We start from the raw sequence: 134,609 nt of genomic DNA, 5'->3' as shown, positions 1-134,609 counted from the left end.
TGGTATCTTCTAGACTGAGCACTGAGTCCCATTGCGTAGACAGAAAAATTAACCTAAATAATCTATACAGAAGCCTGTGGAACCCCATAAGATTGGGTCCCTAATCCATGAACTATTAGAACTCATTTACAAAACTTTTCTTAAACATTACATGAATATATTGTCTCATACTATAGAATTATGGGGGTGGGGGGAGATAGCTCAGTGGTTTGAGCATTAGCCTGCTAAACCCAGGGTTGTGAGTTCAGTCCTTGAGAAGGCCATTCAGGGATCTGGGGTAAAAAATTGGGGATTGGTGCTGCTTTGAGCAGCGGGTTGGACTAGATGACCTCCTGAGGTCCTTTCCAACCCTGATAGTCTATGATTCTATTAAAATTTATAATCCCTATTCCATGATGAGATGTAATGTACCTTAATTAAAACTATCTTTAGATATTTTTCCCTCCAAAATCCATTTTAAATTTAAAAAATCTGATTATTTGATTTTTTTTTAAAGTCATTGATTTTTATCCACCCTGAGAGTTGGGCATGGTGTGTCGGGGGGAAGGATTGGTCCCCAGATGGAGCAAGGCAGGGGCCAGGGCAAGATGAGCAGAGCGGGGCATGTGGGGAGGATTAGTCCCTGTTGACTGGAGGAAAGCAGGGGCTGAGGGTAAAAGCACAGTGGGACGGGAGCTAGGGTTGGTCCTTGGAGCTAGAGAGGGGCCAGGGGTAAACTGCACAGAGTGGGTACCTACCTTCACCCTGGTTCTAGCCCATTCTCTTCATCTCGCTCTGCACCAAGCTGAGGGTGGGGGTGCACTGAGCACAGGGCTGGGGGTGCAGGATCTGGGAGATAGAGTATAGGAGAAGGCTGGGGGTTGGGGTGCAGGTTCTGAACAGGAGCTAGAATAAGGGAGGGGGCTCAGGGTTGGGGCAGGAGGTTGGGATGTGGAGCGCTTACCTGGGGCAGCTTCCATTTGGTGAGAGGGGTGCAGGTGGGTATGTGGGGGGGAGGGTGCAGGATCTCCAGGTTGGTGCTCAGGGTGGGGGTGGGGATGTGTGGGGGGTGCAGGAGTCAGGGCAGAGTATCTGTGTGGGGGTGTGTGTGCAGGAGACAGGGCAGGGGGTTGGGGGGGCTGGGTAGGTGTGTGGGGTGCAGAAGTCAGGGCTGGGTGTGTGTGGGGTGCAGGAGTCAGAGTAGAGGGTTTGTTAGGGGGGTTCAGGAGTCAGGGCTGGTGGGGTTTGAGGGGGGTGCAGGAGTCAGGGAAGGAGGCTGGGGAGGTGTGAGTAGGGTGTAGGAGTCAGGGCAAGGGGGCTGAAGGTGTGTGAGGGGAGTGCAGGAGTCAGGACAGCGGTCAGGGGGCTGGGAGGGTGGGCTGGGGTCATGGGGTTGCTCCCATCCCCCTGCCCTGAGCAGCTCAAGGCAGGGGGCTTGTCAGAAATATAAAGGGAAGGGTAAACACCTTTAAAATCCCTCCTGGCCGGAGGAAAAATTCTCTCACCTGTAAAGGGTTAAGAAGCTAGGATAATCTCACTGGCACCTGACCAAAATAGGAGGAGGGAGAAAAACAAAGGGTCTGTGTCTGTATGTGTGATGCTTTTGCCAGGGACAGAACAGGAATGGAGTCTTAGAACTTAGTAAGTAATCTAGCTAGGTATGTGTTAGATTATGATTTCTTTAAATGGCTAAGAAAATAAGCTGTGCTGAATAGAATGAATATTCCTGTCTGTGTGTCTTTTTGTAACTTAAGGTTTTGCCTCGAGGGATTCTCTATGTTTTGAATCTAATTACCCTGTAAGGTAATTAGATTTTACAGAGGTGATTCTTTTTACTGTTTCTTCGATTAAAATGTTTCTTTTCAAGAACTGAATGCTTTTTTCATTGTTCTAAGGTCCAAGGGTTTGGGTCTGTGGTCACCTATGCAAATTGGTGAGGATTTTTACCAAACCTTCCCCAGGAAGTGGGGTGCAAGGGTTGGGAGGATTTTGGGGGGAAAGACGTTTCCAAACAACGTTTTCCCAATAAACCCAGATAAACGTTTGATGGTGGCAGTGGAAGTCCAAGGGCAAAGGGTAAAATAGTCTGTACCTTGGGGAAGTTTTAACCTAAGCTGGTAAAAGTAAGCTTGGGGGGGTTTCATGCAGGTCCCCACATCTGTACCCTAGAGTTCAGAGTGGAGAAGGAACCTTGACAGGGCTGGGGGGGTATGTCCCAATTCCACCCCCTTCTCCAAGGCCCCGCCCCTGCCTCTTCTCCGCTTCGCCCGCTCCCTGCCTTTGGCAAACAGCTGATCGGCAGTAGGGAGAGGTTTCAGAGTAACAGCCGTGTTAGTCTGTATTCGTAAAAAGAAAAAAGAAAAGGAGTACTTGTGGCACCTTAGAGACTAACCAGTTTATTTGAGCATGAGCTTTCGTGAGCTACAGCTCACTTCATCGGATGCATAGCATATTGTGGAAACTGCAGAAGACATTATATACACACAGAGACCATGAAACAAAACTTCCTCCCACCCCACTGTCCTGCTCGTAACAGCTTATCTAAAGTGATCAAGGAGGGCGATTTCCAGCACAAATCCAGGTTTTCTCACCCTCCCCCCCCCACAGACACACATACAAACTCACTCTCCTGCTGGTAATAGCCCATCCCTCTTTGAAACCTCTCTTTATAATGCGCATGATAATCAAGGTGGGTCATTTCCAGCACTAATCCAGGTTTTCTCACCACCACCCCCCCCACACACACACCCCCCTCCAAAAACCACACACACAAACTCACTCTCCTGCTGGCAATAGCTCATCTTACAATGTGCACAGCAATAATCCAAGTTTAACCAGAACGTCTTGGGGGGGGGGGGGGTTTGTAGGAAAAAAACAAGGGGAGATAGGCTACCTTGCATAATGACTTAGCCACTCCCAGTCTCTATTCAAGCCCAAATTAATAGTATCCAATTTGCAAATGAATTCCAATTCAGCAGTTTCTCGCTGGAGTCTGGATTTGAAGTTTTTTTGCTTTAAGATAGCGACCCTCATGTCTGTGATTGTGTGACCAGAGAGATTGAAGTGTTCTCCGACTGGTTTATGAATGTTATAATTCTTAACATCTGATTTGTGTCCATTTATTCTTTTACGTAGAGACTGTCCAGTTTGACCAATGTACATGGCAGAGGGGCATTGCTGGCACATGATGGCATATATCACATTGGTGGATGTGCAGGTGAACGAGCCTCTGATAGTGTGGCTGATGTTGTTAGGCCCTGTGATTGTGTCCCCTGAACAGATATGTGGGCACAGTTGGCAACGGGCTTTGTTGCAAGGATAGGTTCCTGGGTTAGTGGTTCTGTTGTGTGGTATGTGGTTGTTGGTGAGTATTCGCTTCAGGTTGGGGGGCTGTCTGTAGGCAAGGACTGGCCTTTCTCCCAAGATTTGTGAGAGTGTTGGGTCATCCTTCAGGATAGGTTGTAGATCCTTAATAATGCGTTGGAGGGGTTTTAGTTGGGGGCTGAAGGTGACGGCTAGTGGCGTTCTGTTATTTTCTTTGTTAGGCCTGTCCTGTAGTAGGTGACTTCTGGGAACTCTTCTAGCTCTATCAATCTGTTTCTTCACTTCCGCAGGTGGGTATTGTAGTTGTAAGAATGCTTGATAGAGATCTTGTAGGTGTTTGTCTCTGTCTGAGGGGTTGGAGCAAATGCGGTTGTATCGCAGAGCTTGGCTGTAGACGATGGATCGTGTGGTGTGGTCAGGGTGAAAGCTGGAGGCATGTAGGGAGAGGGACAGAAGTAGCAAGCTGGGGGAAGAGGCGGAGGAGTGGGGAGCTTGGTTGCTGGCAGAGCCTGCCATGCAGCAGCAGGACAGAACCCCAGGAGCCGGCAACACCAAGCTTCCACCCCTTCAGGAGAGAGCGGGGGCGGAGAAGCGCAGCTGGCCGGGGCCCCTTCGGAGCATGGGCCCAGCGCCCTGGCGCCCATGGCGCCGTGGTAAATCTGCTACTGTCTAGGAAGCAAGCCGGCTAGACAGTGAAACATCAGACGCTGCTCCCAATGCTGCACTCAGTTTTTCAGAAATTAGTCGACTTTATGGCCAGAAGAGACCATTAGAGCATCTAATCTGACCCCCTGCATATCACAGGACTCCTGGATGACACAATAGCTACTTTTTAGGCAAACACATTCCAGAAAGGCATCTAGTCTTCAGTAAATGACATCAAGAGATGGAGAATCCACCACTTTCCTTGGTAGCTTGTTCCTGTGGTGAATCGGCCCCGCTGTTGAATATTTGTGCCTTATTTGTAATATGAATTTGTCTCTCTTCACTTTCCAGCCATTGGGCCTTGTTGCGCCTTTCTCTGCTAGATTAATGAGCCCTTTAATACCCAATAGTTTCTCTCCATGAAGGCACTTCAACACTTCAATGAAGTCACCTTTCAATCCTCTTTTGATCAGCTGAACAGGCTGAGCTCTTTCAGTAGCTGACTCGGAGGCATTTTTCTCCAGCCCTCAGAACATTTGGTGGCTCTTTGCTGCACCAGCTCCAATTTCACAACATCTTTTTCAAATGAGGACACCAAAATCAGATGCAGTTTTCCAATATCAGTCCCACTGATGCCGTGTCACCTCCTGTGATGTTACTGACAGAATCTGTAACTGTGTAGATCACTGTTGCGACCACTGTTATATATTTGCAGCCAATATTGTATAAAGGTTGTCGTGTAAGCGGTCTATGGAGAGGTTATGATTGGCTGATGAAAATTATGCTCTCTGTGTCTGTGTATCATTTTTGTAGTTGAAGTTATGAATATTGGTTCTATACTGTCTGTATTTCAAACTTGTGCTATGCTTCCGGGGAACACCCCAGACAAGTTGGTGTCAGCTCTGCCAAGCCTGCTTGATGGCCCATTAAGGACCATCGGCTATACAATCGATCCATTGAGAGAAGGCAGATACACCTTCTGACTCAGCAAGGTAAGCAGGGACCTGCCTACGGACAGAACTCTAAGGTTTTTCTGTGCCACATGCTGGATAGAGTGTCCTTGGGACAAAGAAAGCAAAGACCACATGGCAAGAGACTAAAAGGCTGATGCCTCCCCTCCATCTTGTCTTCAATCCTGCTTCATACCTCTGGAAGGACTTTGCTACAAACTGAAGCTCTGACTGAATGACCCATCCCAGCTGTGGATGTACTCCACAGACTTGATTTGAACCTGCAGTTTATTTTATCACTGCTACAAGCCTGAACCAAGAACTTTGCCATTACTGTATGCAATTGATTCCATTTAACCAATTCTAGCTCTCATCTATATCTTTTTCCCTTCATGAATAAACCGTTAGATTTTGGATTCTGAAGTATGGCAACAGCGTGATTTGTGGGTAAGATCTGATTTGTCTAGTGACCTGTGTCTGGGGCTTGGTCCTTTGAGAGAACCTTTTTTCTTTTACTGGGGAATTGCTTTTCATAACCATTCATCCACATAAGGAGTGGCGCTGGCGGTGATACTGGGAAACTGCAGTGTCCAAGGGAATTGCTTGTGTGACTTGTGGTTAGGCAGTGGGGTAAAACTGAAGTATTCTCTGTTTGGCCGGTTTGGTTTGCCTCAGAGGTGGAAAAAACCCAGCTTTGGGCTCTAACTGGCCTGCTTGAAGCAATTTGTCCTGAATTGGAACTCTCAGTTGGGTCCCGGCAGAACCAGCATCGTTACACCTCCCTAGCCTACTCACGGCTCTGCCCCTACATCAAATGATGGCTTTAGCCCTGTTCACCACAGCATCACACTGGGAGCTCATTTTGAGTGGCTTCTTCACTCTGGCCCCTAAATCCTTTTCAGAGTCACTGCTTTCCTGGATACACGTCCCCATTCTGTCGGTGCGGCCGGCATGCCTTGTTACTAGCTATAGGACCTTGCATTTGGCTCTGGCACTAACATGGGCATGGAAGTTTGAGGAACAGGGCAGAGGCCTGTGTGGGGCAAGGAGGGCAGGGATTGGGGAAAAAGAGCAGAGGATCAAACACATTCTTAAGGTGGTCAGGATGATCCCCATTTCAAAGATAGAGAAAGTGAGGCACCAGGTGGGAGAGTGACCTGGCCAGGATCCTGTTACCACTCAGTGGCAGGGCTGCACTACAACCTGTTCCCTGCTCTCATCACTGGACCCTGCTGCCCCTTCTGTATGACTACTCCAGCCATCCTCTCCCATAGGCCATCCCCACCACTCTCCAATACTAGGCTGCTTCCATAATGGAAGCAGGCTTGTAACAGAGTTCACTCACCGATAGGTGCCCCTTCCTGGCAAGGCCTGGTGTCACAGCTTTCTTGCTGGGCTAGCACCCCCGCTGATAGTCACTAGGGCACTCTGGCAGTTTTTTGCCTGGGAACTCAGCCCTTCAGCCAGGTGACCGTCTTTTCGTCCACTCCTTCCTGGGTCGCGCTCATCCCAAACTAAAAGTCCAAAAATGTCTTTAACAGAAGGGGGGGAGGGATAGCTCAGTGGTTTGAGCTTTGGCCTGCTAAACCCAGGGCTGTGAGTTCAATCCTTGAGGGGGCCATTTAGGGATATGGGGCAAAAATTGGGGATTGGTCCTGCTTTGAGCAGGGGGTTGGACTAGGTGACCTCCTGAGGTCCCTTCCAACCCTGATTCTATGATTCTAAACAAGGTCCTCTGTCCCTTTGGGGGCGCTTCCTCAGCCTGACTTTGGCTCGGCCTGCCCTTGCTGGCCTTAGAAGCCCTTTCTCTGGCCTTGTACGTCCCCTTTCTCAGAGACCATGGGAGAAGCAGTCCTACCCTGGATTCTAGGTTCTGCCCCAAGGCCCTGTACCAAACAGCTAGGCCTGCTCCTGTACCTTTGCTGCGGTTTTCCCTGGCTTTCCCCTCAGGTGGAGCTCACTCTGTAATCCATTTGGCCAAGCTCCAGGCTTTATAGCCCACAGGCCAAGCCCCCCCATCAGACACCCTCCTCCTTAGAAACTGGCCCACAGGAGGGACGAGTTCTGTTCTTGTCCAAGCTTCATCTCGTTGCTGTCACCGGCTGCGCGCGTGTACAGCCTGCGCGCACAGTATCTCCAGCTCCGCTGCCAGCTGGCTCACCAGAATGAAGAGACAATTCTTCTCGTCTGCAGTATCCCAACGCTCTTCCTGCAGCCACTCATTCTCATTAACAGCTGTTTGCAGAGCCTGTTCTGAAGCCTTTAGCGTCTTCTGAAGCCTTTTTGCTCCTGCCGCTACATACGCCAAAACTTTTCCGTCAGGGTCTGAGAGCCCACTATGTACTGCTCCCCTCTTGGGTTTCTCCCTACTTCAGTCTGCTTCATCTCTGGGCCAACCATTTCGTCCTTCACCTCCCTGCAGCACCCCACGGGGTGTGTTGGTGGAGGGTCTGCAAGGTCCATGGCCATCCCTGCCACCTCCACGTTGCCTGCCTCATGTGGGTTTGTGTCAGAGGACACCTTCTCCTCTCTTTCTAACTCCTTGGGGCCCTAGTCCCTTGTTTTGCCACTCAGCAATTTCCTAAGCAGGCCATGTCTTTTGCTAGGGCCTGCTTCTCTGCTCCCAAAACAAAGGACTCTTGTCCACATCTTGGCATTTGGCCACGCTTGTCCACTTTCTCTTGCCCTGCTCTCCTGGGCTAACCTTCTCAGCACAGCCCAGGCATGCTCTCCGTGTCTGCTCTGTTAGTCCATGGGCATAGCAGTCCCTGGGCTGATTTCCCTTCGTAGGATCTCACACAGGTATTGCTGCTGCTGCTGCTGCTCCGTCTGTAGCTCCGCCTGCATTTCCTTCTGCTTCTGTTGGTTTTCTAGGAACTGCTGGAGAAACTTCTGGACCTGCTTTGGCTGCTTAACCAGTCCCTGGAACTGAAGTGGGAAATCCAGTGACCGGCTCAGTCCCTTGATACACCCGCTTGGGAGGACAGACCTTCCTTCAGCAACGAAGACTTCCATCATCCCTCAAGGATCACAGGGGGAATTCAATCCTCTTGACTCTGCCAATCATAAACCAATCTACTCATCGTTACATCTCCCCCTCCCCCCCCGGCAGCCAGGTGTCGCACCACAGCCCTCTCGCTGGGCTGGCGTCCCCCATGCACGGTCGCTCCAGCACCATGGCAGTTTCTCTGCCTGGTAACTCAGCCCTCCGGCCAGGTCACTACCTTCAGTCCACCCTTCTGGGGCCCAGCTTGTCTCACACTAGAAGTCCAAAGAGGTCTTTCCACAGAAAGAAGTCCTTCTGCCTTCGCTGGGGCTCTTGCTCAGCCTGCAACCCCCTTGCTGAGCTTGGTAATCCTCTCCGGGTGTGTGTACGCCCCCCTCTTTGGGGCCAGAAGGGGAACCTAGTCCCACCCTGACATTGGTAGCAGCCCCGGACCTTGTACCCAACAGCTAGGTCTGCTCCTTTCTCTTTTTCTGCAGGTTTCCCTGGGCACTTCCTACCTCTCTTTTCAAATTCCCCCCTAGACTTTCCTTGATGCTCTGAACTTCCTACCTCGTTCTCATTCCTGTGGATACCCAAGCTGGGCTGTGTCACCACTGGAGTCTGGCTCTTTAGCAGGAGGTCCATGGTGCCTCTCAGTTGGGCTCATTCTGTAATCAGCTTGGCTCAGCCCCAGGCTGTGCAGCCCAGGGGAAAGCACCCTGTTACAGGCCTGCTCTGCCCACTCCTACTCTTACTGGCCTGGGGTCCTTGTTCCCCATTTCAGATCTGGTTTCCAGAGGGGCCGAGTACACACAGGCCCCACTGCCTGGAACTGGAGATTACTTGTTCTGGTGACTCTGACATTCAGGCCCTTCATCATTCAGAGGGTGAGGGGAGGGGGGGTGGGCGCAAGGTGGAAGTTTCGCCTAGGGCTCGAAACATCCTTGCACTGGCCCTGCCTCCAGGAAGGAGCAGGGTCTTCCATCTAAGCCTCTTTGAGAGCCAGCGTTGATTGCTTTGATGGGACGAGGTGACCTGTCCCCACTGCTCCCTGACGTGGCTCAGCTCTAGGATGCGCCCATCTGGGAGTCTGTACCAGATCCCAGGGCCTGGAAGACAGTTGGGAAGGAGGGTCCGATTCATTTCACACCCAGAGACCCCACAGAAGGGCCAAGGGAAGAATAAAGGGCAGGAGGTGAAGCTAGCCCTGAGCCTCTGTCCCACTCCCACCTCCTCAAAAGTGGAGCTTTCCGAGCTTCAGTGGGGCTGGGCCTGTGGCCTTTCTGCACCATATGGGAGAGCTCTGCCTGGGAGCAGAGGGAATGGGATGGGAGTAGACCAAGGAAAGGGGGGAGGGGAATGGGTGTGAGGGAAAGAGCTCCTGTCCCAGATGAAGGAATTTGAGAGGGGAGAGAGTGCCAGGGGGCTCCTCCATTTCCCCTTCCACTAGCTCCCCACTTACAGTGAGCCAGAGCAGTACCTGCAGCAGGGAGCAGGAGTTGTTGGTGGCCTCAGAGGCACAGCCCCTGCAGTGCCTGAGGCACCTGGCGCAAGTGCCAGATGATGTGGAGCTGGTGCATAATATGGGCCGTGACATCCTCCTGCTGCAAGGGAACGAGAACCTGTCACAGACTCAGACGCCCCCGAGGAATCAGAGGGGATTAAGGGCATCTGGAACCAGCAGCATTTCCACCCAGCACCTGCCCACCTCTGAGGGATGGATTCACCCTCCTGACCCCCAGAATGGAGTCTTGTTGTCCTTTCCAGTGACCTCCAGTGGCAACCCCCTCCTTGTAGGGTGAGCTCCTGCCACCTCCCCCTCAGTGCCCCTGACAGCTGTTCCACCTCCAATCCACAGCCCAAGTTCTCAGAACCGTCTCCTCCACCCCCACCCAGGCAGGGCAGGGAGGGGGCTCTAGCAGGGGGGCAGAACGGAATCTGGCAGCAGTGAAGTGGGATGTGGGGAGGTTGAGACCTTTCCCCAAGTCATCCCGGCCATTCATGCTGAAGCCACATCGTGGCAGTCCTGGTGAATGGGGCAGATCAGCAGCCCCTGCTGACTGAATCCTCCCGTTCTCTCTGGAGCGGGTCCAACCCTGCCAGCAGCAGGACAAGCTTCCCCCGCACATGTGCCTCAGAACTGCCTGGGCAGTCGCCATGACCCGTCAGTCCTTGGCCTCCCAGGCTGCCAGTGATGGGAGCAACTCTGGGTGGTGGCTCGGGTGACAGGAGAGGCTGGCCGAGGGCACTTAGGGGACTTTGCTGTTCTTCCCAAAAGCAATAACACTGTGTCCTAAGAACATAAGTCTGTGATGAGGCAATGCTTGTCATTAATTAGCCTTGCTAAAGAGATGGCTTGCAGCTGCTCCAGGGACAAGCTGGCTCCCTCCTGCTCATGGAGGTGAATTCATCTCCCTTCCCAGTAGCACCTGCTCTCACCCTCATTCCCCGTCAGGCTCCTTGCTGCCAGGCCAGCGAATAGCTGTAGGATGGGAATGAGGCCTGGGCCCTGCCCCAATCTCCTGAGTCTAATGCAGCTGCTTACCTTGTCCCCCATCAGCTGCTGGCCTTTCCCTAGGAGGGAGTAGGTGAGGAGCAGCTCTGCCTGGCTGACATGCAGCAGGGGGTCGTGGATGGCCAGCACTGCCATCCGGAGGAAGAATCTTCTCTGCTCCTCCGAGAAGAACTTCCCGAAGACCTAAAACCAACCATATGTGAGGCTTCAGCAGATTGTCCAGAGCCAGGCTCCAAATCTTGGACTAGAACGGCGTCTCCACTTAGTGGCTCCAGGAGGCAGCCACCCCCACTCCCATGCCCTGGCAGAGTGTCCTTATCTCCCCCACCCTGGCTGTGTTCTTGTCGCCCAGGAGCATGCTGTCCTGGTGCCAGTCCCAGACCCACAGGTCTTCGGCCTCATGGATGATCAGGCCTGGGAAAGAGAGAGAGACACACACATTTGTCATTCTGGTTGCAGTGCTTGTGTCCTTCCAATCCCATTGGTGGCTGCACAGTGGGCAGAGTCCTCGCTGTGTGCCTGGCCCAACACAATTGCAGGGGGTGGTGTAGAACACCGAAAGGGTTGAGAGAGACTCATCCTCCAGCCGGGGTCAGTCTGAGAGAAATTGGCTGGGGTCCCAGTCTCACTCTTCTATCGGGTGCCATTTCCCAGCTGAGTTCCTTACCCCTCTGGTGTAGCAGCAGCTCGTAGAGCCGGTAAACCCACTCTCTGGACTGCTGGCTGATGTCCTTGGATGGGTCACCGACGAACAGAGCCCAGCTGAGCCCCATGGTGACCCATCCTGGGGAATTCGGCTGAGTTCTAATGGAAGGGAGAGGGAGAGGGGATTCCATCAGCATTTTCCTGTCAGCTCCGAGTCCCCCTGGGCCAGGACTCTCCTTCCCTTTAGCCCCTCTGCAGGAGATGCTAGAGCATAGGAGCTAGAGCTAGACCCTTATTTTTCTCTCCCCACAAGGGAGCCTGGAGCACAGGGATATGGACAGGGCCCTCCGTGAGGATTTGCTTCCCCGGCTGCTCCAGGATGACAGGAAGGCATGAATCTGGAGCAGGGTCTCCTTAAAAGCCCAGAGTCATAACTTAACCAGGACAAGAACTTGACTCAAGCCAAGCTCATTTCCTGCTCACCATACCTGCTCCAGCCAACCTACACATGGACCCAGGAACCTGGGGTCAGAGGCCACTTACGTTGAACTCAGGGAGAGTGATGGTGGATCTGAGCAGGGCCGTGCTGCTCCTAATGGCCCTGGCTCTCTCTCGCGACACCCTGGACATGATCCAGTAGTTAATATGCTGTGGGGAAAGGAGGCAGCTCAGGATCAATGGGCAGGTGCATGTATTGTGCTAATGAGCCCCTCCCCATCCCCAGGGGCCGAAGACATTGTGTGCGGGGTGGAATATCTAATTCAGTGATCGCAGAGCTTTAGAAGGGGATTGTTGCCCCCAGGACGATGCTTCTATCCTGCAGGTCACAACTTGTCACTGTCTCTCTACATTGGGACAATGCTCGGTGTTGAGGCTGGTCCCATCCTCCCTGAACTCCTGATTCCTGAACAGCTCACCAGGAAAGAGACAGACCCCTCACCCCTCCCTGGCTCTCAAGTCCTTGGTTGGGTAAAGGGACTGAGTGTGAGCACAATCCCCCCAGGAATCTCGGGCCCATCGGACACAAGAGCTGATTCTCTGGGGTCCCCCAGTTTCTCTAGGAATGAGCCTGTGACTCTTCTCTGAGGACCGTCTTCTGGATCTCACAGGGAAGGTTCAGACTCTCACTCCCCAAGCCAGCCAGAGGCCCTGTGATTAGTGTTCAACAGAACCAGGCAAAGCTCTGGCTTGAAGTCCCAGCTTCTCCCTCTGTCCTTCCAGGAGAAAGGGCCTGACACTGCATTGCACTGACTGCCCTGACCAAGGACGCCCCAGCTAGGAGGACAGACTGGAAAATGGATCTCAGTGTTTAGGTAAAATTGCCCCCACCCCTCTCATCAGACTCACCTCCAAGATGTAGTGGAGCCTGTTGGTGCCTGGGGACTCTGCCAGCAGATTCCCCAGCATGGCATCCACGATGTCTGGCAAGACCCTATGCAGATCCTGCAAAGCAAGGGAGAGTCAGGGGTCAGAGTTAGAGAAACTGGGGCTACACCTGCCACAGGATAGGAAAAGGGGTCTCTGGGAAGCAGTGGTGAGACCCCCAAACACATATCCTGGCATCTCTCATTCACCTGCCACTGCAGGCAATTAGCAAGGAGTCGTGGCAGGATGACAACTAGCTCTTCAAGCCATGACTGTAGCATGATCTACCTGGACTTGGGTGGCGTCCTTCTCCGTGCCCAGGGTGAACACAGCATGAAGGGTAGCTTGAAGGAGGTAGGTCTCCAGCTCTGGCTCCAGGGCAGGTGTCATGGTGCTGGCAAGAGAGAGAGGAGCCGGTATTAGACTGTGCAGCGCAGGGGTGGGACTGGCACGAACACGGACGTGAAACTGCAGGGAAAAAGGCAGAGGCTGGTGAGAATGGAAACTGAGGCACCGAGGCAGGGAATGATAAGGCCAAGGTTTCCCAGACAGACAGTGGCAGGGCAGGAATAGCGCCTGGACCCTGGACCCTGCTGCCCCTCCTGTATCTGATCCTGGGAGTCAGCCTCTTCCCAAAGCCATTGCACTGTTACTGGAGTGAAAGGAACAGCACAGCAAGGAGAGAGTGAACCTTCCCGCCACTTCTGCCAGAGGAGTCACCCTTGGGAGGTGACCTGGGAATGGGAGTGGCAGTGACTCCCAGCCCTGGGCTTGAGCAGCGCTGGGGTTAGGGGAACCGGGCAAGAGGGTCTCGGTACCTGAGGTTGCCCACAGCAATCAGGGAGTTGGCCAGGATGGCGCTGGGTGGAGAGTCATCAGGAAGCTCCTCAGTGAGCTTCTGTGAAACCCAAAGGAGACAAAGGAGTGTGTGAGATTTGGGCCTCATTGACAATTCCCAATGAGGAGATTACACAGCCAGCACCCCACACAGCCAGCAGGATCCTCCCACCTGCCTCCTGCTCCTCCGATTCCTGCCCACTATTTCTCCCGTCTCTTCTCCCCAATCTTCAGCCCCAGCAATCCCTGCCCTCAGCTGCCCCTCCAGCACCAGGCATCCCCCAACCATCAACCCAGAGAGACCCCTGCCGCTCCCATGTCTCTGTCTACCCTCCAGCTGCCGGGCACAGTGTCTCACTCACCACAATCCTCTCCACCACAGCTGCCTTGCAGCAGTGTGGCTCCAGTGTGTCCTGCCCTCTCTGCTGTGCAGCGAGACAAGCAGGATGGATGGCGTGCAGGAACGTGAGCTGCTGGGCCTCATCCTGCACCCACCAGGAGTGGGTTAGGGGAGAGAGAGCCAGTTAGTCAGGGACCTCCCTGCCCCAGCCACAGCAGCTGCAGGACTTAGGCCTGCATGGGGGATAGTGGGGACCTGCCCATTGTCCAAATCGCCCATGACTCTTACATAAGCAGGGTCAGGAACTAGGACAGTGCCTGTGGCGGGAGGAGACCCCGGCTGGTGTGTGACAAACACCCCCATCTTGGGGGTCCCAGATCATGGAGGAGAAAGGTCCCTATTGGGGTGGTGGCTCATGAGGGCCAAGACCCTCTGCAGGGGGTTGGGATGCTGGGAAGGAGCAGGACAATCTTGGTTCCAGCACAGCTGGGGAACATTTGTACCTTTTCTCGGCCCCGGAGCTGCTCTTGAATGCTTTTGAGAGCAGCCTCCTCTATGAGCACATCCATCCATTCCTCCTCCTCCTCCTCGTCCTCTGAGTCCTCTGAGACCCTGGCGGTCCCTGCACCAGGGAGAGAAGGGGACAGGGTCACTCCTGCTGCCACTCAGGGGAAGGACAGGGGCATGCTGGGGCAATGTGCCCCCTTCCCACCTCAGGGACCTAAGGCAGATCAGGTCCCACACTCCCCCCTCTCAGCCCCCAACTCAGTCAGGAGTGCCTTCAGCCCCCAGCTCAGTCAGGAGTCCGTAGCAAAAAGACTCCCCCACACACTGTCCTGGACTCCCTGGGAGGTGCCTCCCACTACCCCCGTCCGCCCAATGGAGCACAAAGGACCAGAGTGGCAGCATCTTGTGTCAGTGGGGTTCATGTGGCTCAGGCCAGACACCTGGGCTGGGGACCTGCCCCCCATAACACTGGTCGAGGGCCTGGGCCCAGAGTGTTCACAGCCCCCTCTTCACCCCTCCCTGAGCCCAGCCTGGCTCCTCACCTGGAACAAAGCAGAAGAGTCCATTGGCCTGGCTGCTGCTCGAGTCCCAGGTGCTGCTGCTGTCCTGTGGGGAGTGGGCTGAGCTGCTGGTGCTGGGACAGGGATCTTCCACCTCCTGCCCTGGGAAGGCTGGAAGGTCCTCAGTGACCGGGCAGGGTAATGCCTCATGCTGGAACTCAGGGCTTGGCTCCTGGGGCCGCTGCTGCCCACACAACAAGCCCCAGAGCCACCCTGCCTGGTTCCACTCCTGGGCTGGGTCCTGCCTGTCCAGCCGCATCCTGGCCCAGCTCCATTTTGGCCTGGCCACAGCCTCTCCCACCTCAGTGCCTGCACCGGAAGCAGGTTTCCTCTGCCAGAAGCCTGGGCACTTCCACCTTCTGGCCTGGCCGGGAGCTCCTTCCCTGCCAGCGGGGATGGAGGGGCCGCTCTGCTCCTGGGGAAGATGGCAGCTGTTTCCCTCTGGCTCTGGGGACACCTGCAGAGCCTTCTTCCTGAACATCCTCAGGAGCTTGGCCATCCTGGAACTGAGCGGGAAGTAGGCGTGAGTCTGGGGTCAAGGCAGCCTCTCACTAATCAGCCTTTTTGGTCCCTCCCCATCCCTGCCCCAGCCAGAGCAGCTCCCCCCCCCACCCCCACAGGAGAGCAGGGAGTACAAGCTACACACACTGACAGGAGTTCATTGCATGATCTGCTCCCAACTTTCCCCCTTGTGATCCCTGGTGCTGCAATAACCAGGGAATCTCCTCCTCTCAAGCACTGGGATCAGTCACAAAGACCTTCGGTCACTTTGGACAAGCAGTTCCCTCCTGTCATCACAGGCCACACTCCCCTCTTCCCCCCGCCCCCGCCAGCCCCCACCCAGGCTGGAGAAGGAACTGAACCCAGGAGTCCAGACTTCTCCTGGGAAACCATTCCCCACTTCAAAGTCCCTAGGCATAGCAAGGTCAGGGCCCCCTCGTTTCCCATTGATTTCCATGCTCAGCAGCTCACAGGGTCTGGCCCAGCTCAGAGACTCTCAGCCTGGGGAACAGTCTCCCACAAGAGAAGGGCTGGGAGCCTCATTGCTGGGACCTTTCCAAACACACTGGAGAGGGCTCTGGAAAAGCCCCTCCCTGGTCTGAGAGCCAGGGGCTCCTGGGGGCTGTTTGCAAATCCAATCTCCTTTGGGTGAGATTCTCTCCCCCTCTTTCTGCATCTTCCCAGACAGACAGGGAATGCCAGAGGAACCCTAATGCCATTCACTTGCTCTAGGTGATGGAGAGATGGATGGAGGATGTTCAGTGTTGTCCCTCGCCCTTCTCCTCACTCTCCAAGCCCAAGGCAGGCTGGAGAGGGTGGTGGTGACCTGAGGCGTTACCCTGCCCAGGCAGCAGGCAGGGGGATGACACTGGGCTATCGACTGGCTGTGAAAACAAGTGTGTCTTATTGCCAAGGATCAGAAAAACTCAGTCTGCAGCAGGGGATGCAGAACACCGCGCTAGTGCGGGGCTGACAGCGCCTCCAGGATCCTGACATCCCAGCACTTTACACACCTTCCTGGAGCCTCCCAGCCCCCCTGGCCTGTAGGGACTGCGACCCCAACCCGACTGTTGAGAAACAGGCCTGGGGAGGGGAAGCTACTGGCTCAGGGTCACACCAAGTGTCAGAGCCATGGATGGGACCCAGCAGTCCTTATTTCCAAGCCCCTTCACTAACCACTTCTGCACACTGCCTCCTGCAGCTGTCAATTAGAACCAGGCCCTCATGTCTGCTCCCCCTGCCTTTGAGGGAGTGTGCTCTGCTGTAGTGACTGGACCAGAGGTTTGGGAGTTAGGACTCCTGAGTTCCATTGCTGGGTGTTTTCCTTTTCCTGTGGGACTTTGGGCAAGTTGCTCCCCCCTCTATGGCTCTGTCCCCAGCAGTCAAATGGGGATTTAATACTTTCCACTCTTGGAAAGTGCTGGGAGAATCCCCCAGCAAAAGTTGCTCTGACAGTGCTAAGCAGCATCTGACCATTAAAGGTCGGAGCGCACTGCCCGGGGGAGGAGTGTTTGGCTCTGGGGTTTCACTTCAGCCCAGTCTATAGAGAAGGGCCCAGTCATGGAGTTTGGCTCAAGAGGAACAATTCTCCAATTTGCTAAGGGCTTTTTGAATTCCAGTCCTGTGCTCCAAAGTGCTTGGTGTCATTTGCAAATTTTAGAAGCATACTCTCCACTCCCTTTTCCAAATCATTAATGAAAATATTGAATAGTACCGGACCCTGGACTGATCCCTGCCAGACCCACTAGGTATACCCTCTCCGTTGGACAGCCAAACATGGAGAAGGGCTCTTGGAGTATATGCTTTCAACCAGCTCTGCACCCACATTACACTAATTGCATCTAGACCAGTGGTTCTCAAAGCCGGTTTGCCGCTTGTTCAGGGAAAGCCCCTGGTGGGCCGGACCGGTTGGTTTACCTGCCATGTCCACAGGTTCGGCCGATCGCGGCTCCCACTAGCGGCGGTTTGCCGCTCCAGGCCAATGGGGGCTGAAGGAAGGGCGGCCAGCATGTCCCTTGGCCCGCGCCAATTCCCGCAGCCCCCATTGGCCTGGAGCGGCGAACCGTGGCCAGTGGGAGCCGCGATCGGCCGAACCTGCGGACGCAAAAGGTAAACAAGCCTGTCTGGCCCGCCAGGGGCTTTCCCTGAACAAGTGGCGGACCGGCTTTGAGAACCAGTGATCTAGACCACATTTCCCTAGTTTGCTTGTGAGAATTTTCTATGGGACTGTGTCAAAAGCCTTAGCAACACCAAGATAGATCACATCTACTGTTTACCCACCTCCACTAGGCCCGTCACCCTGCTAAAGAAGGAAATAGGATTGGTCTGGAATGATTTGTTCTTGACAAATACATGCTCACTAGTCCTAAGAACCAAATTATCCAGTAGGTGCTGACAAACTGATTGTTTAATAATGTATTCCGGGATTTTTCCAGCTATGGAAGTGAGGCTAGCTAGTCTGTAAGTCCCAGGGTTCTCTTTGTTCCCCATTTAAAGATAGGTCCTGTCTTGTTCATGGATGGGAAGATGTTCTTTTTCAGGGATCTCAGACGAGAACTGGGGCACAGCACCTGGTTTGTTAAGGCCACAAAACTGGAGGCAGGAACCTCTTCTCTCCTGCTGGCAAAGAATCCCAGGTACCTAAAAGACAGGGTCTCACATCCCTGAATGGGCTTTAAAAAAGGCAATGGTTAAAAAATTTGGCCCCCACCATTTCTTGTTTCTGCAGACTAGACATTTTAGCAAACTTTAGAATTCCTTGGTGCTAAACATTGTGCAAATCCCCTTTCTCCTTCACAGAGGGCTTTAACGCCCCTTATCTCCCTCTGGCTCATGACTGCCCAGAGTTCGAGAATTGTCCCTGTTCTCATTGAACAGATGGGGAGGAGCCTGAGGTACAGAGAAGGGAAGTGACCTACCCAAGGGCCTACACAGCAAGGTGGTGGCAGAGCCAGAAGGAGAAGCCACCAGTCCTGCCTCCTGTTCTAATGGACAACAAACCCCCCAGAGGCAGGGATAGAGCCCAGGAATCGAGATGGTGGGGAAATTTCATTGAAACAGTTTCTGTCAGAAAATCCCAAACAGACTAAACCAGTTTGTTTCTTGAAATCATAACAAGTGGGATGAGAGTTCTTTGCAAAAATATTTTGTTGAAAAACAAAAGCATCTTCTCTTTGTCACCGTGTGTTAAATTGTCTTGTCGCACACAAAGAGGAGACACTTAGATCTCAAAAATTAGAGAAGAAAATACAAATAAAATAGACTATTTCAGCTATTCTATTAGGTCATAATCTGATCTGAGTAAACGTGATAGGACACCTCATATTCTGCACTACTCCTAGTGACACTCTCCAATGGAGCCCCATCCTCCACCCACCGTGAGGTAGGTAGGAGTGGACCATTATTATCCCTACTTGAAAGAGGGAGAAGATAAGACTGAGAAAGGAGAATTGATTTGTCTTAGGTCACACAGCCAGTCAGTGGCAGAGTTGGGAATAGGACCCAAGAGCCCTGATTTTCAAACTAACCATCGGATCTTGAATTTCATACATTGAATGACACGAATAAAGTGCTCTCAAATGAGCTCCAGACCAACAACAGTGCACAGTAATTATTCAGCAAGTATTTGAGGAGAACTGGAATGTTAGAGAGACTCATGAATTGCTCAGAGACAATGAATGCAGAGAAGCAGCAAAATTTGTCAAACATATGACTGGTTATGACTTACTTACTTGGTCTTAAAAGAGAACAACAAGGACCTGAGTCTCCTCCCTGTCAATAACCCCCTGCTCAGCCAATCAGGGTGGAGGCTGAGAACGGGAGGCTGAGGGTTCTTAAAAGAGAGCCCAAAGAAGGGCCCAGGTCACTGGTGGAGATCACTGCCACAGCACTATTCCAGCCCCACATTTTTGGGTGGACCTCCCAGGATGGGAGCTGCAGAGCACTCCCCCACCACACACACACGAGAAAAGACAAAAGAAGCAAGAGAAGAAGAGAAAGGCGGGAGGGATAGAGGAAAAGGTGAAAGAAAAAGGACAAACCCTAATGTCCCCAATGATTCTAAGGGACAAAATTCGAGGTGCGGAATAATATTCTGCTTCCTTAAGCTTCTGTTTTCCACGCCTAGAATTCAATTGTCATCAGATGGATCAGACTGAAGAGGTTTCAACCCTGAGGAGGCTCTTACCTTCTAAACAGGGACATCTGTTTTCTAGTAAAATCAATAAAAGGAAAGGAGAAAACTCGAAAGAGGTTCCCCCTTGCGCTCTCGTACGTGAACCCCAATACTCTCTCAGTCCTCAAAGAGAGACCTCGAGAAGGAGACTTGCTGAAGCAAAGCCACAGGGGTCTCAAAGGTTTCCCTGGCCCCTCGCCCCTGTCCTGCCTGGCTGATGTCAGCATCTCTCTGTGAGATCACCACCTCCCCACCACCTTTGACCAATAGGCTGGGGTCCTGCAAAAGGACTGTGTGATGTCACTGCCACACCCCTCCCTTGCTGTGCTAATGTCCTGCCACTGGCCAGACACTTTGGAGGTTTGAGCTACTCCCTGTGGATCACCCCACTCAATGAGTGTTCATTCTAAGAACAGGGCCGGATTAACTTTTTGTGGGCTTGGCACCAAACATATTTGTGGGCCCCCTGGGGAATGAAGAGGCCAGGGGCAAGAGCACAGTGGGCAGGGTGGATTTGATTTAAATCACGAGTCAGGAAGACTCAATTTAATCATGGTTTTCCACATAAAAGTGTATTCTTGTTGTTTGTTATAACCTTAATACATATTCTTCACAACTCAGAGATAGGCGTAGGTTTCATTTTTCGAAGGTAAACACTATACATTTTTAAACCGTGATTTATTTTGAAAACTTTTCAGATTAGCTTTACAGCTATATCAGAAAATGAATGAGTGTTTGGTTATTTCATTTCCCAAAGGTAACTGAAGCAGATATTTATGAAGTTATTGGGAGGTGAACTATCATTAATATTTGAAGGATTTTCTTGCCAGGCTGTATTAGGAGGAGAACATCACTAGACAGATATTTAAATTGTTTTATTTAACTAAAACAACAACGTTAAGTAAGTATTCTGGATATTTTTCTTCAACAGCAAACAGAATAGTTTAACAAAAAGCATATCTCCCTCACTTCTCACCTTTATCTCCAGACTTCTTTTCCTTGTCCAGATCTATTCCGCCCCCAACAATCTTCTATTCATTGAACTTTTGGAAACTTTGCACTTTTAGAGAGAGGTTAGGGATTGTCTCTGTGTACACAAATTTGAAGAGGGACAATAGGGTTGAGGTCTGTTATTTCTCATCTCTCTATATTATTTATCTATTTATTTAAAACATTTTTGCTGTTAACAAGCATGTTACCTCTGGAGACACAAATCCACAGTTTGAGAAGTGCAAAACTCAGCATCTCTGATGGTATCTTCTAGACTGAGCACTGAGTCCCATTGCGTAGACAGAAAAATTAACCTAAAAAATCTATACAGAAGTCTGTGGACCCCCATAAGACTGGGTCCCTAATCCATGAACTATTAGAACTCATTTACAAAACTTTTCTTAAACATTACATGAATATATTGAGTCAGGGCAGGGTATGTGTAGGGGTTGCAGGAGTCAGGGTAGGGGGATGGAGGTATGTGAGGGGGGTGCAGGAGTCAGGGCAGGAGGCTGGGTGTGTGTGAGGGGGTGAAGGAATCAGGGCAGGGGGCTGGGGGTGTGTGAGGGGGGTGCAGGAGTCAGGGCAGGGTATGTGTAGGGGGGTGCAGGAGTCAGGGTAGGGGGATGGGTGTGTGGGGGGGTGCAGGAGTCAGGGAAGGGGGCTGGGTGTGTGTGAGGGGGTGCAGGAGTCAGGGAAGGGGGGTGGGTGTGTGTGAGGGGGGTGCAGGAGTCAGGGAAGGGGGGTGGGTGTGTGTGAGGGGGGTGCAGGAGTCAGGGCAGGGTATGTGTAGGGGGTGCAGGAGTCAGGGGAAGGGGAAGGGTGTGTGGGGGGGTGCAGGAGTCAGTGAAGGGGGCTGGGTGTGTGTGAGGGGGTGCAGGAGTCAGGGTAGGGGGCTGGGTGTGTGTGAGGGGGTGTAGGAGTCAGGGCAGGGTATGTGTAGGGGGTGCAGGAGTCAGGGTAGGGGCCTGGGTGTGTATGAGGGGGATGCAGGAGTCAGGGCAGGGTATGTGTAGGGGGGTGCAGGAGTCAGGGTAGGGGGATGGGTGTGGGGGGGGTGCAGGAGTCAGGGCAGGGGGCTGGGGGTGGTGAGCTGGGGTCGTGGGGGTGCTTCCAGCCCCCTGCCCTGAGCAGCTCATGGCAGGGGGCTGGAGGGGGCATGCCCCAATTCCACCCCCTTCCCCAAGGCCTTGCCCCTGCCTCTTCTCTGCTTCCTCCCGCTCCCTGGCTCTGGCAAAGAGCTGATCGGTGGCAGGGAGAGGGACGGAAGTAGCAAGCTGGGGGAAGAGGCCGGGGAGGGGGTAGCTTGGCTGCTGGCAGAGCCTGCCATGCAGGAGAGAGCAGGGGGCGGAGAAGAGAGGCTGACCGGGGCCCCTTCGGAGCATTTGCCTGGCGCCCTGGCACCACTGGAGCCAGGGTAAATTCGCTACTGAACTGAACTGAACGATCTAGGTACTCATATGGCCCCGTCATTGTAATATTTCAGCCTCTCCCAGACATTCATCAATTTACCCTCACATCATCCCTGTGAGTTACATAAGTATCATTGTCCCCAGCAAAGAGGTGGGGAGCTGAGGCACACAGAGGTTAATAATTTCGCCACAGACGGTGCTTTGGGATAACCCAGGCCAGTAAGGGGTTCAGTCAACATCTGCCTTGCAACACTGGCTGCCTTAAATGCTTTGTTGCTGTGGCTCACTACTGGCTGAGACCATTAATGCCTTGCTATGGAAGAGCACAGAGCCATCCTCACTCAAATGATCCATTGTTAGAGCTGTTGAGGTTCCTTCCCCACTCTGAACTCTAGGGTACAGATGTGGGGACCTGCATGAAAACCTCCTAAGCTTACTTTTACCAGCTTATGTTAAACTTCCCCAAGGTACAAACTATTTTACCTTTTGCCCTTGGACTTCCACTGCCACAACCAAACGTCTAACCGGGTTTATTTTTGAGAAAGCATTGTTGGAAACGTCTTTCCCCCCAAAATCCTCACCAAAACCTTGCACCCCCCTTCCTGGGGAAGGTTTGATAAAAATCCTCACCAATTTGCATAGGTGACCACAGACTCAAACCCTTGGATCTTAAGAACAATGAAGAAAGCATTCAGTTTCTTACAAGAAGAATTTTAATAGAAGAAACAGTAAAAAGAATCACCTCTGTAAAGTCAGGAGGGTAAATACCTTACAGGGTAATTAGATTCAAAACATAGAGAATCCCTCTAGGCAAAACCTTAAGTTACAAAAAGCCACAAAGACAGGAATATCCATTGCATTCAGCACAACTTATTTTCTCAGCCATTTAAAGAAATCAGAATCTAACGCATATCTAGCTAGATTACTTACTAAGTTCTAAGACTCCATTCCTGTTCTGTCCCCGGCAAAAGCATCACACAGACCGATAGAGAGAGCTTTCTTTCTCCCTCCCCCACCTTTTGAACGTATCTTGTCTCCTCATTGGTCATTTTGGTCAGGTGCCAGCAAGGTTATCCTAACTTCTTTACCCTTCACAGGTGAAAGGATTTTTCCTCTGGCCAGGAGGGATTTTAAAGGTGTTTACCCTTCCCTTTATATTTATGACAAGGCCCATGCCCAAGAAGCCATGACTTGAAGCTCTCATTGCCCTGCCTTTACTCTCCATGTTCTGGGTAATTTCATTGAGAAAATTGTGGGGAAGCTACTCTGATGTCACCTGAGGTCTCCTGCTGTACCTGAGTTATTTTAGTCAGGAGAAATCCTGGGCACGGCATGGAAACTGCTCTGATTTCATGAGTTGATGATCTCCTAGCCATGCTGGCTCTCTCAGATCTGCCATCAACTTCTGACATTCTTGACTCTGGTTTTGTGGCTTTACCTGCATGTCATGGCTGGGGTGCAGGGTACTGCCCTAAAATGACTCCATTCCTTCCTTCCACAGAGATCCCTGAGGATCAAGGAAGACAGGGAGAGGAGAAACGTTAAAGTTTTCAATTTTGTTGTTTTTGTCAAAAATTTGAATTTCAACATAACAAAAAGGGGAAAAAATGTCCAACAAAGGTTCATCGCACTCTGCCCCTGTTCTTCTCCCAGCTCTGGTGCTGGGTAACTGCCCATCAACCCTGCAGGAGATCTTTTGTGCCCTTCTGCTAGGTTCTGTTCTGTAACCGCTCGTGTCCAGAGTCTCTTTGGCCTCTGGGGAATAGCATGATGCAGGAGATGTCTTGGACCGTGGCACTATCAGGATGTTTCTTTTCCATCTCACATGAATGCTGCAGTCCCATACTCTAGCATTTGTTGTGGTCTTAGCTGAGAGCCAGCTGGCTGAAAATGGTGATACTGGTAGCTCAGGGAAATGCCTGAAAAATGTGAGGTGATGCTGTTATCTTCCATCATTGAAGTGGTTTCCCAATCTGTCAGTGAGGTTTTCAATGTGTGTGACTTCTAAGTCCCCAGCTGCTCCTAAACCCCAGCTAGCAGCAGTTCCCAGTGCCCGATGCCCGGTTCCTTTTGTGTTTTGATACAAGACTTCAATGATCTGTCAGTGAAGCGGACTCATTACAGGTATCTGTGGCTCTGTGATCTTCTCACTGCATGACCTTCATGTGTTTTACATTGGCATACTGCAGCCCTTCTTTTCACTCGCTTAATTCTCTTGGTCAGAGGCAGTAGAGCCCACCAGGTCTCTGTTGTTTGTTTTGGCTTCTTCTTTACAGCAGTGTGCAATTCCAGGCCTTACCCTATGATCCCCTCTGTTGTCTGGCTCCTGGATAAATACAGGACTCTCCCTTTTTCCCTTTGTGACTGCTGAGATGCTCCTGCCACACATCTCCCAATAACCGGATCATAAATACTACAAGCTACACAAGATCCTTAGAGGAGGTACGCTAAGGGCTGCATTAGGGAGGCTGTGTTGGTGAGTATCTGAGTGTCTGCTATGGGGAGAGTTTGACAGTTTGACCGTGTGCTTGATTGGTGGTTTGAAAAGTGTGAATTGGGAGTGCTTTGTTCCAGGTGAGCTTTGAGTGGGCCTGACTGTTATAAAAAGCCAGTCAGCTGCGAGTTTGCCCGGGATCTGCCTGAGAGGAGGGCGCACTGAGGCTTACATCTTGCCGGCTTCTCTGAGTAGTCACTACAACTCCTGAGGAAGCTCGTAGAAGGAAGGTAATATGGATGGGGAGTGTTCAGCTGTTGTGACCTGCACTGGATCTGCCATGTTTGTCTTTCTTCCACAGGACAGAAGTGACTTTTGTCTGTACAAAGTGCAAGCTGGTCTCCATATTGGAAGAGAAGGTTCAAGGTCTGGAGAAACAAGTATCGACCCTGCATTGCATAAGAGAAACTGAAGATTTCCTGGACAGATGTCAGGATATGCTTCTATGGACACAATGTTCTGAAGATTCAGAGCAGGCTGCGCAGTGGGGACAGGAGGACGGTGAAGAAATTTGGCAGCAAGTGACCTCCAGAAGAAGAAAGGGGAGTGTCCATGTACCAGCAACGCAGATACAGGTAAGTAATTGTTTTCATGTTCTCTCCACAGGTACTAATGCGGAGAATGGACTAGATGATACATCTGAGGGAACGAAACAGAAGGAGACTCCGCCGATTGGAAGGCATGAGATGCGCTGTCCTAGGGATGGGGGTTCCACGACCACTGCTCCCAAGAGAAGGAGGCGGGTGGTGGTGGTCGGGGACTCTCTCCTGAGGGGGAGTCATCTATCTGCCGCCCTGACCGGGAAAACCGAGAAGTCTGCTGCTTGCCAGGAGCTGGGATTCACAATGTGACAGAGAGACTGCCGAGATTCATCAAGCCCTCAGATCGCTACCCCTTCCTGCTTCTCCACGTGGGCACCAATGATACTGCCAAGAATGACCTTGACTGGATCACTGCAGACTACGTGGCTCTGGGAAGAAGGATAAATGAGTTTGAGGTGCAAGCGGTGTTCTTGTCCATCCTCCCCGTGGAAGGAAAAGGCCTGGGTAAAGACCGTTGAATGGTGGAAGTCAATGAATGGCTACACAGGTGGTGTCGGAGAGAAGGCTTTGGATTCTTTGACCATGGGATGGTGTTCCAAGAAGGAGGAGTGCTAGGCAGAGACGGACTCCACCTGACGAAGAGAGGGAAGAGCATCTTCGCAAGCAGGCTGGCTAACCTAGTGAGGAGGGCTTTAAACTAGGTTCACCGGGGGAAGGAGACCAAAGCCCTGAGGTAAGTGGGAAAGTGGGATACCGGGAGGAAGCATGAGCAGAAGAGTGCGAGAGGGGAGGGCTCCTGCCTCATACTAAGAAAGCAGGACAAACAGCAAGTTATCTCAAGTGCCTATACACAAATGCAAGAAGCCTGGGAAACAAGCAGGGAGAACTGGAAGTCCTGGCACAGTCAAGGAATTATGATGTGACTGGAATAACAGAGTCTTGGTGGGATAACTCACATGACTGGAGTACTGCCATGGATGGATATAAACTATTCAGGAAGGACAGGCAGGGCAGAAAAGGTGGGGGAGTTGCATTGTATTTAAGAGAGCAGTATGACTGCTCAGAGCTCCGGTATGAAACTGCAGAAAAACCTGAGTGTCTCTGGAATAAGTTTAGAAGTGTGAGCAACAAGGGTGATGTCATGGTGGAGTCTGCTATAGACCACTGGACCAGGGATGAGGTGGACAAGGCTTTCTTCTGGCAACTAACTTACTAGATCCCAGGCCCTGGTTCTCATGGGAGACTTCAATCACCCTGATGTCTGCTGAGAGAGCAATACAGCGGTGCACAGACAATCCAGAAAGTTTTTGGAAAATGTAGGGGACAATTTCCTTGTGCAAGTGCTGGAGGAACCAACGAGGGGCAGAGCTCTTCTTGACCTGCTGTTCACAAACCGGGAAGAATTAGTAGGGGAAGGAAAAGTGGATGGGAACCTGGGAGGCAGTGACCATGAGACGGTCGAGTTCAGGATCCTGACACAGGGAAGAAAGGAGAGCAGCAGAATATGGATCCTGGACTTCAGAAAAGCAGACTTTGACAACCTCAGGGAACTGATGGGCAGGATCCCCTGGGAGAATAACATGAGGGGGAAAGGAGTCCAGGAGAGCTGGCTGTATTTTAAAGAAACCTTATTGAGGTTACAGGGACAAATCATCCCGATGTGTAGAAAGATAGTAAATATGGCAGGCAACCAGCTTGGCTTAACCGTGAAATCCTTGCTGATCTTAAAAAAGAAGCTTACAAGAAGTGGAAGATTGGACAAATGACCAGGGAAAAGTATAAAAATATTGCTCGGGCATGCAGGAGTGAAACCAGGAAGGCCAAATCACACCTGGAGTTGCAGCTAGCAAGAGATGTTAAGAGGAACAAGAAGGGTTTCTTCAGGTATGTTAGCAACAAGAAGAAAGTCAAGGAAAGTGCGGGCCTCTTACTGAATGAGGGAGGCAACCTAGTGACAGAGGAAGTGGAAAAAGCTAATGTACTGAATGCTTTTTTTGCCTCTGTCCTCACGAACAAGGTCAGCTCCCAGACTACTGCACTGGGCAGTACAGCATGGGGAGAAGGTGACCAGATCTCTGTGGAGAAAGAAGTGAATTGGGACTATTTAGAAAAGCTGGACGAGCACAAGTCCATGGGGCCGGATGAGTTGCATCCAAGAGTGCTAAAGGAGTTGGCGGATGTGATTGCAGAGCCATTGGCCATTCTCTTTGAAAACTCATGGCGATTGTTGGAGGTCCCGGACGACTGGAAAAGGCTAATGTAGTGCCCATCTTTAAAAAAGGGAAGAAGGAGGATCCTGGGATTCACCAAGGGCAAGTCATTCCTAACTAACCTAATTGCCTTCTATGAGGAGATAACTGGCTCGGTGGATGAGGCGAAAGCAGTGGTCGTGTTATTCCTTGACTTTATCAAAGCTTTTGACATGGTCTCCCACAGTATTCTTGCCAGCAAGTTAAAGAAGTATGGGCTGGATGAATGGACTATAAGGTGGCCAGAAAGCTGGCTAGATTGTCGGGCTCAATGGGTAGTGATCAGTGGCTCCATGTCTAGTTGGCAGCTGGAATCAAGTGGAGTGCCCCAAGGGTCGGTCCTGGGGCCGGTTTTGTTCAATATCTTCATTAATGATCTGGAGGATGGTGTGGATTGCACCCTCAGCAAGTTTGCAGATGACACTAAACTGGGAGGAGAGGTAGATATGCTGGAGGGTAGGGATAGGATACAGAGGGCCCTAGACAAATTAGAGGATTGGGCCAAAAAAATCTGATGAGGTTCAACAAGGAGAAGTGCAGAGTCCTGCACTTAGGACGGAAGAATCCCATGCACCACTAAAGACTAGGGACCAAATGGCTCGGCAGCAGTTCTGCAGAAAAGGACCAAGGGGTAACAGTGGACAAGAAGCTGGATATGAGTCAACAGTGTGCCCTTGTTGCCAAGAAGGCCAATGGCATTTTGGGATGTATAAGTAGGGGCATTGCCAGCAGATTGAGGGATGTGATTGTTCCACTCTATTTGACATTGTTGAGGCCTCATCTGGAGTACTGTGTCCAGTTTTGGGCCCCACACTACAAGAAGGATGTGGAAAAATTTGAAAACGTCCAGCGGAGGACAACAAAAATGATTAGGGGACTGGAACACATGACTTAAGAGGAGAGATTGAGGGAACTGGGATTGTTTAGTCTGCGGAAGAGAAGAATGAGTGGGGATTTAATAGCTGCTTTCAACTACCTGAAAGGGGGTTCCAAAGAGGATGGCTCTAGACTGTTCTCAGTGGTAGCAGATGGCAGAACGAGGAGTAACGGTCTCGAGTTGCAATGAGGGAGGTTTAGGTTGGATATTAGGAAGAAGTTTTTCACTAGGAGGGTGGTGAAAGACTGGAATGGGTTACCTAGGGAGGTGGTGGAATCTCCTTCCTTAGAAGTTTTTAAGGTCAGGCTTGACAAAGCCCTGGCTGGGATGATTTAGTTGGAGATTGGTCCTGCTCTGAGTCGGTGGTTGGACTAGATGACCTCCTGAGGTCCCTTCCAACCCTGATATTCTATGATTCTATGAAGAAGAAAACTAAATTCTCAAGACGTAAACCATCTGGCCAACAATCTTCCTCATCCCAGCCATCCACCTACAAACACCAATTGTGTTGTGATGGTTGAGGTGCCGGCAAACCACTCCCTACAACTGAGCATCACTATTCACGCATTTGGCCATCATCTGACAGTGTTCTTAGGCACCTGGGAATGCCTAACATTGTACCAATGTGTCCTAGAGTTCGTTTGTTTGTTTGCCATGGGGACTCTATCCATTTGATCTCCTCCCGCCCCCACCCAACATCCTTCCCCATCCCTCTTAGGGGACCTTCTTACTAGAGTGTACTATGACAAGAAGTAGACTGTCTCCTCCAGCTAGGAGCCATAGAACTGGTACCTCAACATCTGTGAGGAAAAGGGTTCTACTCTCGGTATTACCAAATACCCAAGAGAAAGGGCAGGGCTGGAGACCCATCTTAGACCTCAGAGCTCTCAACAAATTTGTCAAAGCTCAGAAATTAAAGATGGTTACTTTAGAAATGATCATTCCAACACTGGAACAGGGAGACTGGCTTTTGGCCCCTGACCTTCAGGATGCATATTTTTACATCTTAATCCTACCGACTCTCAGATAATTTCGCAAATTCTTTCTGGGACAAGACCACTACCAGTACAGGGTGCACCCCTTTGGGTTATCATCACCCCCAAGAGAATGCTCCAAGGTTCTCTCAGTGGTGACCGCCCACTTACCTTCCCAAGGGATCATGATTTACCCTTACCTGGACGATTGCCTCCTCAGCATTCGGTCTCTCCAAGCAGCTCACCGAGTCACCGAAGCCATGGTGTGACTGTTTACAGAGCGGGGCGTGCAGATCAATGCCCAGAAATCAACCCTTACTCCTGGGTAACGACTGGTGGAAAGACCCAGCCACCATTTGCAAAGGGATCCCCTTTGTGCAAAAACCTCCATCATTGCTACACATTTCCGATGCATCACTCATAGGAGGGGAAGCCCATCTGAACCACCTCACAACACAAAGAAAAGGGTAGCCCCTTGGGGATATCCCTCCACATCAATCTCCTTGAGCTAATGGCAGTCAGGAATGCCTGCGCCTACTTCCTCCATCTGATCAACGGGTCACATAGAAAAGTCCTAACAGACAACGTTATCTGCATGTTCTACATCAATTGACAAGGGGGAGCCTGGTGTATCTCCCACGACATTACACTGTTAGCAGCCTAACTCCTGGCTACATAGAACTCGATGGCGGACAGTCTCAGTTGCAAATTCCCACATGACCACGAGTGAGAACTAGACCCAGTAGTACTTCATGATCTATTCAGGTGGTGGGGGACACCAACCACACACCTGTTGACCACTTACCGGAAAAAAAAATGTCCATGCTATGGTTCCAGAGTGGAGATAGGAACACTCCCTTGGCAATGTTCTCCTCCTCCTTTGTGATGGTGCCCCCCTAAGGCTTTATGGAAATATGCGTATGAATATATATGACATAACAGGAATATGTTCTATGCTACTGTCAGGGTTCCCTCCCCACTCTGAACTCTAGGGTACAGATGTGGGCACCCTCATGAAAGACCCCCTAAGCTTATTTTTACCAGCTTAGGTTAAAAAATTTCCCAAGACACAAACTTTGCCTTGTTCTTGAACAGTATGCTGCCACCAACAAGCGCTTTAACAAAGAACCAGGGAAAAGGACCACTTGGAGTTCCTCTTCCCCCAGCAATCCCCCCAAGCCCTTACACCCCCTTTCCTGGGGAGGCTTGAGAATAAACAAGTTGAGCACAGACCAGCTTGGGTTTCTTAGGACCCTAAAAACCCAATCAGATTCTTAAAAATCAGAACTTTATTAGAAGAACAAAACAAAAATAAAAGAAACACTCTCTAGGATTAGAATGGAAGATAATCTCACAAGCAGGCAGATTCAAAACATAGAGAGTCCCTCTAGGCAAAACCTTAAGTTACAAAATGACACAAAAAGCAGGAATACACATTCCTCCAGCACAGCAAATTTACAAGCCAAAAAACAAAGAAAACCTAACACATTTTCTAGCTAGATTACTTACTAACCTTACAGGCATTGGAGGGCTTGCATCCTAGATCTGTTCCCGGCAAAGGTATAACACAGACAGACAAAAACCTTTTTCCCCCACTCCAGATTTGAAAGTATCTTGACCCTTCATGGTCATTTGGGTCAGGTGCCAGCGAAGTTACCTTAGCTTCTTAATCCTTTACAGGTGAAAGGATTTTGCCTCTGGCCAGGAGGGATTTTATAGCACCAGAAACAGAAAGATGGTTACCCTTCCCTTTATTTTTATGACAGCTACATATGTCATGTAACATATCTATGTAGCGGTTACGATCTACTGAATCTATTAATCCTATTTGTATGCATGTATCATTTTTGTATTCAAAGTTATGAATATTGGCTGTTTACTGGCTTGATTTCTAAACAACCTTACTAGAGCATTTGGTCAGTTCCTGGAGAAAGGAATTTGCAAAGTTAAGTGCTCAATCAAGAAGCACTTATGGAACAATGCAACTTGGAATGCTCCAGTCCACATAAGAAGTCTTCCTGGAGACACTCAAGATACCATGTGGGCAAGGGCTTCTGCCTTTAAAAACTGTGAGTCATGCATGGGCATGTGACTTGCCCAGGTGACTCCAGAACTCCATCTTGGAGCTGGACTTTGCATAGGAGAGAGGAGGGGGTCTCCACCCACAAGACAAAGTCTATTTAAGACCGTGGGAGACCCCCCCATTTTGTCTTCAACTGGCTAAAGAGAGAGCCTCTCCACCCCCCAGAAAGAAACTGGAACAAAGGACAATAACCACAGGGGGTGTGAGTGATTGCTGGACCCGGACTAGAAAGAGATTAGTCTGTAAAAGGAATCTTACTGGAACTGGTGAGATTTTATCAGTATTCAGTTTTTATTACTGTACTAGACTTAGACTGGCATGTTTTCTTTTATTTTGCGTGGTAATTCATTTTGTTCTGTCTGTTACTACTTGGAACCACTGAAATCCTACTTTCGGTAGTTAATAAAATAACTTTTTACTTATTAATTAACCCAGAGTATGTATTAATACTTGGGGGGGGGGGCAAACAGCTGTGCATATCTCTATATCAGTGTTATAGAGGGCGAACAATTTATGAGTTTACCCTGTATGAGCTTTATACAGGGTAAAATGGATTTATTTAGGATTTGGACCCCATTGGGAGTTGGGCATCTGAGTGCCAAGGACAGGAACACTTCTGTAAGCTGCTTTCAGTTAAGCCTATAGCTGTTAGGGGATGTGGTTCAGACCTGGGTCTGGGTTTGCAGCAGGCTAGTGGGTCTGGCTCAAACCAGGCAGGGTGCTGGAGTCCTAAGCTGACAGGGCAGGAAAGCAGGGGGAGAAGTAGTCTTGGCACGTCAGGTGGCAGCTCCCAGGGGAGTTCTGTGATCCAACCCGTCACAAGGAAACTCCCTAGGCAATGCTCTCCTCCTCCTTTGGGATGGGGACCTCCTTTACAGCATCCCTTCCTTGCCCCTGAAAAGTCCCACTGAAAATAAAAAGAGACAGAGCACACATCATTCTGATCACTCCTACGTGGCTCAGATAGACCTAGTATCCTTACCTCTCACAGAAGGCAATGTGCCCACCATTCCCTCTCCCACTCACTCCACGTCTCATCCACCTAGAAGCTGTAACAGCCTTTCATCATCTAGTAGAGGGCTACTCAAATGTAAAATTGCAGAACTACTAACTGTGGTTTCTAACCTCATTTAAATGTGCTTCTGCACCAAATGACTGGAGGATAGCTAATATGATGCCCATTTTTAAAAAGGGCTACAGAGGTGATCCCAGCAATTATAGGCCAGTAAGCCTGATTTCAGTACCACGCAAACTGGTTGAAAGTATAGTAAGGAACAGAATTGTCAGACACATAGATGAACATAATATGTTGGGGAAGAGTCAACATGGTTTTTGTAAAGGGAAATCGTGCCTCACCAATCTACGAGAATTCTTTGAGGGGGTTAACAAGCATGTGGACAAGGGGGAATCCAGTGGATATAGTGTACTTTGATTTCCATAAAACCGTTGACAAGGTCCCTCATCAGAGGCTTGTAAGCTAAGTAAGCTGTCATGGGATAAGAGGGAAGGTCCTTTCATGGATTGACAGCTGATTAAAAGATAGGAAACAAAGGGTAGGAATAGATGGCCAGTTTTCAGAGTAAAGGGAGCAAAATAGTGCTGTCCTCCATGGGTCAGTACTGGGACCAGTCCTATTCAAAATATTCAGAAATGATCTGGAAAAAGGGGTAAGTAGTGAGGTGGCAAAATTTGCAGATGATACAAAACTACTTAAGATTGTTAAGTCCAAAGCAGACTGCGAAGAGCTACAAAGGGATCTCACAAAACTGGGTGACTTAACAACAAAATGCAGTTGAAATTTAATGTTGATAAATGCAAAGTAATGCACATTGGAAAACAGAATCCTGACTATACAAATAAAATGATGGGGTCTAAACTGGCTGTTACCACTCAAAAAGAGATCTTGGAGTCGTTGTGGATAGTTCTCTGAAAACTACCCACTCAACGTGCAGCGGCAGTCAAAAAAGTGAACAGAATGTTAGGATTCATTAAGAAAGGGATAGATAATAAGACAGAAATATCTTCTTGCCTCTGTAGAAATCCATGATATGCCTGCATCTTGAATAGTGCATGCAGATGTGTTCGCCCCATCTCAAAAAAGATATATTGGAATTGGAAAAGGTTCAGAAAAGGGCAACAAAAATGATTAGGGTTATGGAACAACTTCCATATGATGAGAGATTGAGATTGGGACTTTTCAGCTTGGAAAAGAGATGACTAAGGGAGGATATGATAGAAGTTTATAAAATCAAGACTTGTGTGGAGAAAGTAAATAAGGAAGTGTTATTTAATCCTACTTATAGCACAAGAACTAGGCATCACCAAATGAAATTAACTAGCAGTACGCTTAAAGCAAACAAAAGGAAATATTTCTTCACACAACACACAGTCAACCTGTGGAACTCTTTGCCAGAAGATGTTGTGAAGGCCAAGACTACAACAGAGTTCAAAAAAGAACTAGATAAATTCATGGAGGATAGGTCCATTAATGGCTATTATCCAGGATGGGCAGGGATGGTATCCTGATCCTCTGTTTGCCAGAAGCTGTGAATAGGGACGGGGGATGGATCACTTGATGATTATGTGTTCTGTTCATTTGCTCTGGCATCTGGCCATGTTTTGTAAGATAGGATACTGGCCTAGATGGACCTTTGGTCTGACCCAGTATGGCCGTTCTTATGTTCTCAGTGCTCTCACACCCGATCACCAGATGGTTCCTCAAGGATATTTTAAAGCTCTTTCCACAAACCTGGCTTCCCACTCCCATGTGGGACTTAAAGCAGCTACTGAAAGGACTGACCGGTCTTCCCTTTGAACCTGTGCCCCACTGTTTGCTTACTTACCTCTCAGTGAAAACAGGATTTCTTATAGTGATTACTTTGTCCAGGAGAATAAGAGAAACAGCAGCTCTGATGGCACAACTCCCCTGTATGGCATTCTTTCAGCACAAAGTTACACTCAGACAATATCCAAAATTCATTCCGAAGGTAATGTGCCCATTTCACATGAGCCGATTGATTCACCTTCCAATCTTCTACCTCAAGCCTCACAGAGATAACAGAGAGGCTATATTACATACCGTAGATGCCTTCTACCCTGACAGAATAAAGGCCTTCAGGAAATCCTCTCCATTTCAGAAAGATCCAAGGGTTCAGAAATGTTGGCCAAAAGACTTTTCAAGTGGATCTCAAACTGTATCTGGCAATCACAGTTTCATCGGACTAGAAAGGACCTCAAGAGATCATCTAGTCCAGTCTCCTGCACTCATGGCAGGATTAAGTATTATCTCGACCATCCCTGACAGGTGTTTGTCTAACCTGCTCTTAAAAATCTCCAAAGATGGAGACTCCACAACCTCCATAGGCAATTTATTCCAGTGCTTACCCACCCTGACAGTTAGGAAGTTTTCCCTAATGTCCAACGTAAACCTCCCTTGCTGCAATTTAAGCCCATTGCTTCTTGTCCTATCCTCAGAGGTTAAGAAGAAAAGTGTTTCTCCCTCCTCCTTGCAACAACCTTTTCTCAACTTGAAAACTATCATGTCCCCTCTCAGTCTTCTCTTTTCCAGACTAAACAAACCCAATTTTTTCAATCTTCCCTCAGATCATGTTTTCTAGACCTTTCATCATTTTTGTTGCTCTTCTCTGGACTTTCTCCAATTTGTCCACATCTTTCCTGAAATGTGGAGCCCAGAATTGGACACAGTATTCCAGTTGAGGCTTAATCAGTGTGGAGTAGAGTGGAAGAATTTCTTCTCATTTCTTGCTTACAACACTCCTGCTAATACATCCCAGAAGGATGTTTGCTTTTTTTGCAACAGTGTTACACTGTTGACTCATATTTAGCTTGTGGTCCACTATGACTCCCAGATCCCTTTCCACAGTACTCCTTCCTAAGCAGTCATTTCCCATGTTGTATGTGTGCAACTGATTGTTCCCTCCTAAGTGGAGTACTTTGCATTTCTCCTTAATGAATTTCATCCTATTTACTTCAGACCATTTCTCCACTTTGTCGAGATCATTTTGAATTATAATCCTAACCTCCAAATCATTTGCAACCCCTTCCAGGTTGGTATCATCCAAAAAATTAATAAGTGTACTCTCTATGCCATTATCTAAATCATTGATAAAGATATTGAACAGAACCCGACCCAGAACTGATCCCTGCGGGACCCCACTCATTATGCCCTTCCAGCATGACTGTGAACCAATGATAACTACTATCTGGGAATGCTTTTCCAACAAGTTATGCACCCACCTTATAGTAGCTGCATCTAGGCTGCATTTCACTAGTTTGTTTATGAGAAGGTCATGCAAGACTGTATCAAAAGCTTTACTAAAGTCAAGATATACCACATCTACCATTTCCCCCCTATTCACAAGGCTTGCTACCCTGTCAAAGAAAGCAATCAGGCTGGTCTGACAAGATTTGTTCTTGACAAATGCATTCTGATTGTTACTTATCAACTTACTGTCTTCTAGATGTTTTCAAATTGATTACTTAATTATTTGCTCTATTATCTTTCCAGGTAGAGAAATTAAGGTGACTGATCTGTAATTCCACAAGTTGTCCTTTTTTCCTTTTTATAAATTGGCACTTTATTTGCCCTTTCCCAGTCTTCTGGAATCTCTCCCATCTTCCATGTGTTTTGGAAGATAATCGCTAATGGCTCAGATATCTTCTCAGTCAGCCCCTTGTGTAGTCTAGGATGCATGTCATCAGGCCTGGTTACTGGAAGACATCTCACGTGTCTACGTAATTTTTAACCTGTTCTTTCCCTATTTTAGCCTCTGATCCTACCTCATTTTCATGGCCATTCACTATGTTAGATGTCCAATCACCACCAACCTTGATGAAAACCGAAACAAAGAAGTCATTAAGCACTTCTGCCATTGCCACTTTTTCTGAGATTGTTTTTTCCCCTCATTGAGTAACGGGCCTACCCTGTCCTTGGTCGTCTTCTTGCTTCTAATGTATTTGTAGTATGTTTTCTTGTTACCTTTTATGTCTCTAGCAGGTTTGATCTCATTTTGTGCCTTGGCCTTTCTAATTTGTCCCTACATACTTGTGTTATTTGGTTACATTCATCCTTTGTAATTTGACCTAATTTCTACTTTTTGTAGGACTCTTTTTTGATTTTTAGATCATTGAAAATCTGCTGGTTAAGCCAGGGTGGTCTCTTGCCATACTTCCTATCCTTCCTACGCAGTGGGATAGTTTGCTCTTGGGCTCTGACTAATGTCTCTTTGAAATACTGCCAACTGTCTTCAATTCTTTTCCCCTTAGACTTGCTTCCCATGCGATCTTCCCTACCCACTCCTTGAGTTTGCTAAAGTCTGCCCTCTTGAAATCCATTGTCTTTATTTTGCTGTTCTCTCTTCTACCATTCCTTAGAATCATGAACTCTACCATTTCATGATCGCTTTCACCCAAGCTGCCTTCCACATTCAAATTCTCAGCCAGGTCCTCCCTATTTGTCAAAAGCAAATCTAGAACAGCCTCTCCCCTAGTAGTTTTCTCCACCTTCTGAAATAAAGAATTGTCTCCAGTACATTGCAAGAACTTGTTGGATAATCTGTGCTCTGCTGGGTTTTTTTCCCAACATGTCTGAGTAGTTCAAGTCCCCCATCACCACCAAGTCCTGTGCTTTGGATGATTTTGTTCGTTGTTTAAAAAAGCCTCATCAACCTCTTCTTCCATTTTTAATGTATAAAGCAGCAGCTCCTGCCTTTTTCCCCTGTCTGTCCTTCCTGAGCCAGCTGTACCCTTCCACACCGATATTCCAGCCATGCGTGTCATAGTTGTGTTAATTTACTAGGAATTCGAGTTCTTCCTGCTTTTTCCCCATAATGCTTGCATTAGTATGCAGACATCTGAGATACTGATTTGATCCCCCGCCCCCCAGTTTGTCTTGTCTCTCCCTTATCCCTGCTATAACAGCCCATGTTCCCCCTAAATTCTGACTGTTCCCCCAGGTGTCCTTGTTTTTGACTTATTTGTGAGCTTTGGTCACCTCCCCTCTTTCAACCTAATTTAAAGCCCTCCTCACTAGGTTAGCCTGTCTGTATTCAAATATGCTCTTCCCCTCCCTCGATAGGTGGACCCCATCTCTGTTTAGCAGTCCTTCTTCCTGGAACAGCGTCCTGTGGTCAAGGAAGCCGAAGCCCTCCTGGCGACACCATCTTCGCAGCCAGGCATTCACCTCCAGGATGTATCTGTCTCTGTCTGGGGCTCTACCCTTGACCAGAAATATTGAAGAGAACACCACCTGTGCTCCCAACTCCTTCACGCTTACTCCCAGAGCCCTGTAGTCACTTCTGATCTGCTGAGAGTCATACCTGGCAATCATTACTGCCCACATGGATGAGTAGTGTTAGGATATAGATATTCAGGTCTGTCTGTAAAGGCCTATACTCTAAGAATGTAGGTGTATTCTTATCACTTGGCTAGTTATAGAGGTATAAAAGAAAGAATCAAAGTCACTGTCTGCCGGTGTAAGAGCCTTCTCTTACTGTGACAGTCTGAGGCCCTGTTCTTAGGCTAGGGCCTTTGGCTAAGCAACAGAGGCAGCCATAAGCTGGGAAGCGAATGGTCACATCCTCACATTCCAAACTAATCACATTGAAAGAAGGTGCTATTGGGCTGTTAGGAATACACTCCTGTCCTGATAATGCCTATCGCCTCCAGAGAAAGGGAAGTGCCTAGAAGATGTAAAAGGAAACTTAGTTTGATAGCATCCTGTCTGGCAAGAACTCACTTATCAATAGCTGGGATGTGAAATCCTCACTTCTGTATTGTTTCGTCATTATAGTTCCCACTTTGCTATTGTTTGTCTGTATAATCTCTGTCTGTTTCTGTGATTGGATCTGTCTGCTGTATAATTAATTTTGCTGGGTGTAAACTAATTAAGGTGGTGGGATATAATTGTTACATAATCATGTTACAATATGTTAGGATTGGTTCATTAAATTTCAGGGAAATGATTGGTTAAGAATGATTGGTTAAGCTAAGGAGAATTCAAGTTTTACTGTATAGTCTGCAGTCAATCAGGAAGTGGGTGTGTGGGTGGGGAAAATGGGAACAGGGAATGGGGGTGGGGAAATTGGAATCAAGTTTGGCTAAGGGCAGGAATGGGAACAGGGACACAGGTGTATGGCTCTGTGGTGTCAGAGATGGAATGGGGGACACTAAGGAAGGAAACTGGAATCATGCTTACTGGAAGTTCACCCCAATAAACATCGAATTGTTTGCATCTTTGGACTTTGGGTATTGTTGCTCTCTGTTCATGCGAGAAGGCCCAGGGAAGTAAGTGGGTGAAGGAATAAGCCCCCTAACAAGTAGCATGGCGTGGTAGTCAGAGGGCCGGATGATCCTCAACAATCCCTCCATAACATCTTGGATATGGGCCCCTGGCAGGCAACATATCTCACATGAGGCCATGTTAGGGCGACAGATGGGTGCTGCTGTCCCCCTCAGAAGAGAATCACCAACCACAACTACCCTACATTTCCTCCTGGGAGTGGTGGCTGTGATCCTCCCATTGTTGGGGCTACATGGCTTCTGTTCCTCCACCTTTGGGGGTGATTCTTCATCGCTCGTTGCCAGGGCAGCATATTGGTTTTCCATCAGCATGGTGGATGGATTGGGAGTAGGGGTGGAGCACTGCCTGCTGCCAGAAGTAATCAGCAGCCAGTGTCCTCCCTGTGACTGAGTCATATCCTTGTCCCCTGGTGGTGTGACAGCAGTCCTCTGTAGCTGGATAGCTTCCTCAGCCTTGGATGTCTCCATGTGAATACTCTGAAGGAAATCCTCGTGGATTCGGATGCTCCTCAGCCGAGCCACCTCCTCTTATAGCTCTCCCACCTGCTTCCTGAGAGATTCCACCACCAGGCATCTTTCACACTGGATGGTCTCTCCAGCCTGGCTTTCTGTGAGTGGGAAATGCAGGCCACCGTCTCTGCAAATCCACCCCAGGATCTGGGTAGAAGCTCCCATGGTTAGGTTGTCTGTCTGGATACAGGTGCAGGTGGAGGAGATAGGAGCAGCATTGGCACTGGTAATAAGGCCCTTCCTAACCATAACGATGACATTACATCTCCCTCCCACTAACTCCCTCTCAAACTCCCCTGTTTGCAGTCCCCTATTCACTACCAAGTTTGCAATAGGACCCCTCTGGATACTATTCATACACACTCCACAAGGTTTATCTTCTCATCTCTCACCTTCTTCAAGAATGTCCCTATCTTAGAGATCTGCAGAGTGGCAACAATTGGTGTCAGTCCACACCTTCGCAGAACTCTATGCGATCGCTGGAGACTCTGCCTCCGATGCCATTTTCAGCTTCACAGTACCATCATCTGTAACTGATCTGACTCCGAAGTTTCAGTCCCCCACATGGGTACTGCTTGGGAGTCACCTACAGTGAAACACCCATAGGGAGACTATTCAAAGAAGAAGAAGTTAGTCACCTTGTGCACTAACAATGTCTCTTTGAGATGTGTGTCCATGTAATGGGGCACACGCCGTGCCCCTCTGGTTCAGCCCTTCTCTCCCTCTTCTCAGAGACTCAGGCAGGGCCGTCCTTAGGCTTATGCACCATTCACAGCTGAGTAGGGCACCCGAAAATTTGGGGCACCCTTGGATCTTAGTGTCCACCCTTCCGCCTCTTCCTATCGCTGTTCTGACCCTTCCTGCAGTATCCCACAGCTAGCTGCTGCAGCTTGGTGAGTCTTCCTCCTGCGGGGATCTAGTACTTAAAAGTGAAAAAGGCTTCCAGCCTGCCAGACCTCCATTAGCGCAACATTGAAACTGTTAAAGAGCCATTCAAGTGGTAACAAAGCCATTTAACAGCCATTTGCCAACCCCCAGGTATATACTGTCGGGTTCTGAATTTACTGACAAAAACAGTTGGGCATTACTGCAATGTTGACTCAGAACATGTTAGTCTACAGGACCTTAGTTTAAAAGTTGCTTTAAAAATATTTTATTAGTGTGTTGCTGAAGATGAGAAAATCACATCTATAAAAAAATCCTTGCATAGATTTTTAGATGCACAGTCTGAGTATTCATCTTTAGGCTTAAATGCTTGGATTTTCAGACAGAGAGTTTTTAATAAAAATCCTTCAAAAGACCACCCTTATCTAAAATACACAATTTTAATTTTAATGACTATAGTACAAAAAACTGCTTCCCAAGTCTTCCTGTCCTTTCTGTCCATCCCTTCTCCCTTCACCCTCCTGTTGAAGAGAGCCTTTAAAGGGACAACACCCCTTTCCTACCAGATAGCTGGACAACTGAGTCTCCCTTTCTTTACTTCGGACTATTTGATGAACTAGTTTTAAGAGAACCCTCTAGCAAAATCAGTACCTTAGTAAGATATAAAATCCTTTGTTATGCCTAAAATCTTTGGAAACACATTTTTTAAAGTTGGTGACATTTCATAAACATGTCTATGGTTATGGAGATCACACAAAGTAAATTAGTGTTCCCTTTTTCGAAAAGCAATGAACATTGTTATGAACACACTAAACTTCTGTGACTGATTAATTTAAAACAATGTCTTTGTTTCAATGAGTTAAATATGTAGCAATCTGGAATGATTACTTTATGAAGGCTTAGGAGTACATTTAAATGATAAAATCACCTTAGAAATACTGATTAAGAAAATGTAAAACAGAGAAGAACTGCATCATGTATTCCATAATATTTAATGTTGTATTCAGCAGGGCAGCTGACTTGCCCTTACTACACAGTTTTTGCAGATAAATCTCTGACAAACTTCAAGGTATATCAAAAAACCCAGGACAGACATTTTTTACTCCCAAATTTAGTGCTTTTAATTAGGTACTTTCTGCATGCCCAGGCTTCACCTTCTGGCATGCAGTGGCAAACATGCTCCATTTTCTTTCAAAAGAAATTGCAGAAGAGTGCTTTTTTTTCCAATGTCATTTGCTTCATTTGGGTTCAGGGATTTGGCTGGAAGGAGGTGAGCAGGGAGGGAGAGGGAAGAGAGGAGGGAGAGGGTGGGGCCTGGGTGGAATGGGTGGGCAGGGCCTTAAGCAGAGCAGGGGTGGAGTATGGGTGGGGCCACAGGCAGAAGAGGTGGGCTGGGGAGCTAGCCTCCCCAAGTGGCAGCTTCACTCACTGCCCATGACAGCAGGTAAGAGCGGGTTGGCTCCCGCACACCCAGCGCGCACTGCAGTCTCCTTAGGCAGGGACCATATTCACAGAGCCAAATGCATCAGCATTCTGCATGAGGGAGAGGGTACGGGGGTCTCTGTGGGGAACTGTGACTCTCTGCTGCTATGAGACGGGCCAGGTGGCTTGTATCCTTTGCTGCCTCGTTCCTCCTCACCCTGGGCTGTAAGCCCAGGCTGCTATTGGGCATAGGGGCACCAGTTTAATAATACTGCATAGGGCCCCATAAATCCTAAGGACGGCCCTGAATTCAGGGACACTTCAGGCTGGCGCAACACCCGTGCTCTTTATTTGTGATCATGTCCCCACCACCCCTTTCCAACTATATACAGGCTTTTTACAACAGCTTGGCCCATCACAGACCTGGCCAGCAACAGACTAGGAGACTCCCACCTCAGTCTGAGGCTGACCTTCCCCCTCCTCGTCTCCACCCTTCTGCTCTCACTTCCCCCCGCCTTATAGCTCTTGATAACGAGGCTGGCAGGTGTGGTCGGTTACCAGGCAAGCATCAGGCTATCTACCCAGCCCCAATCCAATAACCCTGATTGGGGCTGGAGTGGCAGGAGCTGATTAAGGCCTCTCTAGCAGCACCCTGCCACAGTCCCTGTGGGTGCTCCACAACCCACCCTCCTCCCCTCTATTTCAGAGTTCTTGTTAATGACTCTGCGGTGGAGAAGGAACTGAGGACAGTTAGCCCACGCGTGCTGACTAGCCTCATGGTGCAGCACGAGGAGAGACACCACTTGTGCGGGTCCAATGGACACTGCTACTGATGTTCTCCGATCAGCAGCGCAGAGACGCAAACACACCTACAGTGGAGAATGCAAAGGGACACATCTCGAAGAACCATCGTTACTGCACAAGGTGAGTAACTGCTTATTGCATAGGATACAGCGATTATAAGTGCATGTATCACTTTACAAGCATTTCATAAAGTCAAAACACATTTCTATGTGGCCTAAGATCCTGTTGCATAGGCTCAAGGACATCAGGTGCAAGTGGTTGAAGCCTGCGGCTAGGACAAGCTGGTCTAACTTGAGGGCCCTGAGCTGGGTGGGTGGGCCTGGGTTCCCCTACCAACCCCCTGACAGACCTGAGATCCAAGAGGGTTTTTCAGATTCCTGAGCAGCAGCAACAGACTGACAGCCCCACTGAGCTGAGGCAGCCGGTGCCACACCCTGCTTGGCCAGGTGGGGCACTGTTGGACTGACACACTGACTCACAGTGCCCAGTTTCCATTTAGACCCTAGTGTGGGCATCCCACATTTATGCCCCAAGAGCTCACAGGCATGTGATATTTCCTTTTTTATGCCATTCCAGGCCAGTGAGATCATTGCTGTAGCTGGTAATGAGAGCTTGGGGTGGGCACTGGTGTTTGACAGCCTGCAATGCCCCCAGAGCTCTAGTGTCCATTGTCAGACTCTGGTTGCAGGCAGTCAGGCCTGTTGGTTGGAGTGGTGGTCGAAGCTGGATGTAGGGTTGGCACCGGGCTAAAGGCAGAGCTTTTGAAACCAGGGTCTGGGGACAGGCTGTGGGTCAGAACCCATGTCAGAGTCCATAGACAAGCCAAATCAGTGTTGGAGTCAGAGTGCAGATGCAGTCCAAGGGCAGAAGCCAGACTGGAGTCACTCCCAGGGTCTGAAGGCAGAAGTGGGCCTGGAGCAGGTCAGTAATAAGGCTGGAGCAAAAGGTCAGAGTAAGGCGCAGACAATGCTGGAGTGAGCTGGAAGGACGCTTGGGCAAGGCTGGGACAGGAACAGGAATCAGATCAAGGGCAGGCTGGAAGCCTAGGGACCCGTCTGTGACAAGGTGAGGCATCAGGAGGTTTCTGGCCAGGTAGGGCTGTTGCACAGAGTAACTTGCAGCCGTGGCAGGGTCAGGGAAATACCTGAGCCAGGGGATCATCTGACCCATGCCCTGCTCAGGGATAGGCTGCTGCAGCATGCCTGAGGACTGGATCACTGAAGCACTGGGGATGGGTGGGTGTAAGCCTGCCCACATCTAAAGGCAACTCCCATCAGCCTAAGTGGGGAATTCATTGGACCCAGACATCGAATAATTTCAGGGGACAACAAATGAAAATCAGGGATCACAGATATAAAATCAGGGATCCAGGGCGGGACACTGAGCAGAGAACCCCAGACAGCATCCACTTCCCAGAGGAACTCTGCCCTGAGATGTGTCTTGAGGGATGATTGGAAATAGGCCTCACAGAAGCAGAGCACCCCCTTCTGTCCAGCTTTCTGGTGAATGGCCACCTTGGCCAGCGCCAGGTGGAGATTGACAAGGAGGTCTGATGACTTTGTTGGGCCAAGGATGGGGTGCGTAAATCACGAAGTGTGGGGGAAAGTTCAGCCAGAATCAGAAGAGGAGGTTCTGGAGGAGCCAGAAGAGGGGCTGTGAACTGGTGCACTCAATATAAATGTTCATCAGGGTCTCCCTCACTGGAAAACAAGCAGGTATTGGGGGTAGCTGTAAACCATGCCAGGTACACGCCTGCGTTCATGGCTCCTTGAAGGAGCCACCAACTAATATACCCACCAGGCTGTGGGACCAGGGTGAAATACAGACTGACCCACCAGGGTTCCCCACCCTCCTTGGGTGATAGGAGGTCCCACTGTGACACTGCACCCCATATTTTTTGCAGTGATATTGCTAGGAGATGATTATGACATAATTATAATGTATTTTATGCAAAACAGGTGATGTGAGATGTCATTGGAAAAGTTATGATTTGCTAATATGATTATTCTATTTGTAGGCATGGATCATTTTTGTATCTAAAGTTATGAATATGGACTATGTATCTGTATTTCAAATGTAGTTACACCTTAATAACAGCCACTGGACAAGATGCTTTCAGTCTAGGTAGTGGGTGGGGAAGGATTATAGGATGGGCCATTAGGAAAAAACAGTAAGTCTTAGGAGAAGCTTATCCCCCACCTGGTGAGTCTTCCTGTGAGCGCCACAGACAGCCTGTAAGTAATGGTTGCTATGGCTCTATGAGGACATGTGATGAGACCACAAGTCTCTTGACTCCATCTTGGGATGTCATTATTTTTCCAAGACTCGTCTGGGAACCAAGCTTTGGGAACCAAGGGTTCCTGCCATATACAAAAGCTACATAAGGCAGGGAGTGACATCATCTGGTGTTCTTCGTTCCCCACACAAGAAGATTCCTGGTAACACCGGAAGAACAAAGGCTGAACTGTGGGAAGTGCTGACCCAGGCTAAAGGGATTTTTACCCTGTGAATGAAACACCTGGGATTCCAAGCTGTAAAGCAAGTGCAGCTTGCCCATTAAGAAACTGCAGCCTGATTGTATAATCTCTTAGGGTGGGAATCTGCTATTCATATCCAATCAATTTAGTATATTAAGCTTAGTCTGCATTTTTTGTTTATTTGCTTGGTAATCTGCTTTGATCTGTTTGCTATCGCTTATAATCACTTAATCTATCTTTTGTTTTTGTTTTTGCATTATCGAAACCAGTGAGTTGGCGTGAAGTGTGTGGGAATCATAACTCAGGGGCAAAGGCTGTTGCATATTGCTCTCCACATTGAGGGAGGGGGCGAATTTTATGAGCTTACCCTGTACAGTTCCCAGTGCAGGGTAAGAAGGCATAATTTTGGGTTTACACTCCAGAGAGGGTGAGTGCATGAGGAGCTTGAAGTTGCCTTAGCTGTAGCCTTCCTATGCAGGGGCTGGTCAGAGAGCCTGCATGTAACTGTAGCTGAGTGTGTCTCTACCTGTATGTATGCTCATGAAAGTGAAGGCTGGAAGGCTTTGCACCTTGTCATGGAAGTACAGTGTGAGAGGGTGCCCAGGCTGGTGGGTCAGAGGGCTCAGTGATACTCCAGTTCCAGGTGGAATCCCAGGGGGAACCCATCACACCCACCACTTGTTGTCAAGGCTGGACACAAGGTTAAGGAAATGAAGGGTGAGGAGCATGAGTGCATAGTTGTTTTCTGGGTGCTGTTCGGAGACAGATTAGTTGCATATCTCACAGCCATCTCACATGGTACATAGGGGGTGGCCTGGGATACTTGTGGGGCAGGTGGCCAGTGGTAAGGTCCGAAGGGCCATGGGTGAGGGGCAGACACGGAGAAGCCTGCGACAGGACCCACTCAAGGAAAACACAAGTGGTGGGTGGTAGGGCTGCCCTCACCTCCTGGAGGACGCAACGAGTACTGTGTGCGGTGGAGAACCCCATGCGCTGGTTGAGCACCATAGGGGTGCACCCAATCCATCCGGTCATAGTCCAGGGAATCCTGGTTGCACCAGCTGGGACCAGCCTCTGGTGTACCGAGGGGGACTCTGCCACCTGCACACCTAGGTAGTGATTTTGTAGTAGCGGCGGCCATGAACCTGGTCACAAAGAATAGCTTCTAGGTCCTGAGGAGGTCCTGGTAAAAGACCAGCTGCTCAAAGAGGTCTCACTGGAGAACCCTTAGGTGGAGATAGAAGAGCTGTCAATTGCATGGGAGATCTCGGAGGGGCAGAGAAAGGCATGCGCTAACATACTCTATGCCGGACTACCTGCAGCAGAAAGGAGCCTGTGCAGGGCCTGGAGGTGGAAGAAATGGACCTGACTGCGGAGGAAGAGCAGACCCTGTGTTTCCTCCTCTGGGGAGAGGCTCAGGATACCTGGAGAGACCCAGCACAACCCAGGCCAGAAGAATTCCAATATTTTATTCTGCAGACCAGCCAGGGTGCCCGGGATGGGGTCAGGATGTTGAGCCTGTTCCAGAGCATGGACAGGATCAATTTGGTTGAGCACCAGTGCCCTCTCCTGTAGGGAAATGCACCGGAGAGACTCCCCACACCTCCGCAAACTGTCAGCCTTCCTGCTATTGAGAGCAACCCTATTCTCAAGTGTGGAGGGATCAGTGTGGGAAAGATAAATGCCAGATAGAGCAGTGGACCTGCTCTGCACCAAATGGCCTGCGGTGAGTCAGTGCAGCTGAGTGAGCAGCCTTGGTCTGGCTGTGGGTTTGCCTCACACTGATACTGAATGCTCAACTCAGAGCCGGGTCAGGGTGTTCCAGCTGTAGGAGCAGAAGCAGTGCACCAACGGGAGTGTGTGCACCGGGAAGCCACTGAGGCTGCTTTCCTACATTGCCCTCTCGTCATGGCCCCTGTTCCCGGAGGGGGAGGGCAGGATCATGACCATGTTCCCCTGTACTGTACTGAGGCTGATAGTTCCATTCCATCAGGAAAGATCCTGCTGCTTCAGCCTCCCAGCTGGGCTGGGGAGCACAACATAGCCAGGCCTGAGTCAAACTGAGAGCTACTGGCACCATGTGTCCCCTCCCCACACTACACCGTGATTGAGAGAGAACTGGAACTGACTCCCACCAGACTGCTGCAATGTCCTGGAGACCATGACCCTCCAGAATCCTGGCCAGGAGTTTGGAACTACCAAATAAGAAATGGACTCAGAAGTTCCAGCTCGGCTCTTGTACTGAGCCCTGCACCTGATGGGAGTTTCTTATGCAGTGAAATCACTGAAGGATTACAGGGTGATGGTGACACAGGGAGAGGATCTGCCCCCTCCAGCCTCAGTTACTCTCCCATGAGCAGCAGAGACCAAAAATGAAGAGTCAAGCATAGGAACGTCTCAGGGGTCACAATGAAGGTGGTGCTGCTGCATTCCCTCAGCCTCCTTCTCCCTGGCCCTCCTGCACTGTGAGTGTTGGGGAGATGGTCCAGTTCTCCTTTCTGTGGTCTGCACCTTCAAATGGGAGGAGTTTCCCTGCCTTCCTCTCAGATTGAGCAGGCTGGGAGAACAGCACGGACCCCACACTGTGCCTGTCTCTCATGAGGACTCCATACTGATCCCCTTGGTGTTTTCCATACTGTGAAATAAACCGAGACTAACAGGGCTTTCGGGAAAGGTTCTTCTCTTTCTGTGGGGGAGCAAATCAAGGCAAGTAGTAAAATATATCACTGTAAAGGAGTAAATAGGAAATTCTAACAACAGGAAATGGTTACAGCACCTAGTCACAGGGACAGAAGCAAAATTTTTATTACTCCCCCACCCCCAACATACACACACGCATTCTCCATGTGGGGCAAAGCCAATACACTTCCTGGTTTAAGTCATACTCTAAACTCAGTGTAAGACATGAAAGCCGAGTAGCAGGACCCTATGGATATTCTGTGCTTTCTGGAAGTGGGATTTAGGAGGTTTCAGGACTTCTCCCCCAACTTCTAACCCCAGATCGGTAGTACCACAGGGTGCAGTATGGCACAGGCCCCCATGGTGTGGAAATGTGGCCATCCTGCGTCAGTTTCCCCTCTTTCAGTTCCATAAGTGCTCACACCCAAGACGGGGAGGGTAAGGTCCCCTGCCTTGGGGCAGTTACACCACTGAAACTTATCCCCTTCTTCACCTTCACAGCAGAGCTCTCCCACCTGCTTCATCAAGCCCATCCCAGCTACAGAGGGGCAGGACCTCACTAGCCCACATGGCTCTTTCTGAGGTCTCCACAGCTACCCCTCATGTCCAGACTTCTCATCCCATCCTCTCATCTCCCAGCCACAGGCTCGCCTGCCCCACTCCTCGGGCTTCTGCCCCAGCTTCCCTCGGGTAGGGAGCTCTGCTGGCCCCATTCCAGACACCAGGCTTTGAGCAGAGATCTGCATGCAGGAGTGAAATCAGGAAGGCCAAATCACACCTGGAGTTGCAGCTAGCAAGAGATGTTAAGAGGAACAAGAAGGGTTTCTTCAGGTATGTTAGCAACAAGAAGAAAGTCAAGGAAAGTGTGGGCCCCTTACTGAATGAGGGAGGCAACCTCGTGACAGAGGATGTGGAAAAAGCTAAAGTACTCAATGCTTTTTTTGCCTCTGTCTTCACAAACAAGGTCAGCTCCCAGACTACTGCACTGGGCAGCACAGCATGGGGAGGAGGTGACCAGCCCTCTATGGAGAAAGAAGTGGTTCGGGACTATTTAGAAAAGCTGGACAAGCACAAGTCCATGGGGCCAGATGCACTGCATCCGAGAGTGTTAAAGAAGTTGGCGGATGTGATTGCAGAGCCACTGGCCATTATCTTTGAAAACTCATGGCGATGGGGGGAAGTCCCGGCCGACTGGAAAAAGACTAATGTAGTGCCCATCTTTAAAAAAGGGAAGGAGGAGGATCCGGGGAACTACAGGCCAGTCAGCCTCACCTCAGTCCCTGGAAAAAACCATGGAGCAGGTCCTCAAGGAATCAATTCTGAAGCACTTAGAGGAGAGGAAAGTGATCAGGAACAGTCAGCATGGATTCACCAAGGGCAAGTCATGCCTGACTAATCTAATTGCCTTCTATGACGAGATAACTGGCTCTGTGGATGAGGGGAAAGCAGTGGACGTGTTGTTCCTTGACTTTAGCAAAGCTTTTGACATGGTCTCCCACAGTATTCTTGCCAGCAAGTTAAAGAAGTATGGGCTGGATGAATGGACTACAAGGTGGACAGAAAGTTGGCTAGATTGTCGGGCTCAATGAGTAGTGATCAATGGTTCCATGTCTAGTTGGCAGCCGTTATCAGGTGGAGTGCCCCAAGGGTCGGTCCTGGGGCCGGTTTTGTTCAATATCTTCATAAATGATCTGGAGGATAGTGTGGATTGCACCCTCAGCAAGTTTGCAGATGACACTAAACTGGGAGGAGAGGTAGATACGCTGGAGGGTAGGGATAGGATACAGAGGGCCCTTGACAAATTAGAGGATTGGGCCAAAAGAAATCTGATGACGTTCAAGAAGGACAAGTGCAGAGTCCTGCACTTAGGATGGAAGAATTCCATGCACCACTACAGACGAGGGACCGAATGGCTCGGTAGCAGTTCTGCAGAAAAGGACCTGGGGTTACAGTGGACGAGAAGCTGGATATGAGTCAACAGTGTGCCCTTGTTGCCAAGAAGGCCAATGGCATTTTGGGATGTATAAGTAGGGGCATTGCCAGCAGATTGAGGGACGTGATCGTTCCCCTCTATTCGACATTGGTGAGGCCTCATCTGGAGTACTGTGACCAGTTTTGGGCCCCACACTACAAGAAGGATGTGGAAAAATTGGAAAATGTCCAGTGGGGGGCAACAAAAATGATTAGGGGACTGGAACACATGACTTATGAGGAGAGGCTGAGGGAACTGGGCTTGTTTAGTCTGCGGAAGAGAAGAATGAGGGGGGATTTGATAGCTGCTTTCAACTACCTGAAAGGGGGTTCCAAAGAGGATGGCTCTAGGCTGTTCTCAGTGGTAGCTGATGACAGAACAAGGAGTTATGGTCTCAAGTTGCAGTGGGGGAGGTTTAGGTTGGATATTAGGAAAAACTTTTTCACTAGGAGGGTGGTGAAACACTGGAATGCGTTACCTAGGGAGGTGATGGGATCTCCTTCCTTCGAAGTTTTTAAGGTCAGGCTTGACAAAGCCCTGTCTGGGATGATTTAGTTGGGGATTGGTCCTGCTTTGAGCAGGGGGTTGGACGAGATGACCTCCTGAGTTCCCTTCCAACCCTGATATTCTATGACACCTGTTCTGAAGGGGACGGCCTTGAAGCAGCTGTCACAGCGCTGCCAGCCCTGGCAAACTGCTCCTGGTGATGGGATTTTGATGAGGTGGGGCCCAGTCTCCAGATAACATGAAAAGCTCCAAACACCTAGTGAATTTGAGCTTTTGATTGGCAGTCTGCCCCACTTATCCACCTCCTGGGGCAGAAAAACCAACCAGAGCTGTTGCAAGGAGAGCTCACCCCCTCTCCCGGTAATGTTGCCAGCACCTTCTTCCATTATCAGTCAGTTCTTGAATTCTCTGACCTATGTTCTGTTTATTCAGGGTCAGTGGCTGCACTGTGCTGTACTGGCCCTTGCACGGTGAGCAGCTGACAAGGACGGTATTTAAGGCAGAGCTGGTGTAGCTACTGCATGGTTCCTGGTCTTTGCCTCTCTCTGGACAGATGAGAGAGAACTTCCTGTGCTGAGTCAGAGCTCTCACCACTCACCAAGATGGCTTCTGGCTGGGGAAACACCTTGTTGTTCATTGCCAAGGAGCTCACACTGTGGCAGTTTGGCCTTCATGAGGTAGGGGTGGCAAAGTGCCAGAGATGTCTGCATTTGAGCTCTTTCCTACAAGGCCACCTTTCTGTTTGGTACCACAATTGCTGCGATGGGCTGATTTCAAATTCCATTCTAAATGGCTCTTTTAGGACTGTTCAAACACACACCTACACACGGCTCCTTCAGGCTGGTTTTTACCTTTGATTGACCTCTCCCACCCACTTTCCACTGGACTTCAGCTATGTTGTTTTCCTGGTTAACTTGCTGCTGTCTCCTGGGAAGCTTGTGTCTTATGGCCAATGTGCTGCTCTTCACTGTAGAGAAGAGACGGGTTTCAGCTGCATGGACTATTGTGGAGATTCTGTATTCAGACAGATGGAAATGGCCAGGACCCTGTGATTCTCTCTTGCTCCCAGACTGACTAACGCAGCCTGTGCTGCCTAGAGTTACCACACAGGGCAGGCCTAGCACTGGCCTGGGCAGAGAGTCCTGGAGTGGGTTGCTACCTACACTACGGTATGCGAGATGGTCACTCAGAACCTAGTCAGTCAGTGTTAAGAACAAGCTCTGACACGGTGAACAGGAAGCCCTCTGAGACTCTGCTGCCACTGATGGTCACATCTGAAAAAGGAAGCTCCATGACACACTCCTACCACTAATGTACCACTGCCATTCAGGAAGCCCTGAGCAGTCTGGATTCCACAAAGGGAGCAGGGGTTGGTCCCTTCTCCTTTGGATACAGCTGACCCCAGTGGTAACATCCCAGCTCTGTGGTTTTAGTGGCCTGGCTACAATTGGACACACACAGCTCTGAGGGGTTCAATTTTAGAGGTTTCTTTATTTCCACATTTGTTTTCATAATTAGTTTGTCAAATTAGCAGCATTCTCGGCTCTAGAGTTATTTAACTAATCAGACAGAATCATTTTTCACAGAGTTCTGCCCTGCACCAAGGAGGGCGGTTACATGATGATCTGAGACTGAAGCAAAGATGACATCAGAAGCGGACTCGTCACTCATATATGGTAACAGCTGGAGTTGTAGAATTGTATTGGATGTTTTAGCTGCATAAAAATTTAGATAAACTCTCTGATAATGTCTAAAAAGGTGAATATTGTTTCTATTGGTTCCTTCTGGCAGCTGATGCGAGCATCTGAATCTACATATTTCCCTGCCACTGCTTTGTTGTCACTTGTCAGACACAGAGGAGCCCTGGCAGGTGCTTAGGTGCAGCCAGTGCAGTGTCAGGAGGGGACAGCAGGTCCGTCTGGCAATGAAGGGACATCTCTCCACTCAGCTGCTTTGGCTTCTCCTCTTTCTTCAGGACACCACGGGTAAGTGCCTGCTTTATTTCACTGGATGAGCTGGGCAGAGGAGAAGTAGGAAGAAAGTTTTAATCCACTAGAAATAGTGTTTTATTCCAGAAGTCAAGGAAGCAAATGGAAAGCAGGCAGTTGGGGTTAAAGTAAATTTGTGTTTCTGATTATCTCCCATTGGTTATTCTGAGAGAGGAGGTTTATATATTTCCAATAATCATAGATTTGACCCTGTCACAGTCTGTGTGCTTTATAAAATACCCCAGTCTTGTGGCACTGTGAGCCCAGAGTTGCTTTTCGTGAACTAATGGCTTCAGTGCTTAGAAATTCCTGATAACTAATCAGAAGAAAAGCAGAGTGGGCTTCTATATTATGACTTCCAGCCTCACCGCCCGTCCAGCTCTGTGCCTGTGTATGGAACCTGTGAATAATTCCACATATACACTCCATGCCATTTAAAATAACACTGCTGTCCTGTGTGCGTCAAACGTGCCGGGCCAACTTCAGCAGGGTTTGAATGATGCACTTCTCAGGACACTGAACTGTTCAGTAGCAGCCTGTTTCTGTGAGTTGCTGCAGTCTGAGACGCTGCTGTTCTGTAGCTGCAGTGTGAACAGGTGAAGCTAAAGATGAAAGTCAGATTTTAGAAACCTCAAATATTTAGCTAGAGACAAACTGTGGTACCACAGCTGGTATGTAGAGATCACAGATAGCTCTGCAACGTCTCTGTGCCTTGGAGGGTAGGTGCTGAGGATTCCGGAGAAAGGACATTTTCTGAAGTGGGGGTTTGTACCTGAACTTCCCAAGAAAGTTACACAGAAGTAGCTGGAGTTTGATCTCATGATAAAACTGACCTTTACCAGAATGAAAATGCAGAGAATTCCACTGGGATTCTGGGTAACCAAATCTCCATGGCACGCACCATGTGAAACCATGGGGCCCTATTCTCCCTGCAGTGTGGAGTGATTCCCATTACCTACAATGGGTGGAACTCGTACCCTGCAGGGAGAGAAGGCAGCCGTGGACTCCACTGGTCAAGAGTCTGGTCAGAGTAATAATAGAGGCTGGTTTCAGCCTTCCTTTTCTTGTCTTTAAATTTGACTCCATGTGGAACAGGAATGTCCCCTTCACGCTTGTGTCCAGTTAAAAGCTCATAAACCAACAGTCCATGAGAATGTTTATTAGCTGGATTTAAATGCAGCTTAGAATGGCTGCTGAACTCCCTGCCACCCTTCCTCAATAACGGGGCACTTTACAAATCTACAAATGGACACCTACGAAAGGGCTGGATTCTGGTTCCACCTAAATGTCTCACAGTGGTGAAACCGACACTTCAGCAGGTTAATGGTTTCATCTTTGATTGTTAAAACTTTAGAAAAACAGAAAAAAAAAATTGCAGCAGAAGAGAAATGGTTTTGTGAAATTGTTGCCCCGTGACTAACAGCCTTTACTGGTTTGGGCCACAAAGAGCAAGAGGCAGGTGTAACATGATGGTGGCTGCTGAAACCAGAGAGCAAACATGCTACAACGGATATGCCCTTCTGGGAACGGCACTTGGAGTTAATCATAACAATAAACCCCCAGTCACTGCTGTGGCGAGGACACCATGGAATACATGAGTGCACAGCCTGTGCCCCCTGTGTAACTTACAGATGGTTCTATGGTGAAAACCCTGCACTGGGAATCCGGCGATTAGGGTCTGTTCTTGTCTCTGCCACAGATTGAGTGTGTGACCCTGGGGCATCTCATTTCATTTCTCACTGCCTCAGGTTCCCTTTCTGTAAAATGGGAACAATACCTACCTGTGTGATTGAGGATGGAGAGAGAACGTGGAGATAAAATTCACCAGACAGAAAAAACCTTTAAATAAATTAAAATAATCAAAGTCAACTCTTTTGTTCCAAGCTGAACACAAGGGTTCCTACAGAGCAGGGAAGGGTCAGAAGAGACACCAAGTTTCTTAATCTGACTCAGTGTTGGAGAATGAATCCCTTCAACAAGGGGTCACCAGTACACAAATCTGAGAACCACTGAACAAGAGGGATGTGGAGGTAGGTCCAGAGCTCCTGGACTTCCCATAATAGTCACTGTGCTCTCGGGAAGAGGTTTGTTTTCACCATGAGATTGTATGGAACAGTGCCCCCCGCCCCCCAGCTCCCCATCAATATATAGCTGAAATTGCAGATAGCGGAAGCTCTCTACTCTGATGTTCCCTGTTTTCTATTCTGATGTTCCCTGGCCCCCAGGATGGAGTTACAGCCCCTGTTACTGGAGAGGGAATGTGTTTTATAAAAACTGGGTATAAAATAGTCAACACAGATGAATCTGCACTTACACTTTGTAACCAGCAGGTAAATGCAGATGGGGATAAACATTTTCTCTAATCCTTCTGAGAAAACATTTAAAAATTTGAAGCAGGTAGAATGGGAGGGGTCTGGGAGGAACAGTGACTCAGACAGAGGAGGAAGGCAAGTAGCATTGAGTGGCAGGTGGGCTGTATGTGTGTGTGTGGGGGGTGGCACTGAATGGGCAGAGCAGCAGCAAGTGTGAGGGGAGGGAGAGCAGGATAGTGGGATATGTCTGGCTCTCCATGTTATGTTCACAGCAGAAACACAGAGAAGTTAGATAAATATATGAAATACTCTTTCTGGAAGTTTGCAATGTAACACGACTTTATACCTTAGAATGTAGAACCCTCACACACAAGAACCCCAAAACAGAGAGAGACAAAGCAGGGTGCTGCACAAGGCAGAGAGGCACAACTTACCCTACCTAGATTTAGGCCCAGATTGCCACTTCCTTACAAAGCGCTCCATCCCTACCCTGCAAACAGGACCAGAAAGTCCCTTCCTCTTAAAGTGGCAGCAGGTTGTCATTTTAACAGTTTTCAATACACCACACTCCTTTCCAGGCAGGAGAGGTTGCTGGAGATGTTTGGAGGAGCTGGTGCCAGGGAGAGGTTGGGTGGGGGAACATGTTTTCAAGTGCATGGTGGGGGAGAAGGGTCGAAGGAATGAGGAGATTGGGTGGTGAGGGAGGGTGGTGAATCACACAGCAGTGACGGTGCTCAGCATTCACCAGCCCAGAGAGCTCAGAGGGGAGGAGATACCTCATGCTGCCTCCCCAGTGACAAGCCTGACTGGGATATCAGGGAGTAAAGCCCAGGACCCTTGTGTGATACTCTCCAAGCCAGAGGGGATAGGCTCTGTGCTGTCTGCAACTCTGCTCTGTGTCTCTTTGAAGGTGCTGATGAGCTGAGGCTGGTGAATGGAAGCAGCCCCTGTGCCGGGAGAGTGGAGGTTAAACACCAGGATCGGTGGGGGACAGTGTGTGATAATGCCTGGGACATGGAAGATGCTGAGGTGGTTTGTAAGCAGCTGGGATGTGGACCTGCTGTCAGTGCCCTTGGTAATGCTCATTTTGGAGAAGGATCTGGACCAACTTGGCTGATTCTAGCTGATTGTGTTGGTGACGAGTCAGCTCTCTGGGACTGCAATCATGAAGGATGGGGTGCATTCCAGTGCTATCATTCTTTTGATTCCGGAGTGATCTGCTCAGGTAAGAACTCTGCCAACCTGCCCCTGTAGGAAACTCCCTATGAGGGAGAAGGGACTGAACCCAAAGTGTGTGACATTCCTGGAGACTCAGAGCTGGAGGGTGCCCTGCACTGAGGTCTGTGTGGAGCTGACCAGTCTCTCCCTGAGTTCCCCTGGGTAGACTGGGGATGAGCAGGCTGTGCCATCCTCTAGGCAGGTCAGGCAGCTGTCATGGAGTAAGGGTGGGGTGGAGCGAAGCCCCATTAGCAGGTCTGTGCTGGTAGGTGCCTGTGTATGGAAGCCCAGTGTCTCCCCAGGGGAGCAGCAGTTGTGACCCTGCCTATGGCTGCGGGAGCTGGGATGGGAGCTGGTGGGGCGAGTGCTGTGGAGTTTTCCCCAGAGTTCCCTGAGGCAGAAGGAGAGGAGCCCTGAGCCTGACCATGGCAAGTGGGAGGAGCCAAACCAGCTGGGGGTAGGTGCAGGGGGCAAAAACTGACTCCACTGCTCCACACAGCTCCCTCCTTCCCCGAATCCCCCCAGGGTCAGGCAGGAAACTCCCACATGACGTGTAGCTCTTTGTTCCACAGCCCACCTAGCTGCCTTCCCATGCAGGGTGAGCTAGAATTACCCCCAGGATAATGTCATGGAGACAGCATCTGGATCCTTCTGCACTTGGGAAATAAATGTGTATATATAACCTGGCTTCATCAAAGCTTGTGCTGTTAAAATGACTGTGTTTGCACACAGGTCTAAAGAGAGTGACTGTTAAAAACAGCCCTGACACACGTAATACTAAGCCCTGGTCTATACTACAGAGTTAGGTTGACGTAAGGCAGCTTACGTTGACCTAATTCCATAAGCGTCTACACTAAAATGTAGCTCCTGCCAATGTAACTTGCCCATTACCCCGACATAACAACTCCACCTCCATGAAAGGTGTAGCACTTAGGTCGATGTAGCTAGGTCTATGCAGCTAGGTCTAAGCACTGTCAGTGTGGACACTGCATTGCTTATATTGACCATTGCTGCCTTTCTGAATCCATCCCACAATGCTCCACACTGATAGTTAAACTGATGCAAGCATGGGCAGGGGGTATGGCAGGCCAGGGGAGGCTGAACCTCCCCAAACAGCCAGGCATGGCCCCACCCACGCTCCACCCTGACCTGCTTCCTGCTGCTTCCCAATGTCCTCAGCCCAGGGAGGTTGTTCCTCTTCCCCGAGGGGGCTGGGGCTAGCACGTGCTGGCCTGGGGCTCAGGACTCCGGCCAGTTGGGGCCCCCGGTGCTCTGGGGCTGGGGGTGCTTGGGAGGGTTGGTCAGGGCGGCCCGGGGCTGAAGCGGGGGGGGGGGGGCAGCAACCACGGTCAGGGGCTCGAGGTTCCTGCAGAGGAGGGGGGCACAGAAGGGATGGAGGAGGGGTGGGGCCTCAGGCAGAAGGGGCAGGGCCGGGGGCTAGGCTCCCTGAACAGGCGGCTCAAACGCCGCTCATGGGTGCAAGCACTCCTGGTGAGGATGCGCACCACCAACACAAGGAGTGTAGTGTGGACACACAAAAGCGATTTAGTTACTGTGGCGGCTATATATTCACATAACTTAGGTCAACTACATTTTGTACTGTAGACTTGCCCTCAGTGTAGGAACATTGGTCGCTGCAGCTGGCTGAACAGTGACAACACCTCTTTCTTCTGATTAGCTCAGTTTGCATCTCTCTGCAAATCCCTGATCACCACCATTGGTTAAGTCACGTCTGATCACTGGGGTCAGTGCTTTGTGTGTCTCCCCTCACACACTGCCACTCACTTACCACCCTGAATTCCACTGAAGGCATCCGATGAAGTGAGCTGTAGCTCACGAAAGCTTATGCTCAAATAAATTTGTTAGTCTCTAAGGTGCCACAAGTCCTCCTTTTCTTTTCACCATCCTCAGTGACAGTATCCCCAGAAACTGTGGGGGAGGTCACCCCTCCCCTGTGCCCTCTTGGCCCTGTGTCAGAACACAGGGACCACAGTCACCATAAGCCTCCCCCACCCACCTTCCCTCAGAAATACGCCGGGCACAGTGGGGGCCTCCTCAACAGGCCCTAAAGTGGAGTAACCCTCAGCACATGGAGATGCACTGGCTCCCCTCTCAGTCTCTGTGCCAGGTTCAGCACAGGTGCATGGATCTTCCAGGGTCAAGGTGAAGGGTCTCTCTCTGGGTTTCATTCTGGGTTTCCCGTGTGCAGTGAGCTCTGCAGCTGCAGTGTCTCAGCTGAGGTGTAACTGCCTGAGCTGCAGCATCCTAATTTCCGCTGTTTCTATACCAGAAATGTACAAGTGTAGAGAGGAGAGCCTTTGCATAATGGGAGAAGCCAAAAGTGGGAGTCTGGCAGCCACACCCCCATTCCCTGCTGGGCCTGTTCTTGTCTCTGCAGCCGCAGCTCTGGGCTTGTAAACCCTGAACTTCTGGGCCTATTGCTGCTGCTAGGAGGATTTGGGGAGGATCCAGAGGGTACAAAGGAACTCGACTGGCTATCAGGGAATTAGGCACCAGCATTTACCTTGTAAATGTTGAGTAAACGTGAAATGGAAACCGACTTCTCTGAGAAACCCTCATTCTATCCATCCTGCTCCAGTGTACCTCCTGTAACTCATCTTGGTACGGAAGCGACCAATGAGACACATGAACTGAGTGTCCCCTCACAGTTATTATTGACAATTATTTACCTCAGGAGTTATTATTGACAATTATTTACCTGAGGTTACAGAAAGAGACATTGACACTAAAGGAAAAGATTCCTTGGCATTTTAAGTTCCCTGCATGAATGCTCAGTGTGTGTCCTTCATTTTGGGTCTTTATCACACATTGGCACCACATTTGGCCCTTGGTAGATTTAGAGCTCTGCTGCCTAGACACAACTGCTGTAAAGTTACCCTGAGTCTGTGCTAGGGCAATGCTCACATGTACTAGCCTGCACAATGACCCTCCCCATCCCTGACAAACACTGGCTGGATGTTGGTAGACCCCACTTTACCAGTCACTAATCAGCTCAGGTGCTCTGCTACTTTCCCTCTCTCCCACTTCTCCTGTCTGCACAGCCCCTCCGTGGCTTTCACACCCTGCACCCACACAAAACCTATCTGGCCAATTTTCTGTATTGCACCAAGGGAAATGCATCACAATTCCCTTCATCTACACACAAGGCAGCAACCCTGTACACACCAGGAGTACAGGAGGCGAGCAGAGAGGCCAACACACAGCATGGCATTGTTAGATATTGTTATTGAATAGGATCCCTGTCCACCAGCTTTGCACTTCTCTTTAGAGCAGCCTCGTGGCTTCTTCAGTTTACACCATCCATTTACATCCAGGCTCTCATCTGGAAATAAGCACAGTATGGATTTTGCTAACAGCTCCCTTTTGGAGCATGCCTCTCGTCTCACAGAGCCAGCTGGTCTAGCTTCAACTACACCTAGTTTTCACCGGCAACAATCAGCTTAGAGGTGGCAAGTGGGTGCAGTTGACTACTGGTGATGTGTAAGGCCCACTTTACACCAGTGCAGCTTCCTACACAAAGCACTATGGAGGACAGAGACCTCTGTGTGCACATAGCCCTGCAGTCACTGCTAGAGTTGAACATTTCTCACACTATTTATTGTCACTGGTGCTCTCAGAGATCAGAGGCTGTTGTTCATTCATTGCAATGAAGGCCAGACTCTCCTTACTGCCTGTGGACAGACAGCTTTGCATGTCAGTGACTGTGGAATTAAATTAAAATTCACTAACAAAAATCCTCATTAATGCACCTGGTGGGAGATGAAGGCAGTCTGTGTTTTTAATGATGGGTTTACTTAGGTTCATGGGACTCTGTATGCTACTACCTCAGGGAGAGGCACTGTTTCTGGGAGTCAGGGGGCAGACTCAGTGTGTGTAAGGCAACCAAGAGGGAGAGCGGAGAGACACTATTTAGAGTGATAGGTGCTGTGTCAGGTCAGGGAGGATAGCAGTTGTGTCTGGGTGGCCACCAGCTCCCTGCTCAGAGGAGGGGCCATGTCTGAGAGAAAGGAAGGGGGCAGAGTCAAGTGACTGACAAGAGAAAGCCTGGGAACAGGAGTGAGTCTGACCAACAGGAAGTGAGATGCCCAGCACTGGGGAGAGGAGAAGCCAATTTGGAGCAGTCTGGAGACAGCTATGGAAAGGTCAGGACTGGCTGTGTGGTGAGGCCCAGGTCTTCATGCAGGGTCCCCCTGAGAACTGGCCCCTGGGCAGCAACATCCCTCAGCTTGGGCCTTTCCCTCTTCAAGGTCACTCCCTGGTTAAAGAGTTTTGTTGGGAATATTCCCCACCAAGCCAGGCTGAATTAGTGCTTCAGCTACCTAGGGAAAATCCACCACCACCTGGCAAACTTTGCTCTGACTGAGAGTCCACGCTGCGAGTTTGTCCGAGCACTAGGGTAGGAGACTCAAGTTAGGATTTTTAGTAGTGTTATTGCAATGTACACCTTGAGCCCTGCACCCCTTTGTGATGAGGGGAAATCCCGGGAGCAGAAGCAGCCTGACTCCTGCATGAAGAGGATGCCTGAGAGCAGCGATCATCAGCCCCTGTGCAGTGACTGAGGAGTTTAGATTCTTGGGAAACTAATGGGTACTATCAGCATGGGCACCAGTGACCCTGAGAGCAGTGTTTTACCGTGTTGTGCTATATTTACTTCCTGTTTAGTATAACTACTGTGTTGAATATACTATATGTATCTGCTTTATTTCTTGAGAGCCTCTAACTATCTGGCAAGTAAGTGGGGGTTACCCTCTGGTTAGAATTTTCCTTCCAACTGCCCTGGGACCCTGCTAGGAAGGAGCGAAGAGAGTGGAGGCACTGCCAAATAAATTCATATGGGAAGAAAATAAGGAAGTTGCATCCTGCTGAGCTGGAGACGAGATTCAAAAGAACCCAGGCCTGTCCATCAAATCCTGTGAGGAGATTGATGCTAAAGAAGGTAATTGGATGGATAAGGGGTGCTACATAAGGGTGAATGGGTTGTAAAAGGATTTTCACAGGGTAGCTGGTCCCTGTGGGTAGGCTAAGTCAGCAACCCTGGAGCAGAGTAGGTGAGTCCAATCCAGCAAATTAAAGAGGGTTGGGCTACACCTGGGGCTGTAAAGGGCTGCTCGTGGGCAGTTTGGGAAGATGGACAGAGACAGGCTGCGTCCTGGGCAGGGGAAGGCATACCAGAGTGGAGTTAGCTCCTGTGGTGTATCCCTGCAACAAGGGGACAGGGGCTTAGGGAAGCAGCTAGGGGCCAAGAAGGGAGCAGAGCTGACAGAAACTGGGAAACTGCCAGGAGCAGCAGTGCCAGAGACCCCTGGATGGGGGTGTCCCTGAGACCAAGGAATGAGAAAAAAGTTTGTTTTTTTTCTGTTGATTTGCTAACTTCTCTTAAGAAAATAAACCTTCTTGCAAAAGACTGGGTGTGGCAGTGCATTCTTTGAAGTTGGGGGAGAAGCATGACTAGGTGACAAGGCTGTAAAGGGATTGTCAAATTTAGCAGGTGTGTGGTTCTTTCTGGGGAATACACTGAGTATATGAGTGTCAGACAGATGTAGGGTTGTGAGTATAGGCTGTTCAGTACAGTTCACCTAAAAACAAGTTCTATCTTAACAGAGAGAAGGCATTTGACTCAGTGCTACTCTTGTCATGTGCCCTATTCTCTGAGTGATATTTTCAAAGGCAAAGTGTGCATGTTTGTGCTATGGCTGTGTTGGATCACAGCTCAAAGAGGGCAGAGTTAATGTTGCATGGGTGTGCACCTTAACTTTGTGTTTTCAGAGGTTTGAGTTTCCTGAACTCAGCATTCTGGAAGAGCACAAGATACCTCTGGGCAACCTTACCCCTGCACAAATGAAGGTTTCTATCAGTGAATTTCCTAGTTTTTTGGAACAAAAAGAGAAGTGTTTGTTGTCAGAGTTAGTAGTCATTTAGACGGTTGTAGTTCTCACCTATGTTTGCAGTTGATAGAAACGGTAACTAGGTAATTGTAAAAAGACCTAACTTTTATATAGCCCTTTTCATCAGCAGATCACAAAAAGCTTTACCTCAGTATCCCCATTATACAGCTGGGGAAACTGAAACACCGAGAAGTGAAGTGATTTCCTCAAGGACACTTAGAAGTCCAGAGGCAGAGCTAGGAATAGTCGCAGTCCAGGGGTCTCTATACTAGGCCATATGGTTGCTTGGTGATTCCTCAGAGCTCCTACCTGTTTTTGTACCTTTTGTCACAATGGAATGGGAATGATAGTTGTGCTTTGAAACGTTTATAATGGGTATTTGCTAAGGGGGTCAGTCAGAAAAATTCCATCCATCTGTCCCAAAATCTTGACAGTCTTGTATTACATGGTTGTTACAGTAATTTTAAGTGTGTAAGAGGAGACTGATATTTTTCTCTCCTTCTCCACCCCCTGTCCGACCAGTTTCTGTAAAATTAACCCTCCTCAACATTTCTAGCTCCCCCTTCCCTTCCTATCCCAGTAAGCCATTAGTTGGCACTCAACAAGCCTTGCTGTCTCCAGCCCTGTGCTTCTGCATAAACATATCACAGCAGCAGATCACTGGAGGGCTGCACCCTACCTTGGTTATGGCACCTGAGCTGCACACTGAGCTGGGCCCCGCCATTCCCCTGACCCACCCCACCTGGGACTCCTTCCCCAGTGAGGCTCCAGGCCAATCTAGTCCACCCCCATCCAAACTGCCTCCCCCTGCACCCACCTAATGGTGACCTGTACCTTCACTAATCATTTCCTAAATTTTAGAGGAGGAAGATTTAAAGTGGAACAGTTTCAACAGGAGACATTGAGAGCATTCCAGCCTGGAATAGTTCACGGCCTGGTGATTACCACGCTCACCTGTGGATCAGGGATAGAATACCTGAATTCAAGCCCCTGCTCCTGAGTAGGGTTTCAAACCAGTGTCTCCCATATCCCAGACAAGTGCCCTAATCACTGGACTAAAGGTTATAATGGAGAGCACACACAATTTCTGTATGACCCACAATGGGCTCTTCTGATTTTCTGACAAGTTCCCAACAGTTTCAAGGCTGAATCAAATATTTTTTTCTGATTTTTTTGGTTTGCTGTCTGAACCAAGACAACAATTACTGGCCTGGCTGTAGCTTGGACTGGTGACATCAGAGGGATGGAGGCTGTGGTGAGGATCAGTGTGGAGGTGGAGAGGCTGGGTGGGTGTGACACTCATAGCGTCCCAATGCCAGGAGGCAAGGGCCTCACTGGTATCAGGTAATGAGTTTCAGCTGGCCTGGCCAGTTCAGTGTCCCCCAATTCACTGAGGTCATAATCTGTGTCTGAGAGGTGGCATGTACAATACTGGAAAACTAATAAGTCACTGATCATTGATATTCTTACACATTGTATGTACGAAGTGTGTTCAAGGGGGTTATGAGTACAGGCTGGAATAATGACTAAAGTGTGTTTAAACCAGGCATATCACAGGGAGTTGGCAAATAGGTCTGCGAAAGGAATGTGTTTGCTTCTCCGACTAGCCTGGTCATCAGGTAGAGATGAAAAAGGTCTATTTGCATATTAGGAAAACAAAACTATCAAGCTCCAAGTTGGGGAGGAGACATCATGTCATCTACACGCAGGGGGCGAGAGAAGCTTGGTCTGAGTTTTACTTAAAGAGTACAGTGTAACTTCTACTACTGTTTACTGGGCTATAAAAACAGGGGAACTGAACCTCAAGCAATAAGCAATTGAATCAACTGATTGTATACAATATTATGTACAATATTACTATATTATGAAAGTGTATTGAGTAAGATCTTCCGTGAAAGCCTATGCCACACATAATATCATCATGGAACCTATGTATTATAACTATATTAAGAATTACGGCTTCTCATTGATATTGTGGTTTAAAGTGTGTGTCCAAATATAGGGTTTCTCCCAGGCAGGAGGGAAGGCAACTATGTACCTGTCCCCACTGAAATTAAGCAAAGGGTCCCCCAAAACAAGAGAAGCTCTATTTGCATAGAAATCAGGAGGGGGATGGGAAGTCCAGAGAAAAGGAAGAACAGCGTAAGGTCATCCTGCCTCTTGAAACAAGATCATTGAACTTTGGAAGATATATGCAAGAACAGAAACCATCTTTGCCATCCATCACTAGGCAAACACAAGACAACAGTTGCAATCTGACCCAGGTGAAAACTTGACAATTGTTAGTCTGCTGAGAGCACAATCTGTCATGCTGACCATGTAGTCCCCTGTCAGTATCCCTCTGTTTTTTGTCTTCTACCTAGATTGTAAGTTCTTTGGGGCAGAGACTGGCTTTCTCTTCTGTGTTTGTACAGCACCCAGCACAATGGAGTCCTGGACCATGAGTAGGACTCCCAGGTGCTATGATACTACTACTAATGTGCCTGGTGTGATAAGTGCGTGTTGGATTTTACACAACATCTGTGAGACCCAGGTTGAAATCCTGGAGGATGGAAGGGGTAGGAACTAGATAAATCTTCTCAAAATTATGGGCAGCCAGAGAGGGGTCCCCTGCAAAATGGTCCAAGTGGTTAAGGGAAGAGAGTGGGGGTGCCTTGTGCTTCTGGTAGGATGCCACAGGAAGTTGTGGCTAATGAACACTCTGTGAGCAAGCAAGCGAGTTTTGGTTTGATTACATTCTGAATTAATAACATGGGGTGGGAGGTATTATGCCATTTATGGGCTGAGCTCGACCTGATTAAGTTTTTCAGATAAAATGGTAGCCAACAGAGGAGAGCAGCACAAATGATTAAAGGTCTAGAAAACATCAACTATGAGGAAAGATGGGAAAAAATGGGTTGGTTTAGTCTGGAGAAGAGAAGACCAATGGGGGGACATCCTATGATTCTTCGAGTACATAAAAGGCTGCTATAAATAGGAGGGCACTAAATTGTTCTCCTTAACCACTGAGGACAGGACTAGAAGTAAAAGGATTAAATTGCAGCAAGAAAGATTTAGATTAGACATTGGGGAAAGCTTCCTAACCATCAGACTTGTTAAGCAGCGGAGCCAATTGCCTACGGAGGTTGTGGAATCTCTGTCATTGGACGTTTTTAAGAAAGGGTCAGACAAACATCTGTCAGGGGTGGTCTAGATAATACTTATGCTAGGTCTACACTGCAGACTTTACAGCGGCACAGCCGTAAGGTATCCTGTATAGCCGCTCTATGCTGATGGGAGAGGTCTCTCCTGCCGGCATAATTAAATGAGCCCTAATGAGCAGCAGTAGCTGTATCAGTGGGAGAGCGTCTCTCGCCAACACAGCTCTGTCCGTACCGGCGCTTTTGTCGGTGAAACTTTTGTCAGTCGGGGGGGTGGGGGTTTTTTTTTCTACACCCCTGTCTGACAGAAGTTTCACTGACAAAAAATGCCAATAAAGACATAGGTTTAGTCCTGCCTTGGTGCAGGGGACTGGATTAGATGACCTATCAAGGTCCATTCCAGTCCTACACTTCTATCATTCTATGGAAATGAATTTATTGAGTTTATCAAAAAAGGAACTGTCTCTCTTAGGGGCGTGAATTTTTCACAGCCATGACCCATGTAGCTAGGGTGACCTAAGTTTTAGGAGTAGACCAGGCCACAGGAATGTGATGCAAACTGCAAACCTTGGGTATTGAGGGAGAGCCCCACCAAGGAGTATTCACCCCTGACAGTGATGCATCAGAAACATTGCATTTCTTGCTCCATCTCCTGGTGGGTTGAATGCAGTGAGAAGGAACTGTGCTAAGGTTGTTTGGAACTGTGCTCCCAGTATGGTGCATTCTCCACAGTTTGCAGGACATTGGAGTGTTGGGGCTCAGTGCTTGGCTTTTGCAGCAAAAGGTGCTTTATCATGGTTGTTTGCCTTTGCATTGTCTGCATCGTGTCCCTCCCAAGGGCTGTATGCTCCATTCTGATCTTTTGTGCACGCTCCAGGAAACCTTTCCAGCTGCTTTCAAGGCCCTCTATTGGGATTAACTGTATGCTCCATGGAACAGATAATCTACAGCTTTTTCTTATGGTTTCCTGAGATTTGACAGCTTCTCTGCACACTACAACTCCCCTCTTCACACAGTTACACGTGCACAGGGAAATAAGAAAAAGCACAGTCATTTATGGTCCCATTCCTCATAGTCTCCATGCCAACAATGATAAAATATGCTTGTTCCCATAAGGTTGGAATGCTATTCCCATCTTCTCTTCCAACTCCATGGTTTCCTTTGAGATGGTAAGATATTTCCCCATTTATTTCCCATTCTACAGACCTTTTGTACTTTATTTGAGTGGTGCACACATATGTGTGGGAGGAGGGGACAGGCTTTGTGTAGGGGAGTTTTTTAAAATTTGTATGGTTTTGAGCAGTTGGGGGCTGGATGGATGACTCTTTTCTTTTCTAGGGTGGGTAGAGGAGTGGTAGGAGCAGGTTAGTGAGTGCATGTGCCCTTCTACAGGCTTTACTGACTACAGCTGAGTAAATCATTGATTTTTCAGTTTAGTGGCCAAACCAAAAAATCTGAAAGAAGAACTGATTCATTTATAGCCCAAACTGAATGGTGGTTTTTTTCTTGCAGAAACAAAACAAAAAATATTCTTTCTGGTCTAATGAAAGATTTGAAATATGATTTTGAAAAGACATTAAAAAAGGAACAAGTGTTGGGTGGGAAGGGGAGAAATTTCAGTTATTCATTCAGCTGTACTCAGGACAGCTTGCAGAGATGCGGGTGCAGTTATTAACCCGCTGGAGCACCTTCGCTGACTCGGTACGAGATGCAGCGCCACCTCACTTTCATTTTCTCTGACAGTGCCCTGTAGATGTCTGCATTCTGGTGACTCTTATCCAGAGGGAACTGGACATGCTTGTGTCCAGACTGGCCAATCAAGTCCTGGGCCTCTACATGGGTCCGTGTGGAAGCAGGGGGCCCTGGTTGCTATGGGAATGTGAACTCACCTAGTAACGAAAAGAGGCGCTCCTGGCTGCCTGCCAGCATTTAACCAGAGAGGGTACATCTGGTCAAGATGACCCCAGAGCTGTGGAGCACAAACAGGCACAAAGCAGGTTGATGCAGGTATGGAGCAATGCAGCATGGAACACTAGCTGGAGGACTGTCAGCAGCATTAGCATTAGGAATTATTTCACAGGAATCTTACAATGAACAAACTGATTGTGAAGTGGAGCCACTTCTTCTCCAACAAGAGATTAGTTACGGCAACCTAAGATGCCAAATAAATTGCTCTGAGAACAGGGTTCATGTGGACACAAGGTATTTAAGGTGAGCTAATTACAGCTAATGTGAGGTAACATCCCCTGTAGACAAGCCATAAGGGTAATTGAGAAGGGCTTCACACTGGAACCGGTGTTCCAGGTGTCAGGCTCTGCTGGCGTGAGGCCGACACACAAGATCCTAATTCCAAGCAGTTGGAACATCTCCGCTTTCTGGCATCTTGCAGAACATTCTCCTGCTTCCTTCCCACTAGTATTGTATCTAGTCTGTTCTAGACCATCACTTCTCCTTTGTGTCTATCCCACTCTCTGCTCCTTCTGCTGCTGGGGAATTATTTCTCCTCTCTGCCCTTTGCTTTTCCCTTCTGAACTCTCAGCCACTATTTTTGTATTTTCAGATCATATGAATTATGAAGCTCCTTCCTTCCTTGTTCTCACCCCTGTGAAGACACTTGCTATTCCTTGCCCCTTATTCTCCTTTACTCCCCAGTCTCACAGATTGAGCCTCTTTGAAGCCTCCAGGCTTTCTTTCTTTGAACTTTTGCCAGTTTTTCAATATCCTTCCTGTCATGAAGGAACAGAAAGTACATCCTCAGCTGGAATATTGTATAAGACCATGTAAACACTCATCAGTCCCATCCAGTCCCACCTGGAGAGACAGTCACACACTCTGCTTTGTGTCATTCTGTTCACACCTGAGAATTATATTGTTGGCTACCTCTTGGCTTTGACCTCTTATTCAAACTCTCTCTCCTCACTGGAGCACAGGAACTGGCATATGGAGTAAAGGGCTCCCGCTTATTTAACAATGTCTTTGCTGTTGAGAGAAGAAGGTTCCCTTCATTTCACCCCCAGGAAGGCCTGGGGAAGGTTTTGGGATGTCAGTATAACCAACACTCACTGATGGATGCATTGACTCTCTAGGTCGCATTGAGGTCCGGCTGGTTGGAGGGGACACTGCCTGCTCTGGACGTGTTGAAGTCACACATGGAAACACATGGGAGACAGTCTGCGATTCACACTTGGATTTCAGCGCCGCTTCTGTTATCTGCAGTGAATTAGGGTGTGGACAGGCTGTAGCTACTATAGGGGCAACGCATTTTGGAGACGGACACGACCTGATCTGGAAGGAAGAGTTTCATTGTGTGGGGAATGAGGCTGTCCTTTCAAACTGTCCCAGGATGTCCCGTCCTAACAACACGTGCTCCCACGCAAATGATGTCGGCGTATTGTGTTCAGGTAAGAATTCAGACTGTTGACTTTAACATACAACTAACATGGGCCCTACAGCTGGGCTACTAGAGCTCTTTTCTCTCACATCCACATATTCCTCCTGTGAAGCCACATCCCAGAAAACTTTACACGTTTCCAAGTTGCTCCAAAGGATTCTTGTCTGCTACAAAGGGTGGCTTCACTGTCCCACCACCCAGGGGGAGCCAGGAAGAGATGGTGGGAAATCCCATTCTCTCTCATAGTCTTCACTCTATTTCAAGTGTCTCCACTAAATGGGGACAGTTCTATTTACCTTTCACCTGCTATAAGGATAGGGTCCCAACAGAGCTCTGATTTCCCTTATCCTCCACTAGGGATGCATGTTCTCCACTGCTGAGCACTCTCCTCCCTACTCAGATACATCTGTAAGGGGAAGGGGCAGGGTCTAGTGATCAGAGCACAGAACCAGAACCCAGGAGACATGGGTTTTCTTTCCAGTTCTGGTTCTGTATTCAGTAATGCCTTGTACCTCAGTTTCCCCATTTGTGAAACAACAGTTAATTTCCTACTTCAGATTGTGTCTGTGAGGCTTAACTTCATTTGTGTTTGTAAAGGCTTTCAGGCACTTGAATACATAGTGCTATGTAGGGCGTAGGTGTTATTTTAAAACTTTCTTGATGGAATTGGACCAGTTGTGGCCACTTTTAGGTTATTGCCCTGCGATGGGGATTGGCTTTGTGCCACCCATTCATACAGATATGATTATTAGAGACTAGCTGAAAGCCCGTGCTATTGCTTGGGTGAAACTTGTAAAGTCTTGTGAAGCAATAGTGACTGCTGCAAGAAAATATTAAGCAAAAAACAGAAATATTGTAGCAAGGCAGGGCACTCACCGGTGCAGCACTTCCTGCTGGTCTGTCCAGGAATTAGCTCCTTCAGCTCAGGAGTGCCCTCTATGGGCCAGAGTCTTGCCCTCTGTTACCTGCCCTGTTGTCTCCACCACCTCTGACCCCCTGTCCCTCACAGACCCTGGTACCCCTTACCTTGGGGTGCTGCCACACTCTGGGTCTCCCCTCGTATACCCACCTGTCAAGGTTCCCTCCCCACTCTGAACTCTAGGATACAGTATGGGGACCCACATGAAAGACCCCCCCTAAGCTTATCTCTACCAGCTTAGGTTAAAAAATTCCCCAAGGCACAAATTCTTCCTTGTCCTTAGAACTGTATCTCTGCCACCACCAAGCGAGTTAGACAAAGATTTAGGAAAAGGACCACTTGGAGTTCCTGTTTCCCCAAAATATCCCCCCAAGCCCCTTCACCGCCTTTTCTGGGGAGGCTTGAGAGTAAACAAGGTGAGCTAAAACCACTGGTTTTTAGGACACTAAAAACCAATTAGGTTCTTAAAAGCAGAACTTTACAATAAAGAAAAAGTAAAAGAAGCACCTCTGTAAAATCAGGATGGAAGGTAATTTTACAGAGTAATCAGATTCAAAACACAGGATTCCCCTCTAAGCAAAACTTTAAAATGACAAAAAAACCCTAAACAAACCAGGAATAAACCTCCCTCTTAACCGAGGGAAAATTCACAAGCTAAAACAAAAGATTATCGAATGCATTTCCTTCCTATTACTTACAATTTGTAATCTTAGATACTTAGTTCAGGTATGGCTTTAGGAGATGTATTTTCCCTACCCTGGTTCCTCTCTGTCCCAGAGAGAAAAAAACAAAAACAAAAAAAAACCCCTTCCCCCACAGATTTGAAAGTATCTTCTCCCCTTATTGGTCCTTTTGGTCAGGTGCCAACCAGGTTATCTGAGCTTCTAAACCTTTACAGGTAAAGGAGGGATTTTATGCTACCCTTAGCTGTATGTTTATGACACCACCTTCTCTCAGTGGCTACTGCCAGTCATCATCTAGCCCCTTCTCTCAGGGGCAAACTGCAGTCTGTTATGGCCACTCATCACTGGCAAGGGTTGGACCTGCTGCCTTTCTAGCCCCACCTGCCTCCTTGCAGCCCTAGTACCTCCCCTGGCTTTTAGCAAGGCCTCAGCCTGGGGACTCACCAGGCCAGAGCTCCTCAGCTCTGCCTGCCTTTCCCCAGCCCTGTTCTGCCTCAGATACCCTGCTTACTCTCCCAGGCAGCCTGGTCCTTTGCTCCCAAGCTGACACAAGAGTCTCTCTCCTACTCGCCCAGCCTGCCCTTTTATCAGGGCCAGCTGTGCCCTAATTGGGTGAAACCACACCTGTGGCTGACTACCCAACCAGCCTCTATTGGCTGCTTTTAACCCCTTTCTGACCAGAGCCTGGTGATGGCCCCGCTACAAATATGAATGCAAAACATGTACATTGTCAAATTGCAATGTATGCACATGTGACAGCTTTGGCTCATATCATCTATCTCAGATATACCCACCTCCCTCCCTCTTCTTTTTTAAATAACTTAGGACAGTTAATGTTTTCACGGAATTTTGAATCACACATTTCATTAATGTTGAAAGCATGCAGTCATTTTCATTCTGAGGCAGACACTAATTGAAAGACAAATTCTCAACAATTTTGAGTGCCTGACAGCTCTCTCTGATTTGAAAATGAAACTAACATATGACCAAGGTGCCTTTCACCAAGCTGAGTCTATCACTGTACCAATACTGTGTTTATTGCTAAAGTAAGTTTTCACCCTGGTCTGTCTTTGGGCTTTTTAAGTGCCCTTGATTCCCCTGCCAATGTGTGTGTGATAATTTCAGGTTGAAAAGTCAACCTTGTAATGCACACACAAAACACCCCTCTCCCTGGCTGCTCAGCTGGAGACTACACTTGCCCTCCTCTCACCCTGAGTTGGGGAACTGCCCTTCATTCCCTCTTCACCCATAGCAACATTTTCCTGCCTCCTGCTGCCCTGGGGCTCGGGAGACCTCCGCGATTTACGAAATTGGCATCCCGTCTCGCTCCTCAGCACGGACTACAAGGTCGTAGCGAAAGCCATCTCGCTGCGGCTAGGATCCGTGCTGGCGGACGTGATCCACCCAGACCAGACATACACCGTCCCGGGCTGCACCATCTTCGACAACCTGTATCTGGTTCGGGACCTCTTGGAACTCGGGTGTAGGGACGGTCTGTCGTTCGCCCTCCTGTCCCTGGATCAGGAGAAGGTGTTCGACAGGGTGGATCACAGGTATCTCCTGAGCACTCTGCGAGCGTTTGGCTTCGGACTCCAGTTTGTAGGTTTTCTCCAGGTGCTGTACGCCTCCGCAGAGTGTCTGGTCAGGCTCAACTGGACCCTGACCAAACCGGTCAGCTTCGGGTGGGGAGTACGGCAGGGGTGCCCCCTCTCGGGCCAGCTGTGCGCTCTGGCGATCGAGCCCTTCCTCTGTCTCCTCCGCAGGAGGTTGACGGGTTTGGCGCTGTGGGAGCCGGAGCTGCGGCTGGTCCTGTCGCCATACGCCGACGATGTGCTCCTCGTGGTCCAGGACCCAGGCGACTTGGTGCGGGTGGAGGCTTGCCAGGCCGTTTCCTTGGCAGCCTCCTCAGCCCGGGTCAACTGGGTCAAGAGCTCTGGCTTGGTGGTAGGGGATTGGCGGCAGGTGAGCTCCCTCCCACCCGCGCTTCAGGCCATACAGTGGAGCGCGGGTCCGCTGCTCTATCTGGGCGTTTACCTTTCCGCCACGCATCCGTCTCTGCCGGAGAACTGGCACGGTTTAGAGGGCAGGGTGGTAGAGAGGCTCCGGAGATGGACAGGACTACTCCGGTGTCTCTCCCTTCAAGGGAGGGCATTGGTGCTTAATCAACTAGTCCTGTCCATGCTCTGGTACCGGCTCAACACCCTGGTCCTGGCCCCGGATTTCCTGGCCAACCTCTGGACATTGATTCTGGAGTTCTTCTGGTCAGGACTGCACTGGATCTCTGCAGGGGTTCTCCCTCTACCCCTGGAGGAGGGAGGGCAGGGCCTGAAGCGTCTGCGCACTCAGGTCCATGTCTTCCACCTCCAGGTCCTGCAGAGGCTCTCTTATGGTGCAGGTAGTCCGGCGTGGAGCGTACTGGCGCACGCCTTCCTGCGCCGCTTCCGAGGGCTCTGATATGACCGGCAGCTCCTTTATATCCATCTGAGAGATCTTCCGTGAGACATCTCTGGGCTGCCGGTCTTCTACCAGGATCTCCTCCGGACCTGGAAACTGTTTACAGCGACCAGGTCCGTGGCGGCCTCCATGGGGGAAGATCTCCTCGCGGAGCCCCTGCTACACAACCCCCAGCTCCATGTGCAGGTGGTGGAGTCCCCCTCGGTGCGCCAGAGGTTGATCCTGGCAGAAGTTACCAGAGTCGGAGACCTCCTGGACTATGACTGGGGAGACTGGCTGGATCCCCTGACGCTTGCTCAGCGCATGGGGCTCTCCAGACCTCGTACTCCCCAGCGCGTACTTCAGGAGGTGAAGGCCGCTTTGCCGCCTGCTGCTCGGGTCTACCTCGACCGGGTCCTAAGGGAGGGCGTGCCCCGCCCACCCTCCACCCCAAGCCCTCCGGACCTTTTCATCGGGCCCCTGCCCCATGGACCCAACCGACCCCCCCCGACCCCTTCACCGTGCGCTGGCTACACGAGCTGCAGCCGGTCCATTTCCAGACCGCGCCAAGGAAACATCTATACATGCTCGTGCTCCATACCCTTCACATCCTCACCCTCGCGTCCCGCCCTGACACAAAGTGGCAGGACCTCCTGCCACCTCTAGAGGGTGAGGAGCCCCGGTGGGCTGCCCTATATTCCACCTTGGTCCTGAGGCCCGCCGGGGATATTAGTTGGCGGCTCCTTCACGGGGCCATGAGCACAGGCATGTACTTGGTGCAGTTCACCCCAATCCTGGACACCTGCCCCTTTTGCGGCGTGAGGGAAACCCTGGCGCACGTCTACCTGGAGTGCGCCAGGCTGCAGCCCCTATTCCAGCTCCTCATGAATATTCTGTTGAGATTTTGGTTGCACTTTTCCCCTCACCTCCTTATCTATGCACTCCCTGTCCATGGCCCCACTAAGCCGCGGGACCTCCTGGTCAACCTCCTCCTGGCCCTGGCTAAAGTGGCCATCTATAAAACCAGGGTGAGGACTTTGGCCGATGGAGTCTCCTGTGACTGTGGGGCCTATTTACAATCCTCCGTCCGTTCACACCTCCGGGCAGAGTTCCTCTGGGTGGCGTCCACTGACTTCCTTGACGCCTTTGAGGAGCAGTGGGCGCTGTCCGGGGTTCTCTGCTCGGTGTCCCCATCTGGTTCCCTTTGTTTGACCCTTTGACCGCATTCCTGTCCCTGTTGTTCATTAGTTGTCCCCGGTAATTATTTGGTTTTCCAGGTCCTGTGGACCCCCCCCTTAGGCTGGGGGGGATCATTTAGCAGTGGGCGGGGGAAATATGGCTGCCTTGGGGCTTCACCAACTGGGACCCAGCTACATCACTTCCCTGACTCCCCACTCCCCTGCCTACTGGGGCAAGTGGGCTTGTCTTGTGCCTGGTTCCCAGCAGGAACAGTTTCCCAACTTCGCCCTCCCCTGCCTCTTGCTGCCCCGGGACCCTCTTTCTGCTCTAGGGACATACATGAAGGCAGGGCTCAGTGGAAGGGCAGGTCTGTGTCCTCAGCCCTGAAGCTCTCGCACAGAGCTTGGTCCATCCCAGAAAACTGGAGTATTAGAGGAGCTTCTTGTGTCATCACAGCAGCTCCTCTGATGCTTTTGTAGGCAGCAAAATCCCATTACTCCCAATCAGCTTGTGAGATCTGGAAACACGGCAAGACTGCCTTCCCCTGGCTGCTTGGAGGGGACTCCCCACCTCCACCACCAACCCGAGGCTGGGGATCTGTCACCTAATCCCCTTCATCTCTCACCCCCATTGCTGTCTTCTGCAGCCCCCTCAGCTTCCCTGCACTTCACATCCCCCTATGTCCCTTTCAACCTCCCTTCCACCTCCAGCTGCCCTCTGCCCCCCACATCCCTCTCCCCGCAGCCTTCCTCCTGCCCCACATCCTTCTCCATGCCATTCCGTTGAAACCCCTAAATCTGCCTCCTGCCCCCATCCCCAGGTGTCCTGCTCCCCGCACTCTCCCCACCCTCCTTTCACAGAGTCCCTGTTGCCCCTGGGCCCTGTCCATTCCTCTAAGCCATAGAAGAGCAGCCATGTTTCCTGTGGGCTTCAGTCTAATTGAAAACAGTGGTAGGTGGCAGCCAACTTTACTCAGGGCAGCCTCACTCCTACGTGCCAACAGACTGTAGGCAGATGGCAGCATCTCACTGGCTTCAGCCCCACTGTCAGTGACAGGAGATGGCACCATATGGAATAAGGGAAACTCCGAGGCTTGGAAGTGGCTTAAAACTTAAAAGTTGGATGGTAAGTGACTGTGAATCCCAGTGATGACTGAACCTGGTGATATTCTGAAGCAGAGGAGCTCTCGGCCATGCCAGGAGCTGGCCCCAGCATTTCATGCTGACTCAGCACACATCCTGGGCTTGAGAGGGACTCACAGACAGAGTGACATTCCTGGGATCTTCTTATATGGGTAACAAAGGTCGCCGTCTTGTCAGGGCCAGGGTCTTGTCAGGACACAAATCTACATGGACGAGCTAAAAGAAGGGCGGGGCCACCAGCGAGGTGCCTTTCCCAACATCACCGCTAATGGCAGAGCCTGGAAAGGATCTGCACTGCCCACTACCCTGCCTGTGGAACACACCACTGGCCGAAAGCCCAGTCCACGGCAGCCAGCTGGATAGCCTGTCACTGTGTCAGTGAGGACCCCTGGCTGGCTGGCCATAATCATGCTGCGAGGTTGGGTATTGGGATGGGCTGGGGGAAATGGAAAACAGAGAGGTCTTTTTCCTGAAAGTTGAAGTCCTGGAGAGAGGAAGCCAGGATTGGAGAGGGGCTGCCTTTCTGTATAGGGTGGGGTTGCTACCGCCAAGGCACAGAAAAACTGGCCCATCTGTGGGCAGGCCCAGATCCCAGGGGAGGTGTCACTGGTCTGTGAACAGGGTGAGGTCCCAGAAGAGGAGAGGCTGGTCTGTGATCAGAGCCAAGTCCCAGGGCTGGGGGCAAACATGGGAAGGGGCTCAGTGCTCAGAAAGTTATGGGAGGTTTGGTGGGATTTGGGGTTGGGAGTGCGGCACTGCTCTCTCATTGACTGGCGTCTGCCTTGGCACACTGCACACATGCAGATCAGGATGAGTGTGCCAGCCGGGAGGCCATTGTGTGTTTCCAGCTCTGACACGCTTAGCTGGAGTTCTGAGATCACTGCATGCCCAAGTGCATTTGTGCACAGCTTAGAAATCCTGGCAACACCAACTCCTCCCCTGCCCCCAGCCAATAACACCTTTGGACCAGCAACTGGCAAGGCCATGGGAAAACTAGCCAGGCAACTCAAAAACCAGCCAGATAGTATAAGGATGGTGGCGGGGAGAGAGGGAGACCTCAGCCCTACGGTGCTCATTCCTTCAAATTTCTTGCTGTGAGCTTCTAGTGATAATAGAGCTTTCACCTCCCCATGCCCCTTCCCTCCTTTATCTCTTCAATGGTGTGTTTGACTCACTTTGGGTCTTATCCAGCAGTGGCAGCTAAGGGTGCTCAGCCTCTCACAGGATCCCCTCAACACCTTGTGACATTGTGTCCTGTACTTGGGGGACCCTCCCCTGCTGAGATCAACATTCTGGAGGTGCCCAGAGTATCATTGGGCAACCTTAACTCTGCATTAATGATGTTTTTTACCATTTAATTCTACTCAAAGTCTGCTCTGAATCCCCAATTCTACCCACAATCTCAGAATAGCACTACAACTTGGGGCAGGGAGATAGCCACCAGTGTTTGCTTTTTAACTGTCACCAGAAAGCCCCAGATTGAGCACTGTTGAGTTGACTGAGGCAGTTCCCAACTCTTAAAGTTCCTGTTTCAGCGCCACCAGTGGAAGCCCCAAGCAGCTCTTCGCCAAGGGATCCCCCTGGAGCTGGCAATAACCACGGAGCGTATCTGCTCTCCAGCTGCAGTCACTGCATTAGGTGTGGCTGTACTGAATGGTGGAGGAATTCTGTACCCAATTAGGCACGGTCCTTCTACAGCCAGTGTAACCTATTAGACTGGTATTCACACTGCCCTTCCTCCTTGTATCCATTCTCCTACCCATGGCTGTATCCTTTCTTTCTTTGTTTTCTTCCCTCTCAATGCTAAAATCCAGCGTGGAGATTAACTGGACATCTCCCAACCATCTCCCCCAAATTCCTAGTTTAAAGCTCTCTTAATCAGTTGTGCCAGCCTCCATCCTAGCAGTCTATTTCCTTCCCTACTCAGATGAAGTCCATCCCGAGAGAACTGTCCTCTATCCATGAATGCCTCCCAGTGGCCATACATCCCAAAGCCCTCCTTATAGCACCACTGCCTAAGCCATCTGTTGATAGTCATAATCTTGTCACACCTTTGTTGCCCTTCTCTAGGAACAGGCAGAATCCCACTAAAGATCACCTGAGCCTCCATTTCCTTAAGCGTCTTTCCCAGCCTAGCATAGTCTCCCTTAATACTTTCCAGCGAGAATGTAGCCGTATCATTTGTTCCCACATGTAGGATAATTAGGGGATTCTTTCCCGCTCCCTTTAGGATCCTTTTCAACCTCAGGTCTACATCCATTATCTTAGCACCTGGAAGACAGCACACCCTTCTATTCTCTGGATCAGCTCTGGTTACAGGCCTGTCTATTCTTCTCAGTAAAGAGTCCCCGATCACATAGACCTGCCTTTTCCCAGTGACGGTGCTGTTCTCCAGTCTATCCCCTGTTCCCTTTGGCTGCAAGTTCTTTCCATTCCTATTCTCCCTTGCAATCCTCTGCAATCTATCCCATATCCTCCTGGAGCTCATAGTTGGTGTAGTCTCCATTGACTCTTCCCCGTTTCCTATAGGACTAGCCGCTCTTCTCTTCTTCCTTGCCCTTCCACCTTCAGTGACTACCTGCTGAGCCCCTTCTTCATTTTCCAACTCCACAAACCTATTCCTGAGCTCTATTTCTCCTTCACTAGCCCGTCTTTTCCTCTGCCTGGTTCTTTTAGCCCTGATCTACACTAGGACTTTAGGTCGAATTTAGCAGCGTTAAATCAATGTAAACCTGCACCCGTCCAAACGATGAAGCCCTTTTTTTTGACTTAAAGGGCTCTTAAAATCGATTTCCTTACTTCATCCCTGACAAGTGGATTAGCGCTTAAATCGGCCTTGCCGAGTCGAATTTGGGGTACTGTGGACACAATTCGACGGTATTGGCCTCCGGTAGCTATCCCAGAGTGCTCCATTGTGACTGCTCTGGACAGCACTCTCAACTCAGATGCACGATTGTCTGCCGTTGCTCTGACGCAGGGAGGGGCGACTGATGACATGGCTTACAGGGTTGGCTTACAGGGAATTAAAATCAACAAAGGGGGTGGCTTTACATCAAGGAGTATTTCAGGCAGGACTTCACGGAGGGTTCCAATAAGAAATGGTGCACCTAAGTTATTGTTCTTATTGGAACAAGCAGGTTGGTCTGGTCCCTGATTGATACATGGCTAGATTTACCTTGCTGCACCTTCTCTGTGAGTGACTGCAGTGTGACCTAGAGGAATGAGTCCCCTAGACAGAGGGCGGGGGGGGGGGTTGCAAATGAGTACAAAACAAATCTGGTCTATTTCTTGTTTTGATCCACTCCATCTATCTTTTACATCTTTGGCTGGCAGCAGACGGTGCAGAAGGACTGCAAGCCATCCACATCTCATGGCTGCTCGGCAGAAGATGGTACAATAGGACTGCTAGCCATCCTCATCTCTTGCCTGCCCGGCAGAACATGGTACAAGAGGACTGCTAGCAATCCGTATCACCTGCCTGCTCACCATAAGATAGTTCAATAGGACTGACTGCAGGACTAAAGAGAATGACCTGATCAAGTCACTCCAAATTTAGTCCCTGCACCCACGTCTGCCCAGGCGCTCCTGATCGACCTCACACAGGCGACCAGGAGCACCTCGGACATGATGATGACGGCTACCAGTCATATTGCACCATCTGCTGCCACAAGGCAAGGGATTGCTGCTGCTGTGTAGCAATGCAGTACCACATCTGCCAGCACCCAGGAGACATACGGTGACGGTTACCTGAGCGGGCTCCATGCTTGCGGTGGTATGGCGTCTGCACAGGTAACTCAGGAAAAAAGGCACGAAACGATTGTCTGCCCTTTCTTTCACGGAGGGAGGGAGGGAAGGGGGGCCTGACAATATGTACCCAGAACCACCGGCGACAATGTTTTAGCCCCATCAGGCATTGGGATCTCAACCCAGAATTCCAATGGGCAGCGGAGACTGCGGGAACTGTGGGATAGCTACCCACAGTGCAACGCTCCGGAAGTTGACGCTAGCCTCGGTACTGTGGAAGCAGTCCGCCGAGTTAATGCACTTAATGCACTTAGAGCATTTTCTGTGGGGACACACACACTCGAATATATAAAAACGATTTCTAAAAAACCGACTTCTATAAATTCGACCTAATTTCGTAGTGTAGACATACCCTTAGTCACATGCTTCCACTGACCACTTTCCTCACCCAGCAGTCTCCCCTCAGAATTCCTCAGTCCTAATTCCATCTGCAAGTCTGAGCTTTTCCCTTCAGATACCTCATGTTTTTGCTCCATAATCTGCTCAAACCCCTTTCTAAACTCAACCAGACTTTCCACCTGCATCTCCAAACCTCGGATCTTTTCCTCCATCAGCTTTATCAGACGGCATTTCATGCCTACAAAACTCTTACCAGGTGCCCCCTCCAGAATCATGTACATGCCGCAGCTTCCACATCCAGTCATCTTCATTGTGTCTTCCACGACATGGGTCACTCCCACTGCTGCCTCTGTATCTGTCATCGCCTTCTCATCTAAATCCTGTTAATCTGGGAAACACAAACCAAACCAAAACACCACCCCCCACAGCAAAAACAAACCCCGAACAAGCACCACAAGACAAACTCCCCTTTCAAACTCCCCTGTTTACCCCTCTGTTTGCTGGCTCCTGTGCCGCTGCAGCTGTCTGTGTATCATGGCTGACGGTTCCACCAGTGCTTCAGCTGGATCCTTAAGTATCCTTTGTGTGACAATCAGGGTCCAGACACCCAAGGGGAGAACAAGGGGCCTGAAACCCAAAGAATAAGCAGTTGAAACAACTGCTTGTATACAGTATTATTGTACTATAACAGTGTACTGGGTAAAAAGAAAAGGAGGACTTGTGGCACCTTAGACTAACAAATTTATTTGAGCATAAGCTTTCGTGAACTACAGCTCACTTGGGTAAGATATCATATAAAAACTGGAGACATGCTGGTTATGGATATCATTGTGTGAGGTATATACAGATGGCGAGTAGAGTTATGTATGTGTGATGGAAAGATGTTCCTAAAATATGTTTTGGGGACAGACTTGAGAAACAAGTTTGTCCTAGACAAAGGGATGTTGTTTTACCTGTTTGCCTGTGTCTCCAATGTAAACTGAGCAAGGTGAGGCCAGAGACAGTGGAAATTATGTTTCATATGAGCCAAGAGGATGATGGGAAATCACTAGGAAGAGTCAAATAGCAAAGGAGAAGAAATTTATCTGGGGAGGCACTTTAGACAAACACATTTCAAAAGGTTACTAGAGTATACAAAGAAGGGGAGAAAACTCGTTAGTTACCCATCCTTTAGTGGGCAAAGAGGACAGCACCCTCCAATTCTGTGAATGTTGGATCCTCCTGCCGGAAGGCTTGGAGATGCTGGCAGTTTGATGTGAGAAAGCTGTTGAGGCAAAGATCATAGTTTGCTAAAGTAAAGTCTTAGACTCTAGAAAGTGTTGTATTTTGTTTTCTTTGTAAGCATTTTCTGCTTCTGTTATCTCTGCTTAGTATCAATTAAATCTATGTTCTTTATTAATAAACTTATTCGTGGTTTTACCATAAATCAGCTCTATGCTGTGTGTTAAGGTAAAGAGTGTGTCCTCAGCTGGGCTTGTTACCCAGGGGTTTTAGAACCCAAATCAGTGGTAATTTCACTGGTTTTCTTCAAGAAAAAAATTAATGTGGCCAAAGCTCCTCTGTCTGATAAATGATTGATACAAACCAGAGTGCTTTACCTAAAACTACTTTATTAGGTTTCAAGCGCGTGCACACTATGTATGCTATAGCAGTAGGATGCAGAGCATTCCAAATATTTACAGTTACCTAAAAAGTCTGAAATGGTCTCAAGAAATTAACAGCCAGGCTACCGGGGGCCCCCTCCTTCCATCGGACTATTGGGGAACTTAGGTGTAAAATCCTTGCCAAAAGGAAAGCTTCCCCAGACTGCTCCAAAGCACACTTTCTAAATAATTTTTTTGTAAATTTTCTTTGGATAAAGCACACAGCTCATAATAGCCTCTAATGGGCTAATAATTTCCCCAGCAACAGCCAATAACAACTCATTATTTTTATTAGAAAAATATTTCTAGTTATAACAATGATAAAGCTTACATTTTAGAGGCACCTAAAACCAAGGTCAGTTGCCCAAACGTTTTTTTCTATTTTTACAGTACGTTTATTTTTTATTTTATTCTCCCATTTTGATTAGAAAAACTGCAAGCATGGAGCTATTCGGCCTTGCCTCTCAGGGTCATAAAACTATTGTTAGCTGTGTGATGTTTGGATTTCAGCTGGCAGTGGTTGAACATACAAAATGACTGACTCCAGTGCTGTCCAATTGTGGGGTTGTCAAGGTTCCTTCCCCACTCTGAACTCCAGGGTACAGATGTGGGGACCTGCATGAAAACCTCCGAAGCTTATTTTTACCAGCTTAGGTTAAAACTTCCCCAAGGTACAAACTATTTTCCTTTTTCCCTTGGACTTTATTGCTGCCACCACCAAGCGTCTAATAGATATATAACCGGGAAAGAACCCGCTTGGAAACATCTTTCCCCCCAAAATCCTCCCCAAACCCTACGCCCCCTTTCCTGGGGAAGGCTTGATAAAAATCCTCACCAATTTACATCGGTGACCACAGACCCAAACTCTTGGATCTTAAGAACAATGAAAAAAGCAATCAGGTTCTTAAAAGAAGGATTTTAATAGAAGAAAAAGTAAAAGAATCACCTCTGTAAAATCAGGAGGGTAAATACCTTACAGGGTAATTAGATTCAAAACATAGAGAATCCCTCTAGGCAAAACCTTAAGTGACAAAAAGACACAAAAACAGGAATATCCATTCCATTCAGCACAGCTTATTTTCTCAGCCATTTAAACAAACAGAATCTAACGCATATCTAGCGAGGTTACTTACTAAGTTCTTAGATTCCATTCCTTTCTGTTCCCGGCAAATGCATCACACACACAGGCAGAGAGAGCCTTTGTTTCTCCCTCCCTTCAGCTTTTGAAAGTATCTTGTCTCCTCAATGGTCATTTTCGTCAGGTGCCAGCGAGGTTATCCTAGCTTCTTAACCCTTTACAGGTGAAAGGGTTTTTCCTTTGGCCAGGAGGGATTTTAAAGGTGTTTACCCTTCCCTTTATATTTATGAGAGGGGTGCATGCAGGAATGTCAAATACAGGGCTACAGGCTAACAGGCTAGTGTGTGTGTACTGTATCTTTGGGGACAGTAGACTTAATTTCTGTGAGGTTTGCATTCCTTCCCCCTCATTGTTAATATTAAATGTGTTGAATATCTGCTCACCATTAACCTATTTAGTAAAGATTAAAACAAAATAGAAATTAAACACTTCAGCCTTCTTGATATCATCCTTTATTAGCTCTTCTTTTAACTAAGTAGAGGACCTGTACTTTACTTCATCTTTCTCTTACCCCCTAATGTATTTAGAGAACTTCTTATTAGTATTATCTTTTTCTGTCCCTTGTTGGGTGTAACTCGTATTGTGCTTTAGCCTCTCTGATTTAGTCCCGACATGCTGGTGCTGTGGTTTTGTGCTCATCCTTAGCAAGTGCTTCACATTTCCACTTTCTGTACGATTCCTTTTTGATTTTCAGTCCTTAAAGAGCTCCTGTGGAGCCATAATGTTCTCTTACGATTTTTTCTGTTTTTCCTTCACATCAGGATACTTTGCAGTTGTGTCTTTAATATTGAGAAACTGTCAGGTCTCCTGACCTCCTTTTTTCCCTAAGATTTTCTTCCCATGGGAACTTAGCTATCAGTTCACTATGTTTGTTAAAGTCTGGAGTTTTTGAAGTCCTTTTTCCTTATTCTGCTTCTTTCACTCCTTCCTTTCCTTAGAATCATGACAACTATCGTTTCATGGTCACTTTCACCCAAGTTGCCTTCCACCTTCAGATTCACTAACAATTCCTCCCTCTGGGTCAGAATCTAGTCTCAAATGTCGGTCCTCCTGGTTACTTCCTCTACTTTTATGGAACAAAAAGTTTTCCCCAACACATTCCAAGAACTGATTGAACATTTAGTGTTTTGCCTTATTACTTTTCCAACAGATGTCTGGGTAGATAAACTCCCCTGTTACTGTCAGGTCTTGTGTTTTGAATATTTATGTTTGTTGTAGAAATGCCTCATCCATTCCTTCTCCTGATTGGGTGGTCTATAGTAGGCCCCTACCATTACATCACCACTATTTTTCCTGGATTTTATCTTTGCCCAGAGACTTTCAGCTGGTCTGCCTCTCACCACCTTCTAGGGCTCAGAACCTCAGACTTGCCCAAGGTCAGGCAGCAAGCCAGTGGCAAAGCTGGGGATAGTCCCAGTCCAGTGGTTTTTCCTCTCGGCCACAAGGTTGCTATGTGATTCCTCAGTGCTCCTCCCTGTCCTGTACGTTTTGTTAGAATGGAATGGGGATAATGGTGGTTGTATAGTTGCTCCCGGGGCCTGCAAAGGGGTAGGGCTCCCATAGATTGCAGCACACACACGGAAGGGGAGAATTCATGGCTGATGTGCCTTACTTCAACCTCCCAACTTTTTCTGCTACCCTTCCTAGTGTGCAACCCCTCCTGTGTTCTCCCTTCCTCCTCTCCCAATCCTCACACTCTCTCCCTTCCCTGAGCCCACCCCGCAACTTCTTCTCTCCCCTACCACCGATTCCCATTTGTCTCCCTCCCCATAATAAACACATCCCTGGCTGAAAACCCAAACATTTCCCCCTGTTACCACCTACTCTTGCACCCCTGATCACCCCTCCCCTTCCCAGTCAGCATTCACATTTGGAAGTTGTTTTCTTTTCAAAAGCAATTTCAGCACATTCTGAATATGTTGCTGCACTCAGATTATATTTACACCAAACAAAATCCCCCATGAGAGAGACCAATTGGAGCAATAAACCTGCTTTTTTAACATCACGTTTCTTTTCTGGGCTGGAGTTGCACTCACAGTGCCAGGGGTGGGGGTGCCTAGCTGTAAAAGCCACAGTTTACCCTCAAAGCCACCCACATCTCATGCTGGATTGTCAGGTTTCCAGATAGCTATCCTCTCTCACTGCACATGCTCAGTGTAGTCCATTAGATGTGTGTGTAGGCGCACAAGCCTTGGCAAGCACCTAACTGGAGAAGCAGGCTCGTTTTGAAATAACATCTGAATTTGATTTCCCCCAAAGGCTGGTGGATGCCATATCCTCTGTTGGGGGTAACCCTCAAGTGTCTGAGACCCTGGTGCAATGATCTGAGCCTTGGGTTGATCTCTACCTGTGTGCAAAAATAAAATGCCAGAATCTGTCAACTTTAATATAAGCTGTTTTTTTAACTTCCTGGGAGCTGTATCTCGGAAACCCCTTGGTGAAATGGCCACACATTTTATTACTAATACAACCCTGTGCTCCTATGTGAAATACTGTATTTCAATCCAATCCAATCAATCAGGCAGATATTAGAGCACTTAGAAAAAATTAGCTTTGAAGGAAAGCTGGTCTCAACCTTAACTGTTGCAGAGCTGTCACTGAGCTAGAATATCACCACTGTGTATTTTATTCCCAGTCAGACCCCTGAGTGCAACTGTTCTGATTCAGTAAGCTTCCAGTAACCTAGGACTCAGCACCCTTGAGAACCCCAGTTTCTTCAAATGGCATTTGTGTGATAACTTAGGGGCAGCTGCTCCAGACTCCTGACCAGCACTCTGGAACCACCAAAGCAGAGACTGGCCTCAGCCAAAGACAATCTGTCCCAGGCATGACCCTGACCCCAGAGGCGTAAATGCCGGGGCAGAGTTTGGTGGGTGCTGTGTGACTTCCCACAAAGGGCAGATATGAGCAATAACGCCTGCACTGAAAGAACCTGATAATCACATCTGAACATCCTCATTTACAAAGTGCCCAGTAAAGTGGGAAGTAATTATTAGTTAATTATCCCAGGTCACTGGGGCTCCTTTGTCACATCTTTGGATACAATTGTTCAAGAGAAATGTCCTTCTGATCTCCCTTCTCCTTCTTCTCAGGGTATGCCGGGTACAGGCTGGCAAACGGCAGCACAGGGTGTTCGGGGAGAGTGGAGCTTCTCCACGGAGGCGCCTGGGGAACCCTCTGTGACTCCCAGTGGGATTTACAGGCTGCCCACAGCCTGTGCCAGCAGTTTGACTGTGGATTCGCCCTGTCGATTCCAGCAGGGCAGCTCTTTGGCACAGGAGACGGGCTTGTCTGGAACGGCAAGTTTGGCTGTGAGAGGAATGAATCCCGCCTGAGGGACTGTCTTGTAACTGCGCTGGGCACAACTGAGTGTCCCCCTGGGAGTGAAGCCAGCGTGGTGTGTTCAGGTGAGCAGCTGCAATGGGAAAGAAAAGGATTGGGGATTGGGGAACATCCTCAGCCAGATCTTCACAGTGTGTCAATCAGCCAAGCTCCATTGGGCTCAGTGAGGCTATGCTGATTTACACCAGGTGGGGACTGGCCCATAAATTGGAGCCCTGTCCCTGCACCAGCCAAGTCTGTTGGAACTGATCCCTCAGTGAAATGCTTGTGGTGCCTTGAGTATGGAATGTACCAAGGAAGCCAAATTCTTGCCCCTTGTCCTGCCTTCGAACTAACAGATGTGGATCGAGTATCAGTTTGTGAATGTGAAGGTGTAGAATAGTCCCACAGCCCCCACAGGGTAACTGCTAGCATTGAACAAGAGCAACAATCCCTTCCTGTTCCCCACTCCCCTCCCTGCCATTGCCATTAACACTGATCACTGAGCCACCTCGACACTCACTTTCCCTTGTGCTCAGGGTGCCTGGGCGGCAGGTTAGTGAACGGCACCGAGTGCTCCGGGAGAGTGGAGATCCAACATGGAGACACATGGGGAAGCCTCTGTGCCTCCCACTGGGATTTGCAAGATGCCAACGTCCTCTGCCATCAGCTGAACTGTGGATACGCTGAGTCGATCCTGGGAGGAGCCCATTTTGGGGAAGGGAGCGGAACCGTATGGAGCGACACTTTTCATTGTGAAGGGACTGAACCCTGTCTGTGGGATTGTTCTCGCATGGCCCTGGGCAACGCAGCCTGCTCCCCCAGAGACACGGCCAGTGTTATTTGCTCAGGTAAGTTTAATATAGACGTGTATATGTTAGTTATAGTGCAATGTACTGCCCAGATTAGGATCATCATGAGTAGTCCCATTGACTACAGTACTCAAGGTAAGTAGGGGTATCGGAGTGTTGCTCTCTTTGTTTAAGTTCCCCAGATCAGAGACACCTCTGGGTGCAATGAGGGGTGGCAAGGTGGATCCTAGCACTAGGCTAGAGTGAACCGGAGAGAATGGCTCTGTGCTATAAACCTGGGGTTTGTGATTCACAGATTCCCTCAGTCCCAGCAGGGCTGACTCAGCCCTTCATCAGGTTGAGGTTGGTGTTGCAGAAGCAACCTATACGCAGAGATCTCATCCATGCTGTGGGGCCATTACAATCCCATTTCACTCTCTGGAAAAGTAAGTGTTTCCCCCGGTGTTCCTGGCCAAAATGCTTCCCCCGTTGCCCATCCTGGGTTGTGTGCTGGTGGGCTGCAGCCCTCACCTACAGAGCTTGCTCAGTGGGTGTGTATGTTTGTAGATCATTAATTCCCCACAGCACTTCATAGAAATAGTCATTTCTTTGCCAAAGATCCCGGTTTTCAGGAAAGCGTTCAAATGGCTCCAGAGCTTGGCTTCTGAGCCATCTGGGAACTTTCACAAAGATCCTGCTCTTAGTGAGAGCAGCTGGCGCTTTGATGAAGATCCTCCTCTACAATGCAACACAAATACTGCAGGGATCCTTTTTCCTGCAGGCTTCTCCAAAGATCTTCATCGGCTTCCCCATGCCACACCAGAGAACTGCCATAGCTGACTGATGGCACGTCATCTGATGGCTATCCATAGTGGCTAGGCCCAGATTTTTACAGCTGTTTCCCTGTTGCTCCATTCAGCATGGCAATACCTAACTGGTTTAAGAGCCTACGTTTCATTTTCAGTAAGGATTTAGGCACTTCGCAGCCTTCATCAATGAGATCAATAGGAGTCACATCCCTGAGTGACATAACTATGCCAACCTCACCCCCAGTGTAGACAACAACAGAAGAATTCTTCCATTGATCTAGCTACCACCACTTGGAACGATGGATTACCCACAGCAATAGTAAAACCCCTTCTGTCACTGAAGGAAGCATCCACACTACAGCGGCATAGCTGCAGTGAAGTTCTGTGTCACTGTAGCGCCCACAGTGTAGACATGGCCTTAGTAAACCAAACATTTAATGCACACAGAAAACATTGTAATAACTATGAATAAGCACTCCCAGCTATCTCCGTGACACCACTGATTCCCTGAGAAAACTACAGTGCATTGGTGATCTTCCAGAAAACACCATCCTAGCCACCATGGATGTAGAGGCTGTCTACACAAACATCCCACACATAGATGGAATACAAGCTGTCAGGAACAGTATCCCTGATGATGCCACAGCACAACTGGTTGCTGAGCTCTGTAACTTTACCCTCATGCACAATTATTTCAAATTTGGTGACAATATACACCTCCAGACCAGTGGCACCGCTATGGGCACCCGCATGGCTCCACAATATGCCAACGTTTTTATGGCTGACCTGGAACAACACTTCCTCAGCTCTCATCCACTCACGCCCCTCCTCTACCTACATTACATTGATGACATCTTCATCCTCTGGACCCATGGGAAGGAAACTCTGGAAGAATTCCACCATGATTTCAACAGCTTCCACCCCACCATCAAACTCAGCCTGGACCAATCTACACGGGAGGTCCACTTCCTAGACACCACGGTGCAAATAAGTGACGGTCACATTAACACCACGCTATACTGAAAACCCACTGACCGTTATGCCTACCTTCATGCCTCCAGCTTCCATCCCGAACACACCACATGATCCATTGTCTACAGCCAAGTGCTGAGGTACAACCGCATTTGCTCCAACCCCTCAGACAGAGACCAACACCTACAAAATCTTCACCAAGCATTCTCAAAACTACGATACCCACACGAGGAAATAAGGAAACAGATCAACAGAGCCAGACGTGTACCCAGAAGCCTCCTGCTGCAAGACAAGCCCAAGAAAGAAACCAACAGAATTCCACTGGCCATCACATACAGTCCTCAGCTAAAATCTCTCCAACGCATCATCAGTGATCTACAACCCATCCTGGACAACAATCCCTCACTTTCACAGGCCTTGGGAGGCAGGCCAGGCCTCACCCACAGACAACCTGCCAACCTGAAGCATATTCTCACCAGCAACTACACACTGCACCATAGTAACTCTAACTCAGGAACCAATCCGTGCAACAAACCTCAGTGCCAACTCTGCCCACACATCTACACCAGCGACACCGTCACAGGACCGAACCAGATCAGCCACACCAACACCGGTTCATTCACCTGCACATCCACCAATGTCATCAAGTTGCAGTGGGGGAGGTTTAGGTTGGATATTAGAAAAAAACTTTTTCACTGGGAGGGTGGTGAAACACTGGAATGCGTTACCTAGGGAGGTGGTGGACTCTCCTTCCTTAGAAGTTTTTAAGGCCAGGCTTGACAAAGCCCTGGCTGGGATGATTTAGTTGGGGATTGCTCCTGCTTTGAGCAGGGGGTTGGACTAGATGACCTCCTGAGGTCCCTTCCAACCCTGATATTCTATGATTCTATGATAATATATGCCATCATGTGCCAGCAATGCCCCTCTGCTATGTACATCGGCCAAAATGGACAGTCCCTATGTAAAAGGATAAATGGACACAAATCAGATATTAGGAACAGCAATGTACAAAACCCTGTAGGAGAACACTTCAACCTCGCTGGACACACAGTAGCAGATCTAAAGGTAGCCATCCTGCAGCAAAAAAACTTCAGGCCCAGACTTCAAAGAGAAACTGCTGAGCTTAGTGCATTTGCAAGTTTGACACCATCAGCTCGGGATTAAACAAAGACTGTGAATGGCTAGACAAGGACAAAAGCAGTTTCTCCTCCCTTGGTGTTCACACCTCAGCTGCTAGAAGAGGGCCTCATCCTCCCTGATTGAACTAACCTCGTTAACCCTAGCCTGATTCTTGCTTGCATATTTATGCCTCCCTCTGGAAATTTCCACTACATGCATCCGACAAAGTGGGTATTCACCCATGAAAGCTTATGCTCCAAAACGTCTGTTAGTCTATAAGGTGCCACAGGACTCTTTGCCACTTAAACAAAAGCTATAAGAAAGTAAATCTATGTGTTCTCCTTATACAGACCTTCCTCCATTTGTTTCTGTTACAACTTAACGTGTTCTATACTTCAGCACAAACATCCAAACACATTCCCCACTGATCTTCTCTTAGAGATGATTTCGCAGGCTTTGCAGTGTGGTTGTAACATGTAGTGGGTCTTCAGAGCTTGAGCAATGGCAGCACCTCAGCTGTTTCAAACACTTCAGAACTCGGTGAGCAATGAAACAGTCTGGGGATCTTAGCAGCTAGCAGCGCTCCAGCCCTAGGCTTGGGTTAAGAGTTGACTGGGTCTCTCAGTTGCTGGTGAAACAGAAATCTGTAGCCTGTATTCAATGTGGTACCAGGATTGGAAGCAGCCTCTACAATATCTGTCCCCTAGATCTCTGTAAGGCTCTCACTCCATAGAGCACTGTCTTCTCCCCATAAACTCAGCTAAATCAGGCAAGAATTCACAAATCCTCACCTCACCAAGTGCTGCCCCGTTCTCTCTCTTTAACTGAGACAGAATCCCAGTTTAGAGCAGTCAGCTGATAGCTAAATGTAAATTCCATAGTCTCTGTGGTCTCCACAGCAACAAATACTGCCCCAGCTCTCCCTCTACGTCCATAGACCACACCATGGTGCACCAAACATTATCCCAATGGAGGGCTTCCTTAGAAAATAAAGCTGGCATAGCACTGCTCTGTATCCACGGTGGTACAGGGGTTGGGATCAGCCCTCACAGCAGATACATCTCTTAGCCACTGAGTCCACAGGGCTGTCTTCGACACGGTATACATTAAAAAGCTGGGCTGACCCAGCTAAATCACTCAGGGATAAGAAAAATCCTCACCCCTGAGTGAGACATGAAGCCAACCTACCCCCCCCCACCCCCTGCAGTGTAGACAGCACTAGGTAAACAGAAGAATTCTTCTGTCAAGCTCCCTACCACCTCTCAGGGAAGTGGATGAACTATAGGAATGGGAGAACCCCTCCGGTCGGCATAGGTAGGGTCTACACTAAAGGGCTACAGAGGTGCAGCTGCAGCTGTGCCATTGTAGCCTTTCAAGCGTATAAAAGCCCTTCAGCTCCTGTATTTATAACCTTCCCCCCCCCCCCCCCGACCCTGCACTCTAGCTCTGTCCTCTGAGGGTGACTAGGGTGTGGGGTTGCCCATAACGTAACAGAGGCCCAGAATATCCAGATAAAATCTATGTCCCCTCCCCATGGCATCTTTCGCTTCCTGTCAGAGAAATAAAGTCAAATGGTGCAGAACAAGGAATGTGGGTCACACTGACACAGAGATTCTGGGCGGGAAGTAAGGGGAGATTACACTGGGCCTAATTCTTACTAACCCTAAGGGCTCATTTACACCTGCTCAGAGTATAGGAGTCTTAATGTGAGAATCAGACCATACACAACTTTAATAAAAAACAGAGTAGTTAAATACCTTTCTTAAGTGTAATACTAATCTCATCTTTAAATATGGAGTCACTACTGTCCTCTGTATGTATATTCTTATAACTCTTTATATATTTAGGAAGATTTGACAGGTTTACAGATCACATTTTGGGAGCACTTTGGCTCCTTTGAAATGTAAGGTGCCGCATACACTTTATAAATCTCCAATGACCTAATCACCAGAAAGGGTCTTCGCTTCTCCCACGAGGAACTTCAACATCTTTATGTGCTCACAGTGAACAAAGTTTTAAAATGAAAAATGTATATGTTTAGAAAAAAATGGGATCTTCTTCCCCATTGCCCAGAGGTCACTCTCTTCTCCAGCATCATCTCCAGCCAAGCCAATAGCTAGACTTCGTGAGAAAGGAAACTCAAGTGTCCACAGTTGCAGACCTGGCCTGGAAAATCCTTGCTGAGTGCAGAAAAGCCTTTATTGTGTTCGCTCCTTATGGGTTTGGAGCTGACGCCGTGATCGCAGGCCACCAATGTACACTGAACAGGGACAAACAGGGCAGGGTTTTCTTTAAAGGAGCCATGTGTCCTGGAAGTCTGGATCTGGGAATTGCAGCAGGGAAGTGGGGCGCTTGGTAAGCTCATTGCAGGCCAATCCCTTGATTCCTGTTGTAAATCACAGCTACCTCACAGCGCTGATGTTATCAATGTGCGGGGTGAGCACTGAGCACTTTTGCACAGACCATTTTGGAAACCAGGGGCCTGATCTGCCAGGTGTTCCTGAGCACTCTCCAGTCACATTGACTCCTTAGGGAGGTGAGAGCGCTCCACATCGTGCAAGATCTGATCTCAGAGCTGGGGAATTCTTTCCTTCCGTCACCTCCTACATTTCTGAGTAGACAGACAAATGAAACCCTTGAAAGAGGCTGTTCCCTGTATCATGCACAGCGGTGAGAGTTACCTTCCACTCAGCACAGAAACCTGTGTTTCACATCACACCTGTGTATTATTTCTAATGCAGTATCAGCAGGGAGTGTTATTCAGCATATTTTTTGTCTCTGTGAGCCCAGGTCGTTCTGAGGCGCTCAGACTGTTGAATGGAGAGAGCCGATGCAGTGGGAGAGTTGAGATTTCCCTCCGTGGTGTGTGGGGCAGAGTCCTGGATGACCAATGGGACATGGACGATGCCAACGTGGTGTGCAGGCAGCTCCAGTGCGGAGTCGCTGAGAAAGCTTATTACCCCCCTATGTCTGAGCGAGGAAGGGGCCCCGTGGGGCTTAAAAGTGTCCGATGTGGAGGAAATGAGACTCGTCTGACTCTCTGTGACATCTCCCCGCCTGAGACAACCCAGGCAGGAATTGCTGAGGACGTTGGTGTCATTTGCTCAGGTGACTTAGTGTGAAAATCTTATAAATATCCTGTCCTTGTTCAATGGGAACATGACCCACCCCAGGGCCTGCCTCCACCCCACCTTGTGCTGTGATCTCAGCAGTCCTTGAAATGATGTGGATCTGATGTTCAAACTGGGACCGATTTATAGTAAAAATAGATTATATACAGAACAAAGCATAGCCATGGTATAGGGTTAATGCACGATAGCAACCTCTCTCTCTGTCTCTCTCTCATATTTTTATGGATTAGAGCTGTTCAAAAAAAATTCATCAAAACTTTTTTCCTTTGAAAAATCTTCACAATAAGATTGCAAATTCTCTCAAATAGTTTGTTTTCATTAAAAATGTTCAGATTTCTGTTGAAAAACTTGGGCTGTCAATTAACCACAGTTAACTCACGCATTTAACTAAAAAAATTAATCGAGATTAAAAAAATCATGATTAATCGCAGTTTTAATTGCACTGTTAAACAACAGAATACCAATTTAAATGTATTGTTTTATTTCTGAATGCAGTTATTTTTTGTACATAAATCTACATTTGTAAGTTCAGCTTCCATGGTAAAGAGATTGCACTACAGTACTTGTATTAGCTGAATTGAAAAATACTATTTCTTTCATTTTTTACACTTCAAATATTTGGAATAAAAAAATATAAAGTGAGCACTGTACACTTTCTATTGTGTTTTGTAATTGAAATCAATATATTTGAAACTGTAGAAAACATCCAAAATATTTAAATAAATGGTATTCTATTATTAACAGCACAATTAATCATGATTAATTTTTTTTAATCGCTTGACAGATCTATGAAAATCCCAAATTTATTTGTGGAACATGAAAAATATTCACGGTTATTCATATTTTGTGGGGAAAAGGATGAATTTCCAAGCAGCTCTAGTGTATCTAGTGGCTTCTTTATGTTAAAGTCTTAAAAAAACATGCTGTCTTGAATCAGAAAACAATAGTAAGAAAAGGAAGTCATATGCAACCTGTTTTGACCAAGGCTGCCATGGATAGTAAATCTGGGGTAGATCCCCCAAGGGCCTTGGGCGTTGCAAGGCCTGATTCCTAGGTGCCTTGCCATCGAATGGGATCCTCAGCCATGAGTCACGTGCCCAGCTCCCCGTACAATGCATGGGGAGAGTTAGGCACGAGAAGCCAGAAAGCTGAACAGGGAACCACCTACATTTGCCAGCAGTGAAATGCCAAGGAAGGGAGTAGGGCCTAGATACACAAAGTTATTTTGTTGCCAACCTGCCATTGATCAACGCCTCAGCCCCCTGACACACAGGTAGAGGTAGGCACCTATCTCTGCTCGGGGACCTCAGTCATGAACCCACTCCTGGAGCTAGGCACGTAAGCCAGGTCAGCTCTCTCATCTCCCCATTTTACACAGGACCCAGTGGTTAAAGCACTCAACTGGGCGGTGGGAAATCCACATTCAATCCCTGCTCTGCCTGATTTGGAGCAGGGACGTGAATGCAGGTGAGTGCCCTAGTCACTCTAGACTGTGCTGGGGTGGGTCTCTCCTGCTGGAAATGTTCCACTTTGTACAAATAATCAGTCACTGAATCCGAAAAAAAGCTAGAGATTGATTCCAACTGGTGGCCAGGGCACTCACCTGGGATATGGGAGAGTCAAGTCCCTGCTTCAATAAATATGTAGTGATTTATATATTATGTATTTATAAAGAGGCAGTTAGGTAGCTACGTACCTTTGTGAATCTAACCCTCTGTCACTTAGGAAATACATCAAAGTTGATTTTATAATGTGACCTTGTGAAGTCCTAATCCTATAACTGCAATTTTCCTTCATTTAAAGGTTAAAAAAAAAAAAAAACGAAAAAAACATCTGTGATGGGATTTGTTCATTGTTCTTGGTTGTACATGACTATTGTACAAGATAATTCTATTGTTCTTTTTGCTGGTATATATTTACATTCAGGTCCAACAGTAAAAGTAAACAAGTAACAGATATTTTAACTATGTCCCTATATCATGCACTGTATGTTACTGCACTGATATTTTTCATCCCCATTCCAACTGCAGGGTAACTACAGCACATTAAGGGCCCATTTCTTTTCCCATTGTGTCAGTGGGAGCTTCACAGTTGATTTCAGCAGGGTAGAATTAGGCCCTAAGTGTCTTGGACTTTATTGTACACACACAGATCCAATTTGCCTGTCTTTCCCTTTATTTGTAAAATAAAGTGGTACCAAGTCTACTTTTCTCTAATGTTCTGGTACCTGCTGTCATGCTGTCTGGAGTGGCTCACCACTGTAAGTGACTAACTCAGGCAGGCTCAAAAAACAAGGGCAGATACCCCAAACTGGTGGTGTGTTCTAGAATTAGATTTCACCTGCAGAGTCCTGCACTTAGAACGGAAGAATACAATGCACCGCTACAGACTAGGGACCGAATGGCTCGGCAGCAATTCTGCAGAAAAGGACCTAGAGGTTACAGTGGACAAGAAGCTGGCTATGAGTCAGCAGTGTGCCCTTGTTGCCAAGAAGGCCAATGGCATTTAGGGATGTATAAGTAGGGGCATTGCCAGCAGATCGAGGGACGTGATCGTTCCCCTCTATTCAACACTGGTGAGGCCTCATCTGGAGTAGTGTGTCCAGTTTTGGGCCCCACACTACAAGAAGGATGTGGAAAAATTGGAAAGAGTCCAGCGGAGGGCAACAAAAATGATTAGGGGACTGGAACACATGAGTTATGAGGAGAGGCTGAGGGAACTGGGGATGTTTAGTCTACAGAAGAGAAGAATGAGGGGGGATTTGATAGCTGCTTTCAACTACCTGAAAGGGGGTTCCAAAGAGGATGGCTCTAGACTGTTCTCAGTGGTAGCAGATGACAGAACAAGGAATAATGGTCTCAAGTTGCAGTGGGGGAGATTTAGGTTGGATATTAGGAAAAACTTTTTCACTAGGAGGGTGGTGAAACACTGGAATGCGTTACCTAGGGAGGTGGTGGAATCTCCTTCCTTGGAAGTTTTTAAGGTCAGGCTTGACAAAGCCCTGGCTGGGATGATTTAATTGGGGATCGGTCCTGCTTTGAGCAGGGGGTTGGACTAGATGACCTCCTGAGGTCCCTTCCAACCCTGATATTCTATGATTCTATGATTCACCAAGTTACTCACAAACGTGAACTCCTGGATCACTATACAAGTCTCACTGTGGAGTCACAGACCGCCTAACCTGCCACCCAGACAATCTGGAAGTTGTGATAAAATGTCACTTAATCCTAACATCACACCACACCAAGTTTCTCCCAGTCCCAAGGGACCAGTCAGTCACCCAGAACTTCCTCCAAAGAGAACGCTGGCAGCCAGTTCTATAGTAAATAACTAAAGGTTTATTAGCTAAGAAGAAAGAACGAGGGTTATTGAGAGGCTATAGCAGGTAAAATATAACAACAAGGAAATCAGTTTGTAACTCCAAATGGTGGCAGTGATGTAATAAACTGTCAGTTTCCCCAAAGTCTTTTACAGGGTGTCATGAGGTACTCCACTCACTGCCGGTCTGGCATCTCCTCCTGGTCACTCTGGGGATTAGCTCTCGAGGCCAACGCCCATCCACAGTTTGCATACCATCACTCTCACTCTGGTCTGCAGCGCCTCTTGCTTCAGGACCCGCAGCATCCTCTTTGTGACTTAGCTCTCCAGCTAGGTCACTCAGTGTTCCCCCTGACGGGATTCAGTCCATCAACAGTCCTAGGCTGTCTTCCCATTCACTGGCCTGGTGCCACTCTCTCAGTGGCTAGTAGGGGAACCCAGGCCTGCCCTCTTTTCTGGGATCCAGTCCAGGGACAGCTCAGCAGTTCTGGGCTTCCTCCCTCTGCCCACACTGCTCCTTCCCTGGACTGATTTAGTTGGGGTTGGTCCTGCTTTGAGCAGGGCATTGGACTAGATGGCCTCCAACCCTAATCTTCTATGATTGTATGACTGCTTCCTATACTCTGGTTCCCCTCCTCACTCTGGGTGTGCCAGCCCCAAGAATCCTCCTCCCAGGGAATAACTACAGACTATCTCCCTGCAGCCCCCAAACACTCCTCCCTCTTCCCAGGGCATGACTGCTGTCTGCCTTATTGCAGTCTTTCCCAACAGCCCCAAGCCGGAGCCACCTTCCTGGCTTTATAGGTCCCACCTGTTCCTGAATAGGTGAGACTCTCTCTAACCAGTTGATTCCGGCCTAAACCTCCACCGTTTGCAGCGTAATTAGCAGATTGGGCCCACCTGGCCCAACCCAGCTCTTACAGGGCTAGTGTGGGGAGCTCACCCCATCACACAGGGCTACCCAGAATAACTCTGGGGATCTCTGTCTTCTCATTCAGTTATTCTTCTCTGTTAGAATCCAAACAGTCCAGAGATACAGGATCTTTCTTTGAATCCATATTTATATCTTCTTCTCACATAAGAACATAAGAAAACAAGCTGACAATCTACCCAGGTGGGCTTTTCCTTTGATGACAGGGAGTGAGAAATGCACTTAGATTTTTGACCTCAGACCTTATTCATAATGGCTATTTCCTTTGAAATTAGCATTTTCTGTTAAAGTCCTTAAATCCTCCGCATTTCACAAAATTTATTTGATGTGTTATTTAGCTACACGTGTATTTATCATGTAAATGTTTGGCATTACATTATGACAGGAATAGACACGCGGAAACAATACCCAGAACATTCCACTGGTTTTCATAAAGTTTAAACATCTGAATACACACGTATACATCTAACCATTACTTTAATCTACACAAGTGAACTGATCTAACTACACTCTAGCATGACCTGGTCAGCCAGTGTCACCCCCTCCCCATTCTGTAACAATTGAAAAGAATATTTGGTTTTGGGTAAATTAATTGCCTAATAATTCCTTGAACATCTTGATGCTTATCATTTAAGAGTTGTTTGAGAATATTCAAGATTTTGAGTAGGGGCTGTTTCCGCTAACCCTTAGTCTCACAAATAGCTCTGACCCATATGACGAGTCCCTTAAGGATTACTCCGATGAGTAAGGAATTCAGAATTAGGCCCTTACACTCACATGCTGTTTATCAATAGTGCTCTGTAAGAAGTATTCCTCATTTCCTTACTCAGCTTTTCTCCTTTTCTGTGTTTCTTGTTAAAGACAGATTTTAAAAAGCATTTCAATATCTCAGCCATTGTAGCTTCATCATTGATTTGCATGGAAGCTATTTAATAATCATCATATTTCATATTAACAGCTAGGATCTATCCCTGCAGGAAGCGGGCGGATCAGACTGGTGAATGGGGCAGGTCGCTGTGCTGGGAGAGTGGAGATTTATTACAATGGCATCTGGGGGACAGTCTGTGATGATTCCTGGGATCTGTCAGACTCCAATGTCGTTTGCAAACAACTGGGATGTGGACGCGCCATCAATGCGACTGTCTCTGCTCATTACGGGGAAGGATCCGGGCAGATCTGGCTAGATGATGTGAACTGCTCTGGGAACGAATCCAATCTTTGGGACTGTCCTTCCAGGGGCTGGGGCCAGCACAACTGCAGACACAAAGAGGACGCGGGAGTTCTCTGCTCAGGTCTGGTCCGGGAATGCTCACGTGAGCCTGGTTACCAGGGGATTTAATGGAGGGGGCAGACATTTGAGGAGAGACCTGAGGATGATAGAGCCTCTCCCTCACTGTCTTTTCTATAGGGTGCCCATACAGTGCGTTTTGGCCAGGACACTCTCTTTTTTAAGCCTGCCCTGGCCGTCCCGACTGTTTTGGCAAAACTGGGCATTTCTCTCGTTTCCTCTTGCCAATGGATCACGAGTTGGGAAGAGCAAATTGGACACATGCATAGTTTTGCCAAAAAAGTGGGATGCGCCCCCTAGCGGAGTGCGGAGAAACATGTGGGGGGAGGGGAGGCAGTGGCAACGCTAGCCCAACGTGGGAGGACAGCAGGGGTCTTCGGCCGCTGTGTGCACGGAATGGAAGAATGGGGCCTCACGCTGACCCCGCACACGTGGGCGGCGGGGGGCTCAGGCTGGCCCACATGCTGAGGGGATAGGGGAACCTCAGGCTGTCCCTGTGTAAGTGGGAGGTAGGGTAGGCTCAGGCTGGCCCCACCTGTGTGGGGGAGAGGAAGGGAGGTTTTGGGGTTGGGCCCCCCAGGGGGTTCCGTTTTCCCTTTGAGAAAATATGGTCACTCTACTCTTCTACCTACCAACTGGGGTCATGATTAGAAAGTCACCATTTCCCATCGGTTCCCACCCAGGAGTATTTGGAGATATCGCAGCATTTCTCTAGTGTTGGCAGGGCAGTCACTGCTGTATTGCAGGTGTCTGTGTGTGTAACTGCTGGGAACTGGTGACTTTTCAGAGGTGACCACTGTACTTCTAATAGGCCCATGGTGTCCAGGAGAGTCTCTCATTCTTAGAGTGATTCTCTCTGCACTTGCTCCTGCAGAATGATGTGGCTATACTGTTGGGATGAGCAATCGCTGGGATTTCACACTTCACACCAGTTCATTTCAGAATCAGACAATTTAAATTCCCTTTTTGTGCACTTCCTTCTAGAATTCACGGATTTGAGGCTGGTGAGCGACCGTGATTGTGCTGGGCGGCTGGAGGTTTTCTACAATGGGACGTGGGGCAGTGTTTGCTCCAATCAGATGTCTGGAGTCACCCCAGCAATTGTCTGCAAACAGCTGAACTGTGGGGATAGAGGGCAGGTTGCAAGAGACTTTGCATATGGAGCAGGTTCTGGTCCCACATGGCTGGACCATGTTGCATGCAGTGAGCAGCACAGGTCCCTTTGGCAGTGCCCATCAGGCATATGGAAACAGCAGTCCTGTGATAACCGAGCAGAAGAGACCCACATTTCTTGCAGTGGTAATTCTGAAACTGTCTGTGCACACACCCACTCCATCTTTTACTCATTGAAAGGGTGTGATAGAAATTTTGAATGTATTTACTTTTCATTAGAGACAGTTTTACATTCACAGTAGTGACAGACATATTTTCATTGTCAATTCTCAATATAGCGCCTGGAAAACAAACATGGGAGTTATTCATACAAGCTGTGTGTTACACGGTGCAATCACCTAGTGAGAGCCTACAAATGCCCATAGGCACGGGAACTTGGGGTGCAAGGGGTTAATCAGTTTGCGTGGGGTCCCGGCTGCCGGCCCCACGCTCCACTGCTGGTCCCAGACATGGGGTCCCGCTACTAGCCCCGCAAGGTGTGGTCCCAGCCTGAGTCACCTTACCCCGATGCACAGCCCAGTCCTGGCCTCAACTCGGGGGAGAGGGAGCACAGACAGGGTAAGAAGGGGCAAGGTAAAAAGTTTGGGAACCACTGACTTTCAGCACCCCAACTGTAAAAATTGTTCCAGCACCACTGCAAATGCCTCCCATTAGCGAGCATCATTTGGGAATCTCTGTGGCTGTACTTTTGGGATGAACAATCAGAGATGGGCCCAAGGTCAGTGACCAGGACGTGAGTGGTCATGCTGAGTGGTTGGAGCTGGAGTCATATCCAGTGGTTAGAGCAGGAGCTGGTAGCCAGAAATTGGAGCCAAGGGTCAGAGCCAGAGGCCAGAGCTGAAGGCAGAAATCGGAGCTCAGGGTCAGGACCAGGTTACCTGGAGCAAGGCAAGGGGTAAGTCTGGGGTCAAGGCAACAGCAAGACTGTGAACAAGACAGGAAAATGAGGTATCTTAGCTGTGGGAAATGCTCTGAGCAGTTGCTGAATGCTGGTGTGGCTGCTGGACTGCTGACCAATCAGGCAGTATGACCAGTCAGGCAGCCTGATACAGTCCAGCTGCGCTCGTTAAGTAGCCTGGAGACTAGCTCTGCTGCAGCCCCTGCTTCCTGACACCCAGGCTGTGAAATCTGGGTCAGGATCAGAATTCCCAAAAGGTGGGTCTGTGTGTGTAGGTGAGAGTTTGTTTCAGATCTAAAGTCTCATTTAGTCCTTGTAACCGGGGCGCAGACTCAACAGCGGCACTGCTGCTGGTTGTCCTTGGAATTCAGTGTTCCAGCTGTCAGAGCGCCCTCTTCAGGCCTATCTCGCCTTGCTGCTGGCTTCCGTGTCCCTCCCAGGACCCTGGTGCCCCTTTCACTGGGTGCTGCCCCCTGGCGGTACCCCACAGTTCTGGGTCTCCCCCTCCCAGGGGAACCCCCCCACCCACTATCCCTACCTCACCTCAGTCATAGGCTCCTGCTAGCCACCAGCTAGTCCCTGCACCCTGGGGCAGACTGCAGTATGAGCCACTCATCACCGGCAAGGTTGGGTTTGGACCTGCTCCCTCTGCCCACCCGTGGCTGCCCCTGCAACCCCCGTACTTAATAGACCTTACCAGGCCTGCAGCTTTCCTAGGCTGGAGCTCCTCGGCTCCCTTGGCCTTTCCCCAGTCCTGCTCTAAACTAGGTCCTCTATTCAGGTCTCTACAGCCAGGTCCCTCCATCAGAGCTAGAGAGTGTGGTCTCTCTTGGCTTCTGGCTCACAGCCTTTATACAGCCAGCTGGGCCCTGATTGGGGCGTGGCCCCCAGCTGCCACCACTTCCCCCAGTCAGCTGGGGTTTTACTTCCTTCCCCAGCCCCAACCCTCTGCAGTGCTTTTCCAACCCCTTCAGGGCTCGAGCGGGTGCCCACTTCCCATTACCCAATAGGTACAGTCCTCAATTCTAATACCACCATTTCTTGTCTCTGGATCCTCACAATAATGTGGGTGTGTTTCAGCTGACAGGTCTGTTTACCTTCAGACAGGGTCAAGAGCAGCTGTACACAGGGTGGATGGAACAGACGCAGATATCCACAAATGCGCACACACCAGCAGCAAGCTGAATAAAGATTTCAACATCCAGAGAATCCACTGAGGAACGAATCCATTAGCTATGAAACAAAATAGATTTTAGATTTAAGTTTATAAAATTGCTGAAATTTAGGGGTTTAATATACAGATAAGCCCTACTCTCTCCTACATCATACACTCTTCTCGATCCGTTCACTTAATCATTTTCTCTGCATAGGAGAAAAAGAGAAACCACCTCAGACCCTGTTTGCCGAATGCCCGAACTCGACAAGCTGCACAGGTATTTCTGCTTCTCACTGTCTCACTCTTGGTCCCGAAGGACTTTCCCAGCTGTCCCAGTAACATGTGAGGTTTCTGCATTTCCAGATCAGGAGAAGTTACGTGTCGTGGGAGGAGAGGACAGATGCTCGGGGAGAGTGGAGGTTTGGTACCGTGGCTCCTGGGGAACAGTTTGTGATGAATCCTGGGACATGGCGGATGCTAATGTTGTGTGTCAACAAATGGGCTGTGGATCGGCTCTATCTGCCCTGTGCGACGCTGCATTCGGCGAGGGGACTGGTCCCATCTGGGTGGAGAAGGTGAACTGCAGAGGGACAGAGTCGTCTCTCTGGGATTGTTGTTCCAAGCCCTGGGGTGAAAGTAACTGTGACCATAAGGAAGATGCTGCTGTGAATTGCTCAGGTGAGTGACAGGAGATGTTTCTGCTATATGCTGTAATTTTCTGGAAGGAGGATGGGTCCAATTACCCGCCCGCCCTTGGTCACAGGCCAGGCCCTCCCATCTCCTGTGTGCAGAAGCATCATGGATGCTGTGGGGTGGAAGCTTTGTGGGACCAGATTGGCTCAGACATCAGCCCACATAACCCCTGCGTCCATCACAGACCCCAGTGTGCTGGTTTGTTACTAGTCAGCAAAGGGGGACGTGGGCTCTAAATCACTAACATACAGACCCTGTGCTGCTCTGAGGGAGTTTGTAGAAGTGATGTCTGGAGATCTGAGGGGGACGCTACCCAGTGACAAACACATCACCTCCCCCTCGCTCCAGACTCCAACTCTCCTCCCTTTCCCTTTGCAGGTGTGACAGAGACGACAGCATCACTGAGTAGAACAGGTAAAACATCCCCCGCTCCCATCAAGAGTTAAAATTTACCTGGTGCTGGGTCACAGAGGATGAGCTGCAAGCTGTAGCCTAAGGACAGGAGCTCCTTGCCATGAGTAAGCAGGGGAATGGTCCCGCTGTTGTGGGGAACTTTCCTGGCTTATAAACTACCCCAGTGAAATGGGCTAGCGAAGGGATCTGAGTCCTCGCTCCCCCTTCCTTTACCCAGAGGCCTGCCTGACGTCAAGGGCTCCCCTTCCACGCTCCTGTCTGGCAGAGTCCTCGTAACCCTGACAAGGCTGGGCCCAAGATTCCTGGGGCGTCGACCCCCAACCCTGCCGTGGTCACTTAGGGCAGGGGCTAAGGTGTCCCCACTCCCAGGTGCTCTCTCTGCACTGGATGCTTCCCTGACCCACTGATCATTACATGCAGTTCAAAGGAAATACAGTGTATTCAACAGCAATTGATTTAAAAAAATAAGGAAAAAGTGGGAAAGGTTAAAGGAAAACACATCACCCTGCTCTGTGGCACGGGGACGTCACAACCAGCGTCTCTGGACTGTAAGGGAAGTTCAGTCTGTTCCTCACACGTCCCAGGCCTCCTGCCCAGGCCCTGGCTGTGCTGCAGGGATACTGCGGGTCGGACACTTGCTCTGGGGGTGGTCACAGGCCTTCAGGCTGAAGGTGGCAGGACCCTTCTTCCCAGCATTGCCCCCGCCCAGTCGGGGTTACGATCCCCCTCCATGTCTGGCCTGCCAGGCCTCTTGGCTGGGGGCGTCTCCCTGCTCTGGGCCCGCTGCCCAGGGTCCCCCTCGCTCTCCTCAGCTCCTCACCGCCCCTGGCTTCAGACTGCTCCAGCCCCAGCTCCTGCTCCTGCTCCCCTCTGCCTCAGCGCTGCTGCTGCTCTGCCTCCAGCTCCCTGGGCTGCTTTTTCCGGCCCCTCCGGATCTGGTTGCTGCAGCTCTGCTCCCAGCACAGGTCTCCTGTGACTCTGCTCCCAGCACTGACCTGCTCCCCCGGGCTGCTGCTCTGGTTCTCTCTGGATCCGGCGCGGCTCTGCTCCGCAGCTCAGCTCAGGCCCCTGCTCTCTCCATAGCTCGGCCCCACTCTGTCTGACCCAGGCAATCCAGCTCACAGGCAGGACAGGACCCACCTTGTCCTCCTGACTCCCTGATTAGCCTGCCCGCCCTGTCAATCAGGCTGACTTGGGGCATTGGCCTCTCCCCATTGTTCCTGGGGACTGTCAGTCTCAGGGTCCTGCTTTCCTATCAACCCTTCCCCTTCCTTCTGGTCCTGGGAGCTAGCCAACCGAAACACCCCCACCGAGTTTTAGTAAGGGGCCAACAGTCCCCTTACACATGGCTTGTGAAATCTGGGGGCGAATGACACCTGGGTGGGAGCTGCAGGCCGTGCTGAGCCAGAGGATTCCTGTCTGTTGGCTCCAGCTGACAGGGCAGGGCCCGTGATTTAAACAGCAGCCTGTGAGCTGCCCCCACGGTGCACAAACTGTGTCCCAGCCCGTTACCCTGCTGTCCTGGGCCGTGCAATGAGTGACTGGGGAGCTCCCAGGGTCCCCCAGACTCCCACAGGATAATCTCTCCCTCTTCCATATTCATTTCCATCCAGCTCCCCCACGCCGCCCTCCGACCAACAGTGGAAGAGTCACAGTGCCCGTGGTCATCTGCATTATCCTGGGAGCCCTGCTCTGCCTGGTCTTAATCATCCTGGGGGCGCAGGTGCGAAGTGCCAGGGCAGAGCGCAGAGGTGGGTCCTGCTTGGTGTCACTGTGTGAAATGCCTCTGAAATAGCAGGTGGAGCTGTGCCTAAGGGGGGTGGGGCGTTGGCAGTGTAGTGGAAGGTTAAATTGTATTATACTGTTCAGCCACAAAGTGGTGTTGCATGTAACAACTTACATTCGCTAACCTCAGCCATGCCTGGCAGAGCATAAAGGGATCTTATTGTGAACACATAGAATATTAGGGTTGGAAGGGACCTCAGGAGGTCATCTAGTCCAACCCCCTGCTCAAAGCAGGACCAATCCCCAATTTTTGCCCCAGATCCCTTAATGGGTCCCTCAAGGATTGAACTCACAACCCTGGGTTTAGCAGGCCAAAGCTCAAAGCACTGAGCTATCCCTCCCCGCAACATCTGTTGAGTATCTCTCCAGAAAGGAAGCTCTGTAGCCAGTCCATGTCTGGTACAGAAGCCTGACCTGCTTATAGCAGCCTTGCCACCTACCATGTCCAAGGTATATGTGACATGGTGCCCGAAGTTAAGCAGTGCCAGAGGAGAAGAAAAACAGAAGGAAGAGAGCAACAGAAGTTGCAGTCAGAAGAAGGAGCAATGAAGGATGCAGATAGGGGAAAAAAAGCAACACAGGTTGCAGGATTTCATCAACATCCCCCTCTTCGTTGACCAGAGAACTTCAGCTTTGACAAACCTTCACAACTGACAGATTAGAAGCAGCATTTTGCAAGATTTCAGATTGCTACAAAACTCCATAAGGAACCTGAAGCTATACAGGTATGGAGATTACTTTGTGCTGTTTGGAAGGAAGCAGAGCATTTCTTTCAATCCTTTGATTTTCTTGAAGACAGGCACAAAGATGACTGTGAAAGGGTTCTGGCTTTGTTTGATGCGTACTTTATACACTGGAACCTCAAAGTTACAGAACTGACCAGTGAACCACACACCTCATTTGAAACTGGACGTACGCAACCAGGCAGCACCAGACACCAAAAAAAGAAAGAAAGAAAAAAAAAAGGAAATACAGTACAGTAGTGTCTTAAATGTAAACGACTAAAAAAATTAAAGGGAAAGGTTGAAAAAAGATTTGACAAGGTAAAGAAACTGTTTCTGTGTTTGTTTCATTTAAACTAAGATGGTTAAAAGCAGCATTTTTCTTTTGCATAGTAAAGTGTCAAAGCTGTATTAAGTCAATGTGCAGTTGTAAACTTTTGAAAGAACAACCATAACATTTTGTTCCGAGTTATGAATGTTTCAGAGTTATGAACAACCTCTATTCAAACATGTTTGTAATTCTGAGGTTCTACTGTACCCTCAGAGAAATGTGGTTTATGAAAGGGCATGTTTTCACCAGAGAATTTAAGGACTAGGGGAAAATGTTGAATAGTTTATAAGAGCTCTGCATGCCTTGGCTGAAAACTGTGATTCAGGAACAGCAAACATGAAAACATCAGAGAGAGGCTGGTTATTGGGTTAACAGATAAAAATCCTTCATAGAATCATAGAATCATAGAATATCAGGGTTGGAAGGGACCTCAGGAGGTCATATAGTCCAACCCCCTGCTCAAAGCAGGACCAATCCCCAATCAAATCATCCCAGCCAAGGCTTTGTCAAGCCTGACCTTAAAAACTTCCAAGGAAGGAGATTCTACCACCTCCCTAGGTAACGCATTCCAGTGTTTCACCACCCTCCTAGTGAAAAAGTTTTTCCTAATATCCAACCTAAACCTCCCCCACTGCAACTTGAGACCATTACTCCTTGTCCTGTCCCCTTCTACCACTGAGAATAGTCTAGAACCATCCTCTCTGGAACCACCTCTCAGGTAGTTGAAAGCAGCTATCAAATCCCCCCTCATTCTTCTCTTCTGCAGACTAAACAATCCCAGTTCCCTCAGCCTCTCCTCATAAGTCATGTGTTCCAGACCCCTAATCATTTTTGTTGCCCTTCGCTGGACTCTCTCCAATTTATCCACATCCTTCTTGTAGTGTGGGGCCCAAAACTGGACACAGTACTCCAGATGAGGCCTCACCAATGTCGAATAGAGGGGAACGATCACGTCTCTCGATCTGCTCGCTATGCCCCTACTTATACATCCCAAAATGCTATTGGCCTTCTTGGCAACAAGGGCACACTGCTGACTCATATCCAGCTTCTCGTCCACTGTAACCCCTAGGTCCTTTTCCGCAGAACTGCTGCCTAGCCATTCGGTCCCTAGTCTGTAGCTGTGCATTGGGTTCTTCCGTCCTAAGTGCAGGACCCTGCACTTATCCTTATTGAACCTCATCAGGTTTCTTTTGGCCCAATCCTCCAATTTGTCTAGGTCCCTCTGTATCCTATCCCTGCCCTCCAGCGTATCTACCACTCCTCCCAGTTTAGTATCATCCGCAAATTTGCTGAGAGTGCAAACCACACCATCCTCCAGATCATTTATGAAGATATTGAACAAAACCGGCCCCAGGACCGACCCCTGGGCACTCCACTTGACACCGGCTGCCAACTAGACATGGAGCCATTGATCACTACCCGTTGAGCCTGACAATCTAGCCAACTTTCTACCCACCTTATAGTGCATTCATCCAGACCATACTTCTTTAACTTGCTGACAAGAATACTGTGGGAGACCGTGTCAAAAGCTTTGCTAAAGTCAAGAAACAATACATCCACTGCTTTCCCTTCATCCACAGAATCAGTAATCTCATCATAGAAGGCGATTAGATTAGTCAGGCATGACCTACCCTTGGTGAATCCATGCTGACTGTTCCTCATCACTTTCCTCTCGTGTAAGTGCTTCAGGATTGATTCCTTGAGGACCTGCTCCATGATTTTTCCGGGGACTGAGGTGAGGCTGACTGGCCTGTAGTTCCCAGGATCCTCCTTCTTCCCTTTTTTAAAGATTGGCACTACATTAATCTTTTTCCAGTCATCTGGGACTTCCCCCGTTCGCCACGAGTTTTCAAAGATAATGGCCAATGGCTCTGCAATCACATCCGCCAATTCCTTTAGCACTCTCGGATGCAACTCGTCTGGCCCCATGGACTTGTGCACGTCCAGCTTTTCTAAATAGTCCCTAACCACCTCTTTCTCCACAGAGGGCTGGCCATCTACTCCCCATGTTGCGATGCCCAGCGCAGCAGTCTGGGAGCTGACCTTGTTAGTGAAGACAGAGGCAAAAAAAGCATTGAGCACATTAGCTTTCTCCACATCCTCTGTCACTAGGTTGCCTCCCTCATTCAGTAAGGGGCCCACACTTTCCTTGGCTTTCTTCTTGTTGCCAACATACCTGAAGAAACCCTTCTTTTTACTCTTGACATCTCTTGCTAGCTGCAGCTCCAGGTGCGATTTGGCCCTCCTGATTTCATTCCTACATGCCCGAGCAATATTTTTATACTCTTCCCTGGTCATATGTCCAACCTTCCACTTCTTGTAAGCTTCTTTTTTATGTTTAAGATCCGCTAGGATTTCACCGTTAAGCCAAGCTGGTCGCCTGCCATATTTACTATTCTTTCGACTCATCGGGATGGTTTGTCCCTGTAACCTCAACAGGGATTCCTTGAAATACAGCCAGCTCTCTTGGACTCCTTTCCCCTTCATGTTAGTCCCCCAGGGGATCCTACCCATCCGCTCCCTGAGGGAGTCGAAGTCTGCTTTCCTGAAGTCCAGGGTCCGTATCCTGCTGCTTACCTTTCTTCCCTGTGTCAGGATCCTGAACTCAACAAACTCATGGTCACTGCCTTCCAGATTCCCACCCACTTTTGCTTCTCCCACTAATTCTTCCCTGTTTGTGAGCAGCAGGTCAAGAAAAGCTCCCCCCCAGTTGGCTCGTCTAGCACTTGCACCAGGAAATTGTCCCCTACGCTTTCCAAAAACTTCCTGGATTGTCTATGCACCGCTGTATTGCTCTCCCAGCAAATATCAGGAAAATTAAAGTCACCCATGAGAACCAGGGCGTGCGATCTAGTAGCTTCTGCGAGTTGCTGGAAGAAAGCCTCATCCACCTCATCCCCCTGGTCCGGTGGTCTATAGCAGACACCCACCACTACATCACTCTTGTTACTCACACTTCTAAACTTAATCCAGAGACACTCAGGTTTTTCTGCAGTTTCGTACCGGAGCTCTGAGCAGTCATACTGCTCCCTTACATACAGTGCATACATTCACAGGAGCTACAATTCAAAACAGACTTCACCCTACACGCTGCTAGTCAAATGGCAAAGCAATCTGAGCTCATGAGACAGCAAAACCCAGAGCAACTTGCCAAACTTGAAAAACGAGAAACTAGCTTAGAAGCTGTTAACAAATGCAGCCTGAATGAAACAAGTTAATACCATGAAATTGGTGAGGTAAAGAGGGAGAACTCCCTGGCTAAGAGGAACAAATTCCACTCAAACATTCAGGATATATTAAATGCAGGAAACATGGACTTTTTGCAGTTGTTTGCCACATGAACGCATTCAGGGAATTGATTCATATTCCAGACAATCAAGAGCTATTGTTTCTTGGATCTATCCTGTGTGAAGATACAGAGCCTGCCTGGAGAGTGAAACTGATTATTCAGAGAAACACTATTGACTTTAAAATGGACTTAGGAGCAGATGTAACAGTCATCTCAGAAGGGCCTTACAATCACCTTCAACCCCTCCCAGAGATGAAGTTACCTGGCACAGCTCTGACTAACACTGGAGGCATTCTGAATTGCATGGGACAGTTCACTACAGAAATCTCTTTCAAAGAGAAAAACTTCTCATTCAGAGTGCATGTGATCAAAGGATCAAAGACCAACAGCGTTCTCCACCTCAGTGTGGCAGCCATGATGGGCCTCATGAGAAAAGCGGAAGAACTTGAAAGAGGGATAGTTGAAAGGAGACCCAGTACAAATAAACTCAAGATAAAATGCTGGAGCATACAATGTACCTCAGAAAGAACAATCAACAGAGCAAACTCTACAGATGGCAGATGGAGAACAAGAGGAAAAAAACTCAGAGATTCCAAACAGGCCTCAGGCAGTCATTGCTGCTGATGGAAAGCCAGATGACCAAGTTGTTGCGTGTTTGGGTTGGGTAATTAGAAAACTAGTACCACTGAGAGATGTTAGGGCTTTTTCCCTCACCCCTCTCTTGATTCTTATCACAAAAACAGAAAGCAGAAGACCATAGTCCGAGTGCAGGCAATGCAATGTTTAGTGGGGATAATCAGGCAAGCATATCCATAGCTTTGTATTCCACACAGTTTTCCCTGTCCTTTTTCCCACCTTCTTTTTCTTAGCAGGTTTAATTATATCCCTTCGTCCCACCACTTACAATTTATGGTCCCACCCCTTACAATTTATGGTCATGTTCTGTTTTGGAGGATCGTAGTATGGGGACTTTGGTACCACCTCTTTTGTACCCTACGGGTGGGGTAAGGAGTAAGGTTATGTTTCAGCCATGGTCACCTTTTCTCTGGCTTTTTAGTGTTTCTTATGTTTGCCCACCACCCCCCTTGCCCCTACCATGTGGTTGCTTGACCTTGCCTTGAGATAAGGGTCGAGGCAGTCTTCAAGTGTACACTTGTATACTAAACTCCCACAATACCCAGCAACACTTTAACTCTTTTCCTTATTTCTTTTCATTGTGATATAAACCCCATCTGGAAGCAACACACAGTGTTTTCATTCTTTGTTCATACATATTCGTAAGGAGGATATAAAAGTATCAAAAGTCAAACCCAAAATTTTATCCTAGGCTAAGAGACAGACCTATATACTAACAAGAGACACTTAATAGACTGATCTGTGCTCAACTATAAAGATACCATGATAACGTAAATGTTGTAAATGGTAGGAATGTAGAATGCAAAGGGGGAGACGTAATGGAAGGCTAAACTGTATTATACTATTCAGCCACTAGGTGACACTGTGTGTAACATACCTTGTTTAAACTAACTTCAGCCATATCTGTCATGGTGAACACATCTGGTGTGTACCTCTCTTGCACGGAAGCTCTGTAGCCAGTGCATGTCTGGTACAGAAGTCTGGCCTGCTAGTAGCAGCCCTGTAATCTGCACAAGGTGTACATGTCAGGGAGAGCTTTGTGGGGGATCCAGGGACCATCTTAAGTCCTGTCGTATCTAATATCTTCAGCTATGATCTGGCCATGGAAATGAACAGCACAGCAGTGACACTTGCAGATGACACTACATTGGGAGGAGTTGAAACTAGTGGGGACGACAGAGAAATAATACAAAGGAGAAATGCAGTGGTCCCTTGCTCTCAAGTGGAGAGGGAGGCCGCTCCCTCTCACTGTGTCAGGCAGCAGCCCTCAGGCTCGGGTCCCACTTGCTGGGCCGATCTGTAAGCAGTCTAGAGTTCGCAGCCTCCTGTCAGAGCTGCCGCCAGTCAAGAGTATAGAGCCCTGGCGTTCTAGGCGGGGTGGAGTATAAACAGTCTTTAGTCCACAGCATCCTGGCTGGGACAGCCAGCAGTTCATGGTTGATAAGGGAAGCTGTGGCCCTCTGGGCAGGGCAGAGTGGGAAGCAGGCTTTGCCTAAGCCTCTTGGCTAAGGCAGCCAGCAAAGACACAGTCTGGGGCTCTGGCTCTTTGGGTGGGGAAGAGCAGGGAGCACCAAACAGTCTAGGGATTCAGGCCCTCAGGCAGGGCAGAGCACCAAACAGACAGTTTTGATGACCTGGCTCTGGCCGACAGCAGAGCTCTTGGCGTAACGTGGGGAGGCTGCCACCCCAAGGATGGGGTTGGCAGCAGGGGATGGGGGGACCTTGGCGCACCCTACTCCACTGCGTCCCAGCCCAGGGCCCAAACACTGGCGGACTGTTCCACCACTGGGTCAGCAGGGATCCAGCTAAAACATGTTGACTCAGGTTTTGACAGTGTAACAGGATCAAAGTCCAGTTTCCTTGGGCTACTTCCTACCAGCGTCTGGGTGAGGGGTTCCATAGTGCCCGGGTCCTTGGTCTCGTCGGGGTACTTGGCAGATGGCAGTGCCGGCAATTTCTCCCAGGGTCGTTCTCCTTTGGGGACAGGATGCTGCCCGGTGCAGGTCCAACTCCAGAATTCTGCAGCAGGCTGGAGACTTCTGTCTCCTTCCCTAGCTCCCACTCCAATGAGATGCAAGGCCCTCCCTTTATACTTCCTGTCCTGCCCTGGTAATTCCAGCGACGGGGGCAGGGCAGGCTTGGCTCTGCCCACCGGAGGTAATGTAGTGGTCCCTCACTCTAAAGTGGGGAGGGAGGCCACTCCGCCTCACTGGAGAAAATAATACAAAGAGACTTCAAGTATTCTTAGAAAAATAACATGTTGAGATTCCATTTAGAAAAGTACAAGAAAATCCATGTGAGGGAAAGATCCGGAATAGAGAGATACAGCAGGAGGGAGGGTACGAGGAAGGAGAAATGCTGCAGAAGAGCTTGGGTGATAATGGCCAAAGAGATCAGACAGTTCTACTAGGCATTTAGGGCATATCTACACTGCAATGAGAGGTGTGATTGCAGCACATGTAGAAATACCCAAGCCAGCTTTTACCTAGCTCGGTGGAAGCTCGCTGGCATAACAACAGCAGTGTAGTTGTGTCAGCGTGGCTGTGACGTGGGCTAGCCACTGGAGCGTGCACCCAGGCTCCCAGGCGAGGCTGTACACGGCAGGTTAGCCTGTGCTGCTGTGTGTGCTGACACAGCCACGTGGCTAGCTAGCTCAAAGCCAGCTCAGATGTGTTTATGCGTGCTGCAATCACTCCTCCAGATTGCCGTGTAGATTTACCCTTATATAAGAACATAAAAACAGCCATAGTGGGTCAGACCAAAAGTCCATCTAGCCCAGTATCCTGTCTTCCAACAGTGGCCAATGCCAGGCGCTTCAGAGGGAATGAACAGAACAGGTAATCATCAAGTGATCCATCCACTGTTGCCCATTCCCAGCTTCTGGCAAACAGAGGCTAAGGACACCATCCCTGCCCGTCCTGGCTAATAGCCATTGCTGGACCTATCCTCCATGAATTTATCTAGTTCCTTTTTGAACCCTGTTATACTCTTGTCCTTCACAACATCCTCTGGGAAAGAGTTCCACAGGCATTGACTGTGTGTTGTGTGAAGAAATACTTCCTTTTGTTTGTTTTAACCCTGCTGCCTATTAATTTCATTTGGTGACCCCAAGTTCTTGTGTTATGAGAAGGAGTAAATAACACTTCCTTATTCACTTTCTCCACACCAGTCACGATTTTATAATTTAATATCCCCCCTTAATCATCTCTTTTCCAAGCTGAAAAGTCCCAGTTTTATTAATCTCTCCTCATATGGCAGCTGTTCCATACCCCTAACCATTTTTGTTGCCCTTTTCTGAACCTTTTCCAATTTCAGTATATCTTTTTTGAGATGGGGTGACCACATCTACACGCAGTATTCAAGATGTTGCATTTATCAACATTGAATTTCATCTGCCATTGTGTTGCCCAGTCACGCAGTTTTGTGAGACCCCAATGTATTTTTCGCAGTCTGCTTTGGATTTAACTACCTTGAGTAGTTTTGTGTCATCAGCAAATTTTGCCAGCTCCCTGTTTACCCCTTTTTCCAGAGTATTTATGAATATGTTGATCAGCACTGATCCCAGTACAGACCCCTGGGAGTCACCACTGTTTACCTCTCTCCGTTCTGAAAACTGACCCTTTATTTCTTCTCCTTTTTTCCCTATCTTGTACCCAGTTACTGATCCATGAGAGGACCTTCCCCCTTATCCCATGACAGATTACTTTTCTTAAGAGCCTTTGGTGAGGGACCTTGTCAAAGGCTTTCTGAAAATCTAAATACACTATATCCACTGGATCCCCCTCCTCCACATGCTTGTTGACCCCCACAGAGGATCCTAGAGGATTGGTGAGGCACGATTTCCCTTGACAACAACCATGTTGACTCTTCCCCAACAAATCATGTTCATCTATGTGTCTGATCATTCTATTTTTTACGGTAGTTTAAACAAATTTGCCTGGTTCTGTAGTTTGGGTTACTGGCCTGTAATTGCTGGGATCGCCTCTGGAGCCTTTTTAAAAAAAGGCACATTAGCTATCCTCCAGTCTTCTGGTACAGAAACTGATTTAAATGATAGGTTACAGACTACAGTTAATAGTTCTGCAATTTCACATTTGAGTTCCTTCAGAGCTCTTGGGTGAATACCATCTGGTCCTGGTGACTTATTACTGTTTAGTTCATCAATTTGTTCCAAAACTTTCTCTCATGACACCTCAATCTGGGACAGTTCCTCAAATTCGTCACCTAAAAAGATATGTAGATAGTACTTTCCATTTTTAAAGCACTGCACAAATATTAGCTAATTATTCCCCACACAGTCTCTAGGCAGTACATATACAAGTACTATTTTGCCCATAGGTGTGAGCACCAGGATAGGAGAGGAATGATTTTGGGTGGTAGTAGGAGTAATAGGATACATTTATGAAGGGACCATTAAGGTTGAATATCAAGATAAACTTAATGACCGTGAAATAGACAATAGAACAAACATGACAGGGACATGGTCCCCATCACCTGGGATGCTGAAATCTAAACTGGAGAGAGCAGTGGGAATGTGCTGTAGGAACCAGTCCTGCACTGAACTCAGGGGCAGGGGCTGGATGATCTCATAGGGTTTCCCATCCCTAGCTTCTCTGAGCCTGTGCAAACCCTGTCCTTTGTTTTCAGGCTCCAGAAGATCCTTGGACCCTTTCTCTGAGGCCGTGTACGAGGAGATCGATTATAACCTGATGAGAAAGAAGCAGGAAATGTTTGATCGCTCAGGTCTGTGTGTGTCATTCCTAACAGGGAGAAAATCTAAAGCTCTGACTTAGAGCTAAATCTCTGCAGCCTTCAAGCCTGTGAGTCCTGGATGGCTGCAGATGCTGGGTCTGTGAAGAGACCAGCCAGTTACTGGACTGAGATGAATGAGTTTCCTCCCTAGAAGACTCTGCTAGCCCCATTCTGAGGACAGTCAGGCCCATCTGTACATCCTGCAGCCATAGCGGGTAATTAGTTATGGGTCAGGAAAGTGACTGTTCACATCATTTTGACTGAATGTCAATCAGGGGGGAAGATGCTGCTCTCAGTTTAGCACATTGTAGGGCACTCTGAGCATGGTCAGTGCTTCCCCCTGAGGCTACTTCTGAGATCCACATTCTCCTCTCTACTAATGGTGGGGGTTGGTCGCAGACTCTGATCATGGGAGGGGTGTGGCCTTATCTGTCAAAAAGGCGGGGGAGGGGGAGTATCTTCCACAACAAAATGGGAGTCATGTCCGTGGCTGAGGAGATCTGGACCAGCAGCCTCAGCCATAATTTTCTGCTGGATCAGGCCATGAAGCAGCAACATTCAGGAGGAGAAGATAAACATTCCTCTCTATAAAGAGATTCTTACACCCTGAGTGTGACTCAAAACAGGCTCCCCAGTTCATGAGAAGGATTTGAATGAAACCCACAGGAGGGGATGCCATGGTAAAAGGCTCACTCAGTTCCTGCCTCACCTCATGAGGTCAATATGGCTGTTCCCAGCATCTTCCCAGTCTGAATTATCCACCCCAAAGCCACATTTACTACAAAAAAACCTGATATTTAGCTTAGAAAGTCTGTATCAGCCTCTCACCACTCAGTTGCTGTGAATTCAGGATCTTCTCTTGAAGAAGCATTATAGTGAGACCATAAATCTTGCTCCAGGACCCAGATGCATTGCCCATCAGCCAGTTTCGCTGCTCTCACTGTGATAACGTCCCATTTACCCTTTCTCCAGTTTCCTATTCAGATGACTCAGTGACAAAGCTGCAGTATTACACCAGGGACAGCGAGGGGGAAAATGGTCCTGGATCAGAGCAAGGTAACAAGGATGGGGGTGGACACAGAGACACACAAAAGATTTCTGTCCAGCACTTGATGGAAATGTGAACAAATCCTGACCCTTTCTGTGTGTGGTTGACTGTGCTCTCTCCCAGGGGAGGAGCTGCAGGGAACCGGGCAGAGAAATATTCACACTGTATGAAAGAATCTGACTTCCACAGCTGACACGTGTCACTGTACAACCCCTGATCTATGCCCCATGACCTTAGCCCCCTGCCTCCTCGACAGGAGCATATAGCCGAATTCACGATCCAGCCCATATAATGTAAGGACTTTAAACTATGTCTTTATAGAGTTCAGTTGAATTCACAATGATCAGCTCTGGTGTGGCAGCTACTATCTCCCAGCAGCCTGTGATGGGATGTTAGATGGGGTGGGATCTGATTTACTACAGAGAATTCTTTCCAGGGTATCTGACTGGTGAATCTTGCCCATATGCTCAGGGTTCAGCTGATCTCCATATTTGGGGTCGGGAAGGAATTTTCCTCCAGGGCAGATTGGAAGAGGCCCTGGAGGTTTTTCGCCTTCCTCTGCAGCACAGGGCTCGGGTCACTTGCTGGAGGATTCTGTGCTTGAAATCTTTAAACCACGATTTGAGGACTTCAGTAGCTCAGACATAGGTGAGAGGTTTATCGCAGGGGTGGGTAGGTGAGATTCTGTGGCCTGCGTTGTGCAGGAGGTCAGACTAGATGATCATAATGGTCCCTTCTGACCTTAATATCCATGAATCTATGAAACAGGTCCAGGGTTAGCTCAATACCAGCATAGATCCTGATCTCATTGAAGGGCATGACAAAGTTGGTATTGGATGCTGTGGGGCAGGGCTGGGCCTTAGTTATTTTTGAGGAAATAAAGGTGGCACAATTATTGTTTCACAGAATGTCCATGACTCTCCCTTTTCCCCTGGATCACCCTGTGACTTCCCCTGCAGATTCTATGATGAAAAGCCCAAACTCGAAAACAACAGGCCTTTAATGGGGAACTAAAACCTGCTGGGGAAATGGGTGTGTTCAGGGGAAGCTGACCGTGATGTTTGCTGTTCCAGAGGGAGCTTCCCCAGGGGGGTCTCAGTTGGAATACGATAATGTGGAGGAGCCTGCCTTGAGGAACGTCCTCCAGACTCCAGACAGCCGAGGTGAGCAATGATGAATCTGCCTCCTGGAAGCCACATTACCCCTTGGCTACTGCTGCTCCACCCCCTTCATTCCCTAGTCTGCCCTTTGATCCTGAGCTCAGGGCTGGGAAGAATTACCCAAAGTAGCCTGGCTGGAGCCAGGGAAGGGCTGTCAGGGTTCCCTCCCCACTCTGAACTCTAGGGTACAGATGTGGCAATCCGCATGAAAGACCCCCGAAGCTTATTTTTACCAGCTTAGGTTAAAAACTTTCCCAAGGCACCGATTTCATCTTGTCCTTGAACAATATGCTGCCACCACTAAGTGATTTAGACAAAGACCAGGGAAAGGACCACTTGGCGTTCCTATTTCCAAAAATATCCCTCCAAGCCCTTACACCCCTTTCCTGGGGAGGCTTGAGAATAAACAAGATGAGCACAAACCAGCCTTGGATTTTTAAGACCCCAAAACCCCAATCAGATTCTTAAAAAAAACCCAGAACTTTATTAGAAGAACAAAAAAGAAAAAGAGAACAACTCTGTAAGATCAGAGTGGAAGATAATCTTACAGGCAGTCAGATTCAAAACATAGAGAATCCCTTTTGGCAAAACCTTAAGTTACAAAAAGACACAAAAACAGGAATACACATTTCCTCCAGCGCAGCTAATTTTACAAGCCAAAACAAAGAAAACCCAACACATTTTCTAGCTAGATTACTTACTAACTTTACAGGAGTTGGAGAGCTTGCATCCTTGATCTGTTCCCGGCAAAGGTATCACACGGACAGACAAAAGCCTTTCCCCCCCGTCCAGATTAGAAAGTATCTTGTCCCCTCATTGGTCATTTTGGGTCAGGTGCCAGCCAGGTTACCTGAGCTTCTTAACCCTTTACAGGTAAAAGGACTTTGCCTCTGTCCAGGAGGGATTTTATAGCACTGAATACAGAAAGGTGATTACTCTTCCCTTTAAATTTATGACAAGGGCATTCCACAATTAACAGCTCCCCTCATTGTTGCCTTAAGGAGCCATGTCTTTGTTATTTTTATGTTTCCTGTTTGCTTCTCCTCCAATGGCCTCCTTTGTTTTTCCCTGTGCAGTCTGGCAGGATAATATCAAACAGCTAAACTGAGGTGTATGTGGCATTCATAAGAAATAATACACAGAAGTCCCTCCTTTGCCACACCTGGCATGTAGCTTATTTCTCTATTCAGTGGAAAGCCTCTTCTCTTTACCATTAATTCCCATCATTATTTCAGAGGTCCCTGCCCTGCCTGGAGATGACCCAGGGGACGGTTATGATGATGCCAGAGAAATTTCTGACCCTGAAGACGACCCTGGTTCTGGACCGAGTGCCCAGGAAGTCACAGGGGCCCATGGGGAAAGTGTCAGGAACAGGGATTCACGGACAGGTGAGTGGAGTGTGGAGAAGTCACTGGGAAGAGCCTTTACTGGCCACTAGAGGTCACTGTCGCTGCTCTGAAATAGAGTTATTGGTGAACTCTCAGCTGTGTCCCCTCCCTGACCTCTGCTAAACAGAGTTAAATGGATTGAAATCAAGACAGAGAGATTTCCTAGATAAGGTCCCTGATCCTACAAATACTAGATCCCATCTGTCAGTCTACTCACATGAATACTCTCTCTGACTTCAGTGGGACTGTCCAAATCATCAGTTACATAGGTCCATTAGCAGGATCAGGGCCAAAGTGCCTTTCCCCAGACCAGGTGTCAGTGCCCTGGATGGTAATGGAAAGAGCAGGTCCCTGGGGTGGGGTTAGTTAGCGGCCTGGCTTTGAAATTCCTCTCTTCAATCTGTAAATGTCCCCATTAGCACAGGATCAGAGCTGGGACCCAGGACTGCGCTCCCACTTTGCACCTCAAAGGAAACTGGGTTGGGATGAAATGTGCATTTCTTTGGTCTTGATGGGAATAACGTGTGAATGAGCATTGTGTGGGTGGGTGAGATCTGTGATGTCCAGGCAAGTCCCATGGGCTAGGGTCCCCACCCTGCTCCAGCCACCAGGTGTCTGCTGGCGTGCGGTCCCTTAGGGACTATATCAGCTGTCAGGAGTTACAGCAGCTCCCAGTGGCCTATCAGGGAGTCCTCACCAGCTCACTGCCATCCCCACACTTCTCCTGCACCAGGGAGGTCTCAGAAGAGAGAGAATCCGCTCCCACATGTTTTCTTTGAAGAACAGAGAGAGAGATAATGGTTTAAACATGTCAGAGGCCCACTAAGAGGAACTGTGGGTGGGGGCTGATTCACGGCCCATGCTATATGTTGCCCATCCATTATGTGAGTGCACATGGGTGGAGAATGAATACGTTGACTGTAATGTGTCTTGCTTGCTATTTTCAGGCTGGAGTCTGCACTCGCTAAGAAGTGAAGGGGCCTCTGGGGCTGAGAGGGAAGCCCTGTCCCCACCTCCTCATGACCCGGGTTATGATGACGTTGATGATGGCGTCTCTGGGACATCAATATAAGAATGGCTGGGTTGAGATCAAATATCCTGTGAGGATGTAAATGCTGTATGGTTAGACTCTTCCTGTCCCAAATGCTCATTGACCCATCGGGGTAGTGGAGACAATCCCTACCTGGGAACTGCTTCAATTAGCTTTTTGATTTCAGTTTTGTTTAGATGCAAGAAATAAGTCTGACTGAGACAGGGGCTGTGATTTCCCCTCTAATTTCCCATTGATCAGACAGTCTGGAACGTCCCTGCTTTTTTGTCCCTAACACTTCTTCATTGTGAATTTTTGCTTTTTCTTATTAAACCCTTTTTGAAGATCTGTTCCTGGGCTGATGTTTCTCTCATGAGGTGTGTTGGGTGGCTCCATGTGGACCAGCAGGGAGAGAGATGGAGACTGATGTGACGGGTTCGGTCACAGAGACCCGCTTCGTACTGTCACCTGATGTGCTGAGACTACCTCTGAGCCCGTTTTCCCTGCCAGTTTGGGACTCCAGAACCCAGCAACAAAATATTCCTAACTTCAGAGAGCGCCCTAACCCCCAATCCAGACTCCAGACTTTCCTCTGAAATCCAGGAGGATAAATGGGAGGTTATTTACAGGTATCTTAATGAGCACACACACACACACACGATTAGACAGTGACAAGATGCCCCTAATCTCTTCTCTGCCCTACAAATTCTGATACTATGCCATTCACTGTGGCATCAGAGCTTCGGATGGAGATGCATGAAGTGACATGATTTTCTTTCATCCCATGTGGCTCGTTCTACATCCTTCCCTCTAGGGAAAAAGTGCATATGGATTCTTATGGAGGTTTATTTTATGACATGCTATGAGCTTATGCTACTGAAGGCAGATTTCAGAAGCTCACTTTCAAGTGGAACAGAAAAAGGGTTCAGGTGATTTTGTGATCCTGTTAGGTCCAGAGTCTCGGATCAACCACCAAAAAAAATGTCTCCTGAACAAATGAGCTTCCCCTGGCAGGAGACAGCTCCACTGTGCCTGAGGGACAATGCTGATCAATGCAGTCCTGGAATGGGAAGGAATCTTTCATTTGTCAAAGGCCCAAATGCTGAAGACTCAGATCCTCAGAGGCATTTAAACCCCCTAATGTCCATTGATTTCAATGGAGCTTAAATACCTCTACAGATCTCGGCCTTAGTGGCTTGAAGATAAAGACTGAGACCTTCCATGAAACATGATATTCTAAGCGAAGGTTGAAATGCTTTGTTTCGATAAGGTTAGATTTGCTCACCTTTGTTTAAAGAAGGCATCTTTGTACCATTTTGACTCTTATGTTGCATGGTGCACTGTGGGTGTGGCACATGGTGGCAGTGTGTGATGGTATCCACGTGGTGGTGGTGTGTTATGTGATTTGTACAGAGTGTGTGGTGGTTGGGTATTGCATGTGATCCTGTGTATATTATGTCGGGGAGTGATGCGTTGGAGTTGTATGTTGTTTATGTGCTGGGTGGGGTGTGAATGATGTGTGGTAAAGGATTGTGTTGGGCGTGTGGATGTGATTGTGGATGTGATGTGTGGGTGCTATGGTACAATTTAAAAGTCAAAAAGATAAAGTCAAAATGAAACATTTTAATAATTTCCTCTCAGAAATGTTCACAAAATCTATACTTCCTACAGAATGTTTTGATTTTGTGGAATCAGCATTTTCTGATGGAAAAATATTCCAATAAGAAAAAATGCAACTATCTGTCCTGGTTCTCTTTCTAAAAGATACGGTTTAGGTCAACCAAAACTGTGGGCTTGATGTAGGAATTCCTGTGTGAATTGTGTGTTATTCAGGAGGTCAGATGAGCTGATCATAATGGTCCCTTCTAAGCTGTGAAAGTCAAATATGAATCCCTGATGTGAGATAACATAGCTAGATCCACCCACTTCCAACAATCCAGGGAGCCCTACAACACCCCTCCACCAAAATAGTCAGACAACTGTAGCAGTGTCACTCATGAAAGAGCAAGCAAATGGCAGAAGTCTGCAGGAGATTAAAACAGCCCTACTGGGTTTTGGTTACAGTATGATCATGTCTACTCCCTGAGGGTAATAGAAAGGGGATGTACTGGAAGCAAAAACATACAGAGGTAAATAAGCATCCTGGCTGAGTTCTACAATATCTAGCAACTGACCCAGGACCGGATTAACTTTTTGTGGGCCCTGCACCAAACATATTTGTGGGCCCCCCCCCGGGGAATGAAGAGGCCGGGGCAAGAGCACAGCGGGGAGGGTGGATTTGATTTAAATCACGAGTCAGGAAGACTCAATTTAATCATGGTTTTCCACATAAAAGTGTATTCTTGTTGTTTGTTATAACCTTAATACATATTCTTCACAACTCAGAGATAGGTGTAGGTTTCATTTTTAGAAGGTACACGCGATACATTTTTAAACCGTGATTTATTTTGAAAACTTTTCAGATTAGTTTTACAGCTATATCAGAAAGTAAATGAGTGTTTGGTTATTTCATTTCCCAAAGGTAACTGAAGCAGATATTTATGAAGTTATTGGGAGGTGAACTATCATTAAGATTTGGAGGATTTTCTTGCCAGTCTGTATTAGGAGGAGAACATCACCAGACAGATATTTAGATTGTTTTATTTAACTAAAACAACAACGTTAAGTAAGTATTCTGGATATTTTTCTTCAACAGCAAACAGAATAGTTTAACAAAAAAGCATATGTCCCTCACCTTTATCTCCAGACTTCTTTTCCTAGTCCAGATCTATTCCGCCCCCAACAATCTTCTATTCATTGAACTTTTGGAAACTTTGCACTTTTAGAGAGAGGTTAGGGATTGACTCTGTATACACAAATTTGCAGAGGGACAATAGGGTTTAGGTCTGTTATTTCTCATCTCTATATATTATTTATTTATTTATTTGAAACATTTTTGCTGTTAACAAGAATGTTATCTCTGGAGACACAAATCCAGTCTGAGAACTGCAAAACTCAGCATCTCTGATGCTATCTTCTAGACTGAGCACTAAGTCCCATTGCGTAGATAGAAAACTTAACCTAAATAATCTATACAGAAGCCTGTGGACCCCCATAAGATTGGGTCCCTAATCATGAACTATTAGATACTATTAGATACATTTACAAAACTTTTCTTAAACATTACATGAATATATTGTCTCATACTATAGAATTAAAATTTATAATCCCAATTCCACGATGAGATATAATGTACCTTAATTAAAACTATCTTTAGATATCTTTTCCTCAAAAATCCAATTAAAACAAAAAAAATCTGATTATTTGATTTTTTTTAAAAAAACGTCATTGATTTTTATCCACCCTGACAGTCGGGCAGGGCGGGGGGAGGATTGGTCCCCAGCTGGAGCGAGGCAGGGACCAGGGGCAAGATGAGCACAGCAGGGCATGTGGGGAGGATTAGTCCCTGTTATCGCAATTATCGGAGACACAAGGTCAGTCTCCCTGGTGGTGGAACTGGCAGCGGCGTATTATCGCCGAGGCCGACAAATTTGCAGGGGCGGCAAATTTATAAGAGCAACATTTTTGTAATCACGGCATCAGTGACACCGCGATTCTACCAATCACAGCGCGTATTGAAACCACCAATGACGGCGCGATGCCATTTAGTAAACGTACTCGCGAGAATCCGAAACTGCAGCGGACCCCCGCTTGAACGCGGGGTTTTGGATCCATGCGCGGTCCCGCGCTGTAAGCGAAATTGCACTATACAGACGCACGTTCAAGCGAGGGTCCACTGTACTTGTCATTTTATTTATAATAAAACTTGTAAATGTTCAATTATTTTAATGATATTTAGATTCATTTTAGTTCAAACAGATTTGTAAAAAAACTAAAACAAGTTCATATGGGGCCAGAGGTGGCCATTCTTCCAGGGCCTCGGGGCGGCAAAATCATTAATCCGCCACTGGGAACTGGGTATCAGAAGTGGGCCCCCTGCTCTCCTGCCCCCAACAGAATGTGTTGCCCACCTTGCATGGATGGCATGCGCAGGCTGTCTGTTCCAGCCCACACAGCTGTTCACTGACCACCCAACTGCAGAGTTTTCCAGGGCCTGCTCTGGCTGCGGGACGTGGGACCCTGGCGAACAGTGCAGCCCCAGAGCTGAAGTTTGTACTTGTAGAGTGGATGCTGCAGTGGGCTGTGTGCTGGTACTGGAGGTGGCTATTGAGCCCAGTGGCCACCAGGTCTATCAGCTGCTCCAGCGTAACCGGTCCTGGTCCCTATTCCTCTGGTCATGCTTGAGGAATTGGGGCCAGCATTCTCTCCTCCCATTGTGCATCCCATTCCTCCTTCGCCTTCTAGTACCCCAGGGGTCATCAGTCTTCCAGTGCACAGAGATAAACATTTCCTCTCTGACCCTCTCCCTTTTCCCCTGCTGACGGAGGGTCCTGTCCCAAAGAACCTGAGGGGGAGGGTTGGTCCAGCTGAGCTGGAAGTGCTGGCCAAGAGATGAAAGAGCATATGCTTTTTCTGTCCATGGGGGGAGGGCGGAAATCCCTCATTTTACATTTTGCATCAAGCAAATGGCACAGGTTGGTCCTTTTATCACCTTGGTATGCTCTGATTCCATCTTTATTCACTGGCCGGCTGAGAAGCTCCCGCTAACCATGTTCCCAACCCACAGACCCACTATGGGAGGAATTGCAGATTAAATTCATCCAAAAAAAGAAAATGGTCAGTGATGCAACCCCATGCTCTAGGTGTCTCTAAACCTCTGAATGTCAAAAGTTGACACTAGATGACAAGGGATGGATCACTCGATAAATTGCTGAGTTGTGTTTCATTCCCTCTGAAGCATCTGGCATTGGCCATTGTTGGAAGACAGGATACTGGGCTAGATGGACCACTGGTCTGACCCCGTATGGCAGTTCTTTTGTTCTCTGTCTCTGACTCTAGCAAACTACCTTAATGACTACCTAACTGGCTGAGTATGTGGTAAAGAGAAGACTCCAACTCAGCTATTTGCTTGCAGTCTCTGGCTGAAGGGCCTTTGGGTGTGAGGGTTGAGTATCAATTATTTGTTTTTCATGTTTATATTAAAATATTTGTAAAATAGGGAAGATGTGTCCTGACCAGTGGAACTGAAGTCGGAGGGCCCGTGTTTCCTGTGGAGACTGTTACTGACATGACACCAGGGGAATAAGGAACATGGGGAATAAGGCTGGAAGCAACCCAGCCACATGGACAGAGCAGTGCACAGGGTTCAATGAAGTGTCATTTGTTCAATGTGACCAGCATTCAGCTTCACACTCTGCGAATGAAACAATGTGGGAATCCTATGAGGGGCCTGGCACCAGTATTGGTTTTAACATGATTTCAGGCTGGGGAAGCCTTGCAGGCTATTCATCTGCTCGAGGTCCCAGAGCGGAAGAGGGGGCTACGTTTCCAGGCCCATGAAGGGATTCCATCTATCTACGGCAAGGAGATATTTTGGCTTCGGCTGCCTGAACAGAGTATCAATGACTAGGGAGGTTTAGTAAGCGAGAGGGGCAGCTGTTGCAATTTTGCCTTGCCTGGGAACCTGACCGGCCAGACATGGGGGAAAATTAGGGCAACCGTTACCAGGATGCTGGACTAGGGAGCAGAGGCTTCCTAACAACAGAGCAGATTCTCCCTCCTTCTCTCTTCCCATGCAGCCAGGACATTATGACACAAATGCACAGAACCAGAAGTTTAAACACTGAGGTCCAGAAGGAGCTATATCACTTAATCTGGCCCTGGGCTTCATAATTCCTGTGTCTGGGGTGATGCTTTCATGCCAGTAAAGGTATAAATCTATAGAATTACATTGGAGTGACTGTGTTACCAGGGAGAGCATGCTAGGTCTGTACCCCTTTAACAGGGAAGAATTGCAAGGGTAGTTAGACAGAGTCACTCGTCGTATGTTTAGATTTTTTTCCTCCACTTGGAATCCATCTTGGGTCAGACCTGGGGAAGAAGGGGAGGAAACGGCTGACAGGGCAATTTTGTGACTTACACCTTCAGCCAAAGCTAATCCCATCCTGTTGCTTTCAATATCCCACAAAGCAATAATTTTATTGCTCACCACTCTACAACCAAGATGCTGAACAAGACACAGTGCTCAGGTTTCAGATGTACATGGTGTTCGATTAGGTTTGTGCACCCTGGTTTAGTAGTAAGGATGTCCATGTAACAGTTAGGATAACCTCACTGGCACCTGACCAAAATGACCAATGAGGAGACAAGATACTTTCAAAAGCTGGGAAGAGGGAGAACATCAAAGAGTCTGTGTCTGTCTGGGTGAGGCTTTTGCCGGGGACAGAACAGGAATGGAGTCTTAGAACTTAGTAAATAATCTAGCTAGATATGCATTAGATTATGATTTCTTTAAATGGCTGAGAAAATAAGTTGTGCTGAATAGAATGAATATTCCTGTCTGTGTGTCTTTTTGTAACCTAAAGTTTTGCCTAGAGGGATTCTCTATGTTTTGAATCTAATTACCCTGTAAGGTATTTACCATCCTGATCTTACAGAGGTGATTGTGAGCAACAAATACAGGGGCATTTTGTCACAATTTGGGATTCTCTAGTTACACATTTTTGCAACATCTCCTTGAATGGATGGTTAAGCTGCTCTATCAGGCCATCTGTTTGTGTGTAACAGAGGTTTTAACCAACTGAAATTTCAGGAAAACTCAGACCTTGTGTGTTAACTGGAATGTAAAGGTTTTGCCTTGACCTGTCAGGAGCATTGCTGGAAATCCTATTTTAGCGAATACTTGCATTAATTGGGTAGCTATTGTCCGTGACGTTGCTGAGCACAGAGCTACTGCTTCAGGGTACCAATTGCCATAATCAACAATCACCAGAATAAACCAACAGTGGCTTGAGTTGGGTCCAGTGACCCCATGCGGTCTACCCCAATACTGCGAAAAGGTCTGCTCGCCAATGGAAGAGGACTGAGGGAGCCCTGTGGGCTGGCTGGGGGCCACCACTTGGCATTCTGGAAAGGAAGCACAATGACCTTTGATGTCACCATAAACCCCTTGCAAAAACAACTGGGCCTGTATCTTCTTTGGTGTCTTCCCCGCTCCCATGTGACCAGACCACAGTACATCTTGGGCCAGTTTTAACTCCTGGTTCTGATAAAATTTTGGGATCAGGAGTTGTGTTTGGTGGGCCCCATTTTTTTTTCTCACATCACCCTCACAAAGAGATCCACTTTGAGTTCAAAATGGGAGTACTGGGCATAATTGTCAGGATCAACCAGCACCGCATTTGCCCTAGTCAACCGGCCATGTAGCCGGCTGAAGACTAGATCCTCCCTTTGATTTTGGATGCAGTTGGGCCCCTCCTCTAAGACGAGTGGGTTGTCCCTAGGAGGAGGCTGTTCCTGTGGCTTCTCTGTAGGGAGCTCCAAACTACACTGCACCGCGACCCTATGGGCTTGACACTGTTCCCAGCAGGACTTTGGTTTGAAACTGGACAGCTCGGGGCTGGAAAAGGGGAAAATTTCTTTTAGCTTAATCGCTCCTTGGGTCCTCAGGTTGAGTGCCAACACTGCCTTCCCAGCCACCTTCACACGATTGGTTACAGGTCTCCAGCCCTGCACCAATACTGTCAGGTAGGCTAGGTGTTGGGCCATGGCCACCAATATTTTGCTCTCCTGCCCCTAGGATAGGGCCAAATGTCCCCATGAATACATCTTACATGCACAGATGTCTAGAGACCTGTAGAGCTATTAACTGCTCTTGGAGGAACATCTGCCCCAATCTGTGTCAGACAAGCCCAGCACCTCATTCCCTTCCCTGTACCAGGGACTACATAAGCCTTCAGCCCAAGCAGTTCTCCACACATTTCTGAGGAACAGAAATAGCCACAGACACACCCTCTATAAGGGCAATCTTAGTGCCCAGGGCCATCTTGACCCAAAATGGAACAATCTAGGGACCCCCCACCCCCATCTTCTCAGCCGGGTCTCCTTCAGTGGTCGGTCCTCATTTGTTACAGCTGGCCCATTGTAAGGGCTTGGCCTGTGTTTCAGTCCCGAGGGATACCACAGGTGCACACTCTGGCCCAAAGTAGCCCTTCACAAGGGGTTTTCTGAGGCCTGAGGCCCCTTCCCCATTGGACCTGAACCATGCATGTTCGATTGCCCCGGTTTCCCCAGAGGCTCATTCTCTACTTCAGACTCAGGAAGTTCTCTACGAAGCAAACTGCCTACTTAGTGGCGACAAACCCACTCCTGGGGCCGTGCTGGGAGAACTCAGCAGAACTGTTCTCATGTCACCATTCCCACTGGTGAACAAGTCTCTGATTTCAGCCAGAGAGAACACAAATCCCAGAGTTGTTGCTCTGTTACCCTCAGCGGGGAGGCCAGAGCCAATGGTTCATGCCAGGATGGCTGACAATAGCATCTTCACCACGCCCTAGGCAGACTAGTATGGTAGCTTGAGTGTCCTGTAGGCCTTTGCTGCCTCTATCCCTGGTGTACGACGTGCTGGCTTGGCCTTTCCTGACATGTAGAGTTTAATCGTTGTGGCCATTCCTCCCGGGGCCGCTGGTATTCCCCAGCCACCCACTCAAGAGTCTCCAGCAAAGCCTCAAGGACGTCTTCTAGCCCCATTTTGGCGAGGACTCCTCCCTCCCACACAGGTAGCCACAGCCCCGCACCCACCCGGGGGCTCCAGTTCTCCAGGGTTAATAGGCAAAGCATAAACCGCTGCTGCTCCCTGCTTCTTTTGCTGGCACGGTTGTTGTAGCTGAAGCTGCTGGGTCACGATCTGCTGCCGCTGCTGCTGTTCTAGCTACTGGTGTTCACCCATCCATTTCAATGGGGCTTGAGGATCCAGGGGTCTCCTGGGCTGTGGCGGAGAATGCAGCAACGCCTACGAGTCAGCTGGGCCTGTCCTCCAACTTGGACAAAACAACCAGCCTCACCCAACTCTTCTTTAGCCTCCTCTTCTACACAAAGACAAGGCATGTGGAAAAGTCACAGAAGTGATAGTCCTGACCTGGGCTGATACTGCAGGATCCTCTAATTTCCTCCCACCCCGCTCTCAGGGAGCCGCAGGGACAGCCTGACCTGTTGTAGCCTTCTCCTGCTGCTGCTAATACCTTGTCAAGGTTCCTTCCCCACTCTGAACTCTAGGGTACAGATGTGGGGACCTGCATGAAAACCTCCTAAGCTTACTTTTACCAGCTTAGGTTAAAAGTTCCCCAAGGTACAAATTATTTTACCCTTTGCCCTTGGATTTCCACTGCCACCACCAAACTTTATCTGGGTTTACTGGGAAACGGAGTTTGGACACGTCTTTCCCAAAAAATCCTCCCAACCCTTGCACCCCACTTCCTGGGGAAGGTTTGATAAAAATCCTCACCAATTTGCATAGGTGACCACAGACCTAAACCCTTGGATCTTAGAACAATGAAAAAGCATTCAGTTTCCTTACAAGAAGACTTTTAATGGAGGTAAAAAGAAAAGAATCACCTCTGTAAAATCAGGATGGTAGATATCTTACAGGGTAATTAGATTCAAAACATAGAGAATCCCTCTAGGCAAAACCTTAAGTTACAAAAAAGACACACAGACAGGAATAGTCATTCTATTCAGCACAGTTCTTTTCTCAGCCATTTAAAGAAATCATAATCTAACACATACCTAGCTCGATTACTTACTAAGTTCTAAGACTCCATTCCTGTTCTGTCTCCGGCAAAAGCATCACACTGACAGACCCAGACCCTTTTTTTTGCTCCCTCCACCCAGCTTTTGAAAGTATCTTGTCTCCTCATTGGTCATTTTGGTCAGGTGCCAGCGAGGTTACCTTTAGCTTCTTAACCCTTTACAGGTGAGAGGATTTTTCCTCTGGCCAGGAGGGATTTTAAAGGGGTTTACCCTTCCCTTTATATTTATGACAGGGGCACAGCAGTACCCCAGTTTCATGTTGTACCCCAGGGATCCCTTCACCAGGAGTTGTCCATCCTTTATCTCCAATCGATTTGACATGAACACGGTCACCAGATTCTAGACATGGCTGTACTCGAACTGAATGACATCTGTTCCAAAAGTGTTCATAAGCTCTTTTAGCCTTTTTATCCAAGTTTGGCTACTTTCTTCATGACTGGCCACTTTGGAGACAGATTCTTTTCCAAAGTTGGAACAGGAGTTCTGAGTTGTCTTCCCATCAGGATTTGTGCTGGACTATATCCAGTAGCGGCTATTGGCATAGATCTGTAATTCAGAAGAGCAAGGAATGGATCTTACTGCTGTAGGATATTCTTGGCTACCTGTAAAAATCTCTCAGCCTCTCTATTTGCTTGTGGGTAATGTGGGACACTAAGAATATGATCAAAATCATATTTCATTCAGAACAACTTAAATTCTGCTGCAGTGATCTGTGGTCTGTTGTCTATCACTAGTTCTTCTGAAATACCAAAGTGAGCAAAAGTGCACTTCTGTTTCTCAGTAATACTGTGGCATGTTATGTCTTTCAAGTACATTCTTTCTATAGAGCTGGAAAAATAGTTCACAAAGCCTGTGATGTCCTCTGAATTTGCATAAATCTGCAGTTAGTGTTTTCCAATGTCTCCCAGGTAGAGTGTTGTTATTAAAGGGTCTTTGTGTTGGGTTGATCTGTTAGTTCTACAGTGTTCACATGCAGATAATTTATTGTGTATTCTTTCTTTCCACACTGACTGGTTGGCAAGTTTGTGGCATTTAGTTAATCCTTAATATCCTTCATGGATGAGGTTTAGGATTTCTCCTCTCATTTCATTTGGAATTATGATACAATTGCCTTTAACCATGAGTTCATTTGACTCGCTATATTGTCCACGCTCCACGAATTAGTCTCTTGTCATTTCCATAGTGTCCGTTAGATACTTGGGCCAGCCACCCCCAATGAAACGTAGAACTTCCTGTAGTTGCGTATCTGCCCAGATTGCTGTTTGTAGCTGGTGTTGTCTTTTATCTGACGCTGATCTGTATATGTCCACAGCATCTGTGTACACCTTTATGTCCTCTTCGAGCTCACAGGTAATTGAGTGTGATTCCAGGGTCTGTGACAGAGTGTCGGCTACTACCAGATTTCCCCAGGAACATATTTATCAGTTGGGTTAAATTGTATTAACCTTATCAAAAGACATTAGCATCTGATCCAGGTTTTTCCCATTGATGAGGATTACAAGCAGTTTATGGTCTGTTATCAGTGTAAATGAATCCAATCCACACTGATATCTGTAAAAGTTCTCATACGCCCATACATTCCCCAGGCACTCCTCTTCAATCTGTGCACATCGTTTTTCTGTGTCTATGAGGGCACAAGAGCAAAATGCAACTGGCTTCCACTCAGAGCCATGTTGTTGCATCAATACACCACCCAGGCCAGACCTGCTTGCATCTGCATGGACCAGTATGGGTTTGTTCACATCACAGTACTTGAGAACTGGAGCCATTTGGATAATTTATTTTATCCTTTCTCAAGGCAATTGCTTAATTTGGCCCCCATAGCCAAGATGTGTTGGACTTTAACAGTGGTAATGCAGTGTTTTTGTCATTGTAGAAAGGTCTTGTAGGTATCCACCAAGGTAATTTACCATCCCCAGTACATGTCTCAGTTCTGTTACATTTGCTGGTGCATTAAATTCTCAAATTGGACTGATTCCATCTTTGTTTAGTGTCTGTCCGAAAAACTTGATTTGGGATAGGAAGAAAATGCATTGTTCCTTGTTTGGCTTCAGTTAACACTGAGTGATTAGGCTTTGGACTTCACTGAGGGCTTTGCTGTTTCCTCTGGGGATGAAGTCATAAAGTGTTCAGAGGAGATATTTTTTCTCTCACAACTGCTTCATTACATTTTTTAAGATCACACAGATTCATATTTTTCCCATTTTGTCTTTCTAACTGACACTATTGGGGAACACCATGCTTTTGGAGATCTTCTTGGGTATGTCATTCGGCTCCATTCTCTTTAACTAGTTTCCACTTTATGAAGTAACCAGATAGGAATCCTACAGGATGTATATACACTTATACATGTTCAGTATTGTTTTTTAAGGTTATTTGTACTGGATCCCCTTTCAGAAGTCCAATATCACCAAATATTCCATCAAGTTCTTCCACCTTTCTCACTAGGCCCATCGTGGCTGCCATGCTGGGGCTGAGAAAGCTGTTGGTCTGTATTCCTTTGATAACATGCATCTGAATTCACAGCTTTTGGGCTTATTTACAATACAAAATTAGACTGACTTAAGTTAGGTCGACCTACAGCCACTGTAGTAATTGAAGCGTCTGTTGGTGTCTACACTACGCTCTTTTTGCCAGTGATGTGTGTCCTCACCAGAAGCGCTTGCACTGAGTGAAGTGGGGCATTGTGATGCACTGACAGCCACAGTGTGAGGCACTGACAGCCACACAGAGCTCACAGACAGAGCTCCGCCTGCCACCATCCTTAGGCTGATTTTCTGTGAGCCAAGCACAAGGTTCAATTACACAGCAGGGAGCCTACCAGCAGTTAAATTGACATTCTTGTCGTTGTAATGGCTGCTATTAGTTGACCTTTGGTCTCCAGCTCCAGTTGTCAGCCCCCGTGGGGCTCACAGCTGGAGCCACCTCCCTGCCCCAGGGCTGATAGACTGTGCTGTCAGCCCCATGCAGTGTTCAGAGCTGGAGGTCAGGGAACTCGCCTCACAGGCATGAGGCTCAGGTTCTAGCCCCCACTCTACCGGATGCAGAGAAGGTATTTGAGTTCAGATCTCCTGCACTACAGACAAGTGTGCTGGTGTGAATTCTTCTCATTTTGAAGCTGTTTCACTTGTAATAAATAACTTTAACAGAAGTGAAGAGAAAAGCTGAGTATGCTCAAAATGGACACACCAGTGTGCCATCTTGGGCCTAGGAGTTAGAGAAGGAACTGAGGGCGGTTTGCCCCACACACTCCTAGCCTCAGTGTCTGCCATGAACAGCACAGGGAACATGCGTGGGCCAAACGGAAATCTCCAATCAAGGCCTCGAGAGATGTATGTGCACCTGGAGTGGAGCAACCATAGGACATTACTTGAAGGACTATCAGGTAGTTTCATGGCTTTGGGGTTGTGTGGGGGGGCATTGCCCCCCCCCAACAGAGGTGAGGTATGGAGGGGCTGTGGGGTCATGTGGCACCCCCTCATTTATGCGAACGTTGAGCTGCCCTGCTCGGCCTGCTGGGAGGGGGAGGTGCCACACTGCACTGTTCTTTCCTTCCCACACTGTGACCTCCTCTTTCTTCAGCATGCTTCCTGCTCCCTCAGCCCCCACTCCCCTGCAGCTGAGCCCAGGAGGAGACAGGGTGGGGGAGGAATGGAGCTGCTTTTCTTGCTGCTGCCTCCTGGAACCTAGTGCCCTCCAGTTTCCTGTACAAAGGTGAGTGCCCATACGGGAGCAGGACAAGGGGGTGGATCTGGGGGAAGGGGATGGGGTTGTGGAAGAGACAGTAGGGTAATGGGGTGAGGTGGGGGATGGGATGGGGCAGAGGACAGTGGGTAGGGGAAGGGGGATGGGATGGGAAAGAGAAAGGGAAATGGGAATGGAGGTGGGGGAAGCATATGTTGTGCCCGCAGCCCCAGCCCCAGCCCCAGCTGGGAGGCGGTTGCAGCAGCACCAGAAGGCACCAGATCAGCACCATCACTGCAGCAGTTGGTGTTGGGGTGGCTGCAGCTCCTATGCTCAGGTGACCACAGCAGACAGCAGCAGCTGGGGCTCCCCTGTTATGCTGGCTCAACCCCCTCAGCACCAGCAGCCCAGGTACCACTCCAGGCAGGGGGAGAGAGCCAGTCAGCCAAGGAAACTGGGTTCAGCGTGTGTGTGTGTGTGTGTGTGTGTGTATGCATATGTGCACTTTGCCCCCTCCCCCCACATATAGCAATCAGACTACAGCTATGCATAGAGGGGAAGTGAGTAGGTAGATGTGCCAGAAGATATGGGCACAGGAAATTCTGGGAATGGCATTGGAGGATTATCGAAACGTGAGGCCAGGTCCATGCTTTTGCTGTCCCCACACTGCAAAGTGGGCAGGTAAGGGAGTAGGTCAAGTATTAACATATGCTTCGCCCCATGCCACCAGCCAAGCACTCCGGCATGGATTCAGGGCCCCACATATGTGTTTAAGGGCTTTGAGTGTGGATGGTAGTGGTGGTTCGACAACACCACATGGCACAACTTGTGGCAAGCCTGCAGTGTAGACACACCCTTAGGCCTTGCAACACTGGGTGGAGAAACACCCAAATCCCTTTATAAATCTGGGCCCAAAGGCCACTCATTGTCCACTATTGGTTTTCAGCTGTTCACAAGCTGTTCTGAGCCATCCTACTGAAAGGTCATCAATCTAACAATCTACACAACTTAAGTTCCTTCAGCGAGCTGGGAATGCAGCAGATCTTGCTGAACATTAGTTATAAACAAAAAATGGTAGGAGTTTTGACTTTTGAATACTTGGCTCACCTGCACCAGTACATAAACATGTATTAGGTATTCCTAAGTATTCAACAGATGCTTTGGATGAACAACTCTTAGCATATGGAATGTTTCCCAGCTGTTCACGTTGAGTATTTTGTATTCACTATTTGTGGTGTGTGACCGGTCCGAGAGTAACACGTCTGCTCCTTGACTCAATGAATGCAACTTTTAGAGAACAATACAAGATGAAAAGTGAATAATGACCAAATAATGAATTTCTGATACAAATTCATGTAACTTCTGGGATTTGGAAATTATTTAGAAGAGTCCCAGGCAGTCATCTGAATAGTCTGACCTCATGAACAGCAGCTACTGGAATGAGAGAAATTTGAGAATATTTGTAAATCTTTTTCATTAGTCAACCAGTTCTACTCTGAAGCCTCCATTTGGAGAAATTAAGGTCACACGAGGTCACCAGTTCTACTGAATCAAATTTATCCAAGAGAATTGCCAAAACCAAGTGAATTCATAACAAGAGCTGACCACGGAGAGCCACATCCAGCAGTGCGGGGGATGGTCGTCGTCTTGTGTGTATTGCTGGTGGGGTGCAGAGCAACACCCGTGCTCCAGACTACAGTTAACATTGCCTGGGCATTTCCACTTCAAAGGGATCCTTTCCACCTCTTTGTAACTTTTTGTCTTTAAGGCGGAAGTTTTCTAACCTAGACGCTCCTAAAGGTGATTAAAGAAAAAAATCAGCCAAAACAGGCCAGACATTTGTAAACACAAAGAAAAAAATACACTTTTTACCATTATTAAAACAACACAAATCACACCTTACACTGAGCAGCGATAGCATCTCTGGGGTTTGGTGCAGAAACTAGAAATTTAGCAGAGTTGTTGCAGATGCGCTGTTAGCACAGAAAAGCTTTTAGGGATTTGGCCTAGTCATAAGAGGTTTTTTTTAAATGGACTTTGTTAATGGCGTATTAATGTGCACGACAAGCCTAGAATCGTAGAATATTAGGGTTGGAAGAGACCTCAGGAGGTCATCTAGTCCAATCCCCTGCTCAAAGCACGACCAACCCAACTAAATCATCCCAGCCAGGGCTTTGTCAAGTCGGGCCTTAAAAACCTCTAAGGGTGGAGATTCCGCCACCTCCCTAGGTAACCCATTCCAGTGCTTCACCACCTCCTAGTGAAATAGTGTTTCCTAATATCCAACCTAGACCTCCCGCACTGCAACTTGAGACCATTACTCCTTGTTCTGTCATCTGCCGCCACTAAACAGCCGAGCTCCATCCTCTTTGGAACCCCCCTTCAGGTAGCTGAAGGCTGCTATCAAATCCCCCCTTCACCTTCTCTTCTTCAGACTAAAGCCCAGTTCCCTCAGCCTCTCCTCGTAAGTCATGTGCCCCAGCCCCTAAATCATTTTTGTTGCCCTCCGCTGGACTCTCTCCGATTTGTTCACATCTCTTCAGTAGTGGGGGGCCTAAAACTGGATGCAATACTCCAGGTGTGGCCTCCCCAGTGCCAAATAGAGGGGAATAATCACTTCCCTTGATCTGCTGGTAATGCTCCTACTAATATAGCCCAATATGCTGTTGGCCTTCTTGGCAATAAGAGCACACGGTTGACTCATATCCAGCTTCTCATCCACTGTAATCCCCAGGTCTCTTTCTGTAGAACTGCTGCTTAGCCAGTCGGTCCCCAGCCCATAGCAGTGCATGGGATTCTTCCTTCCTAAGTGCAGGACTCTGCACTTGTCCTTGTTGAACCTCATTAGATTTCTTTTGGCCCAATCCTACAATTTGTCTAGGTCACTCTGGACCTACCCCTACCCTCCAGCATATCTACCTCTCCCCCCCAGTTTAGTGTCATCTGCCAACTTGCTGAGGTGCAATTCGTCCCATCATCCAGATCATTAATAAAAATGTTGAACAAAACCGGCCCCAGGACCGACCCCTGGGGCACTCCGCTTGATACCAGTTGCCAACTAGACATGGAGCCATTGATCACTACCCATTGAGCCCAACAATCTAGCCAGCTTTCTATCCACCTTATAGTCCATTCATCCAATCCATACTTCTTTAACTTGCTGACAAGAATACTGTGGGAGACCGTATGAAAAGCTTTGCTAAAGTCAAGGAACAACACGTCCACCGCTTTCCCATCATCCACAGAGCCAGTTATCTCGTCATAGAAGGCAATTAGATTAGTCAGGCATGACTTGCCCTTGGTGAATCCATGTTGACTGTTCCTGATCACCTTCCTCTCCTCCAAGTGCTTCAAAATGAATTCCTTGAGGACCTGCTCCGTGATTTTGCCAGGGACTGAAGTGAAGCTGACCTGTCTGTAGTTCCCTGGGTTCTCTTTCTTCCCTTTTTTAAATATGGGCACTATATTTGCCCTTTTCCAGTCGTCCGGGACCTCCCCCGATCACCCTGAATTTTCAAAGATAATGGCCAATGGCTCTGCAATCACATCAGCCAACTCCCTCAGCACCCTCAGATGCATTAGATCTGGACCAATGGACTTGTGCACATCCAGCTTTTCTAAATAGTTCTTAACCTGTTCTTTCACCATTGAGGGCTGCTCACCTCCTCCCCGTACTGTGTAGCCTAGTGCAGCAGTCTGGGAGCTGACCTTGTCTGTTAAGAGCAAGGCAAAAAAAGCATTGAGTACTTCAGCTTTTTCCACATCTGTCACTATGTTGCCTCTCCTATTCAGGAAGGGTCCCACACTTTCCTTGATCTCCTTCTTGTTGCTAACATACCTGGAGAAACCCTTCTTGTTACTCTTCACATTCCTTGATAGCTGCAACTCCAGTTGTGCCTTGGCCTTCCTGATTACACCCCTGCATGCTCTAGAAATATTTTTATACTCCTCCCTAGTCATCTGTCCAAATTTCCACTTCTTGTAAACTTCCTTTTTGAGTTTAAGCTCACCAAAGATTTCACTGTTAAGCCAAGTTGGTCACCGGCCATATTTGCTATTCTTTCTGCACATCGGGATGGTTTGTTCCTGCACCCTCAATAAGACTTCTTTAAGATACAGCCAACTCTCCTGGACTCTGTTGCCCCTCATATTAGTCTCCCAGGAGATCCTGCCCATCAGTTCCTTAAGGGAGTTTAAGTCTGCTTTTCTGAAGTCCAGGGTCCGTATTTTGCTACTCTCTTCTTCCTTTTGTCAGGATCCTGAACTCAACCATCTCATGGTCACTGCTTCCTAGGTTGCCTAGAATGAGACATAGAGATATAG

General features: G+C 48.5%; 1 protein-coding gene and 1 long non-coding RNA gene across 2 annotated transcripts; one reads left to right on the top strand and one right to left on the bottom strand.

The window, feature by feature from the left end:
• Positions 1–51,420: 51,420 nt before the first annotated feature.
• Positions 51,421–117,205, top strand: LOC141974889 (antigen WC1.1-like). The gene is made up of 17 exons (XM_074934928.1): positions 51,421–51,510; positions 54,736–55,050; positions 67,176–67,490; positions 83,853–84,167; positions 84,621–84,932; positions 90,563–90,880; positions 96,130–96,444; positions 97,425–97,739; positions 99,882–99,944; positions 100,031–100,345; positions 100,739–100,774; positions 102,388–102,525; positions 112,185–112,280; positions 113,262–113,345; positions 114,411–114,500; positions 115,733–115,885; positions 116,833–117,205. The coding sequence occupies exons 1-17, from the start codon at positions 51,450–51,452 to the stop codon at positions 116,955–116,957; spliced, it is 3,366 nt and encodes a 1,121-aa protein (XP_074791029.1). The 5' UTR covers positions 51,421–51,449; the 3' UTR covers positions 116,958–117,205.
• Positions 94,327–101,896, bottom strand: LOC141975100 (uncharacterized). Its single transcript, XR_012635856.1, has 3 exons — positions 101,770–101,896; positions 99,609–99,744; positions 94,327–98,491 (listed from the first exon to the last, which is right to left on the bottom strand). It is a non-coding gene; the product is annotated as an uncharacterized LOC141975100 (long non-coding RNA).
• Positions 117,206–134,609: the final 17,404 nt, after the last annotated feature.

Source organism: Natator depressus, chromosome 1 (genome assembly GCF_965152275.1).
Source record: "Natator depressus isolate rNatDep1 chromosome 1, rNatDep2.hap1, whole genome shotgun sequence".
Lineage (NCBI taxonomy): Eukaryota > Metazoa > Chordata > Testudines > Cheloniidae > Natator > Natator depressus.
The sequence above is the reverse complement of the archived record's forward strand: the minus strand, read 5'-3'. Positions and strand labels throughout refer to the sequence as shown.

Excerpts from the sequence above, each read along its gene's own strand:
- LOC141974889 (XM_074934928.1), top strand. The coding sequence starts at position 51,450 with ATGAAGGGACATCTCTCCACTCAGCTGCTTTGGCTTCTCCTCTTTCTT. Across the intron at positions 67,491-83,852 it reads TGTCGGCGTATTGTGTTCAG|GGTATGCCGGGTACAGGCTG; the intron begins GTAAGAATTCAG and ends CCTTCTTCTCAG. Across the intron at positions 112,281-113,261 it reads GGAAATGTTTGATCGCTCAG|TTTCCTATTCAGATGACTCA; the intron begins GTCTGTGTGTGT and ends CCCTTTCTCCAG.